The sequence below is a fragment of the Cryptomeria japonica genome, chromosome 9 (genome assembly GCF_030272615.1).
Source record: "Cryptomeria japonica chromosome 9, Sugi_1.0, whole genome shotgun sequence".
Lineage (NCBI taxonomy): Eukaryota > Viridiplantae > Streptophyta > Pinopsida > Cupressales > Cupressaceae > Cryptomeria > Cryptomeria japonica.
The window spans coordinates 721,358,440-721,502,618 of record NC_081413.1 but is presented as its reverse complement, the minus strand read 5'-3'; the positions used below and the strand labels follow the sequence as shown (position 1 = coordinate 721,502,618).

The 144,179-nt window shown below is 36.8% G+C and overlaps 1 protein-coding gene across 1 annotated transcript; it reads right to left on the bottom strand.

Annotated features, from left to right (window-relative positions):
* Window positions 1-65,143: 65,143 nt before the first annotated feature.
* LOC131073792 (glutamate receptor 3.3) lies at window positions 65,144-119,425 on the bottom strand. Its single transcript, XM_059211240.1, has 7 exons — window positions 118,583-119,425; window positions 118,089-118,389; window positions 72,373-73,718; window positions 71,942-72,222; window positions 66,764-66,795; window positions 66,141-66,550; window positions 65,144-66,025 (listed from the first exon to the last, which is right to left on the bottom strand). The coding sequence occupies exons 1-7, from the start codon at window positions 118,598-118,600 to the stop codon at window positions 65,549-65,551; spliced, it is 2,865 nt and encodes a 954-aa protein (XP_059067223.1). The 5' UTR covers window positions 118,601-119,425; the 3' UTR covers window positions 65,144-65,548.
* Window positions 119,426-144,179: the final 24,754 nt, after the last annotated feature.

Genomic DNA, 144,179 nt, shown 5'->3' with positions numbered 1-144,179 from the left:
TTCATGATCCTCACTGATGACTTCTCAAGAATGATGTGGGTCACATTCTTGAACGACAAGTTTGAAGCTTTTGGTAAATTCAAAGCTTTCAGAGCATTAGTGGAGAAGGAAAGCGGTAAAAGGATCAAATGTCTTAGAACTGATCAAGGAGGGGAATTCACTTCCAGTGAATTCAAAAAGTATTGTGAAGAATTTGGCATGAAGAGATAGCTGTCTGCCCCCCGGACTCCACAGCAGAATGGCCTAGCAGAGAGGAATAACCGGACTGTGGTTGAAGTAGCTAGAACCATGTTGATTCAAGGAAAGGTAGCTCACACCTTTTGGAGAGAAGCGGTGAGCATTGCAGTCTACACTATGAACTGGGTACTCATTAAAAAGGGTAAGGACAAAACTCCTTATGAGTATTGGACCAATAAGACACCTATGGTTAGCTACTTTAAGGTATTTGGTAGCAACTGTTACATCAAGAGGAGTGAACATCAATGCAAATTTGAAGCTAAATGTGAAGAGGGAATATTTCTAGGATATTCCACCAAGAGTAAAGCTTTCAAGTGCTACAATAATAGGACTCAGAGAATTATGGAAAGCATCAATGTAAGAGTCGATGAATCCTTTGAGAAGACTAAGGAAACCGATAGTGAGCAATTTGTAAATGAACCGGTTGAAACCTTCTGGGAACTGGTTGTTAGCCAACCAAGTACCAGTAACATTATTTTTGAACTGGTGAATGCTAATACTAATGAAGATAAGGATGAGGAAGGAAAGCAAGATGAACCAGTTAAGACCATTCCTCAGTATGTCAAGTTGAATCATGATCCTAAGCAGATCATAGGTGATAAGGATGCAGGAATCCTTACAAGAAGAAAGATCAGAGAAAACTCATGTATGATATCTGAATTTGAGCCTAAATCATTCAAAGAGGCTCATAAAGATGAAGACTAGATCAAGGCAATGGAAGAGGAACTTGACCAGATAGAGAAAAATGGTACATGGTCCTTGGTACCTAGACCAGAGCATAAAAATGTCATTGGCACTAAATGGGTGTTCAGAAATAAGTTGAATGAGGACGGCACAGTGATTAGGAATAAAGCCAGATTGGTATGCAAAGGATATGCTCAAGAAGAAGGAGAAGACTATGAAGAAACCTTTGCTCCTGTAGGCAGATTGGAAGGAATTTGTATGCTTCTTGCATATGCAGCTTTTAAAAGGTTCAAAGTATATTAAATGGATGTAAAATCTGCATTCCTAAATGGTGAACTTGAAGAGGAGGTATATATAGAGCAACCAGATGGGTTTTCCCTATCTGAAGACAGTGATATGGTATGTAGGCTACATAAAGCACTACATGGTCTAAAGAAAGCGCCTAGGGCATGGTATGAGCACCTACAATCCCATCTTATGATGATTGGATTTGAGAGAACAAGTGAAGATAACAATATCTACTTGAAGTCTGAAGGAGATCAAATCTTGATCTATGAGGTTTTTGTTAATGACATTATCTTTGGAGGAGATGATAGGATGAGTCATGAGTTTGCTGATGAGATGAAGAAAGAGTTTGAGATGTCACTCATAGGAGAGATTAAGTTCTTCATTGGACTGCAGATTCAATAGATGGAAGATGGAATCTTTATCACTCAATCCAAATATGTCAAAGAGGTACTGAAAACCTTTGGCATGGAAGATAGCAAACCAGTTGGTACATCGATGGTGACTGGTTGCAAATTGACAAAAGAGGATGATTCCACACTGGTTGATGAGAAGGAATACTGATCAATGATTGGTAAGTTGCATTATGTAGTGCATAGGAGACCGAATATTGCACATGCAGTTGGCATTACTGCAAGGTTCCAGAAAAGTCCAAGAGAATCCCACTTGGTTGCAGTCAAGCGGATTCTTAGGTATCTGAAGGGAACAGTTGACTATGGATTATGGTACCCATACAACAATGATTTCAATCTGAAAGTGTTCACAGATGCTGATTGGGTAGGTAATGTGGATGACCAGAAAAGCACAACCGGTGGTGCATTCTTTCTCAGTGGTAGACTGGTCTCATGGATGAGTAAAAAGCAAAGTTGTATCTCTCAGTCTACAGCAGAAGCGGAGTATGTTGTAGCTTTCATGAACTGCACTCAGGCAATCTGGATGAAGCATGTACTGGAAGGCTTCAAGATCCCTATATCTGAACCGGTAAGTATATTCTGTGATAACACAAGTGCTATCAATATATCAAAGAATCCGGTTTTACATTCTAGAACCAAGCATTTTGAGCTTAAGTATCATTTCTTGAGGGAAAAGGTTCAGAATAAAGAGATTGCACTAGAGCATGTGTCCAGTAAGGAGCAGTTAGCAGACATATTCACCAAGCCTCTCCCAAAGACAACATTTGTGCATCTGAGAGGTGAATTAGGGGTATTGCCCCTTCAGGAGGTGAACTAAAAGTAATTGTTCCACATCAGTCAGGTACTGGAAAGACAAATTTTTGGTTGATTGATGTGTTGAAGGATGCTACTCCTCAAGGGGACCAGCATGATGAAACAAAGATGCTTGTACCTCCACTTTGGCATTGTTGTCAAAGGGGGAGAAGGAGTGAAGTGAAAAGATATCTGCAACAAATGGGAGAAGATGTGAAGTAGAGAAGATATCTTTCTATATTGCCATCAATGCCAAAGGGGGAGATTGTTGGCATTATGTGAACCGGCATGAAGACATAATGACATTGTATGTTGTCATTGATGTCAATATGTGTTATGAAGTGAACCAACATATGTGATATGTGAGAAGAGGGAACTGGCATATGTATGAACCGGTTTATATGCCAAAGTGAAGCAGTATATTTGTTCAAGATGAACCAGCATGTAGTTATGTGAACCGGCACATGGAAGCATTGTATGACTATCGGTTGGTAGGTAGCTTCCACTTCAGGATTTTTGGTTAGAGTACCTCAAGTCTGTATGACTTAATCGGTGATCGTCGTGTGATGAGTTAGCAGTATAATGGAGGATAGATCATGTTGCCACATAAGCTCTATGCACGTGAAGGATCTTGCATGAAGAAGACTATTCCTATCTACCTCAGGAATGAGTGAAGTTTGTCAAACGGTGATAACGCATGATGGGTTATCAGCCACCATGAAATCGGTGGATAATGGACAATGGAGAACGTCTTGAGATCGAATCAAGATTGTTGCATTTAATGCAGTATGATTTAATGGTCATGATCAAACCGCTTGAATTACTTAACCTAACAGGTTTAGGGTTTAGGGTTTTTGTTACCAACCTATATGTTTCCTATAAAGTTGATGTTGTGTTTCTTTCTAACGTTGTTGGAAAAAGTTGTGTGTGTATCCTAGGGAAGTGATACATGATTCTTGCCAGACTAAAGGAGAGAAGAGATACCTACAAAGTGAATGTGCAAAAGGTGAAGAGGAGCCAAAACGGATCTGCATTAGCATTGAGTGTTGTAATCAGATCATTGTAATTCTTGTTGATCTCGAACCACTTCAAGAGTTGTAAAATCCCCTAATAGGGTAGCCTTAACTGGCTTGTTGTAAAATCCCCTAACAGGGTGGCCTTAATAGGCTTGATTCAAATCCCTTAACCGGGTAACTCGAGGTTAATGAGTTCTGAGAAGCTATAGAGCTCTGGAGATCCTTTAGCTATTGAGTTCTTGAAATCCTCTAACAAGGTGACCCTACCGGGTTTAACCCTTAACCGGGTATTATTGCTATCCCTTAACCGGGTGATCCCTAATAGGATTGGTTCCTAGCAGAACCTATTGTAATGTCTTTACCTGGACAAGGCTCCTAACAGAGCGGACTTCAAAAGAGTTCAAAAGAAACTTGTGGGTATTCATCCCCACCGTAGTTTTTCCCAGTTGGGTTTCCATGTGAAAAATATGTGTGTCATGTGTGATGCTTCTTTCTTGTGATGCTTTGTTATTACTTGTTGAGCACATGATGGTTCTGTGTTTTATGCCTATCTATAAAACATGTTGAACCAACTGTTGTGAAGATTAGATAATAGTTTACTTGTTCATGCATGAGGGTGTAATGGTATTGTAGTATTGAGCTAAGAGGAAAGCTTAGTGAGTGACTGGTTTATGATTGTTTTAGCAGTTTTGGGTCTTATTGGTTACACTCTGCTTCAACTAACATCACTGCTTGTAGTCATTTGAAGTATTTGATGTCCAACTGGCTTTGGACTGTATTTTTTCTTGTACTGATTCACCCCCCCTCTCAGTACCAGTTTGGTACTATTGGTTCATCATTGAGTTATCAGACTTAACATACAATATTTTATTGGGTCATCCTTGGATACATGAAATACAAGCAGTACCATCAACTTACCATTAGTGTGTGAAATTCCCATATAATGGATAGGAGATTTCCATATCAGCTGACAATAACCCCTTTCAACATTGCAATGCTATGGGGGTAGCCCAAGACAGCTTGGTTCCACACAATAGGGAAGCCCAAATTTCCTCAGCACCGGATCATCATCAAGAAAAGCTTAAATCTTTATCCATGGATTTCAAACAAAAGATGAAAATCAAAGAGAAAGGCATAGGAGAATACTCTTTCAAACCTATGTGCTTATCTAAATTGCCAACATCGCCAAAAAATCATGGCCAACCTTCTACATCAACACAGTCCATCACCAAGTTCGTTGGCAAATTTATCCAATTGGCCACACTAGCACATGAATTAGAAGAGAAAGACATCCTTAGTTGGCTATACAAGGATGAGGAAGAAGTTCAAGCTGCTACTCTGGAGATAGCCATACCAACACAACAGTATGGAAAAGTATTTTGAATCATGCAATGGATGGGATACAACAGTAAAGGACCTATAGGAAAGCATCAAGAAGGCATCACAGAACCACCAGACCCTCCTTCACAATTTTCTAGAGACAAAAAAGGATTAGGTTATGGACACAGCATACCCCCAAGGCAAAAGAAGAATAAATATCAAAAACCTCAGTAGAAAGCAAAGAAGAAATACAATGAGGACTCATGGCAAGAGGCACTACACAAAGTGGCAAAAACAATAAGGAAAGAGAGAGAACACCACAAAAAAGAGAAACAACAAGAAGAACTAGCTATTCAAAAAAAAGAAGCAACTTATGAGGAAGTACACCAAGTCCAAGAACCTATTCAAAACAAGGCAGAATCACCACCTGAAAAAATCACTACTCCCCAAGGAGAAACAGCGTATCAACAAATGCAAAGGGTACAAGCAGGCTCTGATTCAGAATCAGAAAAAACTACAAGAATAGTATCAATTATTAGTGGCCTCTTCTCACCCTACAACATACCTGTCCACAACATTGAAAGATTCTGGGATAGTACTTCTGAAACTGATTCTAATGACTATGAATGGGGCAGTTGTCCAAATGTTACTAAAGATATCCCTGAAGGTGTTGTTCATACATCCCTTTCTCAAGAAGGACAAAGCATAGAGTCTAGATTACTTGAATTCGACCCACAAAATATCTACGAAGCTAAGGAAAACGAGTAGCAGCACTATGAACAAGTCTACATAGAAGATAATACCATCGAAGACCTTGACAATATCATTAACTTAACCAATAAACCAAACAACCTTAATGATACCTCTATCATGACACTTACTTCAGCGGACTTTGACCCACCAAATGACTCTTTACCACTCGTATTTCCTGATCTCATAGACTAGGATGAACCTAAACACCATGACTTACCCATATTTCTAGATGATGAATCCATTATCCATTACCGATGTATAGTCAATCTGGAAACAGACTCTACCAGCAAACAAAGTAATGATATCTGCAATCAGGAGGGTGCCAAGTCTCTCAGTCACAAAAGTGAAAGAAATAAAGGATCTAATGCTGAAAACCAGTCAATGGCAGCATTAGATCACAAAAAAGTAAAAATAAAGGACGCATCTGAGGGTGAAAACCTTTTTAAGGCACCTAAGAATGGGAGACTTGACACTCTTCTTGAACACTATCAGGAGCAATCATCCATATTGATTGAGCTCACTCAATCAATCAACATTGGTACAAAAGAAACAACTAAAAACATACACCTAGCAGAATCTCTGACAGAAGAAGAAAAATCAGAGTTTATCAGATTCTTCAAAGCAAAGAAAATCAATTTTGCTTGGTCTTATGCAGATATGCCTGGAATAGATCCAAACTTAATCATGCATCATTTATCTATTACTCCAGGAGCTAAGCCAGTCAAGCAAAAACTAAGAAAGATGAATCAACATGTAGCACTAATGGTCAAAGCTGAACTAAAGAAGTTATTAGACGTCGGATTTATTCGACCTATAGACTATGCTGAATGGATTTCAAACATTGTGCCAATTTCAAAACTAGATGGAAGCATCAAGATATGCACAGATTTTAGAGATGTTAACAAAGCTTGTCCAAAGGATGACTTTCCTTTGCCAAGCATTGACATAATTGTAGACCTCACAGCAGGCCATGCACTGCTATCTTTAATGGATGGTTTCTCTGGCTATAATCAAATCAAAATTGCTCTAGAGGATCAAGATAAAATGATGTTCACCTATCCGTGGGGAACGTATTGTTGGAACGTCATGCCTTTTGGCTTGAAGAATGCAGGGGCAACTTATCAAAGAGAAATGACGACAATCTTTCATGATATGATGCATACCTTCATGAAGGACCATGTGGATGATTTATTGGCTAAATCATTTACCCGGGAAGAACACTTAGGCATATTAGATAAAATCTTTCAAATATTGGAAAAATTCCAAGTCAGGCTAAACCCTAAGAAGTGTATCTTCAGGGTGACATTAGGCAAATTACTAGGTTACATTGTGTCTGAAAAGGGCATTGAAGTAGATCCAGCAAAGGTATAGGCCATCATGGAGATTCCACCTCCTAAGAACATTAGTCAACTCAGATCTCTAAAAGGATGGCTACAGTAAATTAGGCGATTCATAGCCCAATTAGTAGATAAAAGTCTACCATTCAATCATTTGCTACATAAGAACATACCATTCAGATGGGAAGCTAAGTGTGCAGAATCATTCTATCAAATTAAGCAATATCTAATGAACCCACCAGTTCTGGTACCACCAATAGCAGGGAAGCCGCTTATTCTCTACATATCAACAAAGGACATATCACTGGGGGCATTGTTAGCACAAGAAGATCAAGAAGGCAAGGAATGAGCTATATATTACATCAATAGAACATTAAATGGATATGAGCTAAATTACACATTCATAGAGAAGGCTTGTTTAGCTGTGGTATTCACCTCTCAAAATTTCTGACATTACATGCTAACTCATACAATTAAGCTAGTAGTAAAAATTTATCCTCTCAAGTATCTATTCAGCAAAGCAGCTCTTATAGGAAGATTAGCTAAATGGGTCATGATTCTCAGTGAGTTTGATATCCAATACATAGAGCGTCAGGCTATCAGGGGGCAAGTAATTGCAGATCAATTAGCTGAAGCACCACTACCAGATAAGCAACCAATGGAGGTCAACTTTCCAGATAGGTATGTCCTTACAGTTACTCCCAAGCAATGGACCCTCTACTTTGATGGTTTCTACACTCAACATGGCTCAGGTGCCGACATATTGTTCATCACTCCTGAAGGACACACCATACCAAGATCATATAGACTCATGTTTCCATGCACAAATAACATCATTGAGTATGAGGCACTGATCACGGGAATCAAAATGGTCATGGAATGGAGAATCACATAATTGAAGGTCCGTGGAGATTCCCAACTGGTTATAAATCAGATCAACAATGAATATCAAACAAAGGATGACAAGCTGCTGCCATACAAAAGAATGGTGGATGACTTTAAACAGTACTTTGTAAACATCACATTTGAACAAATACCAAGGTTAGACAACAAAGCTACCAATGCAATGGCTACTATCACTTCATTACTAAAAATTCCAGAGCAACAAAGTCGTTATGAGTTTCTGGTAGAGCAACTATTTTCCCCAGCCTATGACAATTATGTATCCCATGTTATCTATACCTTAACCAGTTCAGACTCTCCTTTGTATGAGACAATCTATGAATATATTAAAACCAATACGCTACCCATTGACCTATCTCATAATCAAAAACATAACTTCATCTAGAAAGCTGCTTGTTATACCTTAACGGTTGATACCCTTTACCATTGAGGTCTAGATGGTACTCTTTTTTGTTGCCTTGATCGTAGTGAATCTGACTCTGCTTTACACGAGCTTCATGAGGGTATATGTGGCACACATTCAAGTGGTCCTACTCTCACTAAGAAACTTCAGAGAATGGGATATTAATGACTGACAATGGAGAAAGACTCTTATCAATTTGAAAATAAATGTCCTAAATGCCAAATCCATGGCAATATTATCCATGCACCAGCACAGGAGTTGCATCCATTTACAACATCTTGGCCTTTCTGTCAGTGGGGACTTGATCTAGTAGGGAAAAGCCATCATTCCTCTTCAAATGGACACAAGTTCATTATCACTACAACAGAGTATTTCACAAAATGGATTGAAGCAGTCCCACTGACCATAGTAACTGGAAAATAGATTGCATCATTCATTCTCAATTATCTAATTTGTAGATATGGCATTCCAAGCTCCATCATCATAGACAATGGGCATCCCTTCAAAAATCAGGATGTGTGAGAACTATGTGAGCAATTCAAAATTCAACATCGTTTCTCTACACCTTACTACCCACGGGGGAATGGTTAAGTAGAGGCATCAAATAAAACAATCTTGAAAATCCTGAAGAAGACAGTAGATGATGCAGGTAAGGATTGGCATGTACAACTTAATCCAGCACTCTGGGCATAACTAGCATCAGAACACCTACAGGAGCTATGCCATATTCCTTGGTATATGGATCAGAAGCAATTTTACCTCTTGAGGTAGAAATTCCATCACTTAGATTATCTTTAAAAGGCCTCATTCTAGATGAGAAGTATTGGGTAAATAGATTGCAAGAACTAGAGCTTCTGGATGAAAAATGACAAAATGTGTATAATCACCTCAAAGCATACCAGCAGCACATGTGAAGAAGCTACAACCATAAAATAATCCCTAGGATCTTTAAAGTTGGCGATCTTGTACTCAAAGAAAAATCTAGAAATCAACTGGATCGAGAAAAGAAGGGGAAGTTTGAACCTAACTGGTTGGGTCCCTATGTCATCATATCAACCTATGGCTCAGGCGCATATCAACTTACAACTTTAGAAGGCGATGTGTTCGATGAACCAACCAACAACATCCATCTGAAGAAATTCTATACTTGAGTGCTCTAATGCACGAAAAAAAGTCAAAAATACAAAAAATAAAAATAAAAATACAAAAATACAAAAAATAAAAATAAAAATAAAAAAGTGCAATAAAAACAAGTGGTGAAAACCTAGCAACAAGTGCTATTTGTGAAGGAACAACTCCTCTATCTATCATTACTCATATCTTTTGCAGCCAAAGTCAAAGCTAATGACCATCGCTCAACACTTTTTATGCAACATTATCCTAGACATACTTAGTGTAGTTACTATCCTTGATTATCTGAAGATAAGTTTATCATATTCCACCGTGGCTTGGTAATCACTGTAAATATATCTAGGGGCAACATTCCTCTGACTTCAAAAACAAGCAAACAGGAATTACAACACACCAAGAAAATCCTATCAACAACAACTCAACAGCCGAGAAAACAAAACACTGATCCTATTAACAACTTCAACACACATGATGGATGATTTTCTTAAATATAATTTGTTTACATCTCGCATAAAGTTTTGACTATTTTTGCATTTGAATGTTTTGAATCATTGGATCTCCTAAAAAATTTCTCAATGATGCATTGAGCTAGAGGAAATGGCTGGAGAGTCTGATATTTTTGGTTTTTTGTCTGTGAGGTGATCACTTGTACTGTGCAAATTTTGTCTCAAGATGTGATTATAAACATATCATTGAAGACATTGTTCCATTTTGCACATATAAATGGTTCAATCTTGTCTGTTTATACGCAAGCAACACTTAGGTCGTCTTGGTTTAATTATACCTCGATGCTTGTGTCATCTTGCAATATCAAAAATCCATGTACGTTTTACATGGGTCATTATGGTTCAGTTATACCATTATTCTTGCATAAACTTCCAACATATCAAATGCTCAATGATGATAAACAATAAACAGAGCAAAAACATGTGACTACATGAGAATGACAACGACAGAATGAGGATTTTACAATTAGTTGCACATCATTTTACAATTAGTTGCATATCATTTTACAATTAGTTGCATATTAATTAGTTGCATATCATTAGTTACATATCATTTTACAATTAGTTGCATATCATTTTACAATTAGTTGCATATTAATTAGTTGCATATCATTAGTTACATATCATTTTACAATTAGTTGCATATCATTAGGTGCATATCATTTTACAATTAGTTACACATCATTATCATTATCATTATCATACATCTCACATCATTACCATTATCATACATCTCATTTTTAAGATACATCTCACAAATCAAATTCATCACAGCATTGCATGATCATCATAAAAGCATTGCATAAACAATAGAAGCATCACATCAATGCATAAATCATCATCCATAAACACATCACATGTGGATCATAAAATTGGTGTCATATATATCTCAAAAAGGGTCAAAATATTCAAAGGATGTCATGTCTGTCAAAATAAAACAAAACACTCAAAATACAATAGAGACGAGTCTCTTGGGTATGAATATCTCCTGAGGCTAAGGGTCTTGTAGCAGATGTCCCCACACCTAGATCCCCAAGTGGATCACGTCACGATGACCCTGTAACACTTCTTCTCTATGTCCCCATCTGGCTCTGAACAAATCGACTAGCTGTATGGCTAGGATCTTTGTGCACACTAGGGACTAGCTCCTCGTATAAACACCTATAGTACTCAGCCTCCTTGGTCGTATACCATATTTCCCTCAGTGTGTCCCTCATAGGGGCACTAGTTGTCACTCTCTACAATATCTTTGCAAGCTCCTCTGCCCACCCTAGGCACTTTGTCATCATATCTCACTCTATCATAATCTGCATAATATGGCATTATTGAGCTAGTACCTGTGCCTGAAGCTACTACATTGTGATCTATAGGGACCTAATCTATGATTCCTCTCGGTGGGTAGGTACCCGGACCTGAACAGGTACCTGTGTCATGGTACCACCCATCCCTGTCCCTATCCTAGGCATCGGTGGAGGTAATACATTTGATCTCCTCCTATGAGTTGGTCCCCTAAACTCCTTTGTCCCACCCATAGTTGCTATCACCTCACCAACCTGGCCAACTCCACCAAATCCAACCACCAAACCTCCCCTTCCTCCCTCACTAACTGCCCACTTGACTAATCCACCTCCTCTCCTATCTCTCCCTCCACCTCCTCTCCCATCTCTCCCTCCCTCTCCTCTCCTCCCTCCATCTCCTCCTCTATCTCCTAGTATCCCCCTACCATCTCCTCTCCCATCTCCTCTGTCATCTCCTCCATCATCTCCCTCCTCTATATCCTCCCCCACCACCTCTCTCCATCTTAACTCCCCTCACCTCTCTAGCTGCTCATCCTCATCATCATCAAAAGCAGGAATCATCTCCACTGGATCTGATATCCGTGCTATAGAATGTGCCACAAAGTAAGCGGAGAACTCCTTTGTCATCCTAGCATTAACCACTCTAGACCTGTAATCCCATATTTGTCTAGCCAACTGCATATACTCCTCCACCACCACTACACTATCAATCATTGGCCCCCACTCTAGCACATCCTATCTCTAACGAGCATATAAGCATGCTCCCTATCATATACCCTATTGTCAACCATACTATCACTGAACACGGCTATGCAAAAATCTCTTAATAATAAAGGGTGTCTACCCTATCAAGTATCTTGACATATATACATAGGGGATCTCTAGACAGTCCTCCACCCACACTTCACAATCCATATACAGTCTCCAGATGACCATATCAATGTTGTCCAACACCCTCCTCCAATGCTCTAGTTTGTCCAGCTTACGCTAGACAACTATCCCTGTATACCCATATGCATAAGCTCGACCAACTAGCCTATCCCTGTCTACAAGTGGCCTCACTATAGGAATGTGCTCCCAAGCCCACACCTATACTAACATGACCCCGACTGATAAAAGCATGTATCCCAGATACACCACTTGATGCAGCTCTCTGTAAAGATGGGCCAACATACAGAACCCCCATACAAACCTCCAACCCTGAGTCACCATATCCTCTAGCACCAATCCCCACCCTACTACCAGTCCCTTCGACCTATAGTCAAGACACAAGAAGCCACTTATGAAACCTACCAGTACAGATGGTAGTGGAGCATAATCCAAATGTATGCACTCCTACCATGGGATCTCATATCCACTAATTTGATCATCGTTGAATATCCAACAGAGAGCCTCTATCCTGCCCTCCTCTGTCTTCTCATATGGCAAAAGTGCTCCAATCACTAGAATCTACAGAATCTAATAATAGTCCTCAAGAGTCACTGTCATCTCACTAGTGGCCAAATGAAAGGTGTTGGTGTCACTATGCCACCTCTCTACCAAAGTGTTTAGCAAACCCCGGTTAATGATATACCGAGACATGTCTAACAAAGAGGATAACCCACAACTCTCAATAACATCTCCATCTGCCTGTATCAACCGAGGAATCAAGGACCATGGTCTAGGAAATCGCTCTTGTGACTGAAGCACGCCAAGTCATTCCTGTAACAACAAAAACATGTCCAAACATCAGTTCCCACATCTATCCAATATATCAATCAAGAACACAATATCAACTTGAAACAACGTAAACATCAAATCAATGTTCCATATCAACAATCATAGTCCTATATCGAATTCGAAACAAATTAACTTGAAACAACGCAAGCATCCAATCAAGTTCCATATCAAAAATCAAGTTTCATATCAACAATCAGAGTCCCATATCAATCAAAATAGAAGCAACTTGAAACAATGAAGCATCAAATCAAGTTCCATATCAAAAATCAACATTCCATATCAACAATCAGAGTCCCATATCAAAATCAGAATCAACTTGAAACAACGAAATATCAAATCAAGTTCTATATCGAAAATCACAATCCCATATCGAGATCAACTTGGAGACCCATAATGCAAGCAACTCAAAAATCTATATCACAAGCATCATATCAAGAACCATATCAGAAATCATGAATCAAAACTCATATTGGACATCAAATTCAATTATAAGGCAAAAATCGAAGATCCATATCAACAAAATATCAGGATTCTCAAAACAAACAATTAGCTTGGCACTTCAACAACAAAAGCAATTTCAAACAACTATCAATCAACATATCAAGACTTAGACATCATCATAGTAGGAAAAACATTAGCTCATAACCCCATCTCAAACCATCTGGCAGATCCCTAATCCCCCCTAAAAACCATCTACCTCATCTATTTTCCCCTGATGCATTCCCCAAAATCATTTTTTTTACCAACTTTTTATCCCATGTGCTAAGGCAGTCCTTCCATGCACTAGGCTGCTAGACATGCGCTAACCTAAACCACCGACGCGCTAAAATATTTCACCTATGCACTAATAAACTCAATGTGCTAACCTAAATAACCTATGCACTGCAATCTTCCTTCTATGCGCTAACCTATTTAATGCACTATTCTAACTTTGACACGCACTATCCTATGAACTCTATGCGCTAGGTCAACCCTACGCACTACCCGATACACTGCATGTGCCAACTGGTTAGCCCTATGTGCTACTTTACCCTATGCACTACCCTAAACCTAAAACGTGCTACAAAAAACCACCCAGACGTTACCCTAATTGACAAACCCTATGTGCTAAAATTCTTATCGTATGCACTAGGCGACAAACTCGATGTGCTAACACGTGAAATTCAAAAGCAAAAAATTAAAAATGCAACCAAAATTGACCAAATCATAAACAAACAGGACAAAATTAGGATGACTTACTAGTGGACCATACGCGGCGGGCCTCCGATGTCAATGAACACGCTTGAATCGGTGCGAAGCATAGGGAACCTACATTTTGGCACTCTCCAAGTGTCACTCTCACCAAAAGTCAAAACATGCAAATGATACAAATGAAATCACTTTTTACCTTTTTATATGGTAAAAGTAAATTAGGGTTAGTAGGTGGGGCATGTATTTTGCTCATTGTCTCACTTTTAACCCTATCAAACATCATTTTTTGGGAGATGAATCAATAACTCTGCGCTAAACCCAGTCAAAATTCAACAATGCAATCAAACCTAAATGTTTATCAACTCAAGAAAATTTTCAAAATTTTTTATTCATCTCCTGAGGGGGCATCATCAATATCATTTATCAAATATGGGGCATGACATCATCGCATCAACATCTCAACGCATGGCATCAACATCTTGACGCATGACATCAACATCTCAATGCATGACATCAACATCTTGACGCATGACATCAACATCTTGACGCACGACATCAACATCTCGATATATGACATCACATCGATCAAATTTTGGCAACACATCAAATTTTCTTTGAATCAACATGTGCACACACGTCACTTCAAAGAGGGGCAAAATGTAGACGTATAAAAAAGACCACTTTCCTAAGTGAATATTTAATACACATTTTAACCCATTCCTCTATTTAATTAAATTATTCACATTCATCTATTTGATTAAATAAATTATTCAATTTATTTTAATTAAATTCACCTAAGCCTTTCATAACATTTAATTAAATAAATCACTTTATTTAATTAATTTCCCTTTCTCCCCTCTTAGTTAAATTTACATTTACTTAAATTATTCCTTGCAAGTAAATAAATCTAATTTATTTATTTTAATCCCCCACTTGCATTTATGCAAATTGCATTTATTTTAGTTGAAATAAGTAATTTATTTTAATTAAAATTACCCTCCATCCACTTGCATTCTCTTGTTGGCATTATGTGAACCGACATGAAGACATAATGACATTGTATGTTGTCATTGATGTCAATATGTGACATAGTGAGAATCGGCACATAAGATAAGTGAAAAGAGAGAGGAACTGGCATATGTATGAACCGGTTTATATGCCAAAGTGAAGCAGCATATTTGTTCAAGATGAGTCGGCATGCAGTTACGGGAACCGGCACATGGCAGCATTGTGTGACTACCGGTTGGTAGGTAGTTTCCACTTTAAGATTTCCTGACCTTTGTGTGATGAGTTAGCTGTATAATGGAGAACAGATCATGTTGCCACATAAGCTCTATGCGCGTGAAGGATCTTGCATGAAGAAGACTATTCCTATCTACCTCGGGAATGTGCAAAGTCTGTCAAATGGTGATAACGTGTGATGGGTTATCAGCCGCCATGAAATCGGTGGATAATGGATGATGGAGAATATCTTGAGATCGATTCAAGACTATTTCATTTAATGCAGTATGATTCAATGGTCAGGATTGAACCGCTTGAATTGCCTAACCTAACAGGTTTAGGGTTTACGGTTTTTGCTACCAACCTGTCTGTTTCCTATAAGGTCGATGTTGTGTTTCTTTCTAGGGTTGTTGGCAAAATTTGTTAGTGTGTATCCAAGGGAAGTGATATGTGATACTTGCTAACCAAAGGAGAGAAGAAATACCTGCAAAGTGAATGTGCAGAAGGAGAAGAGGAGTCAAAATGGATCTGCATTAGCATTAAGTGCTGTTACCAGATCATTGTAATTCCTGTTGATCTCTAACCACTTCAACAGTTATGAAATCCCCTAATAGGTTAGCCTTAACTGGCTTGATGCAAAATCCCTTAACAACGTGGTCTTAACAGGCTTGATTCAAATCCCTTAACCGAGTAACTCAAGGTTAATGAGTTCTGAGAAGCTATAGAGCTCTGGAGATCCTTTAGCTATTGAGTTCTTAAAATCCTCTAACAAGGTGACCCTAACCGAGTTTAACCCTTAACTGGGTATTGTAGCCATCCCTTAACTGGGTGATCCCTAACAGGATCAGTTCCTAGCAGAACCTATTGTAATGTCTTTAACCGGACAAGGCTCCTAATAGAGTGGACTTCAAAAGAGTTCAAAAGCAACATGTGGGTATTCATCCCCACCATGGTTTTCCCTAGTTGGGTTTCCACATGAAAAATATGTGTGTCATGTGTAATGCTTTTATCTTGTGATGCTTTGTTTTTACCTGTTGAGTATATGATGGTTCTATGTTTTATGCCTGTCTCTAAAACATATTGAACTCATTGTTATGAAGATCTGATGTTAGTTTTCCTATTTCATGCATGAGAGCATAATACTACTATAGTATTGAGCTAAGAGGAAAGCTTAGTGAGTGACCAGTTTATGACTATTTGAGCCATACTGGAGGTTATCGGTTGCACTCTGTTTTAATCAGTATCCCTGTTTGTCAGTCATTTGGAGTATTTGTTGTCAAACCAGTTTTGGACTATATTTGTGTTTGTCCTAATTCACACCCCCCCCCTCTCAGTACCAGTTTGGTACTAGTGGTTCATCATTGAGTTATCAATTGGTATAAGAGCTCTCCAGGTCCTCTGTGTTGTAAGCTTAACCACTTGAGGAAAAGATCCTAGTCAAATGATGAAGAGGGAAGGTCCAAAGTTTAACAGAGAAAATTTCGGTATATGGAAAGACAGGATGAAGATATTCATAAAAAGCATGGGTGTTCAACACTGGAGTTATGTTGAAAATGTATATGTTGTTCCTACTGGTACTCTCACTGATGATCGAAAGATAGAGATACAAGAAAATGGGAAAGTCATGGAAGCCCTCATCAGTAGTCTATCTGACATTGAGTTTATTGATGTTCAGGACAAGGCAAATCCCAAAGAGGTATGGGATGCTCTTAAAAATATCTATGGTGGTGATGAGCATGTAAAATAGGCTAAGGAAGAAAGCCTAAGAGGAAAGTTTGAAGACATGTGAATGGTTGAAGGAGAGACCATTCAGCAGTATGGAATAAGAATCAAAACGGTTGTTGGAGAAATCAAAAGTGCAGGTGATAAAATAGAAGATTCCATTGTGGTAAGCAAAGTCCTGAGATCCCTGTTGCCAGTCTATGCAATTAGGGTTGCTACTATTCAGGAGCTGAGATCAATAGACAATTCTAAGGTGTCCAAGTTAACAGCCTATGAGCTAAATAGTTTTGATGGTAGTGTTCAAAAGACTGAATTAGTATTTAAAGCCTCTGTTGTACCATCCAGAAAAGGTAAAGAGGCTAGCACTAGTGGGGAACCTAGTTAGAGAAGAGAAATGAATGATGAGGAGATTCTGATGGCATTTGAAGCTCTCCTTGCTAGGAAGCTTCCTAAAGGAACCGGTAAATACAAAGGTAAGCTACCTTTGAAATATTTTTCTTGTAACCGGATAGGACATATTGCTATAAACTGTCCTAATCACGATAACAAGGACAAACCAAAAAGGTTCAGGAAATTCAAAGGAGGAAACCGAAGAAATTATTTTGTGGCAGTTGATGAAGGTGTCACAAATGAGGAATCAGAAGATGAAGAGAATGAAGACATTTTGTTTGTTTTTGTAAAGGAAGATGTGGCAGACAAGAAGGCTCTTATCTCTCAGTTTGATAATTCCAATGAGTGGATCACTGATAGTGGTTGTTCTCACCATATGACTGGTGACCAGAGCAAGTTTCTATCCTTGGAGGAGTATGATGGTGGTGTGGTTCGCTTTGGCAATGATGCACCATGCATAGTCAAAGGTAGAGGGTCCATCTCTCTGAATGGAAAGAGTAGTGCTGACAATGTGTACTGGGTTGATGGTCTCAGACACAACCTTCTAAGTGTTGCCCAGCTAAATGACAGTGGTCTCACTCTGCAATTCAAGAATGGAGTTTGTAGAATCAAAGTTAAAGATGGTAAATTTGTGGCTACCGGCATGCAGACCAAAGGTAACCTATTTCATCTAAATGTAAATGTAAGTACCTGTCTAATGGCTTAGCTTGATGATAGTTGGAAATGGCATAGGAGACTCTGCCATGTAAACTTTGATATCATTGTGAAGGCTAGTAAGATCAAGGCAGTTAGAGGGTTGTAGGTGCTAATCAAACCGGATAACACCTTGTGTAGAGTGTCAATTGGGGAAAATGTCTTCCTCAACCTTTAAAGGTAAATCTTTCACTGTTGACAGCTTGCTTGATCTTGTGCATACTGATTTGTGTGGTCCTATGAAAACTAGAAGTGTGCAGGGTGATAGGTACTTCATGATCCTCACTAATGACTGCTCAAGAATGATGTGGGTCACATTCTTGAAAGACAAGTCTGAAGCTTTTGGGAAATTCAAAGCTTTCAGAGCATTAGTGGAGAAGGAAAGCGGTAAAAGGATCAAGTGTCTCAGAACTGATCAAGGAGGGGAATTCACTTCTAGTGAATTCAACAAGTATTGTGAAGAATTTGGCATCAAGAGACAAGGATCAAGTGTCTCAGAACTGATCAAGGAGGGGAATTCACTTCCAGTGAATTCAACAAGTATTGTGAAGAATTTGGCATCAAGGGACAACTATCTACTCCCTGGACTCCACAATAGAATGGCCTAGCAGAGAGGAATAACTGGACTATGGTTGAAGTAGCTAGAACCATGTTGATTCAAGGAAAGGTAGCTCACACCTTTTGGAGAGAAGTGGTGCACTGCAGTCTACACTATGAACCAGGTACTCATCAAGAAAGGTAAGGACAAAACTCCTTATGAGTATTGGGCTGGTAAGACACCTGTGGTTAGCTACTTTAAGGCATTTGGTAGCAAATTTTACATCAAGAGGAGTGAACATCAGGGCAAATTTGAAGCTAAATGTGATGAGGGAATATTTCTAGGATATTCCACCAAGAGTAAAGCTTTCAAGTGCTACAACAATAGGACTCAGAGAATTATGGAAAGTATCAATTTAAGAGTTGATGAATCCTTTGAGAAAACTGAGGAAACCGACAATGAGCAAGTTCTAAATGAACTAGTTGCAACCTTCTAGGAACTGATTGTTAGTCAACCAAGTATCAGTAACAGTGTCCCTGAATCGGTGAATGCTGATACTAATGAAGATGAGGATGAAGAGGAAAAGTAAGAAGAACCAATTTAGACCATTCCTCGGTATGTCAAGTTGAATCATGATCCCAAGCAGATCATAGGAGATAAGGATGCAGGAATTCTTACAAGAAGAAAGATCAGAGAAAACTCATGTATGATCTCTGAACTTGAGCCTAAATCATTCAAAGAGGCTCATAAAGATGAAGACTGGATCAAGGCTATGGAAGAGGAACTTGACCAAATAGAGAAAAATGGTGCATGGTCCTTGGTACCCAGACCAGAGCATAAAAATGTCATTGGCACCAAATTGGTGTTTAGAAACAAGTTGAATGAGGATGGCAAAATGATTAGGAATAAAGCCAGATTGGTGTGCAAAAGATATGCTCAAGAAGAAGGAGAAGACTATAGAGAAACCTTTGCTCCTATAGCCAGATTGGAAGGAGTGCATATGCCTCTTGCATATGCATCTTTTAAAAGGTTCAAAGTATATCAAATGGATGTAAAATTTGCATTCCTAAATGGTGTACTTGAAGAGGAGGTGTATATTGAGCAACCAAATGGGTTTTCCCTATTTGAAGACAGTGACATGGTATGTAGGCTACATAAAGCATTATATGGTGCAAAGCAAGCACCTAGGACATGGTATGAGTGCCTACATTCCCATCTTGTGAAGATTGGATTTGAGAGAACAAGTGAAGGTAGTAATATCTACTTGAAATCTGAAGGAGATCGGATCCTGATCTGTGAGGTTTTTGTTGATGACATTATCTTTGGTGGAGATGATAAGATGAGTCATAAGTTTGCTGATGAGATGAAGAAAGAGTTTGAAATGTCACTCATAGGGGAGATTAAGTTTTTCATTGGACTACAGATCCAACAGATGAAAGATGGAATCTTCATCACTCAGTCCAAATATGTCAAAGAGGTGTTGAAGACTTTTGGTATGGAAGATAGCAAACCGGTTGGTACACCGATGGTGACCGGTTGCAAAATGACAAAAGAGGATGATTCCACACTGGTTGATGAGAAAGAATATCGATCAATGATTGGTAAGTTGCATTATGTAGTGCACAGCAGACTGGATTTTGCACATGCAGTTTGCATTACTACAAGGTTCCAGAAAAGTCCCAGAGAATCCCACTTGATTGTAGTCAAGCAGATTCTTAGGTATCTGAAGGGAACAGTTGACTATGGATTGTGGTACCCATACAACAATGATTTTGATCTAAAAGTGTTCACAGATGCTGATTGGGCAGGTAATATGGATGACCGGAAAAGCACAACCAGTGGTTCATTCTTTCTCGGTGGTAGACTGGTCTCATGGATGAGTATAAAGCAGAGTTGCATCTCTCGGTCTATAGTAGAAGTGGAGTATGTTGCAGCTTTCATTAACTGCACTCAAGCAATTTGGATGAAGCATGTACTGGAAGGCTTCAAGATCCCTGTATCTGAACCGATAAGTATATTCTGTGATAACACAAGTGCTATCAATATAACAAAGAATCCGATATTACATTCTAGAACCAAGCACTTTGAGCTTAAGTATCATTTCTTGAGGGAAAAGGTTCAGAATAAGGAGATTGCACTGGAACATGTTTCCAGTAAGGAGTAGTTAGCAGACATATTCACCAAGGCTCTCCCAAAGTTTACATTTGTGCACTTAAGAGGTGAATTGGGGGTACTGCCCCTTCAGGAGGTGGACTATGAGTAATTGCCCCACATCAGTCAGGTATTGCAAAGTCAAATTTTTGTTGATTGATGTGTTGAAGGATGCTACTCCTCAAGGGGAGCAGCATAATGAAACAGAGATGCTTATGCCTCCACTTTGGCATTATTGTCAAAGGGGGAGATGGAGTAAAGCGGACAAGATATCTGCAGAAAATGGGGGAGAAGATGTGAAGTGGAAGATATCTTTTGTATATTGCCATCAATGCCAAAGGGGGAGATTGTTGGCATTATGTGAACTGACATGAAGACATAATGACACTGTATGTTGTCATTGATGTCAATATGTGACATAGTGAGAACCGACACATAAGATAAGTGAAAAGAGATAGGAACCGGCATATGTATGAACCGGTTTATATGCCAAAGTGAAGCGGCATATTTGTTCAAGATGAACTGGCATGCAGTTACGGGAACCGTCACATGGCAGCATTGTGTGACTATCAGTTGGTAGGTAGTTTCCACTTCAAGATTTCTTGATCTTTGTGTGATGAGTTAGTTGTATGATGGAGAATAGATCGTGTTGCCATGTAAGCTCTGTGCGCGTGAAGGATCTTGCATGAAGAAGACTATTCCTATCTACCTCAGGAATGTGCGAAGTCTATCAAACGGTGATAACGCGTGATGGGTTATCAGCCGCCTTGAAATTGGTGGATAATGGACGATCGAGAATGTCTTGAGATCGATTCAAGATTATCGCATTTAATGCAGTATGATTCAATGGTTAGGATTGAACCGCTTGAATTGCCTAACCTAACAGGTTTAGGGTTTAGGCTACCGACCTATCTATTTCCTATAAGGTCAATGTTGTGTTTCTTTCTAGGGTTGTTGGCAAAAGTTGTGAGTGTGTATCCAAGGGAAGTGACATGTGATACTTGCCAGACCAAAGGAGAGAAGAAATACCTACAAAGTGAATGTGCAGAAGGAAAAGAGGAGTCAAAATGGATCTGCATTAGCATTGAGTATTGTTACTAGATCATTGTAATTCCTGTTGATCTCTAACCACTTCAATAGTTGTGAAATCCCCTAACAGGGTAGCCTTAACTGGCTTGATGCAAAATCCCTTAATAGGGTGGTCTTAACAAGATTGATTCAAATCCCTTAACTAGGTAACTCGAGGTTAATGAGTTCTGAGAATCTATAGAGCTCTGGAGATCCTTTAGCTATTGAGTTCTTAAAATCCTCTAATAAGGTGACCCTAACCAAGTTTAACCCTTAACCGAGTATTGTAGCCATCCCTTAACCGAGTGATCCCTAACAGGATCAGTTCCTAGCAGAACCTATTGTAATGTCTTTAACCAGAAAAGGCTCCTAACAAAGCGAACTTCAAAAGAGTTCAAAAGCAACTTGTGGGTATTTATCCCCACTGTGGGTTTTCCTAGTTGGGTTTCCACATGAAAAATATGTGTGTCATGTGTAATGCTTTTATCTTGTGATGCTTTGTTTTTACCTATTGAGTATATGATGGTTCTATGTTTTATGCCTATCTATAAAACATATTGAACTCACTATTATGAAGATCTAATGTTAGTTTTCCTATTTCATGCATGAGAGCATAATAGTACTATAGTATTGAGCTAAGAGGAAAGCTTAGTGAGTGACCAGTTTATGATTGTTTGAGCTGTACTGGAGGTTACCGGTTGCACTCTGTTTTAATCAGTATCCCTGTTTGTCAGTCATTTGGAGTATTTGCTATCAAACTGGTTTTGGATTGTATTTGTGTTTGTACTGATTCACCCCCCCCTCCCCAGTACTGGTTTTTGTACTAGTGGTTCATCATTGAGTTATCATCTCCTACATCTCCCACTTGCTTCCCTAAACCCCCTTCTAGATTCTTCGAATCACTTATAAATTAACCTAATTCATCTCCTAAATATTGTCACATCCCTAAGAAAAGGGAAGTCACTTCTCAAACCCTTAAAGTCTTTAAAAACCATTAAAGGCTTTATGTCTTCAACAAGTTAACCTTCAAAGTCTTCCTAACCATAAATGGTTAACTCAACCTTCTTGCATGATTAGAGACTTTCTCTCTAACTCAACCCTCATCTAACCCAAGGGTCTCATCAAGTGTTCATGGCTTTACCCTTGGTTATCCCTTTAACCCTTGCACAAGAGTTTACCCCTTGGGTAAAAGCTTTATCCAATGGATGACCCTAGCCTAACCTTAACCCTTACCTCCTAAGGTAACCATAAGGTCTTCTCAAGCATTTAATGCTTCTTACATATCCTCTCAAGCAACCTTTTGTTGAAAATTATCACCATTTCATTGGTGAGAATTTTAAACATGGATTGATAACTTTCAATCCTGGCCCTTGATAAGATCATCCCATCCTAACCATTCATTGCCATGTTTTTCCTATAAATAGAGCCCCCATTCCTCCATTTTCATATCCAAGTTTCATGCATCTAATTTATACTCATTTTTATAAAGAATTTAGCCTCTCTTTGATAAAAATAATCTTCTTAGCATCTTAAATAGGCATTTGTATTAGCACATAATAATCATGTTAGACTAGTATAGCATGCTAGGATAGTTTTGTTACTAATCCTTTCATCTTAATCATCACATACATGCTAGTTTGATTTATGCTATGTTTCATATCATTCACATCTAGGATTGCATTCATGTTAGATTGATAAAATCCCTCATTCTCATGATTGTCATCCCTAAGTCACTTTGCTCAGTGATCTGAGAGAAAAAGAATTGGCTTGAGGGGTCTTGTGAGATAGAGAACAATGCAACATCCCTTGGGAATTTGAGTTATTTGATATAACTCCATAACTTGCACCAAGAGTCCCATTGGTGTGTGGACCCGACGTGAATCCAACCTTCTTTAATTCTGATATGTGTTCTCAGATCTGAGTGTTTTTTCTATTTCAAATTCAAATTTACATTTACAAGTTTCAATTCCTTGCAAATTTCACAATTTAGAGGTTAATTTTGTTAAAACCCTAATTTTTCAATTCAAAACTGAACTTTTTGATAGCTTAATTTCGATCATTAGTTTTAGATCTGATTTAGGAACATATTTAACTCGTAAATTTCATTTTCTAAATGAAAATTTATATTGATTGCATTGGTTAAAATTGAATATTTCCTTCTATTTTGCATATTTTATCATTTGAAAGAGGAAATTGTTTTTCATGATGCATTCATTTCATAGATTTGATAATGGGTTAGCTTCCCTTGCTTAAATTTTTCCATCTATTAGAGAACCTCCTCCTATATATGACAAAATTTTATCACCTAAAAGAGTTGTTACCAATCCCTTCAAAACTCTCCCATGCTCTAAGGATGAGGATTTGAAGAGTGATCTTGACAATTCTCCTAAAATGTGCCCTTCTCATCTAGCTATCTTAAAGGAAGAGGATGATATCATAAAAACTTTTCTTAATTTTACCTTACCTCACTTACATTATGCCTCTCTTAGAGAAAAGGTATTGATGGATATTGACTTATCTTCTCCTAAATCTGGTCTTACCAATGGGGGCATGTTAGTACAACAAGAGGTTATGAGAACTTCTTCCAAAGATCTCCTTCCTAAGCATGAATCTTTGGATAAATATGTTCATTTTATGCAAGAACATGTTATTCTCCCTACTTTTCCTAGTGATGGAATTTCCTCTTTTGATTCCAAAAAAATTCCCACTAGAGATGATGCATTAATGAGAAATACTTTCCCTTATCCTAAAGTTTATCTTACCCCTAAAGATGCCTTAGAGAAAGAAGATGAAATCATAATAAATTTCCTTAATGCTCTCTCCCCTAAAGATCCTATTGAAGATATTTTGAGGAAAGAAGATGATTTAAATACATGTAGTGATTCTCTCCTACCTAAGGATGAATAATTAATGAACAATGTTATCCCTTCTCCCAAAATTGGCAATAGCAATAAGGACATCTTTGTGCATGGTGTTATTTTCAATGAACTCACCATTTGGGATGAACCGTTAGAAGAAGGTGTTGATTATTCTCTCCCCCATCAGAGAACTCTAGCCAAAGGGGATGAAGTCATGATTGACAACTCCCTTGATAGCTTCTCACCTTCCATGAATCTCAATCATTCTCCCTCTAAAAATAAAGAAGCTCTCTCTCCTCAACTTGGTTCTACTCATAAGGATACCCTAGTTCAAGATAAGATGGTTAACATATTTTTCAAAGATCTCCATGTCAAAGGTGAGACTTTAAAGAGTAATGATGATCCTTTCCCTAGAGAGTCTATTCCCCATGTAGATCATTTGATGATAGAGGATGATATGACCTTTCCTATTAATACTCTTTCTTCTAAAACATCAATTCCTACCCCTAGTCTCCCTCTTAAAATTGATTTTATCCGTGATAATATTTTAGTGCAAGAAGAGACTATCCACAATTCTTCCAATAATCTTGTTCATTATTCTTATAAGGACGCCTTTGATATTCCTAAACCATCCTTAATCAATTTGATACATGTGAATGGAACACCTAATAAACCCCTCTTCATAGTTCAAGTTGCTTTTCCTTCTCAAAATTCCCCATGTAAGCCTATCTTAGTGGTTCAAGGTGGTTATGCTAATGATTCTTTTTGCACTCCTACGAAACCTATTATCACTGTACAAGGAGGTTATTCTACTAAGAGCCCACATGAGTATGCTAATAAAATTACTGGAGAGAGTTATAATACGGTTGCTCATACCTACAACACAAGAAACAATAGGCAAACTAATCCTCATCCGGTTATCCCAATTTCTCTTCCTGATCGTCAACATATTCTTCCTCAAGCACCTCGTATATCACAGACTCTAGGTAAGGAGCATGATCTCATTAAACAACTTAAGGCCACTCTTGCTATGATTTCTATTTGGGATTTGGTTCAAACTTCACCTTCTTATCATAGGATGTTACAAGATGCTTTGAAAAACTTAGATCTCCCACCTGCAGTGACACCTAATAACATGACTACCTTGATTGATCCTACGAACAAACCCAAAGCTCAAATTGTATTCACACAAGATGAATTACCTTCTCTTGAAATCCAAAATCAATATGATCCTCTTATGATTGTGGTTATTATCCATGATAGTTCTATAAGATGAACCCTTTTGGACAATGGATCTGGTCTTAATGTTTGTGGTGTGAACTTATTGGATAAGATTAATGTGGATCGTTCTCTCATCAAACCTTCTTCTCTTACTATTTGAGGTTTTGATAATGTGGCTAAACAATGTCTAGGTGTCATAACCTTTCTTGTTAGGGTAGGTCATGTTGTGTTACCTATCCCTATTCATGTTATGCCTGGTAATTTGACATATAACCTTCTGTTAGGGAGACCTTGGATTCCTAGCATGCAAGTTGTCCCCTCAACTTTGCATAGGCAAGTCAAATTCATTTATAACAATATGGCATACACCTTGTTAGCTGCCAAACCTCAAGAACCATTAAAATATGGATCTTCATGTGCAACTACTTCTCATTCTTCTTCCAAACCTTCTACTTCTTCAAATACATCTATTTCCTTTAATGATGTTGTTCCTTCTAGTACTCTAGATTCTTCTACTAATTGGAATCTCCTCTTGAGGATATATTTTCTCTCGAAGGAGTGATCTTAGATGATAATTGGGGATCTCTATACTTTAACCCTACTTTTGTAGGAGAGTATAGAGTATCTTGGAAAGGATCTAAGACTGAGAAGGAGAAATCTAAAGAGGAACCCAAAGAGCAACCTCCTTTGTCTAAACAACTAAGTAACCAATTTGTCTCTACTTCTCATAATTATTCAAATCCTTCCTCTAATTCATATAGCACTGAGACCTATGAGGTATCACCATCTATCTTTGATTTGGCATCCCTCTATGGTCCTAGTTTTCATATTTTAGCTAAGAGTGGCTATGATGGCAATGGTTGTGGCACAAATGAACAAGGAATTAAAGTTCCTTTAGAACATAATACACATGAAGATTCATTTGGACTTGGATATAATCCTTCTAAGCCCACCAAAGAATCTAAAAGACCATCTCTCAATGTGAGTGCTATATTTAGTAGTGATGATAACCTCACCTCAATTAAATCATCTTTTACTTCTTTCAACACTCATTCCCCTCATAAGGAAATCTTGGTGATGAATAAATCTCTTGATGAATCTCCTCAAGAGATTTCTAATCCCCCTTATGAGACTTTATCTTCTACTCATTTTGAAATCCCTTCTTCTAGGAATAAGGCTCTAATGAGTTACACTTATCCCTCTCCTAAGACCTCTTGCGTCCAAGAAAAGTATGACTTAGTGGCCTATTCTTCTCCTATAAACTTCTCTCTTTCTGAAGACTTTTTAACATTCATCATCTTATACATGTTTTTAATCTTACTTATAGTAGAGCATTTAACAAGACATATTCAAATACCTCATTCAATCTATCATGTCTTTAAATAACATTAATGGCTATTATGTTTCTCATCATTATATGACATTGGTAGCTCACTTACTAGGGGCTTATTTTCATTCATGATGGTACAATTTCATGTGAAATCATACTTTTGGAAGAAACATAATAGCCTATTTCTATCCCATCTCTTCTCCCTATATATATAGGGGGCAAGAGTGATTTCAAACATCTCTCCTTCTTAAGATTAAAATTTCCCCTTTGTGAAGTAGAGTCTTCTATAAGGATTTCATATTGATTGTAGAGGCATATTCATATTTGAATTCCTTCTCTCATATTGGAATAAGCATCCCTAATGGGGATCATAAGTACATATCTTTAATTGGGACCTCCTCCTTGGTGTTGGAAGTCTTTAAACATTCATCAATTTTTTTTCTTCATTGAGTAGTATCTTTTATAATAAACCCTTCTATTTTGTGCACATGCATATACCTGATGAGGATCTCTTGCCTTATTTTAGAAGAGTGTTGTTACAAATAATCTCTCTTTGAAGTCATCTCAATCCTCAGCTCTTTTCAAAACTCTTGCATTCATTCATTCTAGAAGATGTTATATTTGTCTAAGACAACTCTTCTTGAAGGTAGATGTCTATTGAACAAAGATGTCTTCTCCTCCAAGGATCTTCTTTACACTTATATAGAAAGATATCCCTTTTCAACTATCTTATCCTTTCTTGGAGAGTATTCCCTCTCTTGCTTGGATTTATGACATTGTTGCATGATGGATATCTTCTTGGTGTCAAAGGTAGGTATCCGTGTTCTACTTTCACACACATGCATGAGATTGAGTGGAACTAACAGTGTTTTCACTCTCCTCCCTTACATGGATCACCTAGATAGACTCTAGGGGGTAGTTTTCCATGTCCTTCTCTCCATGGATCACCTATTTTTAGGGGCGAGATGTCCATGGTTTCTTTTCTCTTCTCATGGATCACCAAAGTGTGTATTCATGCTTTTTATCTCTTCTTCCATTTAAATCTTTCATCTTGTGTTAGAGAGCTCTCAAATCCTCTCAAATCCTCACACTCTTTGTTGTGTTGGAATTGAGGCTTATTTCTCTTTCTTACCAAATGATTCTACATTAATTTTTGATCTTGTATCAAATCTTCTTGTGAGCATTTGTCATCAATCATCTTTCATAATTCGATGTAGTAAATATGATACCCTGTTTCAACTCACTAAAATTAACAAGCCGAAATAGGGGGGCATATAGCTACCCTCACATTTTCATCACCTTCCTTAGTAAGAATTTAGGTGATTTTGTGATTTTATCTAACATGTGTTTTTGTAGGGTGCGGATCTTAAATATGTACTGTAGATATCGTTGGGGGCTTCGTCTGACAACTTGTGGATATATCATTTTTCATGAATGTTAACTTTTCTTTACTTTAGCTTGCATATGAAAGTAATGTCATATGACCGCTAAAGTGGGGGCTAAATGTAGTGTTGTAAATTATACACCCTTGCTAGGGTGGTACAATTTCACACTTAGGTTAGCACCCGCCTTAGTGCATCTTGTATCTTGCATTTCTCATTTCCCTTTAAGCATTTAATTAATTAATTTAATTAAATCTAAAGTCATATTTTATCACTCCCCACATTATAAAATTGGGCCTTTTACCCTAAGTGTGCCCCTTTTTATTTTATTCCTCTAGTAAATCATTTAATCATAAACCCTAATTATGTCCTATTTCAACCTTTAAGGCTCGATTTCACATTTCAAAACACCTCGAAATCAGCTGTAACTTTGGGATTCACTCTAATATCATCATATCTAACGGTCCTAAAAATTTGGTGAAAAATTGGTCATACCATGGTGGGAGTGCACATGGTCCTCGTCTTTTTTCTTGAAATTTTGGGAGCACAATTCTATGATATTATAATGCTTAACCCCAAAATATTAGCGAGAAATTCAATTCCTAGGTCATCCTAAAGGCATAATTAAGTCGAAATTAAGATCTAGGGTTTCATACATAAGAGCTATCTTTCTTCATTTCAAGGCAGCTAAGATCTATCTAATCTAAGGGAGTTTTCAGCAAAGCAATCATAAGGAGCCTTCTATGTAGTGAAAGAGAAGCCTATGCGAAGTCTTCAACAACATTCAACAACATTCATCAAGCATTTGTCAAGAATTCATCATCAATTAGGAGCTTTGAAGATATTGAAGAATAATGGGAGATCTAGTGGCAATATCTCTCCCTTGGGGATTGGTATGATTTCAAGTTATTTTTGTGTCTTTGTATGAGCTTCTTTACATCAATTTGCACATTTACTTTCATTCTTTAGATTATTTAGCATATTTGGTTTGAAGCATTGTCATTTACATTCACATTTACATTTAGGGTTTACTCTCACGCATAGGGTAGCTCTAGTTTCTTATCATTTAGGATCTTGCATACACAAGGTTCTAGTACACACATTTTTCAGTACATTATCAACTATTTATGGAGGTAGAAATCACCAACATAGGGTTTGACTAAGGTAAAACCCTATATAGCCACCCAAACCTTCCCTTTTCAGTTGCAAGTGTAGGTACAAGATCTGATCATCATTGCAAATTTCAGGTTTGGTAGAGAACACAGACACAGCTCTGAAGATCAAATTTGAGAAAAATCATCGGGATAGGGGTGTGGGGCCCTGGTCCTACAACTTGGTCCTCCTTGAGCACACTTGTCCTGTGACCTGGTCCTCCCTGAGCATCCTAGTCCTCTCTGGGCGCCCTGGTCCTCTCTGAGCACCCTGGTCCTCTTTGGGTGCCCTGGTCCTTTCTGACACCTTGGTCCTCTCTGGGCACCCTAGTCTTGTGCCCTTGTCCCTCCACTTTGTAGTGGAATTTGACAAGTTGTAGCTTCAGGATCTCAGATTTGCAGTTTCTCAGTTACAACTCTCTGTCAGTCCATCAGGGACAATAGTGTGACATCCTAGTCTTGGTCAATTTGGCTTAATTTGCAGCATTAGGTACACATCCAGAATCCTCCCCCTTTCATTCTTTCAATATCTCAATTCCAGATCTGCAAGTTTGTGCAATTTCAAGTTCATTTATGCTTCATTATTTATCTCCTAGTCTAGTTGATCATTCAAACCTTAGTTTTTCTCATCATTTCCAACAAGAGGAATAGAAACCCTAAGAGGTAATCCTTGACTCTCTATTTCTCACAAGAAGAAGCCAAAGTGATCTATCTCCCTAGGCTCTTTCGTATTCCCAATGTGTTGGCAAAAGTAGGATTAGGTCCTAGCCACCCGATCTCACTTTTCCCGCCTCCACACTTGCTATATCAAAATCCATGTAGGAAATACTCAGGTCAGCTTGAATCATTATGTCAAGTTGCTTGTATTTCTTACAACATTTAAAATTTTAATGATGAAATCAAGCACTATTATAAGACAACATATGAAGAATGGAAGTATCATTTTAGTTAGATCATTCTAGATTAGCTCATTATCATCTACATTATAAGCATTCATTGTCAGTTGCATTATAAGCATTTCATTCCAACCAAAGATCAATGGTCATAAATAAAGAATGAGTATACTTGGATAAACAAAAACAATTTGCATTGATCATATTAGGTTCATTTATCTTTAGAATCATTAGGTTACATATTAATCATTATCATTCATTCTAGATACCTAAAACTTGCACAACTAATTAAATGAATTTATATTTGTTTAATTACCCTAATCCGCCTATTGACTAAACTAAGGTTTAATCAATATCCCTCTTCTTCTAATCAACCATTAATCAAATTAAAGATTTAATTAGTTCCCCATTTCTTCTATCTAAACCATTTTAATTAAATTCAACATTTAATTAAATATCACCTTTTAGCCATTTTAATTAAATTCAACATTTAATTAAATACCCCTTCTAGCCATTTTAATTAAATACAATAGTTAATTAAATATCCCCTTCTAGCCATTTTAATTAAATACAACAGTTAATTAAATATCCCCTTCTAGCCATTTTAATCAAATTCAACATTTAATTAAAATCCCCTTTCCATTTTAATTAAATTTAACATCTAATTAAAATCCCCTTTCCCATTTAATTAAAAATCCCTATTTCCCTCACCCCACTTGCATTTTACAACATATGCAAGTTGCATCTCCTTTTGGCTAAAATAAATCTTTTATTTTATCTTTAAAATCCTATTTTCCTCCACCCACTTGCATTTTCCTACAAATGCAAGTTGCACCATAATTTTAAATAAATTAATTATTTATTTAAAATCTTATTTATCTCCACCCACTTGAAACCATTAATGGCTTCCCTTAAAGTCTTCAAGCCTTTAATGGCTTCCTTCTAGAGTCTTCTCAAACCTTTAATGGTTTCCCTTAAAGTCTTCTTAAGCCTTTAATGGTTTCCCTCAAAGTCTTCAAGCATTTAATGCTTTATCCCCCTTTTTCTCATTTAAATAAATTAAGATTTATTTAAATAAAATCCAAAATTCACATTCACATTTAAATAAACTAGCAATTGCACCTTGGTGTGCAATGGGTACGCCGAATAGGTGTGGAAGGTCAATTCAAAAAAAATTGGTCTATATTTTGCATACATTTATGTACTACATGAGAAAAATTGGTAGGTCATTTAACAAAAGTCTCAATAGAGAAGTAGTAGCTTCAAATAAACTATACATTCACTTACATCTTACATGGATCCAAGCATGCTTGAAACAAAAAAAATTGAATCAAGCTCCATTACCAATAGGTTCATGTAATGTTTACAATAAGGAGAGAGGGAGATAGTGGGAGATATAGAGGGGTAACAAGATAGAGATAGAGAGGAACATAGATGGAGGAGAGGGATATGGGGAGTAGATGGAGAGAGAAAGAGAGAGAGAGAGAGAGAGGAGATGGATAGATATAGATGGAAGCGGTAAATATACAGAGGGAGAGAGGGAGAGATAGAAAGATAAAGATAGTTTTAGGTAGTAATAAATAGAGAAAGGAAGAGATATAGGGGCAGAGAGAGATGGAGAGATAATGATATAGAGATAGAAAGAGATATTTAAGAAAGAAATGGAGAGATAGAGCTAGAGAAACAAATAGATATAATGGGATAGATGGAGCGATAGAAAGAGAGAGATTGTGATATAGAGAGAAAGAGAGATAGATATGAGATAGGGAGGGAGATGGTGAGAGATAGAGAGATTTGATGAGAGAGATAGGGATATAGAGATATGACATTCAAATCTTGCAAGCATATGAGAATATAAATGTCAAGATGCATGGATTGATTTATAACTAACACATCAACAAAGATGTTGACATAGGTTGACACCTAGTATGGTGGGTATAGCTTTGAGAAATATTTGAATCAATGGTAGTAATTTTAACATAATAATAAACTATTTTAAATCAACATGTGTAAACTCATTAAAAGACAAATCATAAAACATGACCTATATTGTTATTTTAAAAATTCTCAAAAATTATTATAAATTTGTTAACAAAATAATATATATCATTAATTTATTTATTCACCTTTAAAAAAATTATTTCAATGAAAAAAATGCTATGATTAAAATAATATATATAAATGTAACGTCTTTATAAAGAAACAATAGATTCAAGATAAAACTACTTTTTGCATGTTTTTTGACATTAAAATGTCCAATTGTCAAAAAAGATAATAAAGAAAAGCCAAAAAATAGTTGAAAATGCCAACCAAGTTTTTACAAGACATGGCATCACATTTTTTAGTTACTTTCAACAAAAGAACAATTTTATTTTTTTTAAATATGCATAAGGGATGAAAATTTGCGAGCAAATTAAAACATACAAGGAAAGTGCATTATTCTTGGAATAAATATGTACTTGAAATAAAAAGCAGATTTCCAAAGACTTTAGGGTGCAACAAAAAAGCATGGACTACAAATTGGTAATAAATATTACTACTATCTTTAATATAGTGAGGAAGAGATATAGTGAATTAATTGTTATATATTATTATTAGGTTTATTATTAATGTAATTATAGTATATTATTATTATTGTTAGAAGAATGTAAGAATACAAACTTTATTGTAGTGAATTATTATTTTTCTTATACGAATGGAAGAACCCATCAACTTTATTTTCGTGTGAGAAATATTAATATAATCTTATATATTATAAATTAAATCATATATAAATAGATATAAATGGATAAAGTGGGAGAGAAAGGGAGGGAGGGAAATACAAAGGTATAAAAAGAAAGGGTGATAAGGATAGAAGAAGTGATAGGGATACAAAGAAGGAGAGATAAAGAGATAGATATAGTAAGAGAGAAAGAGAGGAGCTCATCTCAAAGATCTAAAGATTAATAATTAAAATGATTAAAAATGGTTAGCAACAAAATATCATATTAAAAGTTAAAATATCTTATAATATTTTATTTTTTAAATTTCATTTGAAGAGAGAATATCTTATAAAAAAATAATCATAAAAAGTAAAAATTAAAAAAAATATAAATAATTAAATATATAACAATTATAAATTTATAATGACTAAATATTAATATTTAAATGTTAAAAAAAGAAACATAAATTTTAATAGTATAAATATACACAATTAAATATATAGTAAATATATAATTGTAAATTTTTAATGATTAAATATTATTTCTTATGATATCTTTGTTAAAGAAACGTTAATTTTAAAATATATTAAACTTCTAAATAGATCAGTGATTTTGCCTCATCTCTCATGGATTGTTCATAATGGTAGAAAGGTCAGGTTTTGGGAGGAAGTTTGGAATGGACATCCCCCTTTGGTGAACTCGAGGGATTGGTCTCCTTTAATTTCCACTCTTTCTTCCCTTTGGGGTGTCTGTGTGGCTAATTATTTTGAAATTGAGTATAGTGGGAATCTTAAGGTGGCAAAATGGAAATCAATTGAGTTTTTAGATATTGATCAAAATGTGAATTTGGAATATGAAAATATGTTGGGGGAGAGAGTAATAATTCTTTCTGATGCCGACGATGAGCTTATCTGGACAAGGAATATCTCTGGTAAGTACACAGTTAAGAATGGCTATAATTCTCTCTTGGTTGCTAAAGATTTATCTACTTGGCCATACAAGCTATTTTGGCATATGGCTTGCCTCCCAAAGGCTGGTGCTTTTGCTTGGTTAGCAGTGCAGGACAAGGTCCTTACAGGAATGAGGTTGGACAGGTTGGGTATTACGGCAGTATTTTCTTGTGTCTTTTGTAATAAAAACTTAGAATCCTCTGAACACTTGTTTCTTCACTGTGATTTTACCTATGCTTGCTGGTAGTGGTTGTTTGAAAAGCTTAATATATCCTTTGTTATTTGTAAGGATCTCCTTTCCCACTTTAGAGCCTGGCCTCTCCTGTTTGCCTCATCTTTCTATGCATGTCTTTGGATTATTTCTCCATCTATTGTGATTTGGAATATTTGGTTAGAGCGTAATAATAGGATTTTTAAACAAACAAGTTCTTCCTTGGCTAAGGTTTTATTGAGGGTTGAATCTTCCATCTCTGAAGTTGCTTTGTCTTTTATCTATAAGAATTTGGAAACCCTTACCTCTTTTTCTCATTGGGATGGTAGGGTAACTCGAGTTTGGAGAATGTTATCAGTCTTACCTTCTCATGGATCTATTTTAAATAAGACTAATGCTATAAGTAAGAGAAATTTTGCTTGTTGGAAACCTCCTCCACAAGGGCACTTTAAATTGAATTTTGATGGTGCTTCTCATGGGAACCCTCGCCTGGCAGGGGTAGGTATGGTAATTTATGATCATAAGGTAAGGTTTGTTCAGGCTCGTTGTCATGCGATTGGTTTCAAGTCTAACAATTATGCAGAATTCTTTGCTTTGTCCTTGGGTTTGGATATGGCTATATCTTTGGGAATTAAGGACTCAATAATTGAGGGTGATTCTATGGTTATTATTCAAAGTGTCATGAAAAAGAAGTCGAATTGTTGGCAATTACAATATATACTTGATCATATTTTGCAAAAATTAGATTTTTTTGATTCCTTTTTTATTTCTCACTGTTATAGGGAAGTGAATAAGATTGTAGATTTCTTGGCTAACTTAGCCATTGACAGTGAAGCTAATATGTGGGTAGTAAGTGTGGATGAGATCCCTTCCTCGGTTTTGGAATATTTGAAGTAAAGAAGGGCATAGTTGTAGTCTTCATCAACCTCCTTATTTGGTGTGGCTTTTTTTTTATGTGGGTTCTGCTATGCTTGATCACAATGTTTATTTTGACAGGGTCTTTGATTATGGTTTCATTTTTGCTATGTGGTATCATTCTAACCAGTGGTTTGGAGAATTGTGTTTCATAGACAGGGGTGGTTCAGATTGGTGTTTTTTGGTAGCAATGGATATGCATCCTTCGGTGATCATACTTTAATATTCCTTCTATATGCTTATGTTGGCGACTTCCTTTATATCTAATGTGGCTTATGTAATTGGGATGGGTTTTTTGATGTACTATGCCAATGGGCTTTTGGTATTGGGTAGAATAGGCTTTTGTTACTTAAGCAATACTAAAGGGTTTTCTTACTGGTTCTTTCCCTTCAGTGCTTTTTGAACCAGACACTGTAAAAAAACTTTTAAAATTTAATATAGTTCAGTGGTTCTATCCACTTTTATCAATATATATAGATATATATATATATATATATATAAATTCATATTTGGAAATGTAAAATAAATTTATATCTAAATTTAAATATTTATAAAAACTACAAACAATAAATAATAAATTTACTAAATTAATAAATAATTAAATAAAAAATAAAACTAATTTTTAAAATTTAATAATTATAAATTACCCTTTAATATTTTTTTATTTTTTTTGAGTAAAGGCCACTTTTTATTACCTTAAAGTTGTGTGTTCACTTGCATAATACTTTTATAATGAAATGCAAGTGCTCCTCCCTCCCTCATATAAAATCCCAAAATTTTGAGATAACAAAAGTTATAACTCAATGACACCTTTTGTCTATGAGTAAAGAATTGTGAATGGGAAACTTCATTTTTTCACCATTTATTCTTCTCCATATATTGTGTGGTTATTCAACTTTGTTGTATTGAGCGGGGACTATTTAAAGAAAAAAATACAAAGCTTTTTATTAAAGTACACCAATGCCTCCACAAACGCAGCGGAATTGTAATGTGAGGCACAGTACGGTGAGAGAGTTGTTAGTCCATGGCTACTTCGGATTGGGAAGGAAGCTATCTATTGTGGTACTAGGTCTACACGTCCAGCAAGACTAAGTACTTCCATGAAGCGGAAAACAATGTATTTGCCCATGCAATCAACAAAAATCGACGAAAACAGTGTATTTGCAGTCAACAAAAAATCTAATAGACAAAACCATTCCAATCACCTTGCATAATTTTTTATAAGTTCTAAGCCATTGATGGACAAAAGGAGCTCATCCATCTCATATAAGGATACGCCTTCGACGTAAATTAATATTTATTTAAATATATATCCAAATGCAAGTTCCATTCATTTTAGTTGAAATAAATCTTTTTTATTTTAATTAAAAATTCCTATTTCTCCCACTTGCGTTCTCCTACATTTTCTATTAACTTCCTAAGCATTCTTCTAGAACCTCTAAAAACCCACGTAATTAGTCCAATTCTTCTATCATGGTCACATCCCTAAATTTTGGGGAAGTCACTTCTAGTTTTGGATGAAAGTCTTCTAAATGCATTTAAAGTTTTATCTTTTCAACAAGCTAACTTTGTTGAGTTCCCCAAATTTGTAGGACTCTCACAAAAATATTGAAGGTTATCTAACTTCCAACAAGATAACCTCCAAGGTCTCCAAGGAGCTTTTTAATGCTCTTACAAAACTTCACATTTTCAGCACATTGAGCTTTGCACAAGATTTTATCCATTGGACAATAGCTTTATTCATTGGATAAAAGCTTTATTCTATTAATTTACCCACATGGAATTAACCATTAAGTCTTCTAAAGCATTTAATGTCTCCTTCCTCTCCTCTCAAGCCATCTCATGGTGACACTTATCAACATGGGATTGGGTTGAAAATCTCACATGGATTGATAACTTTCAATCTTGACCCTCCTTAAGCCAATTCAATCTTGGCCATCCAATTGTCCAATTCTTCTATAAATAGATCCCATTTATCCTTCAATTAATATCTCAATCTTGTGCATCTAAATTATAGTCATTTTGCAGTTTAAGGAGCTCATCTTGTCATCTTCAATCATTCAAGCCATCTTCAAGCATCCAAGCCATTTAGCATTAGCATTAGTATTTTAGCTTCATTTTAGCATATCATCTAGTTAATTGCATATCATCTCATAGTATTTTATACTCATCTAGTTTAATTAACTCATCTAGCATCATCTAATATTCAATTTGGAATACATTTAACATCTTAATCATCTAGTCTTGCATCTTGCATCCTATCTTCATCCATCATCTCATCTTATCTAAGATCTTAGTTGCATCCATTTTTATCTTATCACATCACTAAAAAATTGTTCTCTAGGTTGTCCTCCAAGAGATCAAGTGCTCTTCCAAGTGAGGGCCACCTTGAATCTTGAAGATCTTTAGAGATAGAGGATAATGAGGTGATTTTAGGACCTTTAAATCCACTAACTTGTTTATGATTTCTAACTCTAATGCAATGCTTCATTGGTTTTGAAGTGTTTTTCTTCTTTCAATTTGAAGACCACATTTTTGGCATACATTAATTGGTGCCCACCATGGGGCAACCCACAAATTTCTAACAAATATTCTAGTGCATATGTGGACCTTTCTAATCTAATATGTCTTACCTTCTCATAGCACATGGAATCATCAAAATAGTGCATACCTACTCCAAAGTAGGACTTTTGTAATAGGAAGAGAGCTAAGTTTTGTAACACAAGGAAATGTTAGGCTTGTAAAGCCCACCATATGAGCTAACTTTTTGAGAGTTTTTTGCAGGTCTAATATTTTCTTGCAAGGTCTAACGAGTTAAAGTAGATTTTGATTTCTTTTCTCAAAATTCTCTTTTAAAAAGGGATTTAAAAAAAGAAACTGACTTTTATTTTGCAAGGACCTAAAAAGAACTTCATCATTTCTTTGGTGTTTAAAACAAGACCTCATTTTCTATTTCGCAAAAGGTTAAAAAGAACTGCAAACAAACCTTTATTTTTGCAAATTTAAAAAGGATTGTAAAATTAAAAAAACCTCATCGTTTCTTTGGTGTTTAAAACAAGATCTCACTTTCTATTTTTCAAAAGGTTAAAAAAAACTACAAACAAACCTTTATTTTTTGCAAAGTTAAAAAGGATCTCACTTTCATTTTGGTGCAAACTAAAAATAACCTCTTTTTCTTTGGTGCAAAGTAAAAAGAACCTCATTGATGATTGGTTACATGATTTTCATTTTGTTGACCAATACACAATTTTATTTTGTTGACCAAGTTTATTTTCTAAAGTTTTGAAACACACATTTTTCTATGAAGGGCTAAAATGAACACCATGCTTGTTAGAGCAACATCTCCAAAATAGGACTTAGAAAATCATTGCTTTGGAAAGTTAAAAAGAACGTTGTTTACTTTGTCTTAAAGTGGTAGGTATATGCTCTCCCCTTAATTGGGCGATCAAAAAGCTAAATCCACTTTTTCATTGTTTTATTTACTTTCAAAGCAATAAAACCTTTAGAGGGTCTACCTTCCCAAAGCCTCGAAAGGGCTAGTGTGAAGGGTACGAACCAAGTGGGGAACGACTTTATCGCCAAGTTTAGCAACCCACTATAATCAAATGTGGAGGCTATGTTGGCATTACAGTAAGAAAGATTATTGGCATTTCAATTTCAGGAGATTGTTGATATTCATGAAGGATATTGAGAAGGTTGTTGAAGATTATTGATATAACTGAAGAAGGATGATAACTATCTTTATAACATTATTTTGCCATTGATGTCAAGAGATTGATTACCTAATTCAGTATGATGTTGCCATATCTTGAGAAGATTGATTAGAAGAGAATTAAGATGTCGGTAAAAGACACAGAAAGAATGTGATGAATAAGGGGAGAAATAAGTTATTCAATGGGCAACTATTACTGAGTTAGACAATGATGAGATCATGATGTTTAGATTGTTTTGATATCCTACATATGTTGTTGATTGTAAGGTTAATACTATACTATGTCACCAAGCAAAGACCCTAGTCGGTAAACCCTAAGGAACCTAGTCGGTAAACCCTAAGGTTATCGATATCGGTTAATGAAGGTGGAATGTCTATCGAGTAAAGTTTAGTATTTACCAGGATGCAACCGAGTTATGATAGTGCGCATTGGATGGATAAAAGCATTATTTAATAAAGGACAATCATTAGTTGGAAATGTATAAATGATTGGTATGTTGTGCATGAAGTTTGTTAAGGATCTATGGCAAAGGAAAATTGGCAGGAAGATCTACAGCGCAGATTGAACTGCAATAACATTGTGAAAGTTCCAAGAAGGGAATGCAAGTCCCGAGGTAAGGTAAAACATTTTCAGATCGGAAGGATACATTGAACCTAGTCAAGTTTGAAGATCTGATGGTTAAGATTGATCATGGGAAATGTGATCAAGGAGATTAAGCGGTTAGCAATTGTTTATAAATGAGGAATTGTTGATAAAAAATGTATGCGGGCAAGTGTATGCACAGGGATGCTACATAGTGATTACCAAGCACAAAAGCTTGAAGACCTATTTGAATAACAAAGTAGAGAGCCCAGTAGAGGGACAAGATAAGTCTTATGACTAGATTGCTTTGAGCAAATAAGAATATGCTTCAGCATTTTAGATGTGAAGTTGCAGATAGATTTGTATTACTGTTATTTTGTAAGTGACAGGAAATCTCTTAACCGAGTGAACTTAACAGTCTTATTTGTAAACCCTCTAGCAAGGTAACATTCTAGTTGAGTGTTTGAAATCCTTTAACAAGGTCACTTCTAACAAAGTGAAGATCCTAACAAATCTAAGGGAAATCCCTTAACCGGGTCACATCTAGCAATGTGTTTGTAATCTTTAATAGGATTTTCTTTTAACCGAGCATACTCTAGAAGAGTATATTTCTTAGTGGGTCCGAAATCCCACAATGGTTTTTCCCTATTTGGGTTTCCACGTCAAATATGGTGTTATGAGTGTTATGATGATTATATGCTTATGAATTTGCATGTTTAGCAGTTTTGGTTATATTGCTGAAGTATAAGTTACCGAGGTTGAATCTGTTGTTTTTATGGAAGATTAAGTTTGTATGATTCACCCCCCCCTCTCACCTTGTTAGCTATTGGCATCTGTACTTTACATTAAGTATCAGAACTATCAGGCTAATGAAAATCCCCTCCAATGGAAGTGTGTATTTGATAGCCCTCCCCTAGTATCCTTGTGATGTGAAAATCCTTTTTTCTAAAGGTTGGGAAGCCCCTTAATTGAGTTTATCATTTGTTACACTGAACAGAATTATTACTACAAACCTTAGCATTAGAAGCTTTAAACTAAGTCAGTTTCCATACATTGGCAATATCATAGTGCAAGGGTGGGGAAGAATCCGCCCCCAAGACCAATCACCTTATATCTCCCAACATAACTACTAAACTATGAAGCAATTCACTTTGGGTTAATTTCTGGCAAAAGGCAAAAAAACAAGCGCCCTCTAGGGGGTGACAAGGTCATTTGAGCTAACGGAGTATCAAGACTAGTGGGCTATGATATTTTCAATGACCTTTTGTATAAAGAATCTATCTGATGTATCTTTTGTTGTAAATCAAACCAGTGATAACACCGGGGATTTGAAAACATACACTCAATGTTTAGCATAGGGATTACCACTATTTTCATCATGCATGCTATGTCTTCTTTTCATAAACATTAAAATATCTTGCAAATCAATCAATACAACAATAAAGTTCAAAACAAAGAGCAACGAGTAACCTTAGTGAGAAGACAATTTCCGAATCCAACTAAGAACCTTTAGAAAAAGGTATGAAATTTTCAACTATCTTGAGATCATATTTCATCCAACAAAATTGAGTATCAAAAAAGTGATCAAAGGTTCCACCACCCAAAAAAATTTATCAAAACAATACCTAGTTAGGTTCTCAAGTTGTCAAATTAAGTTTCCACATCGTGAAACTTAACTCATGTCATTTGATGTACTTTGTCATAAGGGCGAATCAAACTAAACATATACTTGACAAGTAAACTTGAGTATCTGAAATGAAGTATCCATATCCAACATCAACATCAACATTGATCATTTGTGTATGACCACGCCCCACATTTTGAGAAGAAGAAGTCTTCATCAAAAGACTAAGTTGAAGAAGAGACAACCTAGTTCTAAGTCACTTATCAAGAGGAGTGAATTTGTCTATATGAACTGTCAACTCTTTATCGCACATTCTTGTGTCATATGCAGTTGTATATCCAAGGAAAAACCAATGAATTTGACAAAGAACCTTTGAGAAGTAGGGCTTACATTCAAAAAGCATCATTCAATCAACGCATTAACGGTGGAGGAAGGATTAATCCCACCTTGTTTCCAAAGTTTCTTATCACTTACAATGAAGCTCGACCTAAGCCTCTAACTCTGCCAAGAACCCTGATAGAAGATGAGGAATTCACTACTATAGAGATATATTGATGCCCGTTGTCACTCAATCTCACAAAAATAAGGAGAAAGAATCACAACCAAAATCAAGCATGAGTCGTAGATTGTCCAATCCTTTTGATGAATATGAAAATATGGGAGAAACAGAGATCACCGAATAACTTCTCCAAGAATGTCAAGAGAATCCGGCTTTCCAAAAAATTGTAGAAAAACTTATAGAAGAAGATAAGCAAAATTATCTACTCATGTTGACTAGTAAAGGAGTCAATATTCCTAAGGATTTTCACACAGAAAACTTAAGGAATACAGATGAGAGAATTTCATGAACAAGGGTGAGAAACTATGCTTATCAAGAACAACTGAGAGAAGAGGAAACACAACATCAAGAAAACATATGCAATTGAGATCACACCCATGAACAAGATAACACTCACGAACAAGACAATACCCACAATCGGGACAATCTTAATGAACAAGGGGAAATTCCCCATCAAAGGACAAATGCACCCCTAGCTGCTCTTACACAACAACTCCAAACAGTTCAAAGACAAATGCAGGACATGCAACAAGGGCCCATAGTACGATACTCATTAGACAAAATTTGTCCTTGTCCTTTTGATAGGAGATTGAACATGGTACCCTTTCCCCCAAAGTTAGATATACCAACGTATGACAAATACGATGGTAAGAGTGATCCCCGTGATCACATTCAAAAATTTTATACTATGAGCTTGGATTTTGCTCATAACGATACTAAATGAGATTATTCCCAAGAAGTTTGGGAGGTAAAACAATGGAGTGGTTATCAAAACTCACATCTCCCATCAGATCATTTGATGAGTTGGTGAATAAATTCATAACACAATACTCCTATAACATCCAACACACAATCACCATGCTTGATTTATGTAATATGAAACAAAAGAACAATGAAACATTCATGGTGTTTCTACAATGATGGAGGCACATGGTCACAAGATATCCACGAGATGTTCCTGAAAAGGAAAAGATGGAAATCTTCATAGATAATCTAAATAGTGAAATGAGTTATCATCTCAAACTATAATGTATACCATCTTTTACAAAATTAATAGAGAATGGTATCCAAGTAGAAGAAGCTTCCATCAAGAAAGGAACCTTGAAGTTCTTTAAGGGAGGTATTAGTTCGTCAAACAATAACACCTTTAACAATCAAAACAATAAAAACAACTCAGACAAGTCCTGATTTTGGACAAGGAACAAAAACATTGTTAATGATGGGGTAATCGATGCCAACAATGTAAAGTCTAAACAACCAGTGTTGAATTTATCAAGCAACCCACCATCCAATAATGATCAAAAAAGTGTTAATCAAGGCACTAACACTTATCAATGAAATACCAACCAAGGAGCTTCAATGTCAAACAACAACAAATATCACCAAGGAAACAACAACAACAACAACAACCAAGGGAATCACACAAACCAAAGAAGCAACACTAATACTTTCTCGTATCGACGAATATACATGCCATTAGGACAAACCTTGGAATCTTCTTTTCAAGAGCTATTGGAAAATAAGATCATCACATTGCCATCCACAAGAAACTTTGAACCCCAAGTCAAACCACCATGGTGGAATGACTCACATTATTGTGATTATCATCTAAATAAGGGGCATAACACACATTATTACATGAGGCTGAACAACATAGATCAAGACATGATAGAAAAGGGCAACTTCACGATCAATGGTCATAAAACCAATGGTGACCATGAAGCTTTCCAAAATCCTCTTCCCAATTACAATAAGGGAGGAGCATCAATGTCAAATAACACCAAAGGAGCTCATATTAATCACATATATGAAAACACCATTAATCACATATCAGCATGTGACAATCAAGTGAATGTCATAAAAATCAAAGACAAATAAGACCATGCGTCAATAAATGTGACAACAAGAGTGCATAAATATGTCTTGAAGGGGAACACATCAACATCAACAACTCTCCCCAAGACTCAATATAACTTGGTTGACCAACTAAAGAGAACATCCGCTCAGATATCTATACTTGAGTTGCTCAAACTTTCACCAAAATGCAAGGATATCTTGGAGCAATCTCTTGTTGAAACAACTATTCCAAATGATCTGGATATTGATCGATTCCAAGTCATGGTGGCCCATATAATGGTGCCATATAACGTATATTTTTCTAACACGATGATGTCTCTTTCAACCATCCGCATAACACCCCACTACATATTGAGGTCTTAGTCTATAAATATCGGGTAAAAAGAGTATTAATAGATGGAGGAGCTAGTCTCAATATATGTACTCTAAAGGTTATCTATGCATTGGGCTTCTCTGAGCAAGCTATTGATACCAAAAAGAAAATCACTATCAAAGCCTATGATGATGAAGAAATATCATCAGAAAGAACTGTGATACTACCCATTCAGGTAGGTCCTTTACAAAGAGACACAATGTGTCAAGTCTTGGACATAGACTTGACATACAACATACTATTGGGTCATCCATGGATCCACAAAATGCAAGCGGTGCCTTCCATGTACCATCAATGTCTTAAGTTCCCCTACAATGGACGATAAATTTCAATATCTATAGATACCAACCCTTTTCAATATTGCAATTCTATGGGTGCAGCTCAAGATAGCCTTGTTCCACACAATAGGGAGGCCCAAGATTACTCATCATCCAACCATCAAGAATAACTCAAGTCTCTATCCATGAACTTCAAGCAAAAGATGAAAATAAAGGACCAAGGAATGGGGGGGTACTCTTTTGAACCCTTATGTTTATCTAAGTTGCCAACTTCACCAAAGTCTTATGGACAACCTTCCACATCAAGACATCGGGCAGCACAACCCATCACAAATTTTGATGGTAAATTTGTCTAAATGGGCACATTGGATGAAGAATTAGAAGATAAAGACATCCTTAGCTGGCTATACAAGGATGAAAAATAAATTAGAACTGCTACCATAGAAGTAAACGTACCAACAAAATAGTATGGAAATGGGTTCTAAATCATGCAACGAATGGGATACAAAGGAAAAGGACCTATTGGAAAGCACCAAGAAGGCATCATAGAACCCATACAACCTCATTCATAATTAGCAAAAGACAAAAAAGGACTTGGGTATGGCCAACATATTTCACCTGTGCAAAAGCAAAATCACCATAAAAAACCTCAATGGAAAGAAAAGAAAAAACATAACGAAGACTCATGGCAAGAAGCACTAAACCAGGTAGAAAAAAAGATAAGAAAGGAGAAAAAGCATGGAGAAGATGAGAAACGACAAGAAGAACTCTCTATTCAAAAGGAGGAAGCTTCTTATAAAAAAGTACATCATGTACAAGAACTTGATCAAACAAAGGTTGAGGCGTAACCTAAAGAAATTGCTACTCATAGAAAGGAAAGGGTGTATGAACAAATTAAAAGAGTACAAGAAAGCACCGATCCCAAATCAGAACAAGCTACTAAACTTGTATCAATTATCAATAATCTTTTCTCACCATACAATATACTTGTCAGATTCAGCAAGGTAACCTAGGACAGTGATTCTAAAACCGATTCCAATGAATATTAGTGGGATAGTTGTTCTGATATTATAGAATATATTGAGGTGGATACAATTCACGCATACACACCCATTTCTCATGAGAGACAAGCCTCAAGATCTCAACTGTTTGAATTCAGACCAAAACATATCTATGAGGCTAGTGAGAATGAGCAGCAACAATACAAACAAGGCAATGTTGAAGAGAATACCATCGAAGACCTCGAGAATAGCATAGACCTCACCGATATCCCAAACAACTATGATGATTTCTTCATCATGACACTTACAACAATTGATCTTAACCTTCCAAATGACTCCTTACTGCTCATATATCTTGATCTCATAGACTAGGAAGAACTGCAACATCATGATATGCCAATATTCCCAAATGATGAATCAATTGTCCAATACTTGTGCTCAATCAATCCGGAAACATGCTCCACCAGTGAACCACATAATGATATTTAGAATCAAGAGAGTTCCAAGTCTCTCAGTCACAAAAGTATAATAAAAAATGGATCTAATGGTGAAAACTATCTAATGGCAATATTAGATCACAAAAACAAAAAAGTAAAAATAAAGGACGTATCTGAGGGTGAAAAACTATTTGAGGTGCTTAAAGATGAGAGACTTGACACTCTTCCTGAATATTACCAGGAGAGGTCACCAATCTTGATTGAGCCAACTCATTCAATAAATATCAGAACTAAAGCAACAGTAAAAACCATACATATGGCGAAATCACTGACAAAATAGGAACGATTGGACTACATCCAACTCTTCAAAGAGAAGCAAATCAACTTTGCTTGGTCTTATGCAGGCATGCTAGGGATAGATCCAAATCTAATCATGCATCACTTGTCCATCGCTCCTAGAGCTAAACCTGTCAAACAACCATTAAGGAAAATGAATCCACATGTGGCATTATTGGTCAAAGTAGAGCTGAAGAAGTTATTCGATATCGGATTCATCTAACCTATAGGCTATGTCGAATGGATCTCAAACATTGTACCATTTTCTAAACCTGACAAAAGCATCAGGATTTGTGCAAACTTTAGAAACCTCAATGAGGCATGTCTGAAGGATGACTTTCCTTTTCCAAGAATCGACACCATTATTGATCTAACGGTAGGGCACGCTATGTTATCCCTCATGGATGGTTTCTCTAGCTACAACGAAATCAAGATAGCTCTAGAGGATCAAGATAAAATTGCATTCACCCATCCGTGGGGAACATATTTATGGAACGTCATGCCTTTTGGCTTGAAAAATGTTGGTGCAACTTATCAGAGGGCCATGACAACAATCTTCCATGACATGATGCATACGTTCATGGACGATTATGTAGATGAATTGCTAGTCAAATCATTCACAAGAGCAGAACACTTAGACATCCTAGATAAGATCTTTCAAAGACTGGAACAATTCAATGTCAGATTAAATCCTAAGAAGTGTGCTTTCGGGGTCACATATGGAAAACTCTTGGGTTACATAGTATCAGAAAAAGGCATCGAGGTGGATCCAGCAAAGGTACAAGCTAGCATGGAGCTGCCACCTCCTAAGAAAATTAGCCAACTCAGATCTTTGAAAGGTCGACTACAATCCATCAAACGATTCATTTCTCAATTAGTTGACAAATGTCTCCCATTCACACATCTACTACATTAAAATGTGGTTTTCATATGGGAAGACAAATATGAGGAATCATTCCACCAACTCAAACAATACCTGATGAATCCACTAGTTTTAGTGCCACCAATAGTAGGCAAGCCACTCATCCTCTATATATCAACAACAAAAGTATCATTGTGGGCATTGCTAGCATAAGAAGATCCAGCGGGCACAGAAAGGGCTATCTATTACATTAGTAGGACTTTGAACGGATATGAACTCAATTATGCATTCATTGAAAAGGCTTGATTAGCAGTGGTGTTTGCCTCTCAAAAATTTTGCCACTATATGCCAGCCCACATAATCAAACTAGTAGAAAATATTGATCCTCTCAAGTATCTACTCAACAAAGTCGCTCTCACAGGAAGTTTAGCTAAATGGGTCATGATCCTCAATGAGTTCGACATTCAATATAAAGAACAACGAGCCATCAAAGGACAAGCAATTGTAGATCAACTGGCAAAAGCACCATTCCTAGACCACCACCCACTACAAGTGGAATTTCCGGATATGAATGTGCTCACTATAGCACCTAAGAAATGGATCCTATACACAACATAGATCAAGTGTCAGCATTTTGTTTGTCACTCCAGAAGGACATACAATTCTAAGATCCTACATATTAATGTTCCCATGCACCAATAACATTGCTAAGTATGAAGCTTTAGTAACAGGAATCAAAGCAATCGTAGAATGGAGAATCACATAATTGAAAGTCTATGAATATTCTCAATTAGTTATCAATCAGATCAATTCAAAAGATGATAAGCTAATGCCTTACAAGAGAATGGTGGATGATTTCAAAAAGTACTTTTTGCACATCACCTTTGACCAGATTCCAAGGGTAGACAATAGGGTTGCTAATGCAATGGCCACTATCGCCTCACTTCTACAAATTCTAGATAAACACAATCGTTATGAATTCCTGGTGGAGGAATTTTTTTTTTCCCAACCTATGACAATTCAACATCCCAATTTATCTGTGCCCTGACCGGTTCTGATTCCCCTCTATACGGGAAGATCTATGACTATCTCAAAAAAAATACCCTCCCACCCGACCTATCTTGCAACCAAAAATGAAGCTTTATTCGACAAGCTGCCCACTCTACCTTAACCACTAACACACTTTACTGTCGAGGTCTAGATGGTACTCTTCTTCAATGCCTCGATCATAACAAATTTGACTCCACCTTACATGAGCTTCATGAAGGTATTTGTGGTACATATTCAAGTGGTCCTACTCTCGCCAAGAAACTTCTAAGAATGGGATATTACTTGTTGACAATGAAAACAGAGTCCTACCAATTTGCTAGGAAATGTCCTAAATGCCAAATTCATGGTAACTTCATACATGCGCCAACACAGGAGCTGCAAATTTTCACCACATTTTGGCCTTTCTGTCAATGGGGACTCAATCTAGTGGGAAAGATTCATCCTTCCTCATCAAATGGACACAAGTTCATCATCACAGCCACCAAGTACTTCACCAAGTGGAATGAAGCAGTCCCAATGGCCACCGTGACTGGAAAGCAGATCTCATCATTCATCCTCAACTATCTCATTTGCAAATATGGCATTCCTAGTTCCATCATCATAGATAACAGATGTCCTTTCAAAAATCAAGATGTGCAAGAGCTATACGAACTATTCAAAATTCAAGACCACTTTTCCACACCATATTATCCACAAGGAAACGACCAAGAAGAAGCATCAAACAAAACAATCTTGAAAATCCTCAAGAAAATAGTAAATGATGTTGGCAAAGATTGGCATGTGCAACTCAATCCAGCACTTTGGGCATATAGGACTAGTATCCAGACACCTACAGGGGCTACACCATATTCATTGGTGTATGGTTAAGAATAAATTCTACCTCTTGAGGTAGAAATCCCATCTCTCTGAGTTTTTTTGAAAGGCCTCATTCTAGATGAGGAATATCAAGTGAACAGGCTGTAGGAACTAGAGCTTCTTGATGAGAGATGACAACATGCCTATGACCATCTCAAGACATATCAGCAAATAATGTGTAGAAGCTACAACCAAAAGGTCATTCTCAGGGCCTTTAAACTTGGTGATCTTGTCCTAAGGAGAATCCCCGCAATCAACAAGACCAAGAGAAGAAGGGGAAGTTTGAGCCCAACTGGTTGGGATCATTTGTCATCATAGTTGTCTATGGATCAAGGGCCTATCAACTATCAACATCAAAAGGGGACATGCTCGACAAGCCTACCAATAGAATTAATCTGAAGAAGTTCTACACTTGAGTTGTCCAATACACGCATCAAGCGAAAAAGCAATTAAAAAAAAAATCAAAAAGATATCAAAATAGTCACTATGGTGAAAACCAGGCAAACAAGCGCCTTGTGACACACACAAAAAAAAAAGCAAGAAAATAGAAAAAAATTGAAAATCAAATCAAAAAGTGCAATAAAAACAAGTGGTGAAAACCTAGCCATAGGCGCTACTTGTGATAAGAAGCTCCTCCATCTATAAGTGCTTGTACATATCTTGGCACCATCTGATCTAGGCCAATGGCCATCAAAGAACACTTTGTCACGCAGCACCTATCCCGGACATACTTAGCGTAGTCACTATCCTTGCTTATCTAAACAGTTATCCACATCATATCCTACCATGGCTTGGTGATCACTTGTCTATATCCATATTGAGTAGTATCTAAAGTGGGGGAAAAATCTTGACCTTGTTGGCATCATTGATATTTGAGTAAACCGGTTAAGCTAGTGAACTGGTATATTAGCTGATATTTGTCATTGATGACTAAAACTAACTGGTGGAGTGGTGTATCTCAGTAGTAAAGGTGATGGCTTGCAAACAACATCGAAGCAACATTAGAGATAGATGATCAAGGTTCAATTGGCTCAAGAGAAGACAGACTAAACTAATCGGTTTGTCATTCAAGAAGATCGGTATTAAGGTCAAATCTTCAAGTTGGCTATTCTAATGATGATGAAGTCACAGAAGGTGACTTAGGAAAGAAGGCTTGAGGTCCTATGCAAACCAAAACCTCATTAGCAAACAAGAAAAGAGGGTTGATGGAAGTACTGAAAATCGGTATTAGAGGATGAACCGGTAGTGGAGAACGTAGTGGTATATCGGTAAACTAGTGAAGCAGAAGGAAGATAGGTGGTCACCGTAAATCTTAAAGCATTGATTGCTTACACAATTGTGATGGCAAAAGGTGGGTTGATGAGTTTGTGTCAACGTAAAACTAAAGGTTGGTGAAGTCAACCTCAATCATCATGCTGTTAAGTCATGATTACTTGCGGATTTTTTGGTTCGCATTTAAAAGACTAAACTCGACCTAGAAGTCGCTATTTTTGGGGGATGCAGTGGCAGATTTGGATGAGTAGTTGGTGGAATTGTTGTAGGGCACGTGGAGAAAGAGCGGGAAGATCTGAATTTAAAATCTACCAAGATTTGTGATTACATTGATTAAGAAAACACCTGAAGGTGACGATAGAGAGTGTATAAAGTGTTTTGAGTTCATACAAAATATTTTGATCAAAAAATTTGCAAAGTGCAAATCCTATGAGAGGTGATCCAAAGTGCAGAGTGAAGAGTGAGGAAGTGCTAAATGATTTAGCAGAACAGAGTGTGTGTGAAGTAGACCGGCAAAGTGCAGAGCCGAGGGTATGAGAAGAGAACCGGTGTAGTGCAGAGAAGACACAACCGGTGCAGACAGAGTATGAATTTCATTGTGATCTGATCAAGCTATCAATAGTTATTTCAACATATCAACTTCTTGGTGCTTTCTAAACATTGCAACTCAAAATCCCTTAACTGGGTGGATTTTAACAGGTCCCTTTGTAAAATCCCTTAACCAAGTGACATCTTGATTGATGATCCTAATTCCTTCAACAAGGCTACCTCTAATAGGGTAAAGGAACTAACAGGCATTAAATAAAATCCCTTAACCGGGTGGCACTTAACAGTGTCTTTGTAATCTCCTAATAGGGATGGCTCCTCACCGGGCATACTCTAGAAGAGTGTAAATTTTGTGAGTTTCTACTCACACCATGGTTTTCTCCCATTTGGGTTTCCATGAGATAAATCTTGGTGTTATTGTGTATCTTTTCATGCATGCATGTTCTCCTGCAATAATGGTTTGCATTGATGAATAATAAGTTAGTGCAGACTTGAGTAAAAAGGTTTTAATTTAGTAAAACCAGTAAAGTGTTGATTCACCCCTCCCCTTAGCACCGGTTGGGACTAATAGACCTTGCTAGGGGCATCTCGCCTTTGAGTTTTAGCATTAGATCAAACGCGCATTAAGAAAAAAACAAGGATCATGGCAATCAACGAGGAGCATATCAACGTAAGAGCGAAAACACGAGAGGGAAAACATCAAGGCTCTTTGAACTTATTACAACTAAGAAAAGATCATACTTGCAAGATGTTTTATGTGACAAAAATATATTTCAAATAGCATGCATGTTTACTTGTGGTTTTGATCTTTTTCTTATCATATCTCCTTAGCACCTTCGGGATGTCTCACAACTAGAGAAGCAAGGAAGGAATGTGATGTTTTCTTTGTCTTCTATATGTGAGTGAAGCCTTTTTCCATGCAACTTTGTCCTACGAAGCAATCAGGTGGCATATCGTCGAGGACATTTCAGATTTGCATTGGCCTAAGGTTAACTCTTGTTTGATCTTGTTTGTTTAAGAAAGAAACACTCAGGTCATCTTGGTTTAATTATACCTCGATGCTTGTGCTATCTTGTAATATCAAATTCCATGTAAGTTATACTCGGGTCATTATGGTTTAATTATACCATGATGCTTGTATCAACTTTCTGATGAATACTAAGAGGGGGGGTGAATTAGTATACCAAAGATTACTGAACCCAAACACTTAAACAGTTTAGCAATCAACCGCTGTAACAGATTTACTAACAAATCGGTTAATGCAAAAGCAAACCAAACAACAAAGAATGCATTCACCCACAAGAGCACAATCACCATAACATAAGAGGTTTTGACATGGAAACCCAAATGGGAAAAACCACGGTGAGATGAAACTCACAAGTAACTATTTGCAGAATAGTAACCAGACCAGTTAAGGTCATACAATGTTCTTCACCAGAACAGATCCTGTTAGGAATCTCAATCTCTATTAGAAGATAAGTCCGATTAAAGACTACCTTGTGAGAGGATTTCAGATCCACAGTTGTGAACCACCTTAATAGAGGATTTACAAAGGCTTTGACAGGCCTACCCGGTTAAGGGTTTCAAACTTGTCGAAGATGTGAGTAATTAACAAGTGAGTGATCTAGATATTAGCATAGTATGCTTGGTTAGATCCAAGATAGCTCATTGTTAATGCATTTTAGCATTACTTCCGTCTTCAATATCTCCACACTCTATTTCTTCACACAAACCTAATCTTCTCTTCTATGATCGCACATACCAAAAACCCTCATCAATTACTAAAACCTTAACAACACCTAAAACCCTAGACATGATGTCCTTATAAAGGAGTCTAATTTCATGTTGGTCCAATAGGATTACATTGCAAGTTCCTAGGTTCAGTGCATCTAGACACATTTGGCAACATGGCACAAAATCACTGCCAAAGTGTCGGTGGAAGATAAATCATCACAAAAATAGCGGTTGGTAACTCATCACAGAGTAATACTGATTCATACATTTTACCGCTTACCGGTTGACAAAATGAAGACTGGGAAAATGATAACTACCACTTTAGTTCCTTCGTACCGCTTGAGATCCTCGAACCGCTTGAGGTCTTCATATCGCTTTGGGTCTTCATACTGCTTGAGATCGGCAACACACTTTCTGCAAAACACCGATAGTCTAAAGACTATAATACATAATACCAGTTGCAACAAATACCGGTTGAGCATAACTCATACATACAAGAAGTGATCTCAAAGCAAGTGTGTGTCCATCAATGACAATCACAACATCATCATCAAAAATGCCAACACTTTCAACATATCAAGGCCCGATGATGAAAATAAAGGAAGCACTGGCAATTTGGTCCAAACAAATGGCAACATTTGGGAATGAGAATGCATTTTCATCTTGCATTAGCTTCATTACCATTGTATATTATATCAAGCATTAGCTCCATTATCATGTTAATGTGCATATTAGATTGCATTTAGTAGCATATCATTTTGATCATTGCATTTAGTGGCATATAATTGCATTTAGTTGCATCATCATATGTCGTCATTACATCCATCACATTCATATCTATCGCATAATCATGGAATCTTTCTTTAGCTTCATATCTTCATCATTTATCCAATTGTCATTTATCATGTCTTATACAGGATGTATCTTTTTTGAAACTAGACGTTTTGATCATGTCTTATACAGGATATATCGTTCCTGAAACCAAATGTTTTGATCATCTTTGTCTTATACAGGAGGTGTCATTCCTGAAACCATACTTGATCTCAATCTTATCAATTCTATTAATCCAATCAATCTGATCAATCTTATCAATCCAATCAAACTCATGCATGTCATCAATCTATTCACTATTCTATCTTTCATATAACATTCTTCTTATTTCAAGAGATCCTTCATGCCCTTAAGGCACAAATGATCTCTCAAGGGGGCATCATCATATTAGTTTCATATCGATATTTGTTCTATCATTGAATTTCATATCGACACAATCTTTTCATATCTAGGGCATCATATCAACATTTTGGACAAGCAACATCATATCGAAAAAAAAATGATGACAAATTGAGCATTTTTCTTTGAATCAACATGTGGCCACATGTTACTTGAAAGAGGGGTAAAATGTAGATACCTAAAACTTGCACAACTAATTAAATGAATTTATATTTGTTTAATTACCCTAATCCGCCTATTGACTAAACTAAGGTTTAATCAATATCCTTTTTCTTCTAATCAACCATTAATCAAATTAAAGATTTAATTAATTCCCCCTTTCTTCTATCTAAGCCATTTTAATTAAATTCAACATTTAATTAAATATCCCCTTTTAGCCATTTTTATTAAATTCAACATTTAATTAAATATCCCCTTCTAGCCATTTTAATTAAATTCAACAATTAATTAAATATCCCCTTCTATCCATTTTAATCAAATTCAACATTTAATTAAAATCGCCTTTCCATTTTAATTAAATTCAACATTTAATTAAAATCCCCTTTCCCATTTAATTAAATTTATATTTAATTAAAAATCCCTATTTCCCTCACCCCACTTGCATTTTACAACATATGCAAGTTGCATCTCCTTTTGGCTAAAATAAATCTTTTATTTTATCTAAAAAATCCTATTTTCCTCCACCCACTTGCATTTTCCTACAAATGCAAGTTGCACCATAATTTTAAATAAATAAATTATTTATTTGAAATCCTATTTATCCCCACCCACTTGAAACCTTTAATGGGTTCCCTTAAAGTCTTCAAGCCTTTAATGGCTTCCTTCTAGAGTCTTCTGAAACCTTTTATGGTTTCCCTTAAAGTCTTGTGCATCTAAATTATAGTCATTTTGCAAGTTAAGGAGCTCATCTTGTCATCTTCAATCATTCAAGCCATCTTCAAGCTTCCAAGCCATTTAGCATTAGCATTAGCATTTTAGCTTCATTTTAGCATATCATCTAGTTAGTTGCATATCATCTCATAGTATTTTATACTCATCTAGTTTAATTAACTCATCTAACATCATCTAATCTTTGATTTGGAATACATTTAACATCTTCATCATCTAGTCTTGCATCTTGCATCCTATCTTCATCCATCATCTCATCTTAGCTAAGATCTTAGTTGCATCCATTTTGATCTTAGCACATCACTAAAAAATTGTTCTCTAGGTTGTCATCTAAGAGATCAAGTTCTCTTCCAAGTGAGGGCCACCTTGAATCTTGAAGACCTTTAGAGATAGAGGACAATGAGGTGATCTTAGGAGTTTTAAATCCACTAACTTGTTAATGATTTCTAACTCTAATGCAATGCTTCATTGGTGTGTTTAAAGTGTCTCTTCTTGCAGGTTCAAGACCACATTTTTGGCATACATTGATTTCATTAGTTTGCATTCAATAATAATCATTGGAATTAATTTGTATTTCATTAAGTGCATTTCATTGATCATGTGTATTATAATTATTATTATTATTTGCATTAGGTTCATTATCATTCTAGTTCATTTTTCTCCATTAAGGTCATTTAATTCCATCTATGCACTTAGATTCATTTATCATATCATTTTAAGCATTTCAAAGCATTACAATATCATCTATTAAGCATATGCATCATCAAATAGGAATTTATCACATGAGTTTAATCAAGCATATCATTTAAGTTAGTATTATAAGCATTTACATCCATAACCATCATTTTGCATTCAAGATCATAAAAATTGAAATCAAATACATTTCATGTTAATCATTTCATCATTTTCATCATATGCATACACATCAAGAGAATAGAAATCAACATTCATTTGTATACGCCATCATTAGAAGCATTCTCATATAGATTATTGCATTTGCATCATTTATGTAAAGCATTATAGAATCATTTTCATTTGCATCCATGATCATCAAAATCAAAAATCAAATGCATTATCATTTCATAATCATTGGGTCATATAGATCATCATCATCAAGGCATAAAGATCATCATAACATCATCCATGTAATCAATGCATATAGATCATCATCATCAAAGTAGCATGCATAATAAATCATGAATCATCAGCATCATATAGAATCCATGTTTGCATATCATCATAAAACAAGAAAAAGTCCAAGTATACAATGATATCATCATAATCAATAAAGTACAAATGTCTCAATGATACAAGATAAGATCAAGTCTCAAATCATATGGCCCTGCTCCAGGATCCGAATATCAATCCAATCATATCTCATCACAAGGGTGTATGCATAAAAAATTAATATCTCATATCAATACATCTAGATCCTCTTGCAACATGATATCAACAAAATGTTAGTTCTTGATCCAATCAATCGCTTTGATCAATAAATCAGCTATCCTATCCGCTCACTTGAGATTTCAATCAATCTCTTTGACCACATATTAGTGATGCCCATTCATCATGAGGTTACGCATCTAGTCTATTGAATCTTAAGTTTACATCATTGACATTCATCAATCATGAAGTCAATCAAACTCTATCCTATTAGATTATCAAAGCTTCGAGTTTATATCATTGACGCTCATCAATCATGAGGTCAATCAAACTCTATCAATCATCAAATCAAGAAAAATATCAAAGTAATGAAAGAGTGGATATTTCCATCAACCAAAGTTGCAGAATTTTTAATCAATTACCGTGAGATCAATCGTTCAACTTCAAATTTTTCAACAATTTCATGACCAATCTCCCGATGGGGTACACAATCAATATTTTTATCTTCGTCAAGCGCATTATCAAGACTTGATTTAATCTTTGAAACAATGTTGTCTCAAGATCATTTCAAAGAGGGGCAAAATGTAACACATAAAATTGGCTATGAGCAATTAAATAAATATTTAATATTTATTTAATAATTATTCTTCTATTAAATAGTTAATTTCAGAAGATTAATGTATTTAATTCATTTCATGTCCTTATATTAATTAATTTAAATGAAATATTTTATTAATTAATTCATTATATTCTTTTCTTCTAATCAATTAATTAAATATCTAATATTTAATTATTCCTCTATCTACTATCCTATAGTCTCATTAATTAAATAATTTCTTAATTATTTAATCCCTTTTCCAACTCACCTTTCCATCTCCACTTCATCTCCACTTTGCCAACTCATTCATCATGTGGCTAAATTAATTCAACAAAATTAAATTAACTTAAATCATTTATTAGCCACTTATCTTCAACTTCCAAAATAAATGAGATATTGTGTATGTACACATATTTCCTAACCTTCTTATATATTCTCTCCAACATCCCTATATCTTAAGAGGATTTGAATCCACTTGTCCTCTTATACCTACATCTTCTCCAACTATCCTATATCCTCTCAAGTCTTCAACTCGGTCAAGATGAGATGAGTGACACTTGTCTCCTCCTTCCCCCTTTCTCTCAACCTTCAACCTCTTGCTCATAGCCATCCAATCTGCAATATTTGATCATGACCGTTGATCTCTGCCACCTAAGCTCATGCACTCAAAAATCTATAAAAAGAGGTATCCTAAGCCATTTTGAAACTAATAGCTAATCTTGTAGTCAATCTAGGAGTCTTTATCTTGCATCCATGAATTTGAGTTTGAAGCAATTAGCAATTTTAGAATTTTTATCATAGCTTAATATCATGTTAGCTTAAATCATTTGCATATGCATATCATAGTATCAGTTAACTATCAATCCATTCTTCATATGTCATCTTGGAAGCTACCAGTGCTTGTCTGAGAGCAAACCATCTGCAACCAAGAACGATGGAGTTAGGACACAATGAGACATAAATCATGAAGGTATAATCTCTTTTATTTAATTTAATTTTATATTGTTTCATTGGTTGAAGCTAAATATTTCATGTAGCTTTCTTTTATATTATATGATGGACTAACAAATTTCAGGTCAATTCTTTGGAGTTCAACTTTAGCCTCAACAGTAAGATATTACCAAATAGGCTTGAGAAAGCCAAGAGAGCTAGAAAGATTATTCTGAGAGCTTTAGAATGTTGTACAAAATTAGAGACTAATGGAGCAAACAAGAGAGAGAGAGAGAGAGAGAGAGAGAGAGAGAGAGAGAGAGAGAGAGAGAGATTGCATGAATGAAAGTGATAGATTTAAAAGAGAGAATAAGAGGGGAAAAGAGGGTCATCGAGCTATTTCAAAAGATTCCAAGCTATTTCCACTTACCAGGGCAAGTTTCAAGACTCAAAATGATCAGAATTGGCATTTGAATGTCAATTGGAACATTTTCTTGGCATGCTATTGTCTAGACAAATCATGCTAAAAAATGACGAGTGGCAAGAGAAACATATAGTTAATGCAAAATTGAGGCTGAAAGGTAGCTACTAGAAAGGTGTCATTAGCATCCTGAGAGGGAAAACGCTGATGTAAGGGCTGAAATGATCCTTACTCAGATGCTAAGGGAATGGACACTAAATTTGGTACAAAAGTGTAGGTGAAATTGCAAAGAGTATATAATTTTTGACTCTACATGGGGCTAAATGTAGTGTTGTAAATTGTAACCCTTTATAATTTCACACTCCTTTTTGTGCCCTTGTCTTAGTGTGCTTCCTCATATCTCTTCCTAAGCTTATTTTTTGCCTTTTTACTATCAAACTATTGTCATATGCTAATATAGTGATTAGATTTTGTTCTTTGAACCTGTGAACTCCAATTTTTGTCTTTGTTCTACTCCTTTCTAGGTGGAATATAGTGTTAGGCATCATAGTCCTAGTGGATTAGTGCACAAGGCACCATAGTCCTAGTGGACTAGGGAACTACACACTATAGTCCCCCCATATTGGGCCTTAATTTTAACTTGTAGGTGTGTCAGTTCCCATCGGTTGTTATCCAATCTCAATATTTGAACATGACTATTGCAAGTTACCCTAATTTACAAAATACCCTGGAATCCTATATAAGAGAATTTTTCCTAATTCATTTTCATTAATTCACATCCTAATCACTTCCTAGAGCAAATATATGAGCAAGTTTCTTTAGCTCTGAGTAAAATGGAGAAGCAAGTTACAATGACCTTCATGCAAGTGGGGTTTTATGATTGACATTATCCTATCATGTCATATTCTTGCATCAACACTTGAGGGTCCTATCCAAAGAGAATTGCATGATCAAAATTATCAAACTTGTATAATCTTGTCAATTCCGCATTTTACTTCAGATTTAGCCTTTGCCCTGCAAGGATAAGATCTATTTTCCTCATCATCATTATCGTAGGGTTAATTCTAACCCAAGGTTTGACTTAGGAAAGCCCCTATGCATCCCAACACCAATCTATGTGTTTGTGTGTGTAGGATTCAAATATGGCAGAGAAGGATTACAGATTTAGGAAGTGCAAATTGAGATAGAGATTCAAACTTTAAAGATGCAAAAAACCCTAGTCAATGGCAACTGTTGTAAATGTTTGACACATTTTCAATGAAATTTTGGGGATTAATCTGTGTAACATCCTAATCTAAAATATATTCACAATATTTGCATCTATCACCTTCAGGTCAATGGTACCTATTGACATAGACCAACACTTTTGGGCTCAAATTAGAAACATTGGTTCCTTTCTAATTCCCATTTTTAGACTTACTCTCAGAGTTTGCATATATATTTTGTAGCTTACTCTTTATGTTGATTATTTCTAAATTTATATCTTTACACCTATTTCTTGCATTTTATCATTCTATCTTATAAAATCACATCAAAAACACAAAGGTAGAATAATTAGTCTATTGTACCCAACTCTCCTAAGGATTTGTAGTTGGGCCAATTGATTAATCTTGAATCTATTGTAGATGTGAATGGATTTGATTCCTAGTTTGCATTTTCATACCATCGAACCCCATTCAACCACTGTACAAGGAATAAAAGAGACCATGATAAATTATATGCATTTGTCATTTACTAATTGCATATAGTATTCTATATCAATCTAGAATATAGTAAATTTTGTGGAAGATAAAACTTAAAGATCATTAATAAGGAGATCATATGATATTTGCATCTTTACAAGTATGAATAGTTTGTTGTCTCATTTCAAGAAAAAATTATCTATCCTACTACATATAATAATATTATACCGATCAATACAAGATGTTCAACTTTCATAAGAGTATTGTTAAAAAATGAATCAAATGTAAAATACAACATCAAATCTCCTTAGAACCATGGTGGTTGAATTAACATCAAACCCTATTTTTATTTTGAGCACTCATATACATCCAAGAGGATTTCATCCATTAGGCAAAGATATTAGGCTTCAAAGTAGACATCTCTTCATCTATGGCCACCTTTTAGGACTCTACATCACCCATACCCATAGTTGCATTTTCATTCTAGGCTCATTAGTATTAGTAATCAAATAAAAAAAAAACTCCAATCATGGGGAGTATACCTTTCTAGTGTTGTATTTCCAAGTATACCTCCTCAATGATTGAGGTGGATGTTCTATCTCTTGTTCAAAATTATTTGATCTCTCTTCCTGAGTCCAACCTTTTTGGTGTTTGGGGTTAATTGAACCAAATATTTCTTTTCATGCTTCTTTGGCTACAATACTATAAAAGATAGTTCTCTAGAGATAACACATTTTCTATAAAAAAACAACCATAGATTCCTAAAGTGTGTATCATCTCATACCAACACCGTAACTAATGAAGATACCTTTTAAAGCCTTGTTCTCTAAATTTGATTGCTTCTCTCTAGGAACATGTACATATGCATCACAACCAAAGACTCAAAGATGTATTAATGAGGTATTTTTTCTTGAACCTGCTTCCATAGATCCATTATCAATAAGAGTTGATGTAAGAGACCTACTAAATAGGTAGCAAGCTATGGTAACTACTTATAACCAAAAAGTTTGTTCCAGTTTAGCCCCATCCAACAACTCCTAGCTCTCTCCATCAACATTCTATTAATTATTTTTCAAATACCATTCTATTGAGGGGTGTATGAAGTTTTCTTATGTCTTTGTATCCCATCATCCTTATGGAATCTATCAAAATCTATTAAACAAAACTCATCATCATTATCAATCCTCTAGTCATCATCCTCCTACCAGTTTGATTTTCTATAAGAGAAAAACTCTTTAAAATAATTGAAGACTTCCTATTTACTTCTAAGGAAATATACTCATGCCCTTCTATTGTAATCATCAATTAAAGAAACATAATATATAGATTTAGAAACTGGAGTAACATTAATAGGACCAAATACATTAGAATGGATTAAATCCAACACTCTAGAATATTTATGAGAATTAGAATAAAACTAAATGTAATTTCTTTTTTCATGTATACAATGTTCACAAAAATTAATTAAACATTAGAATCATTTAACACCTCAACAAGGTTTTTTATTTGTCAAGTTCCTTAAACCCTTCTCATTTGTATGAATCATCCTTCGATATTATAACATTTTTTCTTTGTTGTTAGCTTAGCATATCCAAAGTATGAGTACTCTTAGGTACTTGAAAAGAATTACCATTAGAGTTAAACACAACTCATTTATTACTAGCCACAATGGTGAAGGTGAATATTTTCTAGATCTATTCACTATAGGAATTGAAGAAGTACTACATTGAATTGTTTATACATCTAGTTGAAATAGAGTGCCAATCTAAACACCCTTAGCAAGAACCATAGCTCCTCTAACCATCTTGTATCCTCTACTCAAGAAAATGGTCTGCACACCTACATCATTTAGTTTACTTATAAAAACTATTTTTTATGCCAAACCAGAGATATGTAGTACATAATTGATCCCCTTTGCTCGTCTACTAGTGAATTAAATTAGGACTTTACCATGGCCAATAATCTTTAGATGGGAATCATCTCCTAGGTACACCTTCCCACCATTATATTATTCATATTTTATAAACCATCCTTGATGTAATATCATATGTAAAGAGGCATCAAAGTCTTTCAATCATACAACTTTTGATGCATGAGTAGTCAAGGAAATGATAAAAGCATCGCCTTCATCATGGTTGAATCTCTTAGACAAATCATTCGAATCTACCCTTTTCCTCCTCTTTACAATCTCTTCTTATATGTTTATTTTTTTGTAGTTCCAACATTTCAACTTGAACCTATCAAGAGATTTGGATCTAGACTTATCTTGCTTGTTGTCCTTCTTCTTTCCTTTTTCTTTGGATCTTCCACAAACTAATAGGGCCTCCTTAAACGACTCACGACTCTTTCATTTCAATTATTTTAAAAGAAAATATGCAACCACTTTGTCTATCTTGGACTTGGTGGTAGTGCTCTCGATCACCATAACAAGATAGTCCAATGAATCTGGAAAAGAACACAATATAAGTCATACACTAATCCTCTTACTCCATTTTCACTTTTATAAAGTGCAATTTGGTAACTATCATATTGAAGGCATCTAGATGTTTGGCCGCATATCTTCCATCCTCCATCATGGGAGTATACAAGTTCTCTTTTAGGAAAATACTATTCGCTCAAGAATTAACCCAATAAATTTGTTCAAGTTTCATCCAAAGATTCATTGTGGTAGTCTTCATGCACATTCAACAACATTAAATTAGACAAACTAAGTCTAATAAGACCCTTTTCATTTCTATTCATCTTGTAATAGTCCTTGTGATGTAGTTTCAAGTTTGGATCTAGATACTATATCCAATAGATCTCGATCTACAGATGCATCCCCCATCTTGAGCTTCCACAACTCAATTTTTGTGCTTAATAACTTTTCCATCTCTATCCTTGATATTGTTGTCATCTCTACCTATAATTAGATTAAAAAACCTCTTTGTGCAAGATCCTACTCAAATGAAGATTAGTACAAAAAGACTATCTACCTAACACCTAGAATATAAGGTGATCAAGATTTGATGCCATATGAAAGGAAGCAAGACACATGGAAATGGTTCTTACACTAATATTTTGAGGAGAGTATTATGTGTATTTCAATCTTTTAATTACAAAAAATAGAAACAAATCTAACTAAAAATAAATAATAAATGTAATAACACAGTTGTACATGGGGGAAACCCTTTTGGGGGAAAAATCCCACACTCAAAAGTAGCTAAATGTATTATTTAGTAAATCACAATTACAATACACTTGCAAAGCAACCCTTCATTGTAGGTCAATCAACTAGGGATTTGGAGGAATTCTTATATCTTAAACAATATCTACAAAACTCTACACCCCATGTCCATCCAAAGCTCCTAATTATAGGAGATATAAAACATAAAACCATCAAATAGTATCTTGAAACCCATGAGCTTAAACTACCCAAATTATCTCCAAATAGAATATGTCTAATGATGTGTAATAATATGCATCATATGTTGGTTAACATGGGTAACTCCCCTTTACAACTCTTTTATACATCTAACGACTTTTTACATTTCCTACAAAAACTTTTGAAGGCCTCAAATTTTAATCAAATGGGTCGACTAAGCCTTGCCTTTTATAACTTGAATTACTTAAAGAGACTTATGCAATGAATACTACTTAAAGGTAGTGTCAAGAAACTTGGGATTTTTATTTTCATAAAAAACTAAGCCTATAGCCCAAAAATTGTGTTTTTCTATTTTATACCCAAAAATTTGCACCTTCTATAATATTAACATTAGAAGCAAGGTTGAGATACCTTTATCAACATGCTATATTGAAATAGAAAGTGAAGGAACATTGACAATACTAAATACATTTGAATAGATCAAGCCCAAGTCCTAGTAGAGTTATTAGAACTAGAATAAAATTGAATATGATTCTATTTTCTTTTTATGCAATGTTTACAAAAAACAAATTCGAGTGTACATGAATATCTTAGTGAGCACCATACATCCTTGTGCCATCTTACACCCTTTACTATAGAAATAACTTGTACACCTACGTAATTAAAGTTCCTAACTATAATAAGTTTTGTGGCAAATTACGGAGATGTAAAAAGTTATTGATCCCATTTATGAATCCATCTTATTAGGAAAGTTGGCTCAACCTTTAATCCTAATATCAAGAACAACAAAGAAAAGAAAAATATATTATTTCTTGGCTTTAGAACTTAAAAATATAATTTTTAGGGTTCTAGACATATTTTAATTTATTTAATTTAAAGTGGAGGAAATGAGTTCTTACAACATAAAATAGAAACATTATTTCAATCAATTTACTCAATCAAAAATTAGGACCCCTAGAAGATGGACATCCCACATCAAATGTGTAAGAGCATTTATAATTTATACGAGTTGTGAGAGAGATATGCACTTGTTGAACAACTTATGAAACATGTTATGGTACATCATTATAGTACATTGTAATGGATGTAATGGAGCCAAAACTGGTCACCCAAGTCAGTGTGGTTTATGATGAGCTTATGGCAAGTGAAAGGAATATGCTATTTTTAGTCTTTGGACTCCCCTTGGGATTTGGGGATGGGAATTGCATTCTTGGTAGTTTTATCTTATGGTTTCCTAATTACTATTTTATGGTTTCATATATCATTTCTCTTATTTATTGGGTGCCTGAGATTTAGGTTTCATAGTGTTTTTTAGAGGTACCATCATGCTACCAAAATTATCCCAAATCTTATTGATGATATTGTTGTAAAAGAGTAGACTCTACAACTTTTTGTAGTCACTGATTACTAAAGAATACATTTAGTTACTTTAGAGTGAACTTTTTCTCTTAAAGGTTTTTTCCCATATAATTATTTTGTTATGGTATATTACTTTTATGCTTATTTCCTTGTAATTGTATGATCAATTTGATTTTTGCAGAATATTGTTCTCATTGATTATTGTAGGAATCATATTCCGCACATCTCCTTCATTACATTTGATATCATATCCTGACCACTTTTGATCTTAGATATTGAAGACAAGGTTTTTTTTCTTCTTACACAAAAGCATATCTTGTTACAAGAAAATGAAAAGCACATCAATGATAGAGATGGAGAGGTTCATTGATCATAACATTGAGTTGTATGCTCAATATAGAAGATATGTGTACTTTGAATTTTAGACTCTAGTCACTTTGTGTGACATCAATAAGTGATTCCACTATGTTCACAATTTTATAAACATGCTATATTTCTTTTTTTAAATGTATAAAATAAATTCATCCAAAAACTATATCCCCAAATAAATCTGTAACAATAGAAACATGTTTCCATCTAAACAACACATAAAAAACATATGATGCACCTAAAATTTTGAACATACATTCTATCATCTATCTCTATCATTTAAAAAAAATAAGAATCCCTTTCTAAAAAATATGCACATGCATGCGATTACTTTGCTAGTCTTCTACCATAAGCATAAAAAAGTTTAATAAGACTAACACTTCATCTCTTTTGCCAGCAACAACAAATCTATTATTCCAAGGAATAAGCTACTATGAGATAAATTGGAATCTAGTCCTAAAAAATAAGCAAACTTTAGAGCTTTGAAATTTCCAGTTGTTTATGGGTGGAGCTAGAAATTCCTCCCTCCACCTCCATCCATAAGACCATAGCTACTTTTACTACTTGAAAAAACAAAATGAGAATTCCATTTTCCTACTGCATCAAACATAACTATATGGCTGGAGAACAAGAATTTATCCTAATTAATGTGCTTTCGTAAATTGATTCAAATTGATGCTAATCCAACAGTTTTACAGCCCTTTATCCATGAAAATCCTAAGAAAATAAATCTGTAACAAAAAGCCTTTGCTATCTGCTCTCTTGTACCACCTGCCCATGAACTATTATTTGCCATCAGAATATCATTTGAGCTATTGTTTAGATGAACAGGACATCACATCAACATTGGACTAAACAATGCTACATTACATTTTCGCCAGCTGAAATTTGTTGATTAGTAAAGCAGAATTCAGACTCAAGCCAAGTGTGTTGTTGATTTCTTGGGGTAACGCTCTCTTGAATTCTTGAAGACTTGCTCTTTGAATCTTCTTTACTAGCACCATTGTCTTTCTCATCTACAAAACTAGCAAATGATTGCAGCGTATGTAAACTTCTCGATGTGAAAGAACTTGTAGAAGGATCATATTTTCGAATGAATTGAATGATCATGCGAACCAAAAAGACAATGACAGCTACAAATGATGCCACTCCGCTGATCAAGAAAAGACCCCAAAAACTTTTCAAGTGAAGCTGAGTAGATTCAACTTCTGTTATTTGTGTATCACAGCGAGTTTTACTTAACCATTTGTCATGAATTCTCTGAAGCTCACCACTTTCTGAAAGGGTCAGAATTGCTGTTGACATATCAACTGCTAACTGGGAGTCCTTTTGGAAAGCCTGTTAATAGGCAACAAAAAACAGAGACATATTCAGCTACTTTTATCAGCTGAAACAGCCAAAACCATTACATGTGCATAAACATTTTTTACAAGCAATCAATTGTTTTCCTTACAAATCCCCATCCTGCTTTGGTAAATTCTGGGCCAAGAGTTGTGAAACCGCATTGCTTGGAGAGAAAGAGCTGGATAATTGGTAATGAATCGACAATTGCTGCTACCCCTCCCGGTTTGCCTGGTCCTAGTGACAATGCTCTAGCATAACTTTCTGGAGAATTAATAGGAACAAGTCTGGATTTATTTATATTTAACTCCTCCGATAAATATGTTTTAATATAGGTCCCTTCTTGATATCCAACTGGTTCATTGCTTTGAATTAAACTATCAATTCCATTTATTGTTGGTGAAAGCTGTTGTACTGTGAGAATTGAGGTCAGGCTTGCAGTATAACTGGAATTAATGATCAAAACAACAAATAACCATATTACAAGCACTGCTCGCCCCAGGTTGGTCATAACATTTTCTCCTGCGTTAGCCAAAATTGCTGTCAGGCTTTGCCTGCACTAACTTATAAGAAAAGAATCTTGCAGCACCTTTTAATCAAACATGAAAGCAGTACAGAATAATCAAACCCTCAAACAATATATTCTGTAATTTTGTATACAGTGTTGAACAATTTGACAAATCATAGTAAGAGGCTCAGGAAAAAGAGTCAAACAGAAATATTTAGACTACTCACTGTGAGCGAAAAACATTGTTGAGAAACTGAACCTGCAGAAAAACATAAAACAAAGCATAAGATGTTTCATTCTTTATATTAAGAATAAAACTTCATCAACCATCTATTTTTGGGAGAATGACAACTCTTTGGTTGAGATTATTTTCTACTTGAAAACGAAAAAAAAAATCTTCAATAGAAATAAACTAGAGGAATCCATTCAATAAATTGCTACTACTATAATCTGAAAATGGGGATTTCTTTTAAATTTCACGTGATTTCTTTGTCTCAGCTAGACCTGATCATATATAATCCAAACTTTTTTATCACAACAAAAAATTCTTTATCCAAATACACTTTCTATTTCTTCCATCTTATTTTCTAATGCCTCCTATCTCGATCCTCAATCCTGCAACAAATGTTCAATCATTCTTACAACAGCAAATTTTCCGTTTCCCATCAGGTGATACCATAAATACTTCTTTACGTCATCTATATGACGAATTAATAGATTGATCACACTAATCCAGGTGTCCAATTGTTGCAAATTAGTAAACCTTGGTGCAAATATCATGTGTGGTGGAGTATCTTCACAGATTATAGAAATTCCTGTAACTAAAACAACACAATAGAATGCCTGACAAAATGAAAGGCAGGCATATTTAATGTTGCTGTTACTGAACATGATTTAAATGAAAATTATCTAACCCTCTCCCTATGACGGCATTTCTTTATATGACCAGCAATGGAACTCAAGTGTGAGTCTTGATTGCAAACCATTAATATAGTTTGTGATACTTTGTTTGGTTCAGACTTAGACTCAACTTGGCAGCCCAAAACTTTGACTTGGACTCAAGACTCGGCACGGACCCGACAAAAAAACTTCATAATTACACCAAAAAAGAAATCAATGCATTTAGAAAAAATAAAGTCTAATTTGACTATCAATTTCTCATAATTCAAACATTACATATCATGACCCTCTAAACTCTCAAAATCTGAAATTTAAGTCACTATGTTTGTTATGTTCCGGTGCCAAAAGAGTCTAAGCTCAAGACTGACTTCGGAGTATTGGAGCAAGAGTTGGTCGAGTACTCTCCAAGACTTGGCTCAAGAGTTTGGTTGACTCGGCTTGGCCAGATCAGAGAATCGCGAGTTTGGCAAGTTTTGTTGAGTACTCAACGAGTCTAACCAAATCATACATTGCCCATGAAATAAGTGTTGCAAGCAAATATAGTTCAAACACAAAGAAGGAAAATTGTGCTATAGTAAAGAGGAGCTTCATATATTTATGTGGCACTTTAGGTTATACAATCTGCCACCATAGAAGATTTGAGATGGGAAGACTATTGGATTTACAAGAATTTGTTGATGCTGTTGGGTTGAAGATATTGATTAAGATCTACAAGTGATTGTGTTTACTTTATTTGGTGAAGCAATCAATAGATGAAGAGATATTGTTACCAAAGATCTACAAGTGGTCACGTGTTCTTTTGTTTGGTGTAGTAGTCAATTAGATGAGCGAAGCAATTGCTTCATTGTTAACTATGGAAGCTGAGTACATCGAAGCCACTCATTCTAGCAAGGAAGTTGTATGGTTAAAAAGCTTGTGTTTAGAAGATGCTTTTTACAAAAATAACTTATAAAGATACGTTGTGACAGTCAATATGATCTACTTAGCAAAGAAACAAACTTGTCATGCTTAGATGAAGCATATTGATGTATAGTATTATTTTGCTTAAAAATGTGGATAACAAAAAAGAATTGTTGGATAAAGTTGATACCTTGGAGAATGTTGTTGACTCCCTAACAAAGTCCATTAGTGCTAAGAAATTTTCTTATTATAAGAAATCAGCAGGCATAGTTACCCTCCATAGCTAATTTATATATATTTCCCCCCATGCAAAATATTCAAGATGTAGGAACATCCAGTGGTGAAAGAGCAATCTTGTATCACCCAAAAATAAATTGTATTTTCCTTCTATTTTGTAAGTTGCATTAGTTGTTTTGGAGCCCATGATGACACTTGCGTGGTGTAGGGCTATCAGAAGTTGGAAAGGGCTGAAAAAATCACTTTCTATTTTAAGTCAGTCAGCCTATATAGTCATGTATAGACATGAAAACTGACCCCAAGGAGCGAAATTGAAAAATAAAATGAATGGTGAAAGAATCATCTCAATATCATGTACTGTTTGGGAGATATTAAAGTTTTCATCCCAAAATATTTCTTCTATGAACTTTCAAACTCAAATTTGAAGACCTTAGAAGCCTCAAAAAAGCTCAAAAAATGGATGAAATGATCTTCAAATTATTTTGGCATTGTGGATCTCTTTGTGAAATTTCCAACAATATATTATAATAGCAAATCAGATGCTCAAGTCAAAAGTTATGCCTCCCAGAAGTTGTGCTACCAAAATTCAACTTTCAAATGAAAATTCTTCTTGGACAAGAAAATGAACGGTTACACTTTCCAAAATATTCTAGAGGTTATTGGCACCAAATAAAGAGGGGAACAATGGTTACAGAGGAATCAGTGCAAATTGTGGCTTTGAATTGTAGAGTTTTCTTAGAGAGTTGATTTTCTTTGTAATGTTTAAAGCCCATGTGATTGTAGCATTGTAATTTTCAAATTTGTAATTCCATTTTATTGAAGAAATTGAAAGTGGGTTATTTCTTCCATTTTCTGTGTCATTATCTTCTGTTGTGGTATGTGTGAGTGTTGGGTGGAGTAGCTCCTCATCAATTCAAGAAGTGGCAGATTTACTCAATATGTGTTGTATACTTTGCATATTGATGCCTTGAAAAAATATTAGAGCCCTTTTCAAGGTGATTTCTTGACTCATGATTTTATATTAATTGTATTGTAATATACTAATATAGCTTAACGGTTTCCTATAGTGATGTGCCTATATATAATAACACATAGTTAGGGTTAAGTACAACTGAGAAATAATTTTTTGTATTGTGAATGCTTGAGTTAATATAGTGAGAGTTGTTTTTGCTAGATTTTTAACTAGAAGGGTTTCCTAGATTAAATAATAGTGTTGTATTTACTATTGTGAGTATCATTGTTTTCTTTCTATTGCATTTAAGATTTTGTTGACATTTCTTCTCTTGTATTTGCTTACTAGTATGATTTCTCTTCACTTTATTTGCATAGTTGTTTGTCCCTTCCACTACTCATCAAAATATTAATTATTTTCCCTCATCAAATTCATCCAATTGAACATATATGATTGAATCTAATATGATTTTAAAAGTGGCTATAGGAAAGCCTAGGTGCTTGAAACATACCATGTAAAATGACATAAAAGAACACTAAAAAGGACATAATACTTGATGATAATTTCTAATAACATGTACAAATACTTTAATGTAGGTGCCAAAATAAAAGGTTTAGTAGTGTTTTATGTTGTAGCATTTTATTGCACTTATTTAATTAAATTTACTTAGGCAAATATGTTTTATTCTTAGGTAACTAATAAGCATGTGTGCGCTTCCTTGATTAAAGGCATGTAGGCACTGCCTCTATCACATCATTCCTTGATTGAAAGAAAGTGTCACCTTCGCCTCATTAGGTGCCACTATTGCATCTACTTGTTGAGTTAGCTTCTCTCTTAATCTAGGTTAACTCAATTCGTCTTGGACACTTGTCATTGTAGCTCATCCATCCAAGAGGCTGTCACTGTTTTTTTAATTTTTTGAATAGCCAATTAAAAGGTATTGAGAATATCTATTTGTATTAACCTAAGTTGTTAATTTTTGCTTCTATATAGAAAGGTACTATTGATTAGTTTAACCGTCAAAGGTCTTAGGTAAAGGTATTAGGGTTGCTACTTGAACCATAATTCAGTAATTGTTTGGATATCCACTCGAACCTTCATCTAATTGTGATTTTTCTTTCAATCCCTTGCACTCGCGGAACAACTTCTCTAGTTACTTTTGATGATTCATTTTAGCAAGTTTATACATGCCTACAAAGCTCATCACGTAGGATACATACTTAAAAGAGATCTCACATCCGTTTATAGAATCTCACCTTTGGTATTTGGATAACACTACCATGGGAATTGTTCTCCTCTTTGATAACAACTCCCTTGTAGCTTTATCACCTTCTCTAAATGTAATGAGGTACATATAAATCCTCATGTTCTCTCTACATCTCTACACACTTCCATGATGACACACTCTCCAATAGCACCCAGGTCTATTGATCAAATCTAGTCACAATTTTAACACAAAATGGGGCAATATGAACATTTTCCAAAAACCTTCATCTTGTCACCCTACATTCCACCTTTGGAGTGGGAAAGTGACGAATATATAACACAAGAATTCTTTCTTCTGAAAGGGAGATGTGTCGTTCAATGTAGGGGGTTCTCTTTCTTTTTTGGAGGGGATGCAAGGGTGACGAGACACGTTTTGTACATGGGATGCATAGCATAGCATTGCTTGATAACCTATTCTTTTCCCTTAGGATGTTGTTTCTTAGATGGTTATCTTTCAGTTTTTTAGGGAATTGGATGAGAAGAAAGTTGAGGGATCAAAGGGGTAGGAGGCACAATCTATACATGGAGTATATAAAATGGCACTCCTTATCAAGATCCATTATTTACCCTCCTAACTTGTACTTAAGGGGGGTGTCGGTCTAGTATTTTAGTGCACCTCTTTCATTAAGTTTAGTTAGGCAAATATATTTCATTCCTAGAGTGCTAGTAAGCACATTTGTGCTTCCTTGATTAAAGGCAATTGGGTGTTACCTCTATCTCATCATTCCTTAATTAAAGGTAGTTAGGTGCCAACTTTGCCTCATCAAGTGCCATTGCTACCTCTACTTGTTGAGTTAGCTCCTCTCTTGATTAAAGTCAACTACTCTCATACACCTGTCACTATGACTCATTCAGGCAAGACACTAGTATTTTTTTCTTTTGAATAACTAATGACAACATAATGAATGCCAATTTCTATTCACCTAAATTATTAATTCCTGCTTTCATATAAAAAGTAGATATTAATTAATTTGATTGCCAAAAATCTTTGATAGAAGTTTTTAGATTAATTCTATTTATCAATAGCATAGTATTGAGAGCACACCAATACAAGAAAAGAAATTATCCACAGTTAACATAAAACCCATGGATCAAATTGATTAAGAATTTTCTTATTAAGAGAAATAAAAAAGCAAGAAATCTCACATACCAAAGAATAGTAAGGGCTTGCTTCTTTGGATGTTCTTGAAACTCAAGGTTTGATTTATGCTCCAAAATCCATACAACAACTCCTATGAGAATAAAGAATGCAGCAGTTGTACACCACATTCCTAATGTGAATGGCTGCAGAAAAGCCCAAGCGCCAGTGGGATTGACCTTACGGAGAGAAGTTGCCACAGCCAGCCCTGCTTCTATGTAAGGCTGAGTAAAGTCCACAATCTTTGATCGATTGGTCACAATTGAGATGTCCCCAACTGCTGCATCAAATTTCTATAATACTACAGTTATAAATAGATACTCCTAGTATGCAAATGCAAATTAACTCTGGTGCACCAAAAAATGCAATGCAAGAATTATATGAAAACTATAACCTGTAGGTATATTAGCAGATATAAGGCTACCAGTTCTGCATATACCAACCTTTGAGGCAACTTGCTGCACAAGCTCATCATAATTGGGGTTTGATTTCCCATTTCCAAAAGGTTCAAATTTGTATGGAAGAGCATAAGGTAACAAGGCCACTGCAGCAACAAACACATCAATAACGAAACCCTTCATCATGTTGGTGTTACCTTCTACTGTATGCTCAAGCTCTTCAAATCCAACCTTTCTGGGCACAGCAATCAAAAGATGTTTGCCATTATTAGGAAATACCCACCCACGTGGTGTTAGTTTGTCTTGACCTGGCCATACTACATCAATCATTTTCTGACCCACAGTCTGCTGATTATGTGACTTGGCAACTCTAATTTCTGGAGGAATAACAGACAAGCCTGATTGATTTGCCCAATAACTTACCTTGCGAAATCCTGTTCCAACCATATTGATGATCTGAAAAGTAGCACCAAGCAAATTTCCAGTTTTATCAAATTTCACAGGACCAGTTAAGCCAGTGAAATTTGTTTGCAGTAGTATATTCCGTAACTGTGGACCTCCTTCGAACACCTTTAACTCTGTTAATTCTGTTTTGTTTCCACTTGCATTGGAGAGCTGAGAGTAGCCTGTAAAATTAACAGTTCCTCCTTTGCTCAAGAAATTGTCAATTGAACGGGCAATTGTCCAGATTGCGTCATAAGCATATAGTCCAAAAGCATTTAAGTGGAAATCAATGATCCTAGCTTTGTAAAGATTGTTCCACCTTACTGTAAAAGCATGCTCCTTATCTGAAATCGAAATATGCCTACGTATAGCAAGGACTCCTTGGAGTGAATTCATGGTTTCATAATCAAGTCCATACGAGTCCAACAGGGAAGAGAGCCAATCTGTAGCTATCCAGACATAGGTACTGTTCAAAATTCCAAGGTACAGTGCCTCAGAGAAAAGATCAATACCAGTATCTGGATTCATATGCACAACAAATACCCTTGACTCCATCACAGCTAACTGTACCAACGCGCTACCAATTTCACTTTTACTAACTCCAGGACGAAATGGTATTTTGTTAACAATCTTAGCACTTACGTCTTCTAGTGCATCATTCAAGGCAACTATTCCGTTTCTCCCATAATCATCATCAGTATATGCAACCACAATATCTTTCCAGCCATAGAAACCAATCACAGCTGCAACTGCCATCATTCCATACATATCACTGTGAGTCATGCGGAAAAAATAAGGATACTGATATGAAGAGAGAGTTGGGTCTGTTGCTCCAAATGACAGAATTGGTACATGAAGTTCACTAGCTATATGTGAAACAATATGAGCAATAACAGAAGATTGCGGCCCTACTATTGCAACATTATCTGTTTTCATCAACTCCAAAGCTGCAAGAATAAAGGGCATTAAATGAATAGCAGCTAATGACATTATTTGCTCTCAGTAAACATAAATTGTTTGATCTCAGCAACATACTCAAGAACAAGGACTCTATAATGCCTTTAGATAGATCAACAGACTCAAGAAACTGCAAAAGTGAAAACTAGAACAGTGTAGCAGAACTTTATAAATAATAGGGACTTGATAAGGAAGGGTTTAACTATAAGAAAATGAGGTTCTAATATGATATAAGAAACACACAATTAATGGAATGGTGTTGGCGTGGCATGTAAAGACCATATTTCTTTAAGTTTATTTAGATCTTCAGTTTATTTTACATCATAAATATTAGTATTTTTAAATTTTATGTAATTAAGAAATTTGGAAAAGAAGTTGCTCATCAAATCAGCCAATAAGACTAGTTAGAACTCATAAATAACTGGTTCTTTCTTTAAAAATCAGTTAGAAAGAAAAAATGTCTTGAAATTTTTTATGTGATAATTTTCATTAAGTTGACAAATATTTTTGTTCATAAATGCAAGAGAAATTAAAAAATAAGTAATTACAAATTAGGTCTGCCAGTCTTAAAAAGACCATGGCACACCAATTTCAGAGAATCAAGAAAATCTAGACAGACTGACAACAGGCAAGCAGCAAGAGAAGAGAAATCCTCCAAACCCCTGAGACAGGGAATAAGAACTTGTTCACCTAAATATTGTGCATGCTCTGAGTATCAAAAGTAATGTTTGCCCTTATGTTAAAAAAATTAAGAAACACAGCCGCATGAATCAAGAATTCAAATAGGCATTGTAATCAACATTCAAAAATCACTGATGTAATGCCCCTCTGGTTTGCTCCTCTGCATTCTTGCTTCTTGATGTGCTATGTGCCTTTGGTTGTGCCATTCACATTTTGGATATAAATCTTTCTGTGGTGTTTTGATTTTATTTTGGATGCTTCATTTGTTGCAGTGTATGACCTTGAGTGTTTATCTTGTGCTCGGTTTGATATATGTTCCGTGATTGTTTTGGATGTGTGATGTGTTGGATTGCCTTATTGTGATTTGTGATTATGCAGTTGCATTGAGATAAGTGATGGTCTATTGTGCCTTTGATGATTATGATGGACTGATGTAGTGATTCAGAACTGCCTTATGTGAGATGTTTGAATGGATGCTGATTGATTAATGATTGGAATGTAACAAGTGATGTTAACGTGATTGGTTGAATTAAAAGCAATAAATCATGTTTATGTCAGTTATTCCAGTAAAAGATTAAATGCTTATTGATGCAATGGATGATATCCGTGTTAGATTTATTGGATTGCTATGATGATGATGTTATGATGTTAAGCATTCAGGGAATGTTTATATGCTTATTGATGTAATGAAAGAATATTGATGTTGTAATTTAATGCAGTTAGTTAGATAAGATTATTATTTGTCCTTAAATTGATGATTAGTTGTGAAAGGAATGATATTGCATCATTCGGGCATATGAGAATGCATGTACAGTTAAAATCACCTTCCAATGATTTTAGTTATTTTGATTATTTATATATATGCATGAGCAGGTACTCTTGACCTGTGAATGTTTTAGTGACTATAGGTACAGGGCATCAACTCCATCTGGCTCCACAGGTCTGAGCATGCCCATATCCCCGACGGTGGTTATAGGAGATAGCACACTGGCCATTAATGTTACCCAGCCATAGCCATCGTTCCTAATTTGGACAATTTTCCTTAATTTCATTTATATACACCTCCAGCTGCCAATTTGGTAAAATCCGATTACCCTAATGCATATTGTAAATGACAAGTAAAGACTATTTGTGCGTAGTCGGTCCTATGTGAATTGTCATCATTTTATGTGCTTATATTAATGGTATTTTTATATTATCGAGCTAATTTAAATTTAACTGTGAAAGATGCCTTAAGAGTACTTGTTTTAATTGCCATTTGCTCCATTGGACATGAGGGTCTTTTGGAATTTTTATTTTAACTTCTGGAAAATTTAAATTTGTTTTATGGGGGAGAGCCCCTGCCCAATTCGGCTGGGGCTATGCCTCCCGGTAGCTCCTCGTTTAGATTGATGCTCTGTGGATTAAGTAGCAGGAGGGATGCTCGGCAAATAACTGTCTTGCCCAGGGCTGGAAAGAAGCATGCTCAGCCGAGTCCTCCGCATAGGCCGAATCTATCCATTAACGGGGGGCTCCCCTAAAAGTCCTATAATTCATAGAGTGAGAAATACTAAAATGGGTACTAGGAGTGTGTGAAATTGGACACCTTAGTTAAGGGTTACGGCGCTACATTATCAAATATGGTCAATGTTTTAATCCACATTTTTTTTTGTTCATTAAATTGAACTATAATATTAGGATTAGGGCTATCACAAGAAAGAAAGAGTAAATTTGGGGTTTGTAAGGTTCATTAAAATATTGAAACCCTTAAACTATTTGTCCTAAGTATAAGGTCTGTTGAGGGTTATTTAATTAATATTGGTTGCATATCTAACCTCAAGTCATTACAGATATTTATTTCTGGTTTAATACAGGAACCTAAGTTTAATTACCAATAGCAGTATTCCTACCAACCTATTAATCATCGGGCTATCAGATGTTAACAGTTTCAATATAAAGCTTGACCAGTTTCAATGCATATGATACTCTCTACATAGCTTCAAAGAGAAACTGCTTTTGTATACTTCATGGAATTGATGAGATTCATCAGTAGAGAGACTACTAAATGATTTGCAAGGTGCTAGAATCTACCAAAAGATTTGAAGGCAGCTCCGTCATTTGTAAAATATGTGGAATTTGCTTTTCCAAACTACATGACATGGATAAAAATAAAAGGTGGACAAGTGCAGAGAAAAAAACCAAAAAGCAGCACAGTCTAGTTCTAGCTAAAGCACATGGTAAAGGAAAAATGTCCTTGCGTAATGAAGAACACTCAAACTCAAAGCCACAGCTAGTGCCAAAATATAAATCAATTTCAAAGATATCCTATTGCAGAAAATCAAAGGGAGTTCCACACAAGAAGGTAGATGAAGATACAAAAACCAGGTTAAGAAGAAACAACTCTATTTTTCTTGCAAAGAACCATGGAATCTAGGTCATAGGTGCCAAAGCAAGGAACAACTGCAATATCTTGAGATATTGTCAAATAAGAGCTTAGACTCCTATGAGCCTGAGGTAATTGTGAATCCAGGGGTCCATGTACATGAAAGGGGAGAAAAATCAGGTTTGCAAGAAGTTGAAGTTAACATTTTCTGAAAGGTGTACATGAATCCGTTACACAAGGATAGAATAACTATTGTCCAAGAAGCAGAAAAGGTAAAGAACATTGCTCCCAATATAGAGTATATAAATCCTTTATTTGAATTTAAACTTTTGATAGTTGAGAATGAAGAAGAGGAGACAAGGTAAACTAATAAAATGTTGAATGGCCAATTGATAGAACTTGAATTGGTGATTTTTTATGGTGTCCACAACACCCCTATTGAAAATTTAACTAGTGAAAAGAGTGAACCATTGCCATATGAAATTTATTCACATAATAGTGGTGTTGATGAGCATGCATCTGTGAAAGATGTTGACTCTTGCCCCACTAACCTTCATTCTGAAAGCATGGGTCACAAGAGTCACAACATTGTTTCAAATCCCTTGGAGATTGCAAAATCAGAAATAGAAGGTAAACATTTTGATGAATATTTTCATCAAAAGGATTGGTATGGCAAATATTTATTGAATCAATGTCATACGATATCTCCTCAAAGCTCTTTACTGTGAGAAGCATTCTAGTAATGATAAAAGGATGAAAGGTACCAAATGGAAAGAAAATCCTCTCTCAACTTTGGATTGCTCAAGCATGATAATGTGGGATCCAAGTGTCAAACATGAAGAACTCAAAACTGAAGATATTGTGAATCTCACACCACGTTCCATTGGTGAGTTTCTACAGATTTATCAAAGTAGGGAGCTTAAGTTTGAATTTGAAAGAATTGTATGGATAGCAAGAAGTACAGTGATGGAGGACATGCACACTAACTCATTTTATAGATCATTATCAAATTGAATATTCCAATATGTCATGGAGTCACTAGCCAAACCTTGGATGCCTAAGGATCAATACTGCAATTTCCCAAAGGCAAAAATCAAACTTTGACGATACAAAACTGTCCTTGTGTGTTAACCCCTACCAAAAAAATTTAAACAAACTTGCAATTTTCTTAAATTTAGTTCATAGGCATTTCGTCAAATAGGTGGTGGAATACAATAACCATTTTTTGAGTCTTATAATGTAGAACAGCTGCACTATGTTTTATTATCAAAAGCATTTTGGCAAACAACTGTCATGCATTAGCAATTTCACAAATCATTGACTAACACAACCTTTGTTGGTATAAAATTTTGATACAAATTTATTATCAAGGAATATGATATATGTTGATATAAAATCAGAAATACATATAATAATAGAAACTTATTTTCTGACCTCAAAATGAAGCTTTATTCAACTACAAATGATGCTAGTTTGAGTATAAATCATAGTTCCATTGAGTTTCCTTACAGGGGAGCACAGGGATGGTATTCGAGGACGAGGGGACCAAGGGCCTAAGTTTAAGGGCAATGAGGAGATAGCGGTGGTGAGGGGGCGGCACTGATATACATATAGATATAAAAAGATGTAAGGGAAGGGGCCCAATTATGGTTCGTGTTCCAATAACCGTTCATTGGATTTCGCTAATTAAAAGCCCACTAAAAAATCAACTAGTGGACCAATAGCTGCACACTAGTATACCCAATAGCTGGAAAAAAAGTTAGTAATTAGTCTATTAGACCAATTGTCCAACTTTATCGGTACCAATAGTGCATGATTACTAGGGCATTTGTGCTTAAGCATTGGATCAATTGTGCAAATTTTGTGGTGGTTAAAGCAAACGATTAAAGAGGCAATAGAGAATTATGCATCGAACATCAACTCAAAATGATCACTTTGACCCTTGCGCGCATAACAGATCCCATCGTGTTCATCGTAACTACCCAAAAGCCAAAACAATAGCTATAAGCACTTAAGTCACATACAAAGAAAAAAAAAAAAAATAGTCAAAATTTGAAGTACCATTTAGGAGCTTAAGATGTGAGAAGTTAGCTATAACAGCTATTGCTACCCTTCCCCTATAAGAATTGCAGTTTTGAATTTTCAAATAGACTTTGGCAGAATAGTAAAATACTAAATACTAAATACTAAAATACTTGAATGCTACTAAAACTTGAAGTGAACATTTAACATCAACAATTTAACATTCAAATTTGAACAATGAAAATGTCAAATTTGAAATTTATATCATATTCAAGGTTTCATAAAGATGATTACAATGAGTACACTATTCAGTTTGTTCATACCTTTGCCAGCTGCAACTACAGTCTTGTTGTGACCCTTTTCACACATCACCCCATTGAGAATGGGGACCCTCTCCTTTCCTTCTTTTTAGGGTTTTTGTTAGTGTCTCGTGGCCTTCCACTTCAGTTTTGCTCAGTTTTGTCAAGTTTTGAACGGTTTGAGTCCTAAGGATTAAAAGTCAGTTTTTGCAAACCAAGTGATAACAGAGTCTAGACATCATCAAAGTGCCTAGAAAGGCCAAAGGACGAAGAACAAAATTGATTTGAATGAATTCGGACAACTTTCTATTTTTGGAAAGTTTGTTTTTTTGTTTTTTCCTATTTTTTAGGAAGTTTTGTTTTTGGCATTTTTAGCTCGATCCTCGAGATGGCTATTTTTAGAAAGTTTTTGCTATTTTTTAGGGATGTCTTATTTTTGCTTTTTCGAAATGGGGACCTAGGGTTTGCACTGGTACCACTAGCGCGTATCGATAGCGATCGAAAATTTTCAAGTTTTGACCCAAAAAGCTAAGTTCCTACATTTTAGGGGTCATGGCACTTCGGATGGATTTCAAATATCATGTTAATCTAGCTAAAATTGAAGAAGTTATGAAATTTTTTTCCAAATATCTGGCTAATCATGTTTGGTGTCTAATGTTATGTCAAGAACTCCAAAACTCTGCCCCATGATGGAGACTCACAAAGTCCGCCCTACTCTTGATAGCATTGGAACATGAGCCAAGAAGTCTGCCCTCCAAAGTGCTCATGTTTGAAAAAATCCGCCCAAGGTGAAGTAAAAAGTGCATAAGTCTCACAAAGTCCACCCTATGCATGATGGAGAGGGAGCCCAAGAAAGTCCGCCATGTAGGAGAGATGGGAGAAGTCCGCCCTCACCTTGGTGCAAGTGCAATGGTACCTCAAGCTTCAAAAAGTCCGCCCTATTCTTGATTGCAGCATGTTTGACAAAGTCCGCCCAAGCAATGTGGCATGAAGCTGATGAAGTCCACCCTCCAAGGTTTCCAAAACCTTCTCAAAAGTCCACCCAAGGAAGTCCGCCCATGAAGAAGGTCCAAGGAGGCAAGAAATTCGCCCATGAAGTCCGCCTTGTCAAAGTTGAAAGGAAGTTTCTAAGTGTTTCGAGGTCATAGCCATGGTGCAAGGAAGTGTTGTGACGTATTCACACATCGCCCCATTGCAAATGGGGACCCCAACTTTTTTTGCTTTGTGGGGTTTTGCTTTCTGGGTTTTTGGTGGTTTGTCTATTAGCCTTTGCTTTTTGAGTGTCGCCAAGGGGATGACTGGATAGCACGCTTTGCCTAAGTCAGGGAGTGGTTGAGCAATTTGGCTAAGTCTAGAATGTCTTGATCCTGAAATTTGGCTATCTGGAATGTCCTAATCCTGAAATTTGGCTGTTTGGAAAACTGAAGAATCCTCCAAAAACTAGATTTTGCAATATAACTCCTGGAGGTCCGAAACCTACGAAACCCGGGGACGTTTCGGGGACTTGGGGACAGCCAAGGGACGTCCCCCCCCCCGTCCCCAAATTGTCAAAATTTTGAGGGGATGTCCCCGAAATGGGGGGACGGTTGGGGACGGATTGGGGACACCTAGACGTCCCCCACATCTAGAGCTAGGGAAAAATATTAAAAAAAAAAGTCGTATTTTCAATTTTTTCTAAATTTTTCTAACATGGGCCCTCTATATTGAAAAAATTTTAAAAACGACTATCAATTTTTTTATTATTGAATTTGAATAGTTATGAAATCAAAATACGACTATCTATATTTTATTATTTTTCTAACATGCGCCCTCTATCAAAAATTAAAAGGCAACATTAAATTTATTAATTCATATGAAATATTTATAATTTTAAATTAATTCATATTATAAATTTTAAAATTTATAAATAGAAAATAAATTAAATAATAAAATATTAAATAATAAATATTATACTTTGCTTTTTAGTATTTACTTAGTACTATTTTGATTTCCATATCGCAATTGACAATGAAACAATATGGCAGCAGTGTGGCCTTTGGGCATTTTGTATGTTATTTCTTTAATATCTATTATGATATGCATATTGACAATGTGAATGAATTGAAATTCTGAATTATGAGTGCATATTGAGTATTGAGTCTATTGATAATGTTGTATGTTCGATGTTTGCAATCTAAAATGTTTTCATAGTATCATACATATGCTATATCCATATTTTCATATGAATATAATGTATAGATGCATGCTTTATCCATGTTTTCATATGAACATTTAGAATTTTCCTATATATTTTAAATTTTCCTTATATTTTATATAGCCATCCCCTTTGCCGTCCCCCCCCCGTCCCCAAATTTGGCAAAAAAAATTGTCGTCCCATCATCCCCCCGTCCCCCCATCCCGGAAACTTGGGGTAACATAGTCCGAAACCACTCTCAAACATCCTGATAGTATATATGGAATATAACTTAAAGTATAAGAACTTATATCTTTCTTCTTTCTTATACTTAAATGTTATATTCCATAAAATGATCCTGACAAAGAGACCAAAATGTCAAATTTCGCTCTTGACCCTTCCAAAGGGTCCAAAGCGAATTTCGCTCCTGACCCTTCCAAAGGGTCCAGAGCGAAATTCTCCACAAGACATTCTACTTTGACCAAAACCTAGAACTAACGCATTCCCAGGCATGTTTGAAGGTATTTTTGAATGTTCTAGCCTTGTCAAGATTGAAATGTGAAGGATTTTGGCCAAGATTAGGAATTTCGCTCCTGACCCTTCCAAAGGGTCCAGAACGAAATTCTTGAAAACTCTCATTTTTCCCTTGGCTAAAGTCAGGATCTTGATGGAGATGCGTGAAGAAGGATCTATGTTTGCCTCTCAAAGAGAATTGGAGTTGAAAAGGTCAAGAATCAAGCCCAAAACATGAATTTCGCTCCTGACCCTTCCAAAGGGTCCAGAGCGAAAATCTTGGTAGCTCTCATTTCCTTCCCAATTTTGGCTAAGTGTTGGTTTCTAGGGCATGTTGGGGGATGAATTGGCATGTTCTTGCCTTTTGAAGTAAATTGGTGTTGAAAAATGATGGGAATTAGCCCAAACCAAGGATTTCGCTCCTGACCCTTCCAAAGGGTCCAGAGCGAAAATCCTAGGATCACCTACTTTCTTTGCAAGACAAGTTAAAATTTTGATTTTTATGGCCTAGATAGGAGTGAGGCAATGTGTCCTTAGTCTTGGAGGTGAATTGAAGTTGAAAGGATGGAGGAACATGCTCAAAACTTGAAAATCGCTCCTGACCCTTCCAAAGGATCCAGAGTGAAAAACACTAAAACCATCATTTTCTTCAAATTTTGTGCTAAGTCAGGCCTGGACTAGGGTGAGAAAACCTATTTGGAATGCCTTGGAAAGATGTTTGACCTTCAAAAGTGTGAATTTTGAGCTAAAATGAGAATTTCGCTCCTGACCCTTCCAAAGGGTCCAGAGCGAAATTCTTGATAGGTCCTGTCCTTGGGGAGAACCTTGAGCAAACTTCATTTTGATATCTTCTTGTTGATGATTTAAGGTGTAAAATAATATGTTGAAATGAATTTATTATATGTCCTTAATCATCTTATGGTTTGTCTTGCAGATGAAAGAAGACCAAGCTAGATCAAGGATAACCTCCACAGGACCAGGCCAAGACAAGGACGACCTTCTCCAGTCCAGCATCATCAGGGACGACATCTTCTAGTCTAGCATTCCAAGGAAAGGTATATCATCCATACTGCACATCAAAGACAAAGGAGGTTAAAGTAAGGGTTCGTTGAAGAAGCAAACAGTTCTAGAAGAGTTAATTAAAGTTAGCTTCTCAGCATCATCAAATTGAGCAGCTACCAAGTTACAAGTGCCAGACAAGGTGGCATCTCAGTCATCACTCCTCCAGTCGGATTGGTCCACCTCAGCATGTCCAGATTCAATGCACCTAACTCATCAAAAAGATGGCACTAACTTCGATGTACCTACCCTGGTTATCCATTGGTCAAATATTCCAAAGAAGACATGTGTCCAAATAATGCAATTATTTCATTGGTCAGAATTGAGTTTGTTGTAACAAACCCTAATTAGGGTTTTCGTTGTAAAATCTTGGCCATTGATCTCAAGTTGATATGAGCCATTGAATTGTATTGAGGGCACTATATAAGCCCTGGCTCCTCATTTGTAAAGGCTAATGGTTAGCTAATAGAGAATAGTTAGTCAGGAGTTAGAAGGTGAATAGTTAGTTAATAGTGAATAGTCAGTCAATAGAATAGCAATTAGAGTAGAATAGAAAGAGAAGGCAAGGATTGTTGCCAAGATGTTGTTGTAAAAGACTTGTAAACTTCATTGAAGAAATGGTGAAATCTATTGGTCGATTCAACAATTTGCATGGTCTCTATACTTCTCAGATTTGATTTCATGTTATTAGATGAGTGGAAGAAATGTGTTTGATTGATGGTGAAATTTGTATATCCATACTACTAGCAGTTTGTTGATTGCAGACTTGCCTTGTGTATTCAACTAGAATCATTCAGCTTAAGCCTAACTTCGATTGTCGCTTCTTCACTGATATGCATCAACCTGATGGTGTCTATGCCTGTAGCGATGATCTGAACATCATAAAGCTTTCCTCCGAAGATCGCACTAACCTTGTGGAGATGGTCCTGGGATGTCAAAACAAGACTTTGTTAGAATTTCATCAAAGATCATTCATTGCTCCTACATTCTTAGTGTTAGAATTAGATCATTTCCTCACCCTCATCCTTTTTTCCTTTTTTCAAAAAATCTAGGCTAGTGAAATCCTGTGTTCCAGCAATATTCAAAGCAAATCAGATGTTTAGTCATCAAGTGTAAATCCCCTTGTGATTCCAGCAAAATCACATCATACCACAAAGAGATTATCCACGAGTAGAGAACCTACATACAAGAACCTTGGAGTTGCCTCGACTTCCTTCGGTGAGATCTTCAGCAGTCGGGAAACTTTGCTCAAAAGAGGATAAGTTACCTTTAGGTATTTTATTATGTGTTTGGTCGTGTACAAAATACACATCAACAGGAAGCAAGTAAAGTCTGCCCTTGGAAGTATTAATGAAGATGATTGTGTGGTGCCAGAAACTCTCTAAACTCCGCCCTAAAAGATGAACAAGTGTGGTGTCATGAGTTGGTTGAAGTCCACCCCATTGATGAAAGATCAAAAAAACTCCAAAGTATGCCTTGAAAATGATCAGATCATGGCAAGATCAAGTTTGAAGATGAGGTGTTAAGCTGAAGAGGAGTTCAAGTTCAAGATGAAATGATCAGATTTTGGTTAAGTATGAATGAATATGAAGTATGGTACCTTGTCTTGTTCCACCAATCTTCCAAAGTCCGCCCTATGCTGGAGTGTGGTGTCTTGTTTAGTTCCCCAACTTGAAATAAGTCCGCCCAAGTAAGATACTTGCTAAAATGGAAGACAAGAAGATGATGTCAGCAGAATCTATCATCCAAGTTTGAACTAAGTGCAGATTTGGAAAGTTTTGAAAGAAGAATATAGAAGATTGAGTTCAATTTGCAAGCTAATGACCAAATTAGAAACAATCTCTGCTGATTCAAAAGACTAGGGAAGGATTGGGCAGACGGGGAAAGATCAAACTTGGCATACCTTATGAAGTCAGTGGTCAAATACTCCAAGTGGTGAACATCTGAGAAGACAAAACAGCTAAAGTCCAAAGATGTTGCCTTGACTTATGATTTGATGGGAGCGGATGACTCGATGTCTTCCAACCATGGTATTTCTTCAGGCAACGCTCAAAATCCAGAAAGTGTTGGGTCTCGGAAGAGAAAAGAACCTGTTGGAAGTTCTGGAAAGGCCAAGGGAAAGAAATCTGTGGGGAAAGACGTGAATCAAATGAAGGTCATTCCATTTTGAGTGTCGCATCTATTGTGCCTGACCAGAATGCAGTTGAAGAACAGGAGATGGACACAGATATAGGGGATAATGAAGTAAGATTGTTTTCTCCTTCAGTTGAAGAGATAATGAGAGAGGCTGTCCAAAATCCAGCCAAGGAACACGTTGTTACTAAAGCTGCAGAGGTTGAAGAACCTAAGCCTCTAGTGGTTTTTCTTGATGGTATAGTTACTGGACCTGGAGAAATAGATGGTGGATTTGATAAAGATACTATGGAGCAATCAACCATTCCTAATTGGTTGAGAGAAAGGATAAGGGCTAAGGTTCCTGATGAAACCCACTCACAAGAGAATACTGCAGCATTTTTGGCGAAGGTGAAAGAACCAATTGTGATTAAACCACCTAAGCCAGCTAGAAAATTCTCTTTGATTCAAAGGGACAGTGCAGGGTTCAGAATGGTTCAGATAGCTATGCCGAAGGAAGGAAAGACCCAGAGTGATGTTGCTCCAGAAGATTATAAGATTACTACAATAGATTTGGGTAAGCCTACTCAAGCTCAAGAGATCCAAGATTTTGATGATTTTTGCAACGCCATCAAGGCAAGACTAGCCAAGGAAAAGGAAAAAAGAAGGAAGGTTGAGGAAGAGAATCAGCAATGGAGAAAATATGTTCTCCATCTAACTAAGCCACTTAATCATGAGAAACCAGTTACCCCTCCGCAGCCTCTTCCGCAAGAATCAATGAAAGATTATGAGGACATGAAGGGCACATTCAGGCAAGTTAAGGAATGGACCTCAGATGCTTCAGCACGTGCTGACATACTTGTGGAAAATTTGGTATCAACACATGAATCGGCTTCTTCATTGGTCAGCAAAATTCGGGACTTGGCTACAAATTGGGAGGATATTGAGGAAATCCAAGATGAAATACTTCCACAATTGAGGATTATCCGAGGTTTGTCAGAGAAAGACTTGATAGATGCAGGTGTCATCTAGGCTGGGGATAAGTATGATTTTAACACTTGGTATTGTGCTTTGGTCACTGAGATTGAAGTCCTGAAGAAATCTGAGACTAAGTGTTTTGAAATTGAGAAAAATGTTAGAGAAATTTAAGTAAAGTGTTTTGTGTGGCATCAGAAATTTGGCAAAGGGAGGGTATGCAAGAAAAACACCTGCAGGCAGAGAACCTAAGAGTCTAAATTCAATCGAGCTTTTTCAGAGTCTCGAGGATGATTGATAAAGGGGATCTCTCAAGGATTGCGAGTTTTCTCCTCATTGACGAAAAACTTTCTTGCCCAGGCAGTTGAGTGGGAATGCATCCTCGCCACGTGTACTGATGATGTGGAGGTTGTCAAATTCCAAATTAGTACCCGTTGTGACGTATTCACACATCGCCCCATTGCAAATGGGGACCCCTACTTTTTTTCTTTCTGGGGTTTGTTTCTAGGTCTTTTAGGGTTTTGTCTATTAGCCTTTGCATGCTGAGCGTCGCCAGAGGGATCACTAAGATAGTGTTGTGACTTATTCACACATTGCCCCATTGCAAATGGGGACCCCTGCTTTTTTTGCTTTCTAAGGTCTTTTAGGGTTTTGTCTATTAGCCTTTGCATGCTAAGTGTTGCCAGAGGAATCACTAGGATGGCAAGCTCTACTCGAACCAGGGTGAGTCCACGAGGCCCCAGAATTAGGGTTTACTTGAGAGTCTTCCTTGGGGCCTGGTTTTGTTCTTGTTGCTAATTGTGTCTTGCTAGGTAAGTGAGTATCATCCTTGAGGGTCTGAGCTAGGTCAAGTTGGTGAGTGATGGAGTCTGGAATGTCATCCTAATCTTCAAATGCCCTGAAATTTGGTTGTCTAGAATGTCTTCCTGATCCTAAAATTTGATTAAGTCTAGAAAACTGAAGAATCCTCCAAAAACTAGATTTTGCATTATAACTCCTAGAGGTCCAAAACCACTCTCAAACATCCTGACAGTATATATGGAATATAACTTAAAGTATAAGAAAGAAGAAAGATATAAGGAAATGATATAAGGAAATGTCACTTATACTTAAATGTTATATTCCATACATGAATCCTGACGGAGAGACCAAATTGTAGAATTTCGCTCCTGACCCTTCCAAAGGGTCCAGAGGGAAAATTCACCAAGGACTCAGGATCTCGCCTAAGTCAAAGAGTGGTCGAGCAAATTTGCAAGGATATGGAAGGAAATGGATCTAGGATCAAGTCTAAGACAAAGTCAAGTCAGTTTGAAGGTGAATTGAGCCTAGAATAGGAATTTCGCTCCTGACCCTTCCAAAGGGTCCAGAGCGAATTCCTCTACAAGACACTCCACCTTGACCCAAACTATGAGCTAACCCATTCCTAGCCTTGAGTGAGGGTAAAAGCACTTGTTTGAAAGAAGAAATGCGAAAAAATGAAGTCAGGATCATAGCCTAAGGTGAATTTCGCTCCTGACCCTTCCAAAAGGTCCAAAGTGAAATTCATATAAAACCTTATTTTCTTCACAAAGTCTCCAAATGGATGCCAAGGTGAGCTTGATAGAGATCAAAGGAGGCCTAACAAGTTATGTCCAAGCCAAGGAAAGGAGAAAGGAATCAAGAAATGAGCCTAAAATGAGAATTTCACTCCTGACCCTTCCAAAGGGTCCAGAGCGAAATTCATATTTCCTCTATTTTGCTCTTTAGCATGACCAAATTTGTAACTTCTAAGACATGGTTTGGAGGCCTTGGACACATGTTTGCCTTGAAGAAGAATTTTTAGACCTTAGGATGATGAAAGCTAGCCTGGAAAGACAATTTCACTCCTGACCCTTCCAAAGGGTCTAGAGCGAAATCCTCCATTTAGCCCTCTCTTGGCCCTAAAAACCTAGTTTGACCTTGCCTAGACCCAGTTGGATGATGGATTGTCTTGATTGTGATAGAAGGAGGTTGAATTGATCAAGTTTGGAGGAGAATGAGATGAAAGAAAGTGAGAAACTAGCCAAGAGTGAGATTTTCGCTCCTGACCCTTCCAAAGGGTCCAGAGCGAAAATCCTTGAAAACCTCAATTTCTTCTTTGTCTAGGCCAATTTCCTAGTTTCTAAGGCACGTATGGAGGTGTTTTTGAATGTTCTAGCCTTAGGAGGTGAGTAAAGATGGATGAGATGAAGGCTTCTAGACTAAAAGGTGAATTTCGCTCCTGACCCTTCCAAAGGGTCCAGAGCGAAATTCTTGAAAACACTCTTTTCCCTTTTGCCAAAGTCAGGACCAAGATGGAGATGCACGAAGAGAGACCTATGTTTGCCTCCCAAAGAAGATTAAAGTTGGAAAAATCAAGAATCAAGGTCAAAAACATGATTTTTGCTCCTAACCCTTCCAAAGGGTCCAAAGCGAAAATCCTTATAGCTCTTGTTTTCTTCCTTATTTTGGTTGGGCATTGACTTGATGGGGGATGAATTGGTATGTTCTTGCCTTGAGATGGAGTTGGATGATTTTGAAGATCAAGATTTTAGCCTAAAAGAGAATTTCGCTCCTGACCCTTCCAAAGGGTCCAGAGTGAAATTCACTATAAACCTCTTTTGCTACTTTGTTTGGGATCCAATCCTTGTTCCTTAGGTGGAAAATGATCTAAGTTTGCTTCTTGAGGTGGTTTGAAGTTGGAAAAGTGAGTGATCAAGCCTAAACTAAGATTTTCTCTCCTGGCCCTTCCAAAGGGTCCAAAACGAAAATCTACCTAAACTCATTTATTCCCTAGTTTGAACAAATTTTAATTTGCAAGGCATCTTGAAAGGAAGGATGGACATCTTTTGCCATTGGAAATGTTTGAAAGCATTGAAAAGTGAAGGATTTTGAGCCAAATAGTGAATTTCGCTCCTGACCCTTCCAAAGGGTCCAGAGCGAAATTCCTAAAAACACCTATTTTTCCTTGGAAGAGGTCAAGTCCTTGGGTTTTTATGGTGTGGATGGAAGTGAGATAGCATGTCTTTGCCTCTTGAGGTGGTTTGGAATTGGAGAAATGAAGAATCAAGCCTAAAAAATGATTTTCGCTCCAGACCCTTCCAAAGGGTCCAAGGCGAAAATCTACTTAGACCTCTTTCCCTTCCTTGTTCGACCAAATTTTGATGTCCAAGGCATGTTGAAAGGGAGAATGAACATGTTGTGGCCTTTGGGAATGTTTGAAAGAGTTGAAGAATGAGTGTTTCAGCCAAGGAAGGAAATTTCGCTCCTAACCCTTCCAAAGGGTCCAGAGCGAAATTCCTTGCAAGCCTATTTTTTGACCTTGCTTAGACTTAAAACCTTGTTCCTAGGGCGAAGAGAGATGGGATTCTACCTTGCAATAAAGATTGAGATTGAAAGAATGATGATTTTGGTCTAGAAAGGGAAATTCGCTCCTGACCCTTCCAAAGGGTCCAAAGCGAAAATCCTAAAACCCATCATTTTCTCCAAAATTTGTGCCAAGCCATGCCTAGACCAAGGTGAGGGATGCCCTTGAGATTTCCCTTGAATTGATTGTTGTCTCAAAAAATTATGATTTTGGGCTAGAAAAGGAAAATCGCTCCTGACCCTTCTAGAGGGTCCAAGGCGAAATTGTGCAAAACCTATCTTTTCCTTCAATTTTATGCCAAGTCTAGTGTGGATCAAGATTAAAGGTGTCCTTAGGCATGTCCTTGAATTGCCAAGAGTCATCAAATATGAAGAAATGGGCTCAAAACAAGAAATTCGCTCCTAACCCTTCCAAAGGGCCCAGAGCGAAAAACACTAAAACCGTCCTTTTCTCCAAATTTTGAGTAAAGTCAGGCCTAGACTAGGGTGAGAGAAGCTATTTGGAATGCCTTGGAAAGGTTTTTTGACCATTAAAAATGCAAATTTTGAGCTAAAAAGGGAATTTCGCTCCTAACCCTTCCAAAGGGTCTAGAGCGAAATTCTTCAATCTACCTATTTCCTCCTTGTGTCAAGTCAAGACTTTGAGTCTTAAGGCGTGGTTGAGGTTGAAATGATGTTTCTTTGCCTTGTAGGGTGAATTGAGGTAAAGGAAGTGTAAAATGAAGCCTAAAGAAGGAATTTCACTCCTGACCCTTCCAGAGGGTCCAGAGCGAAATTCCCATTATCACCTAATTTGCCAATGTGAGAAGCTAAAAGGATGGATCCCTAGACTTTGTTGGACTAAAACAAGCATATGCTCACCTTTTGGAGGATTTTGGAGTCAGAAAATGGAGTAATTGAGGCCTAACCAAGAAAATTTGCTCCTGACCATTCCAAAGGGTCCAGGGCGAAATCTTTTGAAACTCCTACTTTTCACCTTGTTTGGGCCAGGCGAGGAGCTGGTTGTGAGGTAATGTTGAAAAGAGAAGAATTTGAGCCAGGAATGCAAAATTCGCTCCTGACCCTTCCAAAGGGTCCAGGGTGAAATTCTTATAGGGCCGGTCCCTGGAAAGAATATTGAACAAACTTCATTTTGATGTCTTCTTGTTGATGATTTAAGGTTGAAAATGCTATGTTAGAATGAATTTGTTATATGACCTTAATCATCTTTTGGTTTGTTTTGCAGATGAAAGAAGACCAGGCCAGGGCAAGGACGACCTCCTCCAGTCCAGCATCATCAAGGACGACCTTCTCCAGTCCAGCATCATCAAGGACGACCTCTTCCAGTCCAGCATTTCAAGGAAAGGTGCCATCCATCCTGCACATCAAAGACAAAAGAGGTTAAAGCAAGGGTCTGTTGAAGAAGTAGATAGTTTCAGAAGAGTTAATTAAAGTTAGCTTCTCAACATCATCAAATTGAACATCTACCAAATTACAAGTGTCAGACAAGGTGGCATCCCAATCATCACTCCTCCAATCGGATTGGTCCATCTCAGCGTGTCCAAATTCAATGTACCTGACTCCTCAAAGATGACACTAACTTCGATGTACCTACCCCGGTTATCCATTGGTCGAATATTCTAGAGAAGATATGTGTCCAAATAATGCAATTATTTCATTGGCCAAAATTGAGTTTGTTGTAACAAACCCTAATTAGGGTTTTCATTGTAAAATCTCGGCCATTGATCTCAAATTGATCTAAGCCATTGAATTGTATTGAGGGCGCTATATAAGCCCTGGCTTCTCATTTGTAAAGGGGAATAGTTAGTCAATAGCTAGGAGGTTAATAGTTAGTTCATAGAGGTTAGAATAGCTAATGATTAATAGCAAATAGAATAGCAGTTAGAGCAGAATAGAAAGAGAAGGCAAAGATTGTTGCCAATATGTTGTTGTAAAAGACTTGTAAACTTCATTGAAGAAATGGTGAAATCTATGGGTCGATTCAACAATTTGCATAGTCTCTATACTTCGCAGATTTTGATTTCATGTTATTAGATGAGTGAAAGAAATGTGTTTGATTGATGGTGAAATTTGCATATCCATACTACTAGCAGTTTGTTGATTGCAGACTTGCCTTGTGTAGTCAACTGGAATCATTCAGCTTAAGCTTAACTTCAATTGTCGCTTCATCACTGATATGCATCAGCCTGATGGTGTCTATGCCAGTACCGATGATTTGAACATCATAAAGCTTTCCTCTGAAGATCGCACTAACCTTGTGGAGATGGTCTTGGGATGTCAAAACAAGACTTAGTTAGAATTTCATCAAAGGTCATTCATTGCTCCTACATTCTTAGTGTCAGAATTAGATCCTTCCCTCGCCCTTATCCCTTTTTTCCTTTTTTCAACAAATCTAGGACTAGTAGAATTTCACGTTCCAGAGATATCCAGCAAATCAGACGTTCAGGTCATCAAGTGTAAGTCCCCTTGTGATTCCAACAAAATCACATCATACCACAAAGAGCTTATCCACGAGTAGAGAACCTACATAACAGAACCTTGGAGTTTCTCCGATTGATCCTTTTGCGATATCTTCAGCATTCGGAAGCTTTGTTCAAGAGAGGATAAGGTACCTTTAGGTATTTTATTCTGTGTTTGGTCGTGTACAAAAGACACATCAACAAATAGCAGGCTTTGTTTTAGCTAAAGGTGAGTCAGTGGATGCTCTGGGTTAGGGTCATCTTTGAAAGTCTTCCTTAGGACAAGGTTTTGCTCTTGTTGCTAATTGTGTCTTGTTTGAGTTTGAGGAGGTCAATGAGGCTTGGTGAGTGAATATCATCCTTGAAGGTCTGAGTTAAGTCAAATTGGTGAGTGATGAAGTCTGGAATGTCATCCTAATCTTCAAATGTCCTGAAATTTGGCTGTCTGGAATGTCATCCTAATCTTGAAATTTGACTAAGTCTGGAAAATTAAAGAATCCTCCAAAAACTAGATTTTGCATTATAACTCCTGGAGGTCCTAAACCACTCTCAAACATCCTGACAGTATATATGGAATATAACTTAAAGTATAAGAAAGAAGAGAGATATACTTAAATGTTATATTCCATACATGAATCCCAACAGAGAGACCAAAATGTCAAATTTCACTCCTGACCCTTCCAAAGGGTCCAAAGCGAATTTTAGTTTCGCTCCTGACCCTTCCATAGGGTCCAGAGCGAAATTCTCCATAAGACATTCTACTTTGACCCAAACTTAGAACTAACTCGTTCCCAGGCATTATTGAGGGCAAAACACTTGTTTGGATGAAGAAATGTGAGAAATGAAGTCAACATTTGAGCCTAAATGTGAATTTCGCTCCTGACCCTTCCAAAGGGTCCCGAGCGAAATTCTCCCTAGACACTACTTTCTCCCTTGTTTGGGCTAACATCCTTATTCCTTGGACATGGTGGGGGTAAATTGGTCATGTTCTTTCCTAAGTGATTGAAAGTAATGAAAAGTGAGGGTTTTGTCCAAGAATGGAAATTTCACTCCTGACCCTTCCAAAGGGTCCAGAGCGAAATTCCCCATAAACCTCATTTTTTTCCTTGTTTAGACCAACATTCTAGTTCCTTGGACATATTTGGAAGTGGATTAACATGTCTTTGCCTTTTGAAGTAATGGGATGTAAAAATGCAAAGGATTTTGTCCTAAAACTAGAATTTCGCTCCTGACCCTTCCGAAGGGTCCAGAGCGAAATTCTTCAAATTTACCATTTTCTCCTTGGGTGAAGCCAAAACATTGATTCTTGTGGCATGGTTGAAGTGGAGTGAGGTATTCTTGCCTTGCAAGATGATTTGAGGTAAGGGAAGTTTAAGATCAAGCCTAAAACTAGAAATTCGCTCCTGACCATTCCAGAGGGTCTAGGGCGAAATTCACAAAAATGTCCTTTTTCTTTCAAATTTGTGCTAGGCCAAGACCATGATCAAGGTAGATTGGGCTTAAAGATTGCCACAAGCATGCCTTAGAGGGGATTGTGAGTGAAAGAGTGAGTATTTTGAGCTAAGGGAAGAAATTCGCTCTTGACCCTTCCTAAAGGTCCAAGGCGAAATTCCCAATTTTACCTAACTTGCTCATGATGAAGGTCAAGACATGGATTCCTAGGCTTTGGACAAGAGAAAGATAGCATATGCTTGTCTTGGAGGCATTTTGAACCAATAAAATGATTGAGTTTGAGCTTAAACAAGAATTTTGCTCCTGACCCTTCCAAAGGGTCCAGGGCGAAAATCCCAAATAGGTCCTGTCCTTGGCCAGGGTCCAGGGCAAAATTTTATGGGGCCTGTCCCTAAGAAGGATTTCAAGCAAACTTCATTTTGATGTCTTCTTGTTGATGATTTAAGGTAGAAAATGCTATGTTAGAATGAATTTATTATGTGTCCTTAATCATCTTTTGGTTTGTTTTGCAGATGAAGGAAGACCAGGCCAGGACAAGGATGACCTCTTCCAGTCCATCATCATCAAGGACGTTCCAGATGCAGAAAGGGAGGTCTCAAGGTGCTTTGAAGCATTGGAAGACTAGGGGTGTTCAAGGAGTTCAAGTTAGCCTCAAGACCTCATTCTACCACAAGATGACAAAGAAAGGCTTTGTCAGCACTTCAGGACGAGATGTGCTACCGGAGAAGAAAGACTTGACAATAAGGAAGCCTGGTCAAACAAAGGAAGTACATCATTCATCATGTCAAAAGACTGAAGAGGATCAACCAAGTCACAAGCATTAGGCAAGGTGGCATTCCAGTCATCATTCCTCCAGTCGGATTGGTCCGCCTCAACGTGTCCAGATTCAATGTACCTGACTAATCGAGGACGGCACAAACTTCGATGTACCTACCCCTGCTTCTTATTGGTCCTCACTCTTGAAATGTAATTTTCTAATTGGCTAAGGAAGTTTGTTGTAGAAAACCCTAATTAGGGTTTCTATCTTGTAATCCTAGCCATTGGTTCTAAGTCAATTAGAGTTGTTTGTTTGTAAAGGGTTCTCTATATAAAGCCCTGGCTCCTCTTTTGTAAAGGTTAATAGTTAATAGTGGGTTAATAGATAATAGTCAGAGATTAATTAATAGAGAATAGGTAGTAGAATAGCAAATAGAATAGCAATTAAAATAGATTAGGAAGAGAAGGCAAGAAAATGTTGCCTTGATTGTAAATGAACCCCCTTTTCATTGAAGATATGGTGAAATGTGTCATTTCTTTGCAATATGCATGGTCTCTTGTTGAATTTTCATTGTAGATGATAAATGATCAGATTGAATGAAAGAATTTATTGAATGCACTCATGCGGAGTCCACCTAGTCCAAACCACTAGCCTCTTGCTGACTGTAAGTGCGCCTTGCGTGGTCAACTAGCATAGAATGAGCTTAATCTCAAGTCGTTACACGTCTATTGTTCATGCATTAACTTGAATGATGATCAGTATCTGATGGTATCTGATTTGAATATATTTGAAGCATCCCTCAAAAGATCGCACTGAGTTGGTGTCGGATTGTTCAAGCGTGATGGTGAGACCCAGCCCAGTAGGATTCCACCTAGTTGTTCATCTATCTTCTTGCATTCTAGGTCTTAGAGTAGACTCTCTAAACTCTGTACCTTTTGCCATTTCTTTATCTTCCAACCAATAGATAGGACTCGAGTTCCAGTAAATCAGATGCTCAGGCAGTCAAATTTAAGTCCCCTTGTGATTCCAGCAAAATCACATCATATCGCAAAGAGCTTATCCACAGGTAGAGAACCTACATATCAAAACCTTGGAGTTACTCCGACTGATTCTTCAGCGAGATCTTCAGCAGTCGGGAAACTTTGTTCAAGAGAGGATAAGGTACCTTTAGGTATTTTATTCTGTGTTTGGTCATGTACAAAAGACACATCAACAGTACCTTGCCAAGTGTCACTATGGAAGAAGTTCAACTCATTGTGTCCAGATACATTGAATCTGCAAAAAGGGATACTAGACACTCACCTCAATGATAATAGCAACTGTGTCACATGTCACTCTTTTGTCTGTTCTAACTGATAGAGTTTTGAGAAACCCTAATTAGGGTTTATAACTTTCAATATGGGCCCTTGATCACTGTTTGATCTCGATCATTCACTGTTTTCTGGAAAACTATATAAGGCTACCTCCTCTCATTTGGAGTGTGAGGGTTTTGATATATTGTTGCGTGAAGGTCATTTTTCAAATAATACATTCCATGTGCATTTTCTCTTAAGTCTTTGTAATCTCTATTATTTGAGTGATTAGCAGGTTTCAATTTCCTCAACACATTAGTTAGAAGTTAATTTAGATTTGCTTTCAAGTTGTTAGAGTTGAATGAAGGATTTGATAAGTATTAATTAACGATGTATCTCCACTCATACTTTTGGTGAATGGATGATTTCCATTTTACTGTGCAAAGTTAGTCTGAGTCTGTCCCCTGTGTATGTCAAAACTTTGATCATAAGCACAACCCATTGAAGATTGCACCTGCTTTGTGTAGTTGTCCTTAGTGTGGCGAAGCAAAGTGTGGTTTCCCGAGAACACCTAGTTAATACTGTCTCCGGAATTCATAGGTTTAGATCAACTTTCTTAACCCTAATCCCTTTTCCCCTTTTTGAAAGCCTAAATCTCGAAAAATCCAAAAAAAAAGAGAGCCTGAAATTGACAAATTTATCCAAGTCCAGAAGCTTGAAAGACATTTGTAAACGTAAGTCCCCCTTGAGATTTTCAGCATACACTACCCAAGTAGCTATCCCACTAAAGTCGCTTGTTCACACATATAGACCTTGGAATCAGCTGTGATTTTTCAGGGGAGGATAGAATACCTTTGGGTATCTTATTCTAATGTTTGGTAGATGATAAAACAAACACCAACAAGTCTCAAGTCAGAGGAAGGAAGAGCCAAAAATCAGAATTCATGCACCAACATTGAAGGGTTTCAAAGTGCAAATCAAGTGTTTTTTTCAGATCAAAATGACACCTCACAAATCAGCATCCCAGTTCATTTAGAAATCTCAAGGAATCACAGCATATCAAGGGACTGGGAACATTAAAAAGGCAGATTGAAACCTACAGCAAGACTGTTCTGATAACAGCCCATAATTCGATCCATGTAAGCAAAAACTCTATTTTTTTCATTAATAAGAGCTCAGTAGTGTTGAACCTTTAGAAATCACCTTGTTTCTATAATCTTCTCAATTGCATGCACAATTTTATTTATGTTGACAAATAAATTTGAGTTTAAAATTAGTCAAATACATACTTTCTATCAAAAAATCAATAGTTAGGATATTTCAGTTGTATACGAGCTAGTAATCTTGCCAGCCTATAGGGTTTCAACAATGCATGTCAGATTTTGCAGTTGCATGTGTGTCAGGTGTTAGTGCGTGTCAATTTGGTGAACACCTAGATGGTTGTGTGTTACTTTTGATCAGTTTGGTGGATACCTAGACGGTTGCATGTTACTTTTGATTAGTTTGGTAGATACCCAGATGGTTGCATGTTGTTGCATGTCAAAATTTATTGTTGCATATTGCTTCTAATCAGTTGCATGTCAGATTTAATTGTTTGCATGTCAATTTGAATCAATCTTATGCACTCTAGAAGAGTAGGTCCGCATAGATATTTCACCAAAAGTAGATCGGGTCAACAAGAAGAGGAAGCACTTGACATGCAAGATCCATTATTGAAGGAATGACTGAGTAATGAAATGATGGTAATGGGCAAGCCAATATTCAGGACGTGTTGGCTTAAATTGCACAACAACAACAGCAGATGATGCAAACATTTATGCAGTCATAGTAGCAGCTCATGGCTGCCATTGGGAACCTGCAAGTGCAACAACCGCGGGTGTAAAATCAGAATGGAAATGGAAGTGAAGATGGACGTGAAACACAAGGCGCATCTAATGCTATTCGAACAACATCAACACGGTCTAATCGCCCCATGAGACCTATATTCCTTCCAAGGCCTATAGCAGAAGAGGCGACACCGAAGGTGGTATAGGATGTAACCAACATCACTAATGATGTTATGGTCGCATATGATGAATATAGAATGCTTCTGGCTGATATAAGGTAGCTAATGAACCTAAACCAGTTCATGAACTAGTGGAAGGATAAACTAAGATACCGAATGGAAAGACAAGAACGGAGACCCTGAGGACAAGCTAGGCCTAAAGAATTTAAAGATGTGATCAATAAGGTCCCTTTGCCAACCTTTGATGGAAGTGGAAAGATTAGTGCTCGGTCATGGATTCACAAGCTTGATACATTTTTGTCTTTGAAACCAATGGAAGAGGAGAAGGCGATCCAGTTTGCTACCATGCACCTTGAAGGCATAGCCTATGATTGGTAGCACCACAGACTGGTTTCACAAGACCATGGATTGATACACTCGTATGAGGAGTTTGTTAGCAAATTGATAGCCCGATTTGATAGGAAAGATGTGGAAGTCTACTATAGAGACCTAGCACAGCTGAAGCAATTGGAACATGTGGAATCCTATATCAACGAGTTCCAGAAAATAGCAGTTATGGTTCCTGACATGACTAAGAGGCACGTAAATATGCTATTTGTCGAAGGTTTGAGCGACAGTCCGAGGGGTTTGGTCTAGGCACACAAGCCTAGAACCCTATATGATGCTATTGGGTTAGCTCTTGAACTTGAGACCTCATCGCCTTATCAACCGTCCAAGAAGAACTTCAAGAATAGGAAATCAGATGATGAATCAAATGAGAAGGTTCCCATTCAGCCCAAGAACACATCTCCTAAGGTAGAAAAAGAGTCAAGAAATGAGTTAAGAAGAAAGAACCTTTCTTTTTCTTGCAAAGAACCTTGGGAACCAGGACACAGATGTCTTGGTAAGGGCAAGGCTCATCTTATTGAGGTGATACCTCATGTAGACAGCGATGAGGATAATGAGCATGATGACGAAACATGCATTACTTGTTATGACAAAAGCTTGCACCCTTGCTGAGCTATCAACTCAACAACCTTGTGAAACATGGAAACAACCCCAAAGTGTGGGACCTTGCGCGAGGGGTTGAATCTCCGGAGTGTTGTGACCATTTCACACATCGCCCCATTAAAATGGGGACCCCCTCTTTTTGCTTTTGTTTTGCCTGTTCTTCTCTCTGCTTTTAGGGTTTTGAGTGAGTGAGTTGTCTGGGCTAGGGCTAAGCCTTAGGGGTTTCTTTTGGATATTTTTCAAGCCGAGTCCAGTCAAATTTTGAAAGTTATTAAGCGTCCTTCCGAAGGTTGATTATTGAAGTAAGATAAGTCTTGTCAGGAAGTCAGATATGTCTCAGGTTAGGTCTAGTCAGGGTTTTTTGAGGGAAAATTCAAATTTTGTCTAAGTGTTAGCACTTTGAAGATGAAATTGTATATTCTTGCCTAGGTAAATTTTGATCAAATTTCGGAGGCAAGATGATGCCTGAAACAGAGAAAGTGCTCCTGTCCTTCACTGAGGATCCAGAGCGAAAAGTGCTCCTGTCCCTCTCCAAGGGTCCAAGACGAAGCGCTCCTATCCCTCACCAAGGGACCAGGGCGAAAAGACTTATCTGAGCCATTCCTGGCCTTGTTTGGTTAAATTGAGACATCAAAGGCATGGTGAAGGATGAAATGAACATGATAAAGCATCCAGACTTGATTGAAAACAATGAAATGATGGAGTTTTTGTCTAGAAAGGTAAAAGTGCTCCTGTCCCTCTCTGAAGGACCAGAGCGATTTTCTTTATATACACATTTTTAAACCTTTCTTGAGCTTGAACTCTTACTCATGGCGTATAACAAGATGATATCTTCCCTAGCAAAAGAATTTCGAGCTGAAAGATGAAGCATTTTGGCCTAGAAGGCAAAAAGCGCTCCTGTCCCTCCCTGAAGGACCAGAGCTTGGTTTTCAAATTTGCACTGTTCTTGCAGGATCAAGACAATTTTATGATTTGAAAAGACCAACAAGAACATGATTTATCCATTGAATATAATTTAAGTGGTCCACAAAGGAGGAAATCAACTCAAATGACAAAAAGTGCTCCTGTCCCTCTCTGAAGGACCAGAGCGATTTTCCAAAAGTGCTCTTGTCCCTCTCTGAAGGACCAGAGCGATTTTCTAAAATGCAACTTTCTTGCAAAGGTAAGGCAAGTTTCGTGATTGAAATGAATGAAAGAAGACAAGATTCATCCATTGAAGATAATTTGGAAGACTAGCAAAGGACGAATTAGCTTGGAATTGCAAAAGTGCTCCCGTCCCTCACTGAAGGACCAGAGCGCTTAACATGTTATCTTGCCTTTCTCACCAATTTTGGACAAATTGAGGCCAAGGCGCAAGTTTGAAAAAGTGTTTAAAATGCCTTGAAGTGGAATTGAGATACGAGAGTTGCAAATTTTGACGACAACTGGCAAAAGTGCTCCCGTCCCTCACCAAGGGACCAGGGCGCAATTTCCAAGTATGACCATTTACCTTGTATTTTGAAATGATATTTTTATTACCAAGGTTCAAGATGGAGTGAAATGTGATATTCTACGCCTTGAGGGTAAATTGAAGATTAATGTGATCAAGAATTCATGCAATGGACTCAAAAGTGCTCCCGTCCCTCACTGAAGGACCAGAACGCTTTTTATGAAAACAACAATTTCCCTCCGAGATTATGCTAAGGCAAAGTTGAGCAAGATTGGAAAGGTCTTCTAAATCATGATGAACAAAGGTTTGACTCCAAAAACTTGATGATCCTAGGCCAAATGCAAAAAGCGCTCCTGTCCCTCACTGAAGGACCAAGGCGAAAATCTCTAGAACATCAATTTTGCCTTGCAAAAAAACGAGTTGAACATGCATTGAAGGGACGAAAGGGATCATTGCTAGCCCCACAACGCAAATTGGCAATTAAAAGATGAAGGATAAAGGACAAAAGTGAAAAAGTGCTGCTGTCCCTCTCCAAGGGACCAGGGCGAAAATGTCCTAAGGCACTTTCCTTCCAAAGGTCAAGTGCAATTAAACTCAAGACTCCAATTAAAAATGCCATTTTAAAATGCCTAGATGAAGTTTTGAACGTAAAAAGTGAGGAATGCAAGGTTTAAAATGCAAAAAGTGCTCCTGTCCCTCTCCAAGGGACCAGAGCGAAGTTATTGGCATTCACTTTTTTTTACCATGCTTGGGCGTTAACATCTTCCAAATCGCATTAGATGCCAAATTCGCTAACTTTGGGATATTTCAAAAAAAAAAAAAATTGGCATTTAATAAAGGCGCATTGGTATTTAATAATTAATTTTGAGCCTTTAGAAAATCGATTTTTTTATTATTAAGGCATTTAAAATTAATTTCTATTAAATTAAAATTAAAATTGAAAAGCGCTTGGAGGTTTATTTTCATTCATTTTATCAAGTCGGCCCTTCCTTTTGCAATTTTATTTATTTTTTAGGCTTATTTGCTAGGTCGGCCTCATGGTTGAAGAAGGTGAGCGCTCTATAAGAGAGGAGTGTTGTGGACAAATGCAAATCATTCATTCATTGTTTTAAAATGCGAATTGGAGGAGCAAATTGGAGAGGCGAATTTCTTGCTAGTTTGAAGGATAATTTCCAGATTTTTTAAGGCATTTGAAGGTGAATTTCCAGATTTTGAAGAAGCTAGTGGAAGGAGGAGCTCTTTTCCAAGCTAGAGGAGGCGTAATTCATCCAAGGGAGGACTATAATCTGAGCTTGTCCATCAAAATCCGGTTTTCTTCCTTCATTTTTCAAGGTTTTGTAGTTAAGCAATCAAAGGAGGAGGTATGAAGAATCATTTTTGAAGTTCTTATTCAAGACTTATTGTGATCCCATTGCAATTTTGTAAAATCTAAGTCTTGAAGATCCAAATTCCATTCATTATTAATTTGAAAATGTGTAATTCTTGATTTATCATGACTTTTTTTTCAAATTAATATCTTAAGTTTTACCTTTGAAAGGTCTTAAATTTCATGCTTTAAGGTTTGATGCTCAAATGATTAACTTTAATATTTTGTGTAGGCATCAAATGGAGATCCCGGAGTTGGAAAATCAAGCCAGATCAAGGACGGTCTCCTCCAAGAAGATCGAGCAAGGACAAGGGCGACCTCCTCCAGTCTAGCATCGACAGGGACGACTTTCTTCGGACTAACATCATCAAGGGCGACCTCTTCTAATCCAGCATTCCAAGGCAAGGTACATCAATCATCCTGCACATCGAAGACAAAAGGGGTCAGAGCAAGGGTTCGTTGAAGAAGCAGATAGTTTCAAAAGAGTTAATTAAAGATAGCTTCTCAGCATCATCAAATTGAATATCTACCAAGCTACAAGTGTTAGACGAGTTGGCATCCTAGTCATCACTTCTCCAGTCAGTGTGGTCCACCTCAACATGTCCAGATTCAATGTACCTAACTCATGGGAGGTGGCACAAACTTCGATGTACCTACCCCAGCTATCTATTGGTCGAATTTTCCAGAGAAGACATGTGTCCTTAAAATGTAATTTTATCATTGGTCGAGCATTAAATGTTATGTAATGGTTGTAACAAACCCTAATTAGGGTTTTCATTATTGAATCTTGGCCATTGATCTCAGATTCATCTAAACCATCGAATTGTATTGTGGGCACTATATAAGCCCCGGCTCTTCATTTGTAAAGGCTAATAGGAAGCAGTTTGAAGCAGTCAGAAGACAGATAGAGAGTAGTTAGAAGGTGATTAGCTAGTTGATAGAATAGCAATTAGAGTAGAGTAGAGAGAGAAGGCAAAGATTGTTGCCAAGATGTTGTTGTAAGAGACTTGTAAAACTTCATTGAAGAAATGGTGAAATTTATGGGTCGATTCGACAATTTGCATGGTCTTTATACTTCTCATATTTGATTTCATGTTATTAGATGAGTGGAAGAAATGTGCTTGATTGATGGTGAAATTCGTACATCCATACTACTAGCAGTTTGTTGATTGCAGACTTGCCTTGCGTAGTCAACTGGAATTGTTCAGCTTAAGCTCAACTTCAATTTGTCGCTTCTTCATTGATATGCATCAACCTGATGGTGTCTATGCCTGTAGTGATGATTTGAACATCATAAAGCTTTCCTTTGAAGATCGCACTAGCCTTGTGGAGATGCTCCTGCGATGTCAAAACAAGACCTAGTTAGAATTTCATCAAAGCTCAATCATTGCTCTTACATTCTTAGTGTTAGGATTAGATCCTTTCCTCGCCCTCGTCTTTTTTCCTTTTTTTTCAAATCTAAGGCAATAAGATCCTGTGATCCAGCAATATTCAAAGCAAATCAGAAGTTCAGTCATCAAGTGTAAGTCCCCTTGTGATTCCAGCAAATCACATCATACCACAGAGAGCTTATCCACACGTAGACATCCTACAACGAAGAACCTTGGAGTCATCCTGATTGATCCTTTTCCGCGATATCTTCAGCAATCAAAGACTTTATTCAAGAGAGGATAAGGTACCTTTAGGTATTTTATTCTATGTTTGATAGTGTACAAAATACACGTCAACAAAATTGGCGCTAGAGGGAGGGCTGAGCATTTGAAACTCGGATCCTGTCAAGTCACATCGCATTTGAAGAAATTATCCAGAATTTTTTACCCTCCTCCACGCTCGACAGAATTGGCGCTAGAAGGAGGGCTTAAAACCACCATAATCTGAAGAATTAAAGAGAGACTACATTTCAAGCATTATCACGATGGTGTTGCCACATGAAGGATTGAATCAAATAGTACAACCTAATTTGGAGATAGGCAACATTCAAGAGGATATCGTTTCAGGATTGAATCACCTAGCGTGGAACATAAGGAGAAGCGAAGCTGAGTATAACAGAGTGAGAATCATCTTGGAGCAAGAAGAAGATAGAGTTGAAGAACACCAAAGAGCTACCGCTAGAGAGCTTTGCAATCAAAGGAACCGGCAATAATCTCCGCAAGACAAGTCTTCACGCTGGATCGTATTGGTTCTTTCTCGCCCGAGAAACATCAAAGAATATTGAGGTCTACTCCAGGCGCCAAGAATCTGGAGGAGCTTCAGTTCACTTCAAGGTCAAAGCGAGTCAAAAGAGAAGATACTCCCAAGGAATTTGAACTAAGTTTAGAAGAATCTCCTGAATCATCACAAGCTCCGTCTCTTCAAGAACAAGTACAAGCGGCAATACAAGCAAGTATCCAAGCGATTTCTCAACCAACAAGCCAGGCTAGTTCATCGAGTCTCCTTTCAAACTTTCAAACTTCGGGAAGCACGATGGCTCACAACGCTCCTCCTCCTCCTCCTCCTGCTCATGTGCTTAATGGCGCCACTTGGTTAATCAACAACCCATCACCATTGGAATTTGCAATCTATCATGATATGCCAAAGAATCCAAAGCACTTTTGCTCCAAGTTCAATGTCAGTGATTTCAATCGTACAGTAGAGGATCATATCAAGATGTTCGAAGACCTTCTTCGTAACAAACGAGTTGAATATGGAGATGTAGCATGTAGGCTTTTTCCCTACTCATTGGGAGAAGAAGCATACTTCTGGTTCATTCACTTGCCTACAGGGTCAATCAGGACTTGGGATGCAATGAAGGACGCATTTATTGCAAAGTTTGGTATACCGACCACGCCAGCCGAGCTGTATAGACAATTTGTTGAAATCCGAAGGAGAGAACATGAGCCAATCACCTCTTTCAACAACAGGTTCCACCGCACATACACAATGTTACAACATCCTTACCTCATTGCTGACCCAAGGGAAATCTACTACGGAGCCTTAGATCATCTCACTACCATGTTCATGAGGACACATCCTATCTCGAATGATCTAAACGCAGCATATGCAAAGGCTATTGAAGTCAGTAAGCACATGGGACAGAATATTACTAGGCCATTACTACATATGGGACCTGTTGCAGCACCGAATCAAATGCAAGCAGTTAGTATGGCATTGGCCAACCAAACTCTAGTTATGAATCCCATTCCACAGGCAACATATCCTAGCGTACAGTCGGCAAATCAGTTGGTACTTCATCCTGAAGTTCCACTTTCACAAGCCCCACCAGCGCAACCCGTGTACCTGCAAAACGCAACAAACTCCTCAAGAACACAGGAAGAAAAGGATGAAATGAAAGAGTTGATTGAACAAGTCAAAAAGCTGTCAACTGAAGTAACTCATCTAAGAAATCAGAATAATCAACTCCAAAGCATGCAAAGGGTCAACCACGGCCAACATACAAACAATCAAAATTTCCAAGGAAATAATAATCAAGGTTTCAGGAACAATTATCAAGGAAATAACAACCAAGGCTTTCAGAGGAGACCATGGAATACTGCTCCTAATAATGGAAACGTGGCGACGCCACTGGATAACCCATCAAGTTCACAGAATCAAGAGAATCATCCTACCAGTAAGGTGTTCCTAGCAGAAGCGGCCTTGTCCAGTTGGTGTAGACTCCACAATACAAACCAGCATTCTGAGTTGCAGTGTCCTGAATTCAAAATTGCGGCTGACATATTCCAGCAGGAGATGCATAGCAACGATCCACCTGAAAATCCACCCACGACTAGATATGAAATGGTCCCAACTACACAGTATGATCAAGCCATGATTGTGGAAAATTACAAATATTTACCAGAAGAAGATAGTCAGGCTCGAAATGGGAGATTTCCACCAGAATCTACTAATGGACCAATGGTACCTCCGGGTTCTCAGTTCCCACCTGCATCCGCAAATGAACCCGTTGAAGACTCAGAGTATTATTTTCCACCATTAAATAACAGTGTCCTAGTCGAAGGGATAAAGGAAGTATTCCACCAGTCCTCAGGAGGCGTGAATCAAAGATCCACCTGAAAATCCGCCCACGACTGGATACAAAATGGTCCCAACTACACGGTATGATCAAGCCATGATTGTGGAAAATTACAAATATTCACCAGAAGAAGATAGTCAGGCTCGAAATGGGAGATTTCCACCAGAATCTGCTAATGGACCAATGGTACCTCCGGGTTCTCAGTTCCCACTTGCATCCGCAAATGAACCCGTTGAAGACTCAGAGTATTATTTTCCACCATTAAATAACAATGTCCTAGTCGAAGGGATAAAGGAAGTATTCCACCAGTCCTCAGGAGGCGTGAATCAAAGAGTATATCATAGAAATCAGAGAAATCAGGAACCCCTAACTACATCAATTCCTCCGAACAATTTCTCTACTCCTCCAGATCCACAGGCTAGTAATAACCCAGAATATCCTCAGCATACGCAAGAATATAGGCAAAAGAATATTGCACCTCCCAGGGGCGATGAAATGAAGAGATTAGCCACATTGGTGTTGGAAGAACTCAAGAAAGTTAAAGTTAGCCTACCACTCTATGAACTACTCAAAGTCTCAGAACTTAAAGATGCGGTGATTAATAATCTGAATGATTCAAACATAGTAAGGTCAAATGTTCAGAACCCGTCTAAAGATGCGACCAACAATGTCCAAGCTACGATAAATGTGACCCGAGAGGAAGCTGATAACAAAGAGCAATCTGAACAAGATGAATGCATGGTCCAGACCATAATCTTCCCAGCCAAAAAAGAAGATATGTTAGAAGGCAAGGTATTACTCAAAAGAAGCGAGACTAAGAAAACTCAACCCGCCATAAAAGAAAGCCTCACTACCAGTCAGACTCCTCCAGAGAAAGGAATTAAGAAAGATGCGGTCAAGAAAGGAAAATCTCTAAATAAGACGGATCACTCAAAAGAAGAGAGCCCAGAGAAAGATAATAATCCGAGGATCGATGAATTAAAACATCAAGAACACAATGGGGATTCCTCAGTCCTTTCCCAAGGAAAAGATGAACCGGCCCCGTTCCTGCTATCAGTCAGAATTTTTGGGAAATTATTACACAATTGCCTCTATGATTCAGGAGCTTCAAGTAATGTGATGCCCCTGGCTGTCTGTCAGAGACTAGGTATAACTCCCGCTCCTACCAAAAGAAAAGTCACTCAGCTTGACAAGACAGAAGTTCCAGTCATGGGAGAATTTAACAATATCCACATGCAATTGGCTGCGGATCCAAGGGTTCAAAATTTCATAGACATATCAGTCGTGGATATTCCTGATTCATATGGGATGCTTCTGAGTAGAGATTGGTCACGAAAGTTGAATGGATATGTGTCAACTGACTTTGCACATATGTGGCTACCATGGAGAGGAGTCCCAAACCAAATCAAAATCGACAGCACTCCAAGATTGAGACTTATGATAACTGAGTATGGAGAAGATAATGAAGTCTTGTTCTTAGAATCAGATTTAGGGACATACAAACCTAAAGTGGGAGAAGTCTTGATGATACAAAACCGACAATATGGTCAACAAGAAGTGATGGAGTCTACAGAAATCGTCGTGGAAAGTGACCAAGGATCCGACCAAGAAGATGATGGAATGTTTGAAAATTTTAGAAAGTTCGTACATAGAAACATACAACAAAGTATGCAACTTGGTAACTTGGCATCCGTCCGAGACCTACTCCTTCCCAACTGGTGTAGGATACATAATGCCGTCCATTCAAAACTATCCTGTACTTTGTGCCAGACTGCTTTAGAACAAGTACACAAAAGAGTCCCACAGACATTGATTGTGGAAGGAATGGAACATTCAAAAGTTGAAAGCTCCTCGGAAGATGAAACTCTATCCGATACATCAACTAAAAGCCAAGAGAACCAAGAGACGGAAGATCCAGGAGATGCAATATGGACATTAAGGTTCGATGGATCTAAGTCCAAACAAGGATCTAGAGCAAGCTACGAATTAATTAGCCCGACAGGGGAGACTTACCTTGCCGCTCATAGGTTACAATTTCCTTGCACCAACAATGTAGTTGAATATGAATCTTTGATTCATGGGTTATTGCTGGCTATCAGAAAGAAAGCAAAAATATTGCGAGTCTTTGGAGATTCAGAAATAGATATAAGACAAATCAGAAGGCAGTATGTCTGCCATGACAAAAGGTTGACCAGATACCGAAATCGAGTTTGGGACCTCATCAAGAGCTTTGAGGCCTTCAACATCAAGTCTATATACAGGCATCAGAATCAAGTGGCTAATTCCCTTGCACAAGCCGCCAGCTCTTTGATACCATTAGCAATGGACGGATTGAAGAAGTTCACAATAGAATTAACATCAGTACCTTCAGTCCCGGACAACATCACCAATTTTCAAGCTTTTGAAGATGACAAGCACATACTGGATTTCTTGACCAACACAGATGTCTTCCTAGCTCAAATCATTGATGAAGAAGAAGTGCGAAAGCTGGCCTATTTGGAGCGAATTTTCCTCAAGTGTTGAAGACTAGAGGTGGTGGAGTTGATGCTTGTGAAGACTAAAGGAGGCGCATTTTGCTAAAGGGAGTCTTGATCTACATTTTGCCTAGCGAATTCTCCTATTTTTTGCATCATTTTTTAGAATTAATTCCCAAGTGGAGGTATGGCGTAATCACCTTGGCACCATTTTTGAAGATTTAAATTTTGTGTTTTGTTTTGAAAATCCTAAATTAGGAAATGATAACTCAAGATTTATCATGAAGTTTCCTAATTAGAATCTTGAATCTTCCTTGCTACTCGCTTCAAAATATGTTACTCATTATGAAATGTTGTGTAGGTGTCAAGATGGCGACTCCAAAGGCAGGAGCATCCACTAGTCGTTCGGCCCTCATGAAGGAAGATCAGAGGAATGAAGAATTGGAGACCAAGATCGTGTCCAAATGGAGCAACATAGGAGATACCAACTTGGGAAACTTCAGTGTCAAGAAGTTTCGAGAGGTCCCTTACATTGGAAAGCCATCACTCGTCGCAAAGAGAATAATCGAAAGTGGCATCATCAAGGCGGTCGGTTTCCCTCCAGTAGTCCAATGCCATGAACTGATGATCGAGTGTGCTCGCCATTATGACTCACAATAGAGATCGATCGTGTCCAAGGAAGGAAACACTTTGGCTTACCTATCAGAGGAGGCTATAAGTGAAGCTCTCCATCTTCCAGAGCATAAAGATATGATTTACAAAAGCCTAGAAGGAGCCAGATCGATGTATGAAGATGATCCAAACACCTGCTTGAGCATCATCAATAAGAATTGGTTACTCAAAAGTCGTCCTCGCCTGAGCAGGATTCCCAACACACCACATAGGATCGACTTCCAGGAGGAGTACAGAGATTTGATAACTTTGCTCAATCGGGTTACATGTGCTCCTCAAGCCTTCTACTTTGAGAAGTGGATGTTCTACTTCATCCAAGTGATAGTTCAAGGCAAAGGAACAATTCATTAAGCTAGAATTATTAGCCATTGCTTGGACGTGCAGTTAAGAAGACTAAAGCCTACCAAGTCATTCCACATGAGCTCATACGTCATATATGCCTTGATCAAGAGTTTCGAATATGCAGGACTACCTCACAGAGGAGTGATTGGAAGAGGACCCGGAGAAGTGAGAGTTTGTGACTCTTATGTTCATTTGCATCATCCACCTGGAAGTGACTATAAGTTAGTCAATGATACCTTCATGATGAACATCACTAGGATCTTGCAAGGCGGGATTCACAATCGACTATCTCTGGATGCACAAGAGCTTGTAAAGAGGTATGGTGCTTAGTTCATCCAGTTTCCAAAGTTTACATATATCAGAGTTCATGGGTGTCGACACCTCCCTACATGTTGCCGGGGTATCCGACAGACAGGATAGTGCTACTCGAGGTGACTAGGCAATTGGCAGATTATGCAAATGCATTCAGACATAGGCATAGAAATGGAATTCTCGTGCCCATCATATTGGGGAATTCAGTTGAGGTATGTCCTAATGCTTTAGCCTCAGATGATGCAGAAAGGGAGTTGGCCTCATATTCATTCACGTTCTTTGCCTTAAGAGAGAATTTTGATCCTTATGGGTATATAGAAGAGACATATGGTGGGAAGTACAAGCATGAATTTCAGGTAGAGGACTTTTGGATGAATCTCTCAAGTGATTTAGAAGTGAAGAGAAAGATGCATTCCAGATTACCTTTAGATTTCATCAGGAAATGCAAAGTCTACAGAGTGGCCGATCAAGCTCAGGACAATGGCAGACATCTCCAGTCATCCTATGATAGAGAAGACAAAGCAGTGAAGATAGATTGGAACGAGCCTGAGATTTCAGACTTGAGAGCTTTGATGGCCCCAATGTTGTCATGTACTCACAGATGGGTGGATATACAACATCAAAAGTTAAGAGAGTAGAACGTACCGATGACTTTTACTTTGGAGGAAAGACCAGAAGAAGGAGGAGCAAGCGCAAGTGAAGGCAATTCTCATCCTAGAGGCGCAAAGAGGAAGGAAAGACCTAAGAAAAAGGAACCCTCCAAGAAGAAGCAAGAGTCCAATCGAGATCGCTCATCAAGTACATCATCCCGGGATGAAGAAAGGACAAGTCAAGTTGAAGGACAAGAGAAGACGGTGCCTGAGGTTGATGAATCTATGGAGTCAATGGTACAGAATGATAAACCTGAAAAGGGGAAGGCGCCTCAGCATTCATCAAGTCGATCTCCCCAAGTCAATGAGCTACATGAAGAAAAGAATGATGATGAAGTGACATCTCCTCTTAGAGAAGATGAACCATTGCTTAAAGAAATACAAGTTAAAGAGACAAGATCTGCCATTCCAGATTGGTTGAAGGAGAGACTGACTAGGGTGATTGTGATTGATGATGAAGATGATGTAATTGACTTAAAGAGCCTTAAAGGAAATTCTCAGGAAACAACAGAGAAGAGAAAGGCCACCAAGATGTCCAAGATGATCAGAGATGAGACAGGGTCCAGGAAATTGCAGATAGCTACACCAGTAGTGGACAAGTATGAAGGTGAAATCCTTGCAGAAGAGTATGATGTAGAAACATTTGAGCTTGGTCCACTCACTGTTGAACAGGCACTGGATGAGGCAACCGATTCATTTGAAGTACTTAAGGACAAGCTTAAGGAAGAAATGGAGAAGAATAGAAAGCTTGAGAGAGAGGTAGGTGCTTGGAGAGGCTACTTTAGCCATCTCAATTAGCCTTTGGGACGTCAGGATCCAGCAGTGTCTCCTGTGCAAGCACTTCCCCTTGAATCAGTTGGCGAGGCAGAGAGAGTCAAGAGCTTGGTTCAGCTTATGAGCTCTTGGATTGACAAATCCCACATAGTAGCCATTGAATTTGCAACAAGAATGATGCAGACAATTCACTGAGCTATCCAGGTCCTTGAGATCGTCCACAACCTAATGATAACAGTAGCTGCTTTCGCTCACACTAGAGATGTTATCATCCCTGTTCTACAAGTAATCAGACAAACACCAAGGAAGATCCTAGCACAAGAAAAGATAATGGATGGAGGAGCTCATAATTTACTTCAGTGGTCAACTCTACTTCAGATGAAGGAAGTTCTTTTCGAGGACATCAGCACCAAATGCAATCAAGTTGAGGGCGTCATCCATCCAATTCAGGACAAGGTGTTTGAAGTGTTATGCACCATTCTTGGCAGGAGGATTGAAGTTGAGACAGATGTGGACCTTCATGAGTTGGAAGAAAGAGTCAAGGTCATCTTTTGCAAAGATGAGAATATCATCACAGATGAGCAGCGAGATCTAATGTTCACTACTATGCTCCTGATTGAGAAGACCAAAGAACTCGAACCTGGATGGGATACTGCTCTTCTTAAGGCCTTTGATCAGGTTATCCACTTGGAGGAGCGAATGAGGAATCTTCCCGAGATTCCTATTGCTGAGATTGAAGGAATAGTGTCCAGATTCATTGCATATGCTAAGAAAGAACATTGGAAAGGGAATAAGGTTCTAGAAGAGAGGTTGTTGTAGATGATGTGGCACCTTAATTATCATTGGTCTATGTTTCCTAGATTTTTGTGCCAATTAAATATTTGGCTATGCATTTAATAATGTTCAACTAAAAAGGGAACTTTTTGTAACAAACCCTAATTAGGGTTTACATGTCAAAATCTCAGCCGTTGATCTTCTTTTGATCTGGGCCGTTCATTGTAATTGAGGATGCTATATATACCCTCACTCATTTTCATTTTGTCATTAGAATTAGATATTAGAGATTGGATAGTTAGAAGTTAGAAGATTAGAGCTTTTGGAGAAAAGAAAGTTATTTTGTAGCAAGATTGAGCATTGAAGAAAGAATTTCAAGCAATTGTTGTCTATTTTGGCTTTGAGATCAATAAAATATTGAAGTTATGGTGTTTTATTGCAATTCTTGTGGCTATTTTCATGGTTGTTTACTTTCTTGAATCATTCTCGGTCGAAGTAGTATTTAAGTTTGAAGAACTAAGTGTTGGGCTTGATCTTTGGTGAGATTCACGTTCCAAACCACTAGCTTCTTACTGATTGTAAGGATGCCTTGTGTGGTCAACTGGAGATATTTGGATTGCTTGAACCTTCAATCATTATTGAACTATTGATATGTATCTTTATGATAGTATCTATAATTCTTGATGATTTGAAAATCATTAAACACCTTAGAAGATCGCATCAATTTCAGTTGAATTGTAATCGCTTGGCAATGCTGAGATTGGTAGAATCTTACCAAGTCTAGCCTACATTGAGTCGTTCTTAGGATTAGATTAGAATTCATCTCTTGCAAACCCTACCTTTTGATCTTTTTGAGAACTTATTAGTTTTAGAAAATTTTGTTCCTGCAATTCGGAAACGTAAGGCCCCTTGATGAAACAGCATTCACAACGACCACTGGTGCTTATCCACACGTAGAGACCCTACATCAAAGAACCTTGGAGTCATCCTAATTGATCCTTTTTCGCGACATCTTCAGCAATCAGAGGCTTTATTCAAGAGAGGATAAGGTACCTTTGGGTATTTTATTCTGTATTTGATAGTGTACAAAATACACGTCAACACGGAGAAGGTCGTCTTCCTTCTCCATCCAGGTGCAGGTGTTGAACCAACTCAACACTTCAAATCTTACTTCTAAGCCTATCCTAACAGCTTGCAGAGCCAAAGGGGAGAGAGAAATACTTAAAATGAAAGGAGGTGATGCACCAAGATAAGAGATGTTTCTCTCCCCACCCGAAATGGCACAAAGAATCAACTGAAATACCCAAGAGATACACAAACTTCAATTCAATGAATGACCTCAACATACGTATGGAGGTTAGAACTTGCCGAATGTCAAGAGGGGAAAAGGCTTCCCACAAGTCACACCCAGAAACAGGTTAACACAACATATATGTGAAAGAAAGCCACAAACATACACTTACAATGAAGGTAAGAACACATACACAACATACATAAGTCGAAGTAAGGCAAGAATGGTGATTTCAATTCATTATAAGGCCAATGGCCAAACTTACAGTTGCAGAAATGCAAGATAAATACAAGTCTTCAAGAGAAGTGAAAGAGCATAGGAAAGCTCAAGCCAACAAGGAGAGAACCCTTTACAATGAGCCATAACAGCCTTATATGGAAAACTAGTCGCATAGGAGAGACCATTGGTCAAGAAAGAGAAGCCTTGATCCTTGTGTGTGCAAGGAAATGTCAGTCAGGGAATGCAGGGAAGTGCATGCACCTGACATTGTGTACATGCAAGCAACCTGGCCATACCCTGAAAATGCAATCCCAAGAAGAAAGGTACTTCTAGGAGGATTGACTGACATTCCAAAGTCAGAGCATGCAGGGATGACATAAGTAACCACAAATAAGCATGGCCCTATACTTCTCTTGATGGAAGTCTTGCAAAAATCATTAAATGCACCCCTATAGCTCCACAAAAGGTGTACAAGTCGCAAGAGTTGTTGGAGCATTAAGAGCCTTGAGTGTTGATCACGCCATCTAGAAGTGTTGCAAGCCGAAAGGAAGATGGGAAGACTTCGGAAACATGGGTTACCGAAGTTGGGAAGAATTAGGCTTTGGGATTTCGGGATTCCGGGGTTGAGGACTTAGGAACTTGGGAACCTAGAGGTTCTGCAGTTCCAAGGAAGAGGAAGAGAAGATTTAGCAACCTGGGAACTTCGGGGTTTCGGGGTTGAGGACTTAGGAACTTGGGAACCTGGGGGTTCCGGAGTTCCGAGGAAGAGGAAGAGAAGACTTAGCAACCTGGGAACTTCGGGATTCCGGAGTTCCAGGGTTGAGGACTTAGGAACTTGGGAACCTGGAGGTTCCGGAGTTCTGAGGAAGAGGAAGAGAAGACTTAGCAACCTGGGAACTTTGGGGTTCCAGAGTTTTGGGGTTGAGGACTTAGGAACTAGGGGTTCTGGAGTTCCGAGGAAGAGGAAGAGAAGACTTAGCAATTTGGAAGCTTTGGGGTTCCGGGGTTCCGGAGTTCCAGGGTTGAGGATTTGGGAACCTAGGAACCTGGGGGTTCCAGAGTTCCGAGGAAGAGGAAGAGAAGACTTAGCAACCTGGGAACTTCAAGGTTCCAGAGTTCCGGGGTTGAGGACTTAGGAACTTCCTTCTGACAAGACAACACTTCACACTTCATAATTTCATTGCTTTTCTCCTTGATCAAACTGGGGCAGTGCTGGTCCATGGAACATATCTCTGATCGGTTCTCACCGATGGACAAAGGGTGTCATAAAATGACAACAGTACTTTTGCTTCCCTATCTAATGGATCTAGAGATCATCTTTTCATGTTAAATAGGATTGTCAAAGGACATGAAGTTATGTGTATGGTGGACAGCGGTGCTACACATAACTTTATTGATGAGGACTTTGTAGTCAGAGAAGGACTACAAGCAGAAGACTTTTCCAGATTCAGTGTCATGTTGGCAGACGGATCCAAAATCAGTTGCACAAAAAGAATACCAAGGTTGAGCATTCAATTAGATGATTATACTTTTGAAGATAAATACTATGTTGTTGGGATCGATAACACCGAAATAGTTTTGGGAGTACCATGGTTGAAGTCTCTTGGAAGACACATCCAAGATTTCAACACAATGGAACTTGGGCTTACTCATGAAGGTAAGCAAATTGTGTTGAGAGCTGTTGAAAGTATTAACCCACAAGTTGTGGCAGCCAGGGTGTATGCAAGCTTACCTTGATAATGAAAATACCAATGGGAGACATGCGAATAAATCAGATTATCCCATCTATGGCAGCAGCAACATATCTCCTTATACTCATGATTTGGCAGCCTTGATATATGGTGCTAGCAGTGATATAATAACTTCAAGTGATGATACTTCATGCTTAGCAATGGGATTTAATAGAGGCATACACTCAGAAAAATTCTTGGTAGCAAAAGAATTACATCATCATTTTACAACTTCAGTGGATTCATCTCTTGAACCAGCCCTTGGTGTAATCAGTATGCATGACGACATTACTGTTTCAGATTCATCTGACTATATGGATACTTATGTGGGATCATATATGACCAATGTTCTTCACGGGGAAGGGTCTATACGTGATGTTATTGATTTGCAGCTGAATAATAATGCATGGGATTATGGCAGTGTGCTTCATAGCTTTGGGCATTATTATGTTTACAACAGCTTAGAGCAGTGCAGATGTGTGGTAGATGCACCAAGACATCTGTGGGATCCAAGTATTGCTTGGTGTTCCTGATCTGAATCAGCTTTGGTTCTTGTGATTGCTTGGGGCAAGCAATCTCGAAGTGAGAAGAATTGTAATGTCCCCAATTTGGAGCTAAAGGCAAAATTTAATAAGGAATGAATGAATAATTAAAATAAGGCCAAAAAGCTCAAGTTTTGTGCATAAATATTTTAATTATTCATTATGACTTAAGTTGGGGCCATTTTTAAGTTATAATGTTATCTCTCCCAGGCAACCATACTTGGGGGTCATTTAATAATTAATACAACTTATATTATTTGCCTAAGTCACTAATGAGGAGTCTTCTAGAGGAAATCGATGGCGTTTTTTGGAGAGCATGGAATTACTATTTAAAGGGTTTGATTGAGGAATTATGATCTATATCAGACCTTCAGCAGTATAATTTGTCTCATAGGTCTGATGTAAATCAATTATAAGGAGAAAAAAGTATGGTTTTAGTAGTATTTAGTCCCATTTGGAGTTGTGTGCATTTGGGTGTTGCTTACAACTGTTTGAGGCGTGTTTCCAAAGTGTATCAGACCTGATTTGACAATGTGACAGCAATATCAAAGTGTTATCAGACCTACATCAACACCTTACATCATTTATAGGTGGTATATTTCAGTTGGTTATGTGTTTGGCTATTATGGGAATGATATTCTATGCTCATTATTTATCTTTCAGGCTAATTTGTGTTGTTACAGCAATCTCATTTTATCATCAGATTATAATATCAGCTTGTTTAAGCAGTGTACTTGTTTACTATATTGTTATGCATCTCATATATATCTTGTAGACCCCGGATGGTAATACAATCAGAGGCTCATATTTTTGTATGCATTTCATTTGGTAACATTGGACATTTTACCTCCAATCACCATAGAATATCATTCAACCTGTTTTGACATTGAACAAGCTAGCATTATCGACCATTTTGGTCTGAGTCAAGCTTAGACATTCTGCCAGTGACTTGCATTGCATTCATGCAGTCCCCTGAAGAGGTATTGATAAGATAGGCTCTGTCGTCTGTGTCATTTTATGCAGTCTACCGAAGAAGTGTTGATAAGATTGACTTTGTCATCTTTGTGTCATTTTACAGTCCACCAAAGAGGTGTCAATTAGGCTAGCTCTATCACTTGCATATTTTGGTCGGCTTGCCGCCAAATCATTTTGTAATTACATTCATTTAGAATATCTGTGCAGTTGGAAGCACCATATGCTCTCACCTTGCCCACTTTGGGATCTGGATGATCAAAAAAGTGTTGAAGACATTGCATATTTATTTTTATATTGCAAGAAAAAAAGTTAAGGTGGGTTGTTACTGGGTTGTTACACTGAACTTGAGTGTCTATAATCTATTACCTTAGTGCAAAAAGAAGAACTTGAGTGTCTATAATCTATTACCTTAGTGCAAAAAGTAGAACTTGAGTGTCTATAATCTATTACCTTAGTGCAAAAACTAGAAGTTCTTGTGCCATAAACAGAATTCTGTAAGGTCAAGTTTACAATTAAAATATATGCTCGAGGAAATTAAAAAGAAGGAAAATATTAACAGTTAAAAACTGAAATTGAGCTATAAAAAAAATTAATAGCCCATAATTCTTTGGGTAAAGTTTTTATGGGCATTACACTAATAGCATAAAGTTATTTTGTACATGACTTTTGAGGATCATTTCTCTCAATTCTTTTCTCAAACTAGAACATAACCTAAGGCATGGAGTCGATGAAACTGTTGTCTAAAATTCCCTAAACAACCTAACATTTCAGTTTTTCTGAGAGCTCTATGTCCTGAATGGATACAAACCTCAAATTGCAATCAATTTAGTAAATAGCGGGAATCAAGTATGCACTTTATATGAGAAAGTCTCTCTGGTTGATCTTATATGAGAAGCTTCCAGTGCACGGGATGAATTTCCTAAAGCATAAAAGAGCGTTAGAAAGCCTACAGACAGGTATGCAAAATTGGAATTGTATGTACGCATTCAACAAGGTGGGAAAACTTATTTCCATTACATGAAGAAGAATTGAGAGGGGCACGGACGAGTATTGAAGTTGTAATCACTCTTTGAACTTGTTTTTGTAAATAATGGAGACAAGGTCGACATTCTATTCATATCTACATCTTTTTCTTCCATCAATGGAGGTTTTCCAGGATATAAAAGCTTCAGGATGTTCTTCTGTATGATGTTGAGCTCATTTTTCCAGTTGTATACACATTCTAACTACTTTCCAAGGGCTTTTGAATGGTTCAAGCTAGAACAGCAAGTAATTTTGATGATATGTAGTTTCCTAGCTAATTTTTTGATGAAAGTATAAATCACAAAAATGGGTTTCGAAGGTTTATGTGAAAGAAATCTTCCACAGTTTAATATGCAAGAATTATTAAGTTTATATCATTTCCAAGTTCACAGTTAGAGTTAATAATCAACATTCAATTTTCACACATAACAACCACCTTGGTTATCACATATTTTTAGTTTCACAGGTTCTTCAGCAAAAACATAAAATACAATACGTAGAGCAGAAAACCTGGGAAACATTACAACGGAATGCCAAGTGAGCAAAATCTCATCTAAATGGAGATCACGGGGTGACAGTCAAAAGACAGATTTAATAATGACAGATGCTGAATGGTTACAGGATAACAGTTCAGTTGGGCTGCTCCCTCTAGCTATGCTATTGGTCTAGAGCTAGCGTTTATGTTGAGAATAAATTGTCCCTAAGAAGTGTCTATTCCCTAAGAAGTGTCTATCCTGCTTGGATGTATTCTCAAGAGTCCCTTTGATCTAAATTGGTAACTCGTTGGCATTAGTATAATTCTACTCTTCCTCTAAAGTTCTTTTACTAATTTAGCCAGTCATCTGCCCAAGATTATTTCGTTTCTGCTAACATAGTTTGGAGAAGCTTCCAATAAAACCAGAGAGTTGCAATGCTAATCTTAAGAAATATAGTATTTAGTGAAAATAAAATCCCAATAAAATGATCGGTCAGGCCAACTGGTCATAACCCTCATAATCCATTCATAGTTTCATAAACGGACCTAAATTTATAAAAATGTAAGTGCAATTTGAAATGTGAACTAGACTTGCAAAAAATCTTTTGCCAAAAACAAGTCCAACAAAATGCTCGTCCATGCCGAACTCATTAAACTCAAAAAAGATCAATTTTCAGTTAGATCATACTACTAACGGTCCCATATATAATTTCACAGAAATATCTAAATTTGTAAACAACTTACAGTATTGCTTCGATTGTGAAAACTAAAATTTTGGGCGTTGCATACCTGCAGAAGTGCCTATGAAAGCACTGCAATTGGAGTCCATCATTGTGAGCACAAGTTTTGTCCCATTGAGCACGGCCTTATCATTATTAACATCTTCCACTGCCAATTCAATTGCCTTCTTAGCCACTCTTCCAATGGTGGTATGGTAGGCCACAAGAGCACCCACATTAACAGTTGCAGGTCTAGCACCATATTGTGCCAGACAGAGACATTTCCATTCAGGGAAAAGCACAATAGAGACAAAACCCAGTGTCAACAGCGCTACACCATTGGTATGCATTCTTGTGAGCGGTATTAAAATCTGCTACAAATCCCATCCATGCATTATGATCTCCTGCGTAATAAATATTACCTATCTAAACGTGGAAAAGAAGCTAGTTAATGTGGTCGGTCCTCATATTTTGAATAGATGTATATAAGGATTATTGATGAGAGAATATTTGATGAGTTGAAGAAGCCATTACCATTGCTTGACAGTATTATATCCAACTTACCCATGGTACACAAAACATCCATATAAATTGGAAGGTGGGGTCTTGGTGAAGCAATTTGTGATGTATCGGATGATGCAATTTTACTCCCACCCAAAGTATCCATATTAAATCTGTTACTATTCTTGTCAACAGGACGGGACGCTTTAACCTATCACTGGAAAGAAGTCTAGAGCTTTAAAGTTGTGGATACCTGCCAAGAAATAACTAAAAAGAACAGAATAATATATGATATTTTCAAAAATCTATGTGAACAAATTTAAATGCTTTTCACAGCAACTGTCTCAGAGTACTGTAAAAGAACAAGCCTTCACTTTTTTCAAAGATTATTTCACCGTCTCTGTGGTTGAATAATGCACAGTAATTGTTCCCGCTTGCTTGTCTGGTAAAAAAGGTATTTTAGGAAAACAAATAGAATAACTTATATAAAAGGCTCAAAACCATCCGATGCCATCTAAGGTACGATATTGATATTATTGACGCGAAAGGCATATAGACCATACGAAACGGAAAAGCCCAAAATAAAAGAATAGGAACAAAACTTCCGAAAAACGACGATTTTATACGTAAAGTTCAGCAAATGTTCTCCCTCCATTAAAATTCCTTCAAATACCTCACGTTTTCAAATACACACAACTGGTGAAAGACGGTGTAGAGGCATTGCAAAACAAAGCAGATTTAAGGACTTCTTTTCGAGGTTCTTGGCTGCAGCCAGGGGTTTACACAAGGGTTGCGACCTTCAGCCAGTGGAAGGTGGGGTATGTTCAAGGAGGTGGTGCAAACAAAGAAGTTTGGGACGTGGGTCTCTAGAGATTGAAAAGGCTTAACAGTAGGTTCAAGTCAGTCGATATTTTTTCAAAACATTAAAAAGTTTTATTAGGTAGGGGAAAGGATCAAGTAGTTGAGCGTGTTTCAATTCTTGTGATAGAAGTTGATTTAATACCTCTATATTTGTTGATTTAATATCCAAATTTTATACAACATTGCATCAATAGTTGTATGATAAGTACCAGTAATTGAATGAAATATACCATTTGTTATGAAAAGTAACCAATCATGTGATATGACATCAGTGGCACAAGTATTGGGGCATTTTTGCACACCTATTAGTCTCACTTTTTTTTGGGCTGTTTTGGACACCTTGGCAAAAAACATGTTGATGTGGCATCATAAACCTTAGTTATAAACAAGGGACTTGCCAAGTAAGCTGCTATAAAAAATTCGGAGTGATTTGAAATTTCCACGTAAGATTTTGAGAAGTGCAAAGTTAAGGTGCATAACTACTGCGTCCTCTCCCCTAAAGCACATGACATAGTTGGCTTACAAGAAGAAAACATCAAATGGGTTATTGGGATCATTCATAATGGGTTTTTGACAAATTGGATTACTAGTATCGTCATTCTCTTATTCAAAAGTAGGTATATCAATAACCCTTCAAACTACCACAATGTAATGTCAATCTTCTCTTCAAAATACTTTTTGGGAGCATGATAGAATGACGAAATAGGGAAAGAGGACAAAAAGATAAGAAGGCTATGGCCAAAGCACTTTACCATTGATCACTACATTACACTCAAACACTTGATTGAAAAGGTTTGTGATAAACAGTGAAGAGAGATTTTTTTCTACTATGTTAACTTCAAGGAAGAATTTGGCCATATCTTTAAATAATTCAAATTCAATTCAATCTTAGGGAAAAAAGAGCCCCATTTAGGAGGCCTGGAATCTTATTAGATTCTTGATCTCTTAAGATCAAATGTATCAAATTCCTATCTTTCCCCAATGTAATAGTAAATTATGCAAAATTAGTGGTTTTATTACATTTTATTGTGAAACCCTAATTTTCACCATCACAAAATACAATGAAATTTTAAATAAAAAAAAACTAAAAATGCAAAAAGTAATGTTGACTTACCTCTATGACATCATGGCATGATGAATTGGTTTTATTACATTTTATTGTGAAACCCTAATTTTCACCATCGCAAAAATACAATGAAATTTTAAATAAAAAACAACTAAAAATGCAAAAAGTAATGTTGACTTACCTCTATGACATCATGGCATGATGAATTGGTTGATAGCAACAGCAAAAAAGGTACAAGTTTTGATGCCTTTTTTTGGAAAGATTTCAAACAAATTCATTGCGGCCACAGGCTAGAATAACCCAGATGTGTGTGTGTGTGTGTGTCTCTATATATATGTATATATGTATATATGTATATGTATATGTATACATATATATCTATATGTATATGTATACATATATATATAGATATACATATATAGATATACATATATATATATATACATATATATAGATACACACACACACACACACACACATATATATATGTATATATGTATATATATAGAGAGAGAGAGAGAGAGATACTTTTGTTTAAAAAAACTCAATCACAATTTAATTATATTTTTAATGTGTATGGGTTTTAATTTTAAAACCATGTATGCATTAAGGCTTGAATTTTCTAAACCCTAATGCGTTTGAGTTATTTGAAAAACCAAATAACTTGAATGTGTTACCTACATTTTTGGGTTTTTTTTAGATGAGTGACCACTTTTTTGTTCACCATCTTGTTGCACACACCCATCTCCAAAGAATGAGAAGGTTGAATCAAAATATCATGAAGGGCCTAAAGAGGAGAGATTAGATAGTTCAAATAGTTGGGTACAAACCTCCACCTCAATTGTTGAGGAGATATACTTAGTAGAAAAATATAATTGAAAATGAGGGAAATGGTTTGAATCAAAGATTCAAAGTTTCCAACATCAACAATGGAGTTCCTGCAAATCACGCACACATGCAAATACAAATATCTAATCTAAAAACACATGCATGCAAACACAAAATTCACTCCATTGCCCTCCAATTTCTAAAGATTTTGCATTTTAACAATATTGCTCTCAGAAGCACATGCACAAAAGGCTATGAGGAAACAGAGATTTGATAGATTCAAATGCAAATAATATGAAAGATAGAGTGTGAGAAAACAAGAAATGCAAGAGTGCAAAGAAGATGAAGTATAATTCTAGATGATTGAAATGAGAGGGGATTGGGTTTAAATAGATGTCCTCAAGGGTGAATCCAACATCCGAATGAATGTGGGATAAAGGGTTGATGTAGAAATAAAGAGTGTTTATCCAACATGCATTAGATGAGTAAGATGGATAGAGTGAGATAGGATAAATAAAGGGAGAGATTTAAGAAAATGGATTAATAGAAGAATATATTAATGGATTTTGTAGACACCTAAAATTGTCTTGTTTAATTAAATAAATATTTGTATTTATTTAATTACTTTATCCCAAGTCTTCTATTAATTAAATATATCTTTATTTATTTAATTAATTGATTTAGCCTCTTCTAAACACTTTCCTCATTTAAATAAATATTTTTTATTTAAATTATCTTTTCTTAAATTAAATAAATATTTTTTATTTAATTCGTCCCACTTCTTCTATTAATTAAATAAATCTTTATTTATTTATTTATTTAATTCATTAGCTTTTTTTCTTCATGACACGGGTAAGTGCACAAAGATGGTGGTAAAAAAGGGGGTATAAGTGGACACTTTTTTTCTGAAATCAGGTGAACCTAAACTTAGAGGCAAAATTTGAAAGTCATCCATTCAAGATATGAAGATATTCAAAAAACAAATATTGTAGTACTCTGAATATAGTTTCCAAACTACTAAACTTTTTCAAAATTGGATAAGATTAAGGGGTCAAATCCTTCGCGCACGAAAAACTGACCCTATTTTTTTTAAAAAACATAACATAGTGTCTGACATGCGCATCAAAAAAGTCATAGTTAGATTTAGTATTTTGACAAATCCTTTGGCAGAAAGATAGTTAAGAGTGAGCACTAGAAGATGTGTATTTTTTTGTAATTTTTTGTTGAGTATTTTTTTTTTAATGATTTTTCCAATCGAGCACATCTTGAAAATTCAGTACCTATTCGTGTGTGAAGCATAAGTTGCACTAAACAAATCAAAAATACAAATTTTATTTTTTTAAATTGTAAAGAATCAAGTGCACTACAATAATATATAAAGTTTTTTAAATTTGGATACGTATATCAAAAGTTATTCAAAAAATGGTGCACCTATGTCTATGAGAACTATGGAGACACTAGTAAAAGAAATTCAATAATAATATGTTATTGTTGTTCAGATTGAAAAAAAATTATATGGTTAGAAAGCTCAGAAGATGGGTGAAAATATGGTGGCAATTTTAGAAATACCCACTTTATGAAGTGTAAACCCGATGATGACAAAGTCAATAAACCAAGTTGATAAAATAAAACACGTCAAAAATGAGAGAAATGGAGGGAAATCAAACTTCCAATCCGTAGCTTTGTCATCCAAGCCTATTTCCAAGCCTAAAAAGTCAAAAGCGCGTACGAGGTACGTATGGTTTAAAAAGCGCGTATGGGGTATTTATAGTGTAAGAAGCATGCGTGTTTTCCATTAAACAGCGCGTACGCACTATCTTTACTATAAACAGCGTGTACGCGCTATTGTATAATATGATATTCTATGTATAATATGTGTATATTCATATAATATATGTATAATATGACATTGTATATATAATATGTTTATATACATATAATATGTTAAACATATATATACACATGTAAGTGTATCGTCCCTCCCTCTCAAATGCATACAAGGTCTCTCTCTCTCTCTCTCTTACTCTCTCTCTCCCCTTCTCCCTTCCTCCATACCCCATCCCTCTTTCTCTTCTTCTCTCCCTCCATACCCCACTGCAACTGTGTCTACACTTCTATAGAAGTAAGTGAATTTATTTCTTATCTGCAACTTCCTCTTTGATTTTTATCATGTATTCTCTCCCTCCCTCTACCTCTCCCTTCCCCCCATGTTCTCTCCCTCTCTCCCTCTCCCCTCTCCTTTCCCTCTCTCTCCCTCTCCCCTCTCCCCTCTCCTCTCCTCTCTCTCTCTCTCTCTCTCTCTCTCTCTCTCTCTCTCTCTCTCTCTCTACCTCTCCCTTCCCCCCATGTTCTCTCCCTCTCTCTCCCTCTCCCCTCTCCTCTCCCTCTCTCCCTCTCTTTCCCTCTTCCCTCTCCTCTCCCTCTCTCTCCCTCTCCCACCCCCCCTCCTCTTCCCTCTCCTCTCCCACCCCCCCTCTCCCTCTCTCTCCCTCTCCCACCCCCCCTCTCTCTCTCTCTCTCCCTCTCCCTCTCCCTCTCTCTCTCTCTCTCTCTCTCTCTCTCTCTCTCTCTCTCTCTCTCCCCCTCTCTCCCCCTCTCTCTCCCTCTCCCCTCTCCTCTCCCTCTCTCCCTCTCCCACCCCCTCCTCTCTCTCTCTCTCTCCCTCTCTCACTCTCTCTCCCTCTCCCTCTCTCTCTCCCCCTTCCCTCCCCCCTCTTCTCTCCCTCTCTCCCTCCCTCTACCTCTCCCTTCCCCCCATGTTCTCTCCCTCTCGCCCTCTCTCTCCCTCTCCCCTCTCCTCTCCCTCTCTCCCTCTCTCCCCCTCTCCCCTCTCCCCTCTCCCCTCTCCTCTCCTTCTCTCTCCCTTCCCCCCCTCTTCTCTCCCTCTCTCCCTCTCCCTTCCTCCATACCCCTTCCATAACTTTTTAAGGCTTATTAGCGCGTACGCAGTACTTTTTACTCATAAGCGCATACGCGGTACTTATTACTCATAAGTCGAGAATACCGTTGGGCTTGCCAACATTTTATGGCCTAGCAGCACGTACGCGGTTATCAATGTAGCGCGTATGCGGTTTATAGACATAGTTCTAGTTGCCCAAGAGCCTCAATGGCCTCAAAAGAAGTTTTTGTTCAAGGCCCCACTGGAACTGTGTCTACACTTCTATCACTGTTGTATGCATAAAAGTAAGTGAATTTTTTGTTTTTTGCATGATTTCAAATGATTGAATTGTTGTTTTTATTAGTTTTTTGTTTTTGCATGGTTTCAAATGATTAAATTGTGATTGTTTAATAGTTTGATTCCAAAAAATAGTGATAAGATGCATACTTATGGTTATTTATTTATTTTTGAACTTTTCTATACATATATATGTAATATGATTCTATTTAGGTCAACTGATCTCAACCATGGGAAAGAACAAGCGAGGAATGATGGAACAACGAGAGGCTCAAAAGGAAAGACAAAGGCAGCGTATGAAGAAATTGCGTGACATAAGAACAATGGGAGAAGAAGGTATGTCAACCTCAACATCTCAATTCAATTTACCAAACAAATATAATGCAATTGAAGAAGAAACATTTGATAATTTACCGTTTGAACCTAATGCAATTGAAGAAGATATCGCATTGAATAATCAATTAAATGATGAACATATTACACCTTCTCTACTTGATGAATTGAATGTACATAATGCACCGATGTTAACACTTCCTAGAATCATTCGTTGGAAACCAAAGTATCTAATTGACATTGATGAGAATATATTGAAGTTAATGCCCAATAAAATGAATGAACGAACTTGTAGGAGAATAGTTAAAAGAATATGGCAAAATAATTTTAAAAACTTAAATCAAACCGCAAGATGTCAATTAATTGTTCAAATGATTAAAAATTTGAATTTTAGAGAGACAATGAAAATTCTAGGCCTAAGATCATCTAAAAGTAATAGTGAAAGAACTATTGTCAGAAATCTATTTGATGCATATCAATCTATTGGTTCAAAATCACATAGTAAAGATTCTAATGCTACTCGACGTGTCATTACATCAACCATAATGAGCAAGAAAATAAAAAAAGATCATTTGATAAGCAAAGCAAGTAAGTCATTGAACGTTAGTAGAACAACATTAAGTAAAGCATTAAAGAGGCGAGAACAAATAGAGGAACCTAACAATAATTCTCTTTGGGCATTCTCAGGTAGACTACCACGCAAAGACAAGGTTGTTGTAGATGCACTAAAAACATTAATTGAAATTTTTTGTCATGACAACACAAGAGTATCACCCAACCAAAGAGATGTTGTTAGAAGGTGAATTGGGTCTAAAAATCGTGAGCCACATGCGAAACACTATTTGGATATGACTCAAACTAAATTTTATGAAAGATTCCTTCAAAAGTTTCCTCAAATAAAAATTTCTCAAAGATTTTTTGAAATGGCAAAACCTTTTTATATTAAGATTAATCATGTACGCACCACGTGTTGTTGTAGGATGCATATTGAATTTTCCATGCATTATGATATTTTTCGTCATATTTGTTCTACTTTACACACTAACGATGTTTTGCAGGAATGTAATATACAAGCACCTCCTAAGTCGGCAAGAGAATTTATTTCAAGTGTGTTATGTAATAGACATGATGGTTGCATTTATTATAAGATGCCTTGTTTGGAAGATTCTTGTGCTATATGTGGTGGTTTGCAACATTTACCAAGATGCATACATTTGGAGAGCACACATGAAATTGGTACGAAACTAGTTTCTTTTGGAAAATACAAGACAGTCACATATGGAGTTAAAGATGGAAAAGATTTGAAGAGATGTGAGCTAGTGAAAAATTATAATTGTGTATCTCAATTTATGAAAATGTTTCAAGAGAAACTAGTTTATGAGTACATAATGCATACACATAGAGTTGGATGGTTAGATGAGCAATTCAAGTTGTGTAAGGACACATTTCCTCTTGGCACCATTGTCTCTATCGTTGATTTTGCTGAAAATTATACTCTACAACCTCAAAATGAAGTGCAATCCATGTATTATCACTCTACACAAGTTTCTATTTTTGTAAACATAGCATTCATGCATGCAGATGATAGCACAAAGGAGGATAGAAAGGTTGTAAGAGAGTATCACTTCTACATAAGTGATGATCGTACTCATTCATCAGAGTTTGTACAAGGATGCTTTAAAGTTTTCTATGATAGTTTAAGGGAAAGGATCATACGATACAACCGACACTTAATATGGTCAGATAATTGCACCGCACAATTCAAGAATGCAAGGATGTTTTATTGGCTGACAAGGATGCATGTGACAAGCGGTGTACAACATTTTTGGAATTTCACTGAGGCTGGACATGGTAAGGGAGAGCACGATGGTGTAGGAGCATGTGTGAAAAGAGCCCTAGCCAGGGAAGAATTGAAGTACGAAGGTGGTGTTGAGTTGGTAGATGCATAAACAATTGTGCGATGGTGTAAGTCTACGATGGGTCTAGGTAATCCAGGTACATCATTGGTTCGTAGATATTTTTGGTTGATTATTGAATCTAACATTGAAAACTATCTAGATTGTTGTACAGTTGTAGGATCGAGTGACATGCACTCATTTATGAGTTCAAATTCAAGTTCATTGGTAATTTATACGAGGCAGATGGTATGTTTTTATTCTTCATGCATGTATTATTTGTGGGAAGAATGTGAATCAGAAGAGTGGGTTGACAAATGGTCGTGTAGACTGTTGGTTCCCATTGATTCATATCAAATTCTCAAAGCACTGCAATTGAGCCAAATGGAGACATCAGTGGATTTTGACCATGTATCCGACCTAGTGGATTCAAGTGATTTTTTGAGTTAATTTTTTTTCAAGTATTCTTTTTGGTTCATTTTGTTGTACATCATACTTTATTTTTGGTATTAATTAACACTTTATAAAATGCAGGTCATGTGTATGCAGTTGTTGCAGAAGAGAACAATGAAGAAGGAACAGATTACTGTTTGTGTCATTGTGTTGAGCCTAAAAGAAAATTGAAAACCACAATCATTGATGGAGAGGGTATTGAGTACCCAATAGGGTCTGTTGTCGTGACAGGAACATGGCTTCGGAGATACCCTATCAAGAATTCTGATGTTTGGTTGTTCAAGGACTTTGAAACACACAGACATATTCTTCATTTCTCTAACCTTGTTGTTGCAACAAATATTCATTTGATGAAGTATCGTGGTAGACCTCATAACAAGATTTTATGGAAAGTTCGTGAATCTGACCACGAGGCAATACTTGACACAATACGGGTTAGAGCCGATCCTGAAGGCTCACTTGATTGATTCTACGGTTCAGAGTAGAATGATTTTTAGACTTTTGTATAAATCGTCGACAAATTGTTCTATATTCATTTTTTGTATATATAAATGCCCATGAGCTGATTTTTACATGTTTAGGGGCATAATTTTGTATATTTAAGTGTCAATGAGCTGATTTGTACATATGTACATGCAAAATTTTGTATATTAAAATGGCGATGAGCTGAATCACACATATTGTAATGCCAAATTTTGTATAAAAGCCCATGAGATGATTTGTATATTAAAATGGCAACGAGCTGAATCGCATATATTGTAATGCCAAATTTTGTATAAAAGCCCATGAGATTATTTGTAAGACAATTTTTTGTATAATCAAATAGCCAAGAGCTGATTTGAATAATATGTGACAATGTTTTGTGACTATTTTGTGTGTCAATGTTTTGTGACTATGTTTTGAGTATATGTGATGTGTTCCTGGTCAATCATGAACATTCTTGATTCTTGTATAATCATGGATAATTATTTGAGTCATTATCGAGTCATAGGGGTGATAGATTGAGACTAGATACAATTTGAACAAAAATTGTCATTGTTGTCAAAAAAATTATCAAAAAAGTTGTAAAGCAACTTCTACATTGTGTCGGTAGGGTATGACTCTAGACGTTCTGGTGCTTTGGGATGCATGACAGGGGCATGCCTAGCGTAAACATGCCCATTGGGATGCACTCATGATGTCGATTTGTGCACACGAGGAACATAATCAATTCTAGCCAATCTTGCAACTTTTCCTTGCAAGCAACTGACGGTTTTTTGAGCAGGCGAAAAAATGCTACTAATTGAAAATGGCTTTGAGTCGTCGAAAACCGAGATAGGCCATTGTAGAGGAGCCTCACGCGATCCCATGGGATCAAATAGATTGACCGTATGAGTCATGGATTGGAAGAAACAGTCCGTCAAATTTTGACAATTTTTTGGACTCAGGGCACTTGAGAGATCTCACCGGTAGGGTATGACTCTCGACGTTCTGGTTCTTTGGGATGCATGAAAGGGGCATGCCTAGCATAAACATGCCCACCCAGACGCGCTTGCGATGTTAGTTTGTGCACACGAGGAAAAAAATCAATTCTAGCCAATCTTGCAACTTTTCCTTGCAAGCAACTGACGATTATTTAAGCAGGCAAAAAAATGCTACTAATTGAAAATGGCTTCGAGTCGTCGAAAATCGAGATAGGCCATTGTAGAGGAGCCTCATGCGACCCCACGGGATCAAGCAGATCGACCATATGAGTCCTGGATTGGAAGAAATAGTCCGTCAAATTTTGACAATTTTTTGGACTCAGGGCACTTGAGAGATCTCACTGGTAGGGTATGACTCTCAACGTTCTGGTGCTTTGGGATGCATGATAGGGGCATGCCTAGCATAAACATGCCGACCCAGATGTGCTCGTGATGTCGGTTTGTGCACATGAGGAACAGAATCAATTCTAGCCAATCTTGCAACTTTTCCTTGCAAGCAACTGACGGTTTTTTGAGCAGGCGAAAAATGCTACTAATTGAAAATGGCTTCGAGTTGTCAAAAATTGAGATAGGCTATTGTAGAGGAGCCTCACACGACCCCACGAGATCAAACAGATCGACCGTATGAGTCGTGGATTGGAAGAAACAATCCATCAAATTTTGACAATTTTTTGGACTTAGGGCACTCGAGAGATCTCACCGGTAGGGTATGACTCTCGATGTTCTGGTGCTTTGGGATGCACGACAGGGGCATGCCTAGCATAAACATGCCCACTTGGACGCACTCACGATGTCGGTTTGTGCACACGAGGAATAAAATTTGACCATTGTGAGCGTGAGGGTGCTCTCACACCAAACACATTGTTGTTTAAATTCATATTGTCGATTTTTGTTGTTTATATTCATATTGTTAATTACATATGCAAATATTCATTTAAATTTATAAAAGGGCAGCCACCAAATACAACGAATACACAATAATGAACTGAATACAAGGAGTTTTGTATGGTTAATTCAACATTTTAGAAATTTTATCAAATCATATTCCACGATTGCAATGCTTTATATCATATATTTTTGTTGTTTATATTCATATTGTTGATTACATATACAAATATTCATTTAAATTTATAAAAGGACAACCACAAAATACAACGAATACAAAATAATGAACTCATTACACATTTATTGGATCGAATATCGATATTTATATATATAAAAAAAGGCATGTCTGCCAAGTCAATACAAGTATTACAAAAATGTGGCATATGCCATGTCCAAATCAATATATAATAAAAATGTAGAATATATCTACATGTATTGGTCATTCTATGACCAAAGCTAACACTATATGATCCTAAAATTCTGGTGGATCATCAAAATCAAGCCTCTTCGGTGCAGTATGCGGCTCTGTAGATGGCTGCAAAACCATAATTCAAAAGCCAAGTTAGAATTCTTTTGTAGAAAATAGTTCACAATTGACATCATAACTATGCATTTAACTTTAATTCCTTTGCAATTGAAATGTAGATTACCTCATCAGCTGATCCAAGAGCTAATGTCTTCGCTCTCCTCTCCTTGTCACTCTTAGGAGTTTTCTTGAAGACATACTTAAATGGATCCACGTTATGGCCGTACCGCGAAGGAGTCTATTGTAGATTAAATGTACAATTAATACAATGTACTAACATAAATATATCAAAAACACTTAAAAGCTATAATATAGAGAACAATGATGTACCTGTGCCTCAGATGCTTCTCCAATGGACTGAGGATGGCTCACCATCGATGTAGAAATGGTCGCTATTATCTATACAAAAAATGTACAAAGATTAAATACAATTAATATAATGATAAGTATTGAAGGTTGAAAATAATTAATTTTACATATCAAACAAAAGTGTACCAGATCTTGATATGCTTCTCCAGTGCAAGGAGGAGGGTTCGCCATTAACAAAATAGGTATGGATATTTGCTGTATGAAAAAAATATAAGATTATAATATATCACAAGTTCACCTGTACGCGTGCATATAATCATGAAATAAAGAAAATAAAGTAGAGATACATACCTTCACCCTCTCTTGATTCGCAGGCAAATCAAGTGCATTCAACATAACCACAAAGCTCAATGGCCGCTGTACATGTAAAATAGAAAAAAAACACTAATCAATTTACAAATCCCAACTAATACTTGATTTCAACATTTTCAAACAATTGTACAACTAAAAATGTGTTCAATTACCTTCTTCACACATTTTGGCATCTTCGAGATATTCTTTTTCTTCGGACGAGCCCTAGACGCAGAGGGGGTGCCCTAAAAATAGAAAATTAACATGAGATATTAGTACAGATAATAAATTAAACATAATTTTAAAAATCTAAAATGAAATGACTTGCATATTCCATCAAAACAATACATAAAAAGAGTTGTACAAAATATGATACCATATAGCCTTGTAGGCCAAAATCGATCGCCGACATCGTGATGTCATCAATCTGGGACATTTCGTCCCCTGTCAACACCTACAAACCAGAAATTGGACCAAGCATTAAAGATAGTTAGTATATCTTGTATTTTTTTGAATTCAAAGTGTACTATTCTATTTTAACATGTTACAAAATTTATACCTTAGGTGTCGAAGTTGCAGCTGTGGTAACTGGGGGAGGTGTATGGGATACCGTTGCTGCATCCTGAAATGCATATTATTTGTCTCAATTTAAATCGATGTATAAATGAAAATTCATTTATGTAATTACAAAATTAAAGTTACTAATAAATAAAATGTTATGAATTCAAATCAACACACCTGTGTCTGTGGCTCATGGGCAAACATCATGTCCATCAACTCATCTGTCAGTGCGACATCCTCAACCATGTGAGCCTAACATCTACAACTGCAAATTGTGCATAGATGATATGAGTATCCATCTGCATCGGTTGCATCATCTATCCCCGAGCATATCCCTGAGCAACTGACACACATATGCTCGATGGGCTCTCTGTCGCCCTCTAACGACTCATCATCCAATACAATAGGGTGTGCTAATGATGTCCCATGCTGGATGATGGCACCAGTCAATGTTGTGGCCACCTGAAGATTTTGTAGCTCCGTCGACTCTTTCAGCTCTAATGGGACAGCCTGATGCACCTTGGGTTTAGGTGCTAGGGGGCGACGACTCTCTGTGGCTAATCACCTACGGGCTCTAGGTCTATCTTGGGCGAGCCACCACCTCTACCATGAAACTCTCTCATGTCAAAATAATTTGGGCGCACATTGAGCACAAACTCACAATATATTTTTCTCAAAAAATATAATTGCACCTCATAATTATTACAAGGTGGATCATCAAAGACCATCCACCACCTTTGCCAAAAAAGATTCTTCATCTGCACATTGGTACACCAATGTATTGGAAACCTCTTTGCATTAGGAGGTAATGACTGACCAGTTTTGGGGTCAACAAAAAGGGCACATATTTGTTGTTTAGAAATATTTTTGTCTTTAACTCCATCGTATGATAGCCCATTGGCATAGAATTGACAACACCTATCCCTAAAGCTTCCCTATTTGGTAATTTCAGTGGAAACAACTATGACACCACTAGCTAATGTTTCTAGGCTAGTGGCGAGGGATTGATGATGGTCAAGTTCAGAAGTTTTCAATTTTACAATCAGTCTATTGATTTTGGATGTATTTTGCCCTAACTGATTAATTAATTCTTCCCGTGTTTCAGCTGTGCAGTCAAAAGGAGGAATTGGGGGTTGTTCTTGTGTGTTTTCAGGAGGTGCATTTGGTTGTTCTTGTTCTGGATTAGAAGAATCTAGTTTTTGAAACAAAAAATGAAAAAACCTAATCAAAATTAATGAAATTAAATTCAAAATGTAAAACAAATTGCATAAACTAGAAAGAAAGACAAAAAAAACAAAAACTAACCTTGATCCATAGCCTGAGGACAAATTTTGCACCCCGTTCACGATTTAGCTTAAAAAATGGGAAAAAAAGAAAGTAAAAAACGTGCTTTTTGGGTAAATGAGGACCCAGTTTTTTTAAAAACTTTTTTCATCAGGCACTGCGTACGTGGTTTTACTAGGATTATTAGAGCGTATGCACTCATTTTCCTTTAAGTAGTGCATACACGCTAATTTTCCTAGGCGTAGCACGTACGCGCTCAGTTTCCTAAGCTTAGCACGTACGCACTACCTTTTCTAGGCTCGGGAAGAACAAACCTAAGCGCGTACGCGGGAATTTGAAATTTTAAAACCGTGTACGCGTTGCCTATTTTTCCAAGTTTTTTTTGGGTGGTGTCCACTTTTCTGACCACCATCTTTGTGCACACGCCCACACATGTCATTTATCTCTTAATTTTCCTCTACCTACCCCCTTCATTATTTTATTATTTCTTCTACCTATCCTTTAATCTTAAGTGACCATTTATTTCTTTCACCTCTTAATCTTATCCCTCTATTTTCTAAAGCTTCTTCTATATAAGATGATACTTTCATCATTATCAACCCTAATCAATCAATCAGGGAATCAACACTTATGCTATCAAGCCTTCTTGCAATCAAGTGACTTCAACCACAATCTGTTCTTTGTTGAGCTCTTGTGCATATACAAAATCTGAGAGCAAATATACCAAACAAGATCAATGGAGATAGGAGACAATGGAGATCAAACCCTACTTGGCATGTGAATCCAATATAATAGTTTAATTTGTTGATTTGCATATTCTTAGGTATCTTAATTGGTGTATGGTGAATGTTTCATTGTAGAAGTAGGGTTTGTTGTGGTTGGATCTTTGTGGTTTTACAATAGCTTATCCAAGGTAATGGTCAAGCTGAGGTGTCTAACGAAACTATCCTCAAAATCCTTAAAAAGACAGTTGATGACGTTGGTCGTAATTGGCATATTCAACTGAACCCTACACTTTGGGCCTACCACATAAGTGTTTGCACACCTACTAGAGCTACATCGTATTCACTTGTCTATGGTGCCAAAGCTACTTTCCTATTGATGAGCATAGACAAACTACGTACAAGATCTCAAATTATTGGATGAGCGTAGACAAACTGCTTTTAATCATCTCAAAGTATATCAACAAAGAATGAGTCGAAGCTACAATCATAAGGTAAAGCATCGCACATTTGAGGTGGGTGACTTAGTTCTCAGAGAAAATCCTAAGAATCAGCAAGACATAGAGAAGAAGGGTAAGTTTGAACCAAATTGGCTTGGCCCTTACGTCATCACAATAGTCTATGGATTAGGTGCATATCATCTCTCAATACTAGATGGAGAACCTTTAGAGGATCCTATCAACAAAATGCACCTTCACGAGTTTTACACATAGTTTTTCAGAATATCCCATTGTCAAATATACAAAAAATTAAAAAAATTTAAATTTTTTAAAAAAAAATCAAAAATACGAAATAATCATAAAAATAAAATAAATTGTCACTATGGTGAAAACTTGGCAAATAGGTGCCTTGTGACACAAAAAATAAATTAAAAAATCCAAAAAAGTAAAGAGAAATAAATGCGTCCAATAGTGAAAACCACTTCAGTGGTGCCCTAAGCAAGTAGCATGGTGAAAATCGGGTTACCGATGCCATGTGTAGAGACTTTGCTCCTCTCTCATTCAAGATTCAATCTCATCCTTTCACTTTTCACACACTCACAACCTACCATCCCATAATAAATTTTCTCATTCCCATCATGGCTTGTTATTGATCTACCTAAGATTAGTTAGTCATTCATAATAAACCCCTCCTTCAATCTTTCCTTCCATAATAAATTCGGTCCAATCTGCAATTGGGGCAAAATCCTAAGTCTAGTGATGGAAGTGGTACCCTGAGCATCACATGTTTTAAGGAGAATCATCTTTTCATACCTCCTTTTCGCAATAAAAGGTCATTTGTATCGTCGATTCTCAATAAAGTTTCGTTCTTCTTCGCAATAAAGGTATCAATTTCATGGATTCAATCAATTTCAGATGAGACAAAATCAACAATGGCTTTCAATAAATCAAATCTTTTAGCAAACTTTGGCAACAACAAGGTTTTTCAACATTATTTGTCCTTTGTGTTTGATTAACATAAGTGGCAAAAAACACAACTAACTTGAGGATTTCTTTGAATGTTGGTGTCAAGTCTTGATTTTCTTTTGATTTTATCTTTCGATGACATGTCTTTTATCTTTTCTGAGATATCTCTCACTATAGATTCTATCTCCAGAATGTCTTTGACTAGAAAGGTGAGGATGGGGTATGTTCACCTATTTTGTTGTCTATGGATTGTCTCTTAGTAATACTATGGATTGTCCAAGGATAAGAGAACACTATGAGTCTAATGTGAACTAGGGCATTCCTTGTTTGTGACTATTTGATCTCCATGCAAATAGGTACAATGGTTTTCTTGGTCAAACATATACCTAGATTGTCATAACCTATTTGCCATAATAAAACTCAATGATGATAATATCACAAGAAGCTCTTTTCACCTCCATATCTTCTACCTTCCATACTCCTTTTCTGTTGTCCCTTCCTGAGTCTATGTAACCTACTATCACATGATTAAGTATAATGACACACCAAAAAGATTTGCATTTCATATATCTTTCACTTGCGTTATTACATATTAGCACATCATACACATGCATATAGCCATCATGATAACATCGCATCCTGCAAACACCACTTATTATCATCTAATATAAGCATTTTCATTCTCATATAAAACATCAAATGACAAAAATATACACTATGCATCTCATCATGAAAATAAATCATAAAGCATATAGAATCATCACATCACATAATTGTAATATATATATATATATATATATATATATATATATATATATATATATATATATATATATATATATATATATATATATATATATATATATATATATATATATATATATAAACATCATATGGCTACAAAATCACCTAAAGGTGTCTACATAATCATACAAAAACTAATACAAAATGGGATCCTAGAGAGGTATGATGAACTCCCTCCCTTAGAGCCGACATCCCTCGAAGGAATTTGAGCTCTTGAAGGCCCAACCCTTGGATCAATTCATCAACCCCCTCTTGCAAACATAGTGGTACCTATGTCTATCACATGGTGCTACTCATCGGGCTCTATCCTAGTGTATATGTTTATCACATTACACGTGATCCTATCTTACTAGAGCACTCACCGGATTTTATCAATTCGATGGCTTATCCTATTTTCAACTTAGTAAATCTATCCACTTAAGGGCACTTGTTGAGTGAGTCCTCTCAATAGCTTATCCAATTGGCAATGTATGTTTATCAAAAAATTGTCAATTCTAACCTTGTTTTCACTTTGTCTTCCCTAGGGCACCTGTTGAGTGAGTCCTCTCAGCAACTTATCCAATTGGCAATGTATATTTGTTACAGAATTGTCAATTCTAGTCTTGTGTCTAGTTTGTCTTCCATAGGGCACTTGTTTGAGTGAGTCTGTTTATCCAATTCATAGCATATGTTCATCATAGAACTGTCAATTTTGGCCTTTTAAGACAAACACGATTTTTCTTTGATTCCTCTTGAATCAATCTTTTTCCTGCATGACCCTATCCTATTATTCTTTCTAGCCTTTCTTTCTTATCAAGAGATTGTCTGCGATCTTTTTCAAATAATTCATCCAATCTCTTGAGGAGGCATATCATTTCCATCTTGGGGCAACTTTGTATCAATTTATCTTCTTTGAGCCATCGCGACAAGCTACATTGTCTCAAAGAGGGGCAGAATGTAGACACCTAAAATTGTTTTTTTTAATTAGATAAATATTTTTATTTATTTAATTACTTTATCCTAAGTCTTCTATTAATTAAATAAATTCTTATTTATTTAATTCATTCATTTAGCCTCTTCTAAGCTCTTTTCTCATTTAAATAGATATTTTTTATTTAAATTATCTTTTCCTAAATTGAATAAATATTTAATTTATTTAATTGGTCCCACTTTTCTATTGGGGTAGGTAGAAGACAATTAAGAGATAAATGACATGTGTCATGAAGAGAAAAAGCTAATGAATTAATTAATTAAATAAATATTAGCTTTTTCTCTTCATGACACATGTCATTTATCTCTTAATTGTCTTCTACCTACCCCCTTCATTATTTTATTATTTCTTCTACTTACCCTTTAATCTTAGTCGACCATTTATTTATTTCACCTCTTGATCATATCCCTCCATTTTATAAAGCATATTCTATATAAAATGATACTTTCATCATTATCAACCCTAATCAATCAATCAGTTAATCAACACTTATTCTATCAAGCCTTCTTGCAATCAAGTGACTTCAACCACAATACGTTCTTTGTTGAGCTCTTGTGCATATACAAAATCTGAGAGAAAATATATCAAACAAGATCAATGGAGATAGGAGACAATGGAGATCAAACCCTACTTGGCATGTGAATGGTATAATAGTACTTGGCATGTGAATGGTATAATAGTTTAATTTATTAATTTGCATCTTCTTAGGTATCTTTATTGGTGTATGGTAAATGTTTCATTGTAGAACTAAGGTTTGTTGTGGTTGGATTTTTGTGGTTTTACAATAGCTTATCATCATCATTTTTTACCATATACAGATTTAAATGAATTAAGGGAGACTAATATTACTAAATGGATTCAATGAATATATGATATAATATGAATATTATGATATAATGAAGAATAATAGAAAATGAATATCATAAAATAAATGGATAATAAGAATATGATATAAAAATGATATGGATCCATTTAATGATTGAAAAATTAAAATAAGAGGACAACTTTATTAAAAAAATTAATGTATCTACATTTTTTCCCTCTTTGAGACAATGCAGCTTGTTGCGTTGTTTAAAAAAAAATTGATCAACTGATATGTGCCCTAGAGATGTCCTAGTAAGGATCATGATTGATATGATATGCCCCCTCTAGAGATTGATTGAATAGATTGGAAGATTGATCTCTCAATAGATTATGGGAAATGATTGGGATGATTGATATTGCACAATTGATGAAGATGAGATGCACGTTTGATGAAAATGCATAACTGATGAGGCGTAACTAAATAATTGATGGAAATGATTAGCATAGCCAAGTTGATGAGTTGATTAAATTGATATGAAACGATTGTTAAAATTTGAGAAAATAGATTTAAACCAAAATCGAATTTAAAGTATTAGAACAAAAAACTGGAAATAAAATGGATAGAATAACAATATTAGAGAAACTTGATGTGAATGCTCAATGGCAGAATAACATCAAGAGAAATCTTTATATCTCCCATATCCAATCTATAAAAATACAAGTAAGGTAGCGTGTTTATATAGACTCAAGTGAGGGGTGGAGGTGGCAATACAGGCCAATGACGAGAGACCACCAAGACTAGTCTAAACATAGTAAATGCACCTCCTCATAGCATGATGAAACCTTAATACCCACTTGACTTAAGTAAACATGCTTTATTAACCTAATCAAGCTTAATTAAAGTGTAGGAATAACCTAGGAAAAGGGAAAATAATAAACCCAACTAGGAAATTAAAACCCTACACTAACAACCCCCCCGTAAGCATAGCTTAGTTGGGTGAAAATATGAGTCTCGACAAATGAAGCCTAATGAGGTACCCATGTACATAGTATTATCCCCAAATAGAAAAAAGCCCTCTCTCAACAAAAGAGAGTACCCCACCCGCACCCCTCCAACAATAGGGAGAGAAAAGAAAGAAGGAACTAAGAAGGAAGTCCCCCCAAAAGAGGACACCTGTTGCACTCCAAGAAAAGCTCTCAAATGCATGAACTTTCTCTCAGTGAAGGGTTTGGTGAATATGTCTATAGTTTGATCTGATTTCTGATAGTACCGAAGATTAAGAACCTGCTCATGAATCAACTCTTGAATATAGTGCATGTGAATCTCAATGTGCTTGGTTCGTTGATGATGGATCAAATTGCGAGAAATCTGAATGGCACTCTAGTTGTCACAAAAGATAGTGTAGGCTTTTGAAAGGAAATGCCAAACTCATTGAGATTGTTCTAAAGATAAATGGCTTCAATAGTGGCATTAACTGCTCCTCGATACTCAGCCTCAATAGATGAAAGAGCAATAGCAGATTGTTTCTTACTCAACCAAGAAATTGAACTAGAACCAAGAGAGAAGCAATACCTTGAAGTAGACTTGTGATCCTGGGAATCACCTACCCAATCTAAATCTATATATCCCACCAAGTCAATATGGACACCCATAACTGTGAGTATCCTATACATAGTGAAGAATCTGCTTAGCTGCCTTCCAATGCAACTCACGTGGCTCCTGCATGAACCTAGAGACTAGACCCACAACATATGAAATATCAAGCCTCATGCCAGTCAAATATATAATACTTCCAACCAATTGGAACTACAAGGTAGCATCCACCAAGGGTGAAGAGCAAGAATCCTTAAGTTTGACCCCTAACATAAGTGAAATCAATGCAAACTTACAATCAGCCATGTGAAATCAGGAGAGCATATCAAAAGCGTACTTAGGTTGTGCAACAAAGATACCAAAAGGTGACAAAGTGATCTCAATCCCTAAGAAGTAGTGGATTAGGCCTAAGTTTGACATCAGTAACCGATCATGAAGGGTAGTTTTGACTCCCTTGATGTAGGATGAGTGACTCCCTATGATCAACAAGTCATGAACATGGAGAACAAGGAAGGCGAGAATATTATCCTACTGCAAAATGTAGACGTTCAGATTAGAATGGCACCGAGTGAACCCAACGGACAAAAGGAAGGAGTCCATCTTGGCATACCAGGCTCGAGGGGCATGTTTAAGGCCATGGAGAGACTTTTGAAGGTGGAAAACAAGTGAATGATCATGGATGAACCCTTGTGGCTACTCCATATATATCTCCTCCTAAAAGGTCACCATGTAGAAAAGCACTCTTCACATCCATCTGATGAACTTCCCAATGATGGGTTGTAGCAATAGAAAGAACAAGTCAGATGGAATTCATCTTGGCAACTACCATAAAAGCCTTAAAGTATTCAATCCCAGAAACCTGGGAGAATCTTGGCGACCAGGCAAGTCTTATGCTATCAACTGACCCATCTACAATAAATTGTGTTTGATAGATCCACTTTCACCGAACAAGTTTCCTTCCCTTATGAAGAGGGACTAAATCCCAAGTATGGTTCCTCTCCAAGGAATTGAACTCCTCCTACATAGTAGCACCCCACTCAAGGACACCTCAAGCTTCCTGAAAGGACTAAGGATCTGAAGTTGTAGAAAAGAAGAGATGTGGAGCATGCTCGAATTGTGACCTTGTTCTTCTCGCATCTAAAGGATCATCAACCCAATCACCAGCTAACTCCAATGTCTGACAAGCCCAAAGAGGCCCAATAGTTGGAGAAAGAGGAGAATCTAGAGGAGAATCATCAGCCTCTAAATGATGACTAAGAGAGAAGGAAGATGAATCTTCATCATCATCATTTGAAGTGGAGGAAGAAGACTCCTCAAAAGGATCAGGAGGATTAAAATCCTCAAAAGAACTATCATCATGAAGTCACACCGTCTCCATAGGAATGAAAGATGGAGAAGTGGAAGAAGAAGAACTAGAAGTGGAAGTATCCTCCTCAACATGAACACTCCTCTTAATGAAAAAGCTCATGTGTGGTAGGATGGAGAAGCTTGTAGCCTTTGAAACCATCTAGATACCCAACAAATATGCATGGCTTGCTCTGCAGATCCATAGCCTTGCATTTCTTTATTGGAATGTGGGCCCATGCAAGAGACGCAAACACTTGGAAGTGTTTGGTTGTAGTTTTTTGACCAGTCCGAGCTTGAAAAAGAGGTACCCCCTTCATAGCTTGATGAGGAACCCAATTTTGGATATAACATGCACGATTGATGGCCTCTATCCAATACTGAAGTGCCAATGATTTGAAGTGAATCATATAATTAGCCATTTCCTTCAAGGACCGATTCTTATGTTCTAAAACTCCATTTTGTTGTGGAGTGTATGGAACTGTGTGTTGAAGATCAATTCCTTCTGAGATACAAAATTGATCAAACCTCTAGTTGACATATTCCCCCCATTGTCGATGCACAGAACCTTGATGGTTTTCCCTAATTGTTTTTTCTGCAAAGGCTTTGAATTCTTGAAAAGACTCAAACACTTCAGATTTATGCTTGAGAAAATATACAAAGGTGTAAAGGGAAAGATCATCAATGAATGTCAAGACATATTTGGCCCTACTAAAAGAAGGATGTGGAAATGGTCATGTCAAATCAGTGCGTACTAGCTCCAAAAGTTGTGTGGCTCCCCATGCTTTGCCTTTATCAATTTTTTCTTCAAGATGCTTGCTAAGAATGCATCCCTGACAAACTCCATCATAAAATCTAATAGAAGGCAACCCTATAGCCATGTCATGTTGACTGACCTACTGCAAGTAGTGGTAGTTCAATTGGTCGAACCGCTAATGCCACAAATGACTCACCTCATCTAAGTGAGTGAAAAATGCAAGTAAAGGAGAATTAGGAACAAAGTGAGAAAATTGATACAGTCGGGACTAATGATATGCCTTTCTCACTGTAATTGTAGACCCATTGTGCATCTCACTGATTACCACTATGTCTGAAGTGAACTCAACCTGCTTGCCAAAGCTAGTGTGAGTGATCTGATAGACAGATAGGAGATTAGTTGACAAAGATGGAACACAAAGGACATCCTAAAATTCTCCTTTTCCCATGTCAATAGAACCTCTCCCATTCACTTTAGTAGAAGTTTCATCACCCAATGGAATAGATGACATAGAACATGACTCCAAGGAGGAAAAAATATCTTTTGATGAAGCCATGTGGTGCTAAGCCCCCAAGTCAATAATCCAAGAATTAGGTTGTCAAGCAACACCAACTAGGGCCTTTCCCTTTGCTTTCCCTTTTCTTTCCCCTTACTTGTTTGCTTTGAAGATTTCTGAGATGAACTTTGTTTGACAGAATCAGGCACCTTGATGTTTTTCTCTTTGAGAAGATGAGAGAAGTGATCAATTTTCTTCTTAAAACATTTATGTTCATCATGACCATTTTTCTTACAATAGGAACACTTAGTTTTCTCCTTCTTGGGCTTATCACCTTTTGAAGAATATGCATCAATAGCTTCTTTTGGTGCAGTCAGTTTTTGTTCTTGCTTGTTTTCTCCTTGGTTCTTTTGTTTCTTTTCTTTCTTAGAAGGCCCTTTTTGGTCTTTTGTGGCCTGATTTGCAGCCAAGGCATGCGATTTAGAGGGCTTAATTGTGCCTATTTGAATAAACTTATCTTGTTATTTTGTGAGTTCATTTTCAAAATCATCAAGAGAAGGCATTTTATAGCTAGTTCCTAATGCACTTTTCGTGACATAGAATGTAGAAACAAAAAATTAATAGTTTGGACCAAGTTTGGAAAGAACGCTTAGAATCAATTGTGAATCTTTCTTGTCTATCCCACACATCTTCAATTACAATCTTATAGCTTTTAGTTTTGTGAAGAAGTATTAAATTGTATCAAAATTACATGAATTTAACCCTGTTAGCTTATTCTCCAATTGTTGTCCCCTTAATTCATCTTGTTTACTGAACAACCCTTCTAAAATTATCCATACATAATTTGGAGTTGTAGTAGATTCAAAATGAAAAAGAAGATAAGGAGATACAAACATGCATAGATTACCATAAGCTTCGTCACATTTGTTAAACCATTTTGGTTTTTTTTGCAAGTAGTGATGGTTCAATTTCAAGACCCATAGTTACTCTAAACAATCCCAACTTGTTAAGATAGATTGTCATTTTTAACTTCCACTCATAGTAGTTATAGGGTGTGAGTATTGGTGCTGTAGTTTGATCCATTTTAATGTAGAAAGTAAGATTTTGTTTGTTGTGTAGAAAAAGAGAAAGCAAAGATCAAGGTAATACATGAGACACCCCCCTTTTTTACTTAATAAAAATGACCCCCCCACAAAATTAGCACTTTATATGTTAGTGAATTTACAAATAAAAATAGGACCATTAGATGGGAAATGAAAAAATATGCACTTTTGCAAAAAACGACACTCAATTTCAATCTAACAATCAAAAGTTATAGCATAAACAAATTCTTGTAAAATGGCCTATATTTTAAAAGATCAATATTTTAAACATTAGAATTGCACTTTTTCGATTAAAAAAATGGCCTTCCACCACTCATTGGAATTGAGGTAAAATATAGAATCCAATGATGTGATTTTCAAGGGGGAATTAGCCTCCTGCCAACTCGAGCCTCACTCTTTGTCTTTGATAGGTGAAAAGAGGAGAAATAAAACCTTCAGTATTCATGCCTAGACAAAAAACAATAGATTTTGGTGCCTTATATCAACCAAAAACAATCAATAAACCTAGTAAAATGATCCATGGGCCATAGTAGGGCTATGGGGAAACCATTTAATGCTGCAAAGAGTAGGAACACACCAAAAAATTGATGAAAAACTATGTTGTGAAGTTAAAAACACCCCTCCAGAAAAGAAATTTTTGCTTGTGCCTCTAGTGTCCAAATATGGGCAATCTTTATATGAAAATGGGGGTTTTGGGGCCTTCTCAACACAATGGAAAGGTCTATTTGGCCTCAAAATGCCTCATTTGAAAGTTGTCTTCCAGATTTGAGCTTCAAAACCCTTGTTTCGTAGCTGCAACAAATGATCTCTAATTTTGGTGAAATAAAAATCAATCTTGACTTTCTTGAACCTCCTAGATGCCACCAAATGCAATGCAAAAAAAGAAGAAATTCTCCCAAAATCCTTTAGAATGTTGCAATCACCCAGATGAAGAGAAAGATAAACAGGCAATGACAAGGATTATCGGATCTTCATAAATCCTTGTTATTCTCCAGATCATACGCAACACAAGAGAAAAAAATAACAGAGTTTTATAAGATCACTACAAGGATTTAATCTTCCAAAATAGGCCATGATACAATGTTAAAATTTGAGAAAACAAGTCTATACAAAATCAAATTGAAAGTATTAGAAAAAAAATTTAGAAATAAAATGGACATAATAACAATATGAGCAAAACTTGATGTGAATTCTCAGCGGTAGAATAACATCAAGATAAATCTCTATATCTTCGATATCCAATCTATGAAAATACAACCAAGGTAGCATGATTATATAGACTCAAGTGAGGGGTGGAGGTGACAATACCAGCCAATTAGGAGAGATCATCATGATGGTGTAAACATAGTAAATGCACCTCCTCATAGCATGACATGCATCAATTGAATAAAGCAATTGATTAAGAGACATGCATCAATTGAATAAAGCAATTTGATTGATCTCTCTGAAACAAGGAAGATGAAGAAAATGATGAAAGAGATTATTGAACATGAGAAGATGATGAAAGAAAAAGAAAAAGACAAATTATTGATGCAACAAGAAATGAAAGGAGATGCAAGTGATGAGAAGATGCAAGAGGATGGATGATGAGAATTCTTGTTCTTTTTTAAGTGTTTGTATCATCATCAATCTTATTATGGAAAAAGGATAAAACTCGTCTAGATATGAAT

Bases quoted from the DNA above. Each gene is read 5' to 3' on its own strand.
- LOC131073792 (XM_059211240.1), bottom strand. The intron at 73,719-118,088 runs GTATGCAACGCC...TTATTCTTGCAG, and splicing joins TTTCATAGGCACTTCTGCAG to CTTTGGAGTTGATGAAAACA. The intron at 66,026-66,140 runs GTAAGGAAAACA...GCCTATTAACAG, and splicing joins CCAAAGCAGGATGGGGATTT to GCTTTCCAAAAGGACTCCCA.